At 40.2% G+C, this 144,179-nt stretch overlaps 3 protein-coding genes and 3 long non-coding RNA genes across 16 annotated transcripts; 2 read left to right on the top strand and 4 right to left on the bottom strand.

Annotated features, from left to right (window-relative positions):
* Window positions 1–13,393: 13,393 nt before the first annotated feature.
* PFDN4 (prefoldin subunit 4) lies at window positions 13,394–15,921 on the bottom strand. Its single transcript, XM_005499627.4, has 4 exons — window positions 15,656–15,921; window positions 14,844–14,951; window positions 14,070–14,213; window positions 13,394–13,805 (listed from the first exon to the last, which is right to left on the bottom strand). The coding sequence occupies exons 1-4, from the start codon at window positions 15,677–15,679 to the stop codon at window positions 13,674–13,676; spliced, it is 408 nt and encodes a 135-aa protein (XP_005499684.1). The 5' UTR covers window positions 15,680–15,921; the 3' UTR covers window positions 13,394–13,673.
* A 10,743-nt stretch (window positions 15,922–26,664) lies between these two features.
* On the top strand, window positions 26,665–36,765 carry LOC102098516 (1,25-dihydroxyvitamin D(3) 24-hydroxylase, mitochondrial). 2 transcript variants are annotated; one of them, XM_065032490.1, is made up of 12 exons: window positions 26,665–27,809; window positions 27,905–28,095; window positions 28,471–28,564; window positions 29,240–29,336; window positions 30,550–30,641; window positions 31,425–31,536; window positions 32,901–33,046; window positions 33,352–33,518; window positions 33,706–33,784; window positions 34,210–34,404; window positions 34,502–34,613; window positions 35,449–36,765. In XM_065032490.1, exons 1-11 carry the CDS (start codon window positions 27,552–27,554, stop codon window positions 34,610–34,612), a joined length of 1,542 nt encoding a protein of 513 aa, XP_064888562.1. In that variant the 5' UTR covers window positions 26,665–27,551; the 3' UTR covers window position 34,613; window positions 35,449–36,765. The 2 variants fall into 2 exon arrangements, with proteins under 2 accessions (XP_064888562.1, XP_064888560.1); XM_065032488.1 differs by having other exon boundaries at window positions 26,666–27,809; window positions 35,444–36,765.
* A 10,485-nt stretch (window positions 36,766–47,250) lies between these two features.
* LOC135575589 (uncharacterized) lies at window positions 47,251–55,934 on the bottom strand. Its single transcript, XR_010466639.1, has 4 exons — window positions 55,709–55,934; window positions 53,584–53,660; window positions 50,890–51,486; window positions 47,251–48,973 (listed from the first exon to the last, which is right to left on the bottom strand). It is a non-coding gene; the product is annotated as an uncharacterized LOC135575589 (long non-coding RNA).
* A 7,443-nt stretch (window positions 55,935–63,377) lies between these two features.
* BCAS1 (brain enriched myelin associated protein 1) lies at window positions 63,378–109,875 on the top strand. 10 transcript variants are annotated; one of them, XM_021283749.2, is made up of 14 exons: window positions 63,400–63,526; window positions 64,156–64,185; window positions 68,683–68,756; window positions 68,868–68,949; window positions 75,219–75,802; window positions 81,272–81,406; window positions 82,001–82,045; window positions 85,166–85,306; window positions 87,704–87,739; window positions 88,062–88,262; window positions 95,805–95,972; window positions 100,531–100,596; window positions 103,853–104,119; window positions 108,926–109,875. In XM_021283749.2, the coding sequence occupies exons 3-14, from the start codon at window positions 68,688–68,690 to the stop codon at window positions 108,998–109,000; spliced, it is 1,869 nt and encodes a 622-aa protein (XP_021139424.2). In that variant the 5' UTR covers window positions 63,400–63,526; window positions 64,156–64,185; window positions 68,683–68,687; the 3' UTR covers window positions 109,001–109,875. The 10 variants fall into 10 exon arrangements, with proteins under 10 accessions (XP_064888567.1, XP_064888569.1, XP_064888565.1 ...); XM_065032491.1 differs by having other exon boundaries at window positions 63,423–63,526; window positions 64,128–64,185; XM_065032495.1 differs by lacking the exon at window positions 85,166–85,306 and having other exon boundaries at window positions 63,378–63,526.
* Window positions 96,192–106,629, bottom strand: LOC135575590 (uncharacterized). The gene is made up of 3 exons (XR_010466640.1): window positions 106,495–106,629; window positions 105,111–105,233; window positions 96,192–96,407 (listed from the first exon to the last, which is right to left on the bottom strand). It is a non-coding gene; the product is annotated as an uncharacterized LOC135575590 (long non-coding RNA).
* Window positions 109,876–125,459: 15,584 nt separating the features above from the next.
* Window positions 125,460–131,125, bottom strand: LOC110356831 (uncharacterized). The gene is made up of 4 exons (XR_002410135.2): window positions 130,752–131,125; window positions 130,375–130,632; window positions 126,647–126,711; window positions 125,460–125,645 (listed from the first exon to the last, which is right to left on the bottom strand). It is a non-coding gene; the product is annotated as an uncharacterized LOC110356831 (long non-coding RNA).
* Window positions 131,126–144,179: the final 13,054 nt, after the last annotated feature.

Below are 144,179 nucleotides of genomic sequence, written 5' to 3' on the forward strand. Positions count from 1 at the left end.
AAAGGCAGAATAACAGTTTAAACAGAAACGGGTTTTTTGTGAAAGAAAAGGGGGAAAAAAGGAAAACCTTAAATAAAATGAGACAGATGGGAAGGTGTTTTCTTTAAACCTGTTATGATGGCCCGGGACAGGATCAAGTGCTTTGTAAAACAGATTCTAAATAACTTCAGAAATTATATCAATAAGCCTTCTAAGTTCAGACTGTTTGGACAGGCCGGTTTCTGGGTTAGAAATAACACTTAGTTGTCTGTTCTTGTCCTGTGCAGGCACAATGTCTTTGAGCAATAATCTGCTTTCGTTATTAACTGGACATAAATAATGAGTCAGCAAACGCGTCACGAGGTTCTGTCCTGCATTTTCAAATGATCAATGTATCTAATAATTTAATCACTTATTATGCTTCATGCCCTCCTACGAGTTATTCAACACCACCAGGCCATCTGCAAACACCATAAGTGACCCTGCTTTGATTCATCACACGCCTTTGCCCTGTCCTTGCTAATCTATAAATTAACAGAGCCAACATGAGATCAAAGGCTAGAGAGAAGTGATATATCCAACTCTGATGCTTGCTAAATGAGAGATGAAACACCGGTTTTCAGTTCAAAGTAGGCCTTCCATAGTATAAGGCTTCTCAAAGCTATTTTTAAAAGTGTTAAAAATTTTTGTTCAGTGTCCACAGAATAGATCAGTCATGAGCAGCAGAATTAAACTGCTCCACATAGGTATAAATGCAACAAGTGGAAGTCGATAGTTTATTTTTGCCAGCTCTTTTGAGTTTTCTGAGCATCCTGATGTTTTGCCACCACCTCTTTCAAGCTCAAAAGACGTTGTCAACATGGCTGGAAAAGTTTTAATTAACAGCAGTATGAAGCAGCATGAGGGATGAATGAAGACATGCAGAGCATGGTCAAGTATTTTGACTGCAGTTTTTTACACACCTCATGTCACTGAGTTTAATTTCTCAAAGAAAAGATATTAACATTTTTACAAATCCAAACAAATTCATTAGTGCCATGAGAGAATAATTATCAGATCGTCCACAGGTAGTTATGCAGCTAATGACCTGAAGATGGGAGTGTAATTAAAGCCTTCACTCACAGGTTTAACTCTAATATTCTTGCCTTTCTCTTCAGTTTTGTTCTATTCATTAAAACTGTACAGCTCATTAACTCTTTGATAACCACAGAATGCAAATGTAGTGGAGTGAATTTAATGTCTCCTTGGTTGTGAAGTATGTTCCAATGCTGGGGTGATAATTTCTCACAACTGTTATTGGAGTGCTTCTGTCAATGAAAGAAGCTCCTCACTAAAAATAATAATAATTTTTAAAAAGCTAACAAAATTTAATATATCACTGTCAAATAGTATACTCAGCCATCAGACAAGTAAGGGAATGAACTGCTGTTCTAAAAGATACATTTCAGAATGTTATTCTCTCGACTTTCTTGAAAGAAAGGGCTGTTTCTAGCAGTACCGATCTTGCCCTTGTTTTTTCATTGTAACATAGGAAAAACTACCTGCATCTTTTTACTGAGATTATCCCATTAACAGAACTCTTAACAAACACAAACAGAGATTAGGCAGAAAAACTGGAATTATTTATGCATAATAATTGGTTGCATAACATCATCATGTGTGTGACATTTAATTTTTCTGGGCCTCAAATTCCCACCTTTAGAAGGAAAACACAGGTTTCTCTGTCATTGGCAGGAACGTAGTAAGAGCAGGAGTGCTCGTGGAGGTGTTGCTGTAGTGATAAAATACCAGCTTCAGTGTTTTGTTTTATATGGGGTGACATATCTGGGGTGCACTGTATGTTGCTGTTACTCATAATTAAATCACTCCCGGGACAGCAGTTCACCCGGATCAAACCACTGGCCCTTCTCTAGGCAGTTCAATACACTTTAAAAATGACTATGCTTTTAGAAGTATCATAGTAAAAAAAGTTAATTAACAGGGCGCTTAATCACATTTTTGGGCACCAATACATCAGGTATAGATGTCGTTTTCATTAATATCCTCCAACATTTATATTTCTCAAGACTCTGTAAAAGTACTGTTAATGGACTTGAGAAAAGGAGATAATTTTCTTGCTGAACCAAGTCTTTGTGATTAAGTGCTCAGTCTCTGGTAACAAATGAATGCAACAACCTTTAAATCCTTTCCATACAGACAAATTAATGTATTTCTCATAATAATATTGCTGGAAATCTAGACAGGCCAGTGCATCTTTGTGACTTTCTCTGCATGAGTCAGATTTACAATGCTGCACTGAAAAAAAAAAAAAAAAAAAAGAAAGGGTTATGAAGACAAGTTGATAAACAAGTCAAAATAATATAATTTGCTCTGTGTCATTTGTATGCCATCAGCATACATATTATTCAAAAAATTGCCATGGGTAAATCCATTATAGGTCTGCTAAGTGCTGCTGCTGGGTACATTGAGTCCTGATGGCTCATGGTGTTTTATACCCGTTAGCGATTTGCATGGCAGAGCTCCCCAGCTCTTCACTGAGAGATCAAAGTCCCGCTCCTGTTCCAGTGGTGCTGACATTTAAATTTGATGTCAATGTTACAGTCTCATCCTCATTTCAAAATCCCTTGCGCTAATAGTTCTTAAGCCTTAATTGCACATTTAATCACAGGAATTACAGAATCACTCTGGTAAGTTAGACAGACAGAAATGCAATGGGCATAGATACCAAAGCAAATCAAATAGGGAAGATGAAAAGCAGTCATTTTCTAGTCTACCGAAAATGTTAGACATGTTTTTCAACCAATCAGCACAAATGGGGAAATATGAGATCCCTGTAAATATCACCTTCATGCTGCTAAATGCTATGTGCTTCCTATAACTAAATATCTAAATTGTTTATCTACAATTCTAAATCGACTAAGGGATGTGCAGCCAGCTCAAGTCACGGACATGGAGTTTTGTGTATATGGCTTGTTTTTCTTTTTTGAAAGCCCTGCACACACACAAACCCACATAAAAAGTGTTCTGTATTTGAAGGGAGAGACAGGCTTTTAACACAGTAATTCAAATACTTGGCCTCCAACAGAAAATCAATCCTATCTACAGGCTCTCTGAACATAACACTTCAAGACTATCAATGAACTTGCTAAATAACTACAGTCACCAAGAAAATAAATGTTACAAAGTTTTTGAAATAATGAACTTAAACTAAAAGCTAAGGTAGTCAAGAATGTTCAGTGTTAAGGCTGAAATGTCAGAACTGCAAATTTGAACCAAAGTCCACAGACTAATTAGAGAAAGTCTTACTACATGTGTTACTGTAACACATTTGTTACTGACATTTCTTAATACTGTGAAAGTCTTTTTGTTCGGTCCGTAATGCCTAACAAGTTATACGCTGATTTCATAATTATGCTGCCAGCTACTATCACATTGTTAGAACTGGGCAAAAACAGATCTCACTTTTTCAGAAAAAAAAGTTGCCCTTTTCTCACTGAAAAGTGATTTTTTTCATAAAAACTTCAAATGCTTTTTATAAAGAATCTAAAAGTATTAAACCAATCTGGCGGCTGACCAACGACAGGATGAAAGACACAATCTAACCCTGTTTCTGACAGAAGGAATAAGTTTGCTTTTGTATCCAGTTAAATTCTATGGTCTACGCTCAGAAAATTTATTCGACTGCTTCTAGATTAACTGCCATCAAAACCAAATTGATAGTATAGGGAATAATAAAAATGATAAACCAAGATGTTTTTGACAACAAAAACTACGTTTGTTTATGAACTGGAAGCAGAAGCTACTGATCTTTTGATATTCTGATCATTACAGCTATTAGTATTCAAGATAACAGCACAAAAGCCAAGAGAAGCTCCAAGTGCAGAGCAATGCTGGATTACAGTAAAACAAAAAAGATTAGAAGTTGTTAAGATGCGAGTTTTCCTTTGGGCTTCAGAGGTGCATGGTGACATCTGAAGGGACTGCTCTTCTAGGATAAGCATCATTTTGTATTTTGTTGCATCATGAGATGCTGCGGTAATCAATGGCATTAGACCAAGAAGTACTTTTGAACCACAGGCTATGCACTGTTGTATTGCATCGTGGGACCTCAGATCCTGAAGAGTCCAGCCTATGGATGGCATTCTTTCCTTTCCATGATCAGGTGTAAATAAAATCAGAAGACGTTGGAACCTCTGCCTCATGAACCTGTCAGTTTTCAGTGCCGTTTGCTTTGTTATCAGCTACAAGTTACCGCTAAGATCAAACCATCCCAACATGAACTGCCAACACCAGCACATCCTCTTCATTATCAATAATTCCAAGCTATGTTGGTATCAAAGTCTTGTTGCTTGAGGTTGTGCTTCAGTATTTCCTTGGATATTTTCATCTGACTGCCCTGCTGACAAACTCCATCTTTCACTTCATCAAATAATATCTGACTTGGCAATCTTCTAAAACTGTTGTCCTCCATTCCAGATATAAGACCAACCCAGTCAAGTGTGCAGTAACGATCATGGCTTCATCTCCCTGGAAGACTGTTATGCTCTGAAATTATTTAAAATAAAACTTCTTTCTACCTACAATGCAGTGTGGTAAGCAGATGAAATCTCTCCTGAGCTGTATGCATTATCGGTAGCAAATGTGTGCCTTCTTGTATAGAAAATGAGAAAAAGTATCCACCTTAATTTAATCTAGAGACTGATATCATATTGCTTCTAAGGTTTATTTCTTAAAAAACAACTCACAAAAGATGGACAGGCCGTGCTAATGATATCTGACAGTTCTTTGTCCAAGAGAACACCCTCCAATAATGTATTTCCAAAATAGCAAAAATGTTCATGGCTAACATATGTTGTGAATTATAATGACTAATGACAGGCTGTGATACAAAATGACAAGCATAATGTCCTTTTTCCCCAAGTTTATTGCAAGTCCATACCTCTCAAACCAAGCTTATAACCAGCTTAATGACTTCTTGTGTCCATGCTTGCTTCTGTGAGGCAGTTACCAGCAAATCAATGTCAATCAGTGCTTGTAAAACTTCATAGTCTGTTCAGCTGTGCTCACAAAGCAGTGCTGGCCCATACACGGATCAGCTTACACCATCTGCCAGGCTTTCTGACACCGAACAATCTCATGATACTGTCACAACTACTCATCTTAACTCACTGTGGATGCTATCCAGGCTTGCATCTGATTCTGCCTCTGGTTGCATTCTTGAGAAACAATCCCCACCCTCGTGGGACACGCTAAAACCACAAGGCTCCTGAAGGAATTTTATGCTCCAGGTTTTTTTCTTGGAGAACGTAACTTGCAGGTCACTGTGGAAGTCCAGGTCTTGACAGTGTTAAATGCTTCAGTCAAATTCACTGATAAGAAGTAGAACAGATACGCTCTTCTATGCTTTTCTGACAAATACCTCACATCTCTTCTGCATTTGAAGCTGCATCATGAGTCACGTAGCATGTACTGGACTATATTATTCTCAAGAACACATTCTAATGTATTCTGGTGTAGTCTTGCAGAAAAAGAGGAAAAGCAGCACCACCAATTCTGCTGTCCCAGAAGTCAAAAGCAGGCTGGAGAATGGACAAGACCAGCACTGTTTTGGTCCAAATAATTATTTAATCACTGAAAGAGTTTTAATGAATGCCATAAGAAAAAAAACATTAATTATCACCTTGAACATAGATGTTTTACTTGAATTATGCAGTATGTGCAAATAGGATTAACTAGTGATCTCTGAAAAAACCTTTTGCTTTCTGCCTGTCATTCTGTGTATCAAACAATCAAATAACTCTTAAATCTCATCAAATGAACTCCCAAAGTCATTGAAGAGATAATAAACTAGGTTATAACACCCATCTGGTATACAGTTAAATGTCTTTCATATATCTTTAAGTGGTTATTAATCTCTGAATTAGTTTAGAATACATTAACCTTCAAGGTAAATTAGATCAATCAAGAAAATGACTCACAAGACTAGGTCTATCTTTTTTGCTCAAATTTAGAGTGTGTGCCAAGAATATAACAGCAGTGAGGAGAAAACATTCAAAGGCTGCTTTGCCCTGAAAGTGTGACATGTATCACAGAGAGGGGCTGGACGTTCATATTCTTCATGATCCTTAAGGATAAAGTTGTTCCTTAGGATAGAGGAATCAACGACCAGACAAAAACATTTCCAATTGTGCCACGGAGGAATTATGCTGTAAATGCAGAATAACATGAAGGCCATAAAAATTAGGTGTAATCATATCCTCAGCTCAATTTATTTTCCACTTTGGGTTTAACCTTATTTACTTCAACTATAGAAGTGGTTGAAAAGCTTAACCTGTTCCATTTTGCATACGGCACACAGTTCAGGCATTTGTCACATTCTGCTTCAAAATTACTTCAATTTTGAAATTTCTTACATCAGATCTTACAGAAAAGAAATACTTAAATACTCATGTGGGAATGGACTATCATTACAGTTACTATACATAATGCCATAATGTGCATTGTTCTAAGAACCTGTGAATTCAATGATTAGCCACTATTTTCTAAAGGAATAAGAGAATATTAACACTGAGGAGCATGAAGACTAACCCGAAGTTAAGTGGTTTTTAATGTGAATGACTGATGGCGAAAGCTTTGTGGAGGTTTAAGCTAATGACTTATTTTGCTGTTGCAAAATGCCACGCACAGTTATCCTGGCTCAGCTGACAAGTGATAAGTCACCAAGACAAACTCACTCTCCTGTGGTTTTGAGATGATAGTTAACTGTTTTTACAGGCTACTTCAGATCACACCAGTGATCAGGAACTGATATCCTGAAAACCTTTCCTCTGGCTGCTAAGGGGATTATTGTATTAAAACTTCAAATACTGCAGCTCACCTTGACATCAGAATATCTACAAGCATGAGATTTACAGTGCTGATAGGTGACACATTAAGACTCAACATGCTGCTTTACAAATGGACCAAAAAACCTAAAGCATAAATCAGACCACCTTTTAATAACAGCATAGCATGTTCTAAGGCAAAAGAAAATACAGACAGAACTTGCAAGTGAGATCTGAAAGCCTGATGGGAAGAGAAGTAAAACTGAATATGGGCTTCTGAGCTATTCTGCACCTGCTGAGATAATGCTCCTACTTCATCCTAATTGCAGAAAACTGAGTAAAAGCTTCGTCCTTGTGCATTTAGGAATAAAGACAGCATTTCAGCAATCTCGTTGCAAGTAAATACAAGTCTGAGTGCGCACACTGTAATTAAAAAGATGTCTGTTTCTTTAAAACAAATCAGTTTTAATTGGCATTCTAATTGAGAGCCTATTCAATATAGTGATTAATGCTATCTGAGAGATTATTTAAAATCTTGACACCTACATGATGCTTTGAAAGCTCTGAAAACGTTGACTAATTCGCCATTGCAATAGTTGGGATGCATAAGTAAAAACATCTAGCTAAACTGAGGAGGAGAAGAAGAACTGAACACAAACTACATTAAAAAAAAATTAAAATGTATTAAAAAACTTCAAGGGCATACAGATTTCAGCTAAATGTTAAAAAAAAATTATAAATTATTAAAACAGCACATAATTCTGTATTTACTGTGAGAGAAAGGTAAGTTAAAGTTTTCTGCCATCCTGTGTAGTCTCCATTGAAATGGCCAATCTGAAGATACCAAAATTACATGCCAAGAAGAGTATTTGCAACATTTTGGAATCCTTTGTGGGTAAACTGTCCAGAAAGCTACGCCAGTACATGCCAGGCAAAACTCTTGCTGACGTTTCAGAATAAATCCACCCCCGTTCCTGGTTAAACGGCCAGAATTGATCCTCTGCTGAGGATGTAAGAGACTTCAAGGAGCTCAAGGTCTCGTTTATGTTTCAAGTCTTGGTTTCATTGCACTGGTAATGGAGGAATTATTAGTTCTTCCGTGAGGATTTTCATTTCCATTATTTAATTTTCCAAATTCTGTACAATGGTGAAGTCTCAGTCCCCACTTACACAATCTACAAGCAGACTGTGTTTAATAACAGAAAGGAAGGAAGTCCCTCTGGTATAATTTACCCCCTTCCACTTAAATCCATAGATTTCAATTCTAACTTACCTGATGAAATTACTATAAAATAGATACCTCCAATGGAGTTAGATTATTTTTTTCTTAACTGCAATTCTGGCCTGAAAATTACTTTTTCATGGCTAATTCCTGGCTTGGAGGATGTCAGTACATAGCTTCACAAAATGCCTGGACAGTTGCTGTGATGTCCCTGGGACATAAAGTATAAGTGTTTTGGTTTAGTGAAGCTTCTAGCACTGATTGGATCTTTATGCAAAAGATGGGCTTTTTATGATTATCTGAGGACATTGCACGTGATCTCGGAAGAATTCCAGCAGCATTACAGAGCTTAAAGTTCTCTCAGTTTATAAATTGCATTGTACTCAACAGGACATGCTCTATGCGCCATAAGACTTGTCTGTCTTCAACTTGTGTGACCTAGTTCAGATACAATAACACAATTTGAACCTCCTCTGAAAAGTAAACCAAAAGGATTAATGTATAAATGTCAGCACGTCTTTACCTCACTGTTTCTTTTAATGACTGCTGTACTGAGCAGGCTCTGGCTAAAATAAAAAGGCATCAAATTCTCCAGCTCTTCCAAATACACTTTCATGCTCAAAATCCAGCTTTTCTCAATCCACACAAAAGGTTAGTTGAGACCAGGACAACTACAAGCACTTTATGTCTTCAGCTACAATGGACTGGACATCACGGCTGTCTGGCTCTGTTCCACTCATACAGCAGTTAAAGCATTTTCCGCTCCTCAGGGACTAAGAACAATCATTCTTCTGTGTTTTAACATTTTGCAGGCACTAGGGATAGGTGTGTTTTTAGCTGCAATCACTGTATTGTGCACTGCCTTGGAAAGCTGAGATAAGCATTCCAAATACCTGCTTCACAGAGAGGGGAGATGAAATAAGATTAGCTCTTTTTAAAAGGCAGGAAAAAGGGAGGCAGGGGAGAATAAAGAAATCAGTTCCAAAGAGCTACTAAAAATTCACTTCTTCACCTGAATAATTACTTGTGATATCCTCTGAAATACCAGTGTCACTCCAAGGGGTTTATCATTTCAAGTGGCATTTCCATGGTAGCCAGTACTACAACTATAATCCCCTCCAAGCTGTTAAATGCTCTAATAAAGCTCAGTATCAATAATCAAGGAAGGAACAGTTGTAGGCTCGGCTGTATTTTTTAATCTCATTATTCTTTATAAAATGGCTGTGTCCTTTCTTCTCTCAGTAATGCCGCCTTGCTATTGATTGTACCCCTTTTTAAGCTACAAGGAAGAAAATATGAGTAATGACGTGTTTTTTGAGATTCTCCATTTGTGAAAAATAATAACAGAATCTTGAAAATGACATTGCAGACACATTAAAAATGTCTACACGTGCAAGCCACTTGTTTTTCAATTTCTGCTTTTGCCTGTTCTCTTAAGAGATAAGACCAATTACCACCTTTTGTTCTAAATCAGGATTTGGCTTTGGTACTAATTTTAAGTCAATTTCAATACCACGCCTAGGAAAAAAAAAATGAACTATCTGCTTAATGCAAATCACATCCAACTTTTGCAGACTTTGAGTTGAGGACATCTGCTTCTGCTATGGTAGAGATCTTTGCATGTCTGATCTTACATTCACCACATTACAAATAGTGAAGTTTATGTTTAATTCACTTCCTTCCTCTAGCCTAATGTGTCTGGGGCACTCAGAAATGGTTTAGCAGACAAGGGTCAACTGTTGTTCTTCAACAAAACTGAAACATTAACCGTGGGGAAGAGTGGGCAAATCGCAGAGGATTTTTCTGTTCCCACACTGCTATTTGTGTGAGGGCCAAGAGCATCAGCAAAGCTGCTTCAGGCTGGGGAGGTATTGTCACTTCTCGTTCCCAACTGCAATTATGATATTTCCTATAAACTCTGTCAAATTTCACATCTAGGTAAAAGAAGGATTTAGAGGGCATGCCACAGCTTGCTTTGTGGGGGAGAAAATCCTACTGCTATCAAATTCAATGGCTTTTACTGAAGGTACTGACACCAATATAAAATCCCAAAAGACAAAGGAAATAAAAATGAAACTTTTTTCCTCATTGTGTTTCCACCCCCAATTCCACACACAGTGATTTCGTACAGATGCAACAGCAATGAATTCAGGACATTTGCACAAGTATACATAAAAATGAGGTTTAGGTGTTTCTCCAAAGCACTGCTTGTTTTTCTATGTGTGCTCAGAGAACCACTTTAAAAATCGCAAGAGCGGGACTCATTAATGCACTGTGAACAGAAAACCCTGCTGCATTTCTGGTGTCTCTAAAGTACAGTAGAGTCATTTCAAACATTGCCGGTGCCACTTTTTCACAGCAAGCTACGAGTTGGTTCTTAGATCTTCCTTACTCCGTTGCTTCCAAATGAACCATAACAGCTGTGAAATGGAAATCATTCTCTTTTTTTTTTTCTGAGTTTTTGCAAATTTCCATCTTTGCTTTGTGCCTTAAATAAATTGTTCCTGTATAATTATGCAGACTACTATAGCTCATTAATTCAGTTCTATTTCACAACCAAAAGACTGAGACAGCAGCATTTTCAAAGCTGAACTAGAACATTCTCCTTTCATTACAATGATTAACAGAATAGAATGTGACACCATTTGGTTCACACACTTCAGGGAGGTGTGAGCGGTACACTGATGCGTAACAACCAAATCTGTGGCCCTATGTGAAAAATAGTATAGAATGAACTTAGATGTATACATTAATGCTGAGGTAGTCACTGGAAATAGCTGAGATTTTTCAGAAAAGTTACATTTATAGAGAATCTCTTATTTGCTCCTTTCAGATTTCATCAAGGCTAAGGGAAACTGGTCTCTTTTGGCTCTGAATGAATTTTTATTTTAATTGTACAATTAATTTGTTTTTCCAATTTGTGAATGGAGTTCATTATCTCAGCATCTCTACATCTCTGTTAATTGAAATATAAACATTTCAACACAAAGCTACAGGTAATCATGTAAGCAGAGAAAAGTAAGAGCCCAAATACCTGTTTTTCAGTGTGTTAGGAAGTGTGTGAAATACAGCCAAGCCCAAGTTCGTTAATCAATGCACCAGATCTACTGTGGAATTAAAAGCAAACTCTCTATTCTCCATTGCAGTAGAGAGAACAAATGAAAATAGCAGGTTACAGACAAATTACTCTGAAAAATTTCCTAACTTTTGTATCAACTTCGACATCAAGAACTTCACCTTTGAAATAAGAGGGAATTGAAACCAGCATTTAAAGAGCAGAGGGAAAGAGCCTGTGATCTGTCTCCCACATGCCCTATTTAGTATAAAGCAAGCTTTGCAAGCTATTCATATCTGTCATAAAACTCAGGAAATTCTTGAGATCATTCCTATGCTAACCACAAAGTTACTGCATGTTGGCATAGCAACAGGCATCAGTTGAAACTTCATGATATTAAATATATCTTTGCTTTGATATAAAATGAAATGCAATTTTATTAGATGTTTGTCGTATCAACTATAATGGCAATAAAATTGTGTCAAGAAGCTCCAGCCACTGTCAATAAATAAAAGTCAACCTGATGTGAAATCCATGTGCTGATGTCACCAAACAGTATCATAAACACTCAGCAGCCTGTTTGGACAAGTGTAAGCACACAGAGCCCAAGCTAGATGTAATAAATGCAAAGCACCGAGTGTCCCTTATAGTAACATGTAGCTGAAATGCAAAACACTGGTTGGTGAGCACTGCCTATAATTATTGAATAATTATCAACCACATTTATATTATGGAGTGTAATAGTATCTGAGGACCTTCTATACAAAGCAATGAGCAATAATAAAGGTTCCACTGGAGAAGGTAATGCTAAAGATCATCACATAGAAAACTGTGTGATACTTGGATATTTCCATCAGCTCACAAGACACAGAATCACAAACAAGCCCCTAAAAACATAATAATCGTGTCCTTCTATGTTTTACAGAGGTTTTTATCAGGCTACTTTGAAAAACTGGTAGGTTAAGTCTCCTTGACATGATGCACTGAAATGAACTACATTTCACTGGCTGCAGTTTCACAAGTTTACCTGCTTTAATTGCTCCAACCAAGTGAAAAGTCCAACACCGGTGGCTCTATGACTTGCAAAACAAAAACAGTATGGAAACTGTATTTTGATACAAAGATGGAACTGAACAGCTAATTCAATTACTAAGAGATCAAAAGAGATCCCTGGCCCAATGCTCCAAACAAAGCCCTTAGATTAAAATAACCCTCAGCACTTCTATGGTGCATTTCATCTTTGAAGCGCTTTACAAATGTCGCTCCCCTGACAATACAGAAAACAACAGTAAACTATTTGCATTCTGACAATGATATTAAAAGATGTATATTGTAAAGTGCAGGCAAATTATTCATGACATGTACAGAGGATCAAGTTTTCTGAACTTATGTTATCTGAACAAGATAACTGCAAGGTAAACATTAGAGAGAACAGAAATTTCCAATCTACCAAAAATAAAAAGCACTTAGAAGATGGAGTGCTAAACAGAAAGCATATCAACTGAAAAACAGTTGCATATATTCACAAGGGAGGAGAAAGGTTACTAAAAGGACAAACTACAACTCTGTCAAATACTTTCAAGCAATCGATAGATGATTTACAAACTAACCACTACAATGACAAATTAAAAACAAAGAAGAGTTTCTGCATGTTCTGTTTCACACATATAAAAACATCAAATACCAGCCTGGGACAGCAGCATGTTCTGTAAACTACAAAGATCCAGAGTCTAATCTGAAAATGTTTGTTGGCTAATTACTTGCCTGACCTTGCAAACACAACTGTCCAAACCAGACTAGGAAACCAGGCATTACATGTGAAAAAAAGGCTCTCCACACCTTGCCAGCATTTCCCCCTTTGGGTGCTTTACTGAACTAAGGTTCTCATCAGCTTTACAGCTGCCACTGGAATCACAGTTAAACCCTTCCAGCTGCCGCCTTTCGTGATGAAGCCACATCCATGCTATGGCCTATCTGGAAACCACAATCATTTTAAATACCTGCAGTCTGCACAGCTGTGAATACGCTCAGAACAGCAGAGCTGCCACAACAGTCACTTAGGAGTGAATTTTAAAGCATTACCAACCAACTAATGAGAATGTGATCATCACCAAGTTTCACATTACCAAAGCACTTGCTCTCCCAGCCCGGGCCTGGCGTTACCGTAAAACGGGTTTCCCAGCTCTTCGATGCCATCTACTGGTGCTTTTCATTAAGGGTCAAACAGCCATTACAGCGCAAATAAAAAATGCCCCACTTCGATCGTTTTTATACTTAAGTATTTTCATAAGTGGAAAACAAGACCAAGGAAACTACAATATGTGCCTGACTTTATTATTTTAATAAACAATGCAAATATTCCAATCTTGATGCTTTACCAACAGTATGAAACTAACGCTTTCCTGAACAAATAAATAACTGCAATAACCAAAATACAAAAGCTCTCATTAAATAGATGGAACCCAAGACAGGAAAGAGGGTGGGAAAAAAAAAAAAAGGTGTTTTGTTTTTTGTTTTGGTTTTTAATATAATTGAAACAACGTTATCAAAACAACAAAACAAGGGAAAGTGATATGGTATATTTAGAACACCTTTAACTGTCCTCAGCCTCAAGATTTATGTTATTTCCAAATTTTGCATAGAGCTGCACTTTCAGGTCAGACAACACCCTCTGAATTGATTCCACACGGGATTCTAAGACTTCAATTTCTTCTTGTAAACTTTTCTGAAAAAGAAAAAACATCAACTAGTTATGTAAAGCAAACTGAGTCACGTCATGAGACTTTTTACAGAGCCAAACCAAGGCTGGCATGAATAGTGTACTGACATCCCAGTTATGACTTACAGTATATGCACATCCTCATCCTCAAACCATAAATCAAACACGAACTTTAGAAAGCAAAAGCTTCAAAGGATGACAAGATCATGCCATTCCAACGCTCATCACACTGTAGCAGCCAGTAAAAGGGTTTCTTTTGCCCAGACAAACCTTTGCCTCCTCCAGCATCTCTTGTGTCTCGTCTTGGGAATGACTAATGAAGACATCTCCAATTTGGTAGGGTATCAAAAGTGAATCGCCATCATCCAGCATCATAATGTCATCACAAGCATCTTCCAAATTCTGAAGTTGTTTCTATTTATCAAGGCATAAAACAAAAAAGGTTTTTACTTTGTACTAAGTAAGTTTTTTCAATTAATAGACTGTCATGCTATCAGTTGAATAAAAAACTCAATGAGTTCATATTTTGAGAAAAATCCTACCTGCCAGCATATCAACTTCAATAGAACAGCTCCAGAGCTGTAATTCACCATAAGTATTAAATTCAATGGGGCTGTATCAGGAGAAATTTCTAGTCAATACTCATTATCTGTCATTAATAGGGTAATTAACTGTCTGGACAAGGGAAATATAGAATAATATCTGATATGCACTTACACTGGAATTCTTAAACTTAGCTTAGCATAAATATGAACAATCTCAGGCAGAAAATTTTAAGAACACTACAAACAGCCGCTATATACAGACAATGCTTCATATATGACAACTAAGGAATTCTAAGAACTGCATGCAGAAATGTACTAGTGGCCTTTACTTCTCATGACTTTTTCCACTTTAACACTCTCTGGCTACTTTCAAAGTACCAAAAAATCCATATTAGAATCAAAGCATAACTGACAGTAATCCACAGCCCCTATTTTCTGTGTTACAGTTGAAAATTAATTCAAGGCAATGAAGAATAAGTCACATATGAAGCAAATATACCTTTTTCACTTCTATTTCTTCTTTTAGCTCTGTGATCCTGCTAGTATTTCTCGCAAACTTGTTAATTTTCTGTTGATCTTCAAAAGTAACATTGACATCTTCTGCAGCCTGGAAGGAGAAGAGGCCAAAATGAAAACTTCATTCCTTATACTAACTTGAATCTCACATCAAGATTATTCCTACAAAGCTTCTGAAGTTGCCTTACAGCAACTATATTCTGCTTATACACTTGATTCCTTAAATCACCTCCTGAAGGACAGCAGCAGTGCTCACATTTAGTTAAAACACCAGCTGCCCATGGCATCCTAAAGCCAGAGGTTGTCTCCTTGACAGCGCCAACAGTTGAACCAGACACCTCTGCTCCCAGATTATAGAATCACTTTGGTTGGAGAAGACTTTCAAGATCGACTCCAACCACTAAGCCAATACTGCCACATTCACCTCTAAATCATGTCACTAAAAACCAAATTTACACGTCTTTTAAACCCCTCCAGGGATGGCGACTCCACCACTTCCCTGACCAGCCTGTTCCAGTGCCTGACAACGCTTTCCATGAAGAAATTTTTCCTGATACCCAACCTAAACCTTAATCCACTGACTAGCGAACAGGATATTTTCGGCAGGGCCTGAGCCGGAGCGGCCTAGGGAAAGAGACCCCGCGCCATGGCCGCGCCAGCACCGAGAAACGCCGGACCCCATCGGGCGAGGGGCCAGGGCAGCAGCTGAAGAGCCCACGGTGGAGAAAAAAAGCGAGCAAAAAGCAAAAAAAAAGGGGCGAAAAAAATCCCGCCGTACCCTCCTACCACACTCACCGCTTTCTTCATGGTGGCAGCCATGTCGGTAGGACTGAACTATTCATCCTCCCCGCAGAGGAGGAGCTGTGGACATGGGGAAACCAGAAAAAGCGAGGGAAAGGGCCCAGCGGCAGCGACTCTGCACAGTTCACGGTTTCTCCCGCTCTTCAGCGCCCCCCAGTCCGGCGGGTTGCCCCGAGGCTACACAGGACGCGCACAATAAATCTCAACCCATCCCCGCAGCGCTTGGTACATTCCGTTTAAAGGGGAAGAGAGCCGGCTCCGCCCCTCCGCGGCCAGCAGAGGGCTGCGGCCCGCAGCGCTGCCGCCAGGGGGCGCCGTGAGGTGGGGCCGGTGCTCTGTGGCCGAAGTCGCGGCGGACGCCCGGCGCGGTGCAGCAGCAGCGCGGGGTGAACGGGTCTCCAGGACCACGAGTTCGAGCCCTGAGAGGGGAGAAAGGGGCGGTGAAGCCTGAGGCCGGAACCAGGGACTGCTCCGAGCTGTCCCCAGCCTTCCCCAGCCTCCTTTCTGGAAGCAGAGGTGGAAAACGCCTTCAAGTTCAAATCATTGAGGAGGGACTTTTTAAGGAAAAATAAATATTTATTTTTTTTCTGAAAAGTCTGGTGGGCAGCTTCTAATCAGGCACAGGGATAGCTGACATTTACGCTGTGTAATTCCCTCCACATGCTTAAGTTTATTTAGCTTCTAACAGAAGAAAGAAAAAAAAAAACCAACACACAAAACAAACCAGTTCATCAGAACATTTCCCAACCGCTGGGAAGTGGGCTGGCATTGTGTGCTCCTGATGGTGCTGTGGGTATGGAGCCCCTGATCCAAACGCCTGGAGCCTTGGTCTGTGGGCACATGTGGATTTCACACAACACAAGGACTCAAACGGAGAGGATTTCTGGAGGCACTTGCCCCGGCCCAGGCTGCCGGCGCTGTGATCAGCTCCTGCCTGGGTCTGCCAAGACCTTCCTGAAGAATGATCAGCATCTCCAGTACCCACGAGCTTTCAAAAATTTAAATATACCTCAGCTGCAAAGATTCTGAGCGATACGTTTTTGTGCCAGCATCAGGTGGGGATGGCAACAAGCCTGCAGTGCAAGATTCAGAAAGGTGTTTGAAAATATCTTCAGGTGTTTTGCTGTGATTCACCTTTCTGCTACGCCCTCCTGTGAGCTGCAGTTCAAAGTTGTCAGAGTTAGATCCGAAGAAACTACCTGGGTACAGAGAGTTCAGGGCCCTGGATGGTGTGTTTTTACAGTGTCTGGCTTTGGCAAGGAATTTGGAAAGCTGGGTTAGAGTCTGCAGCTCACTGAGCAGTGTCTAGTGGGAATTTGGATCTCCAGAAAGAAAACCAGTCAGCATTGAGACCAATGAGCTGTTTAGGGTCAGCACACTCAGTCCCAGGCCACCAAAACTGCTGAACCTTTCTCAGAGCTGCTGAGAATCACCTCCACCAGTTTGGAGTCCAAAAATCAAAACCATTTCCTGAAGGCAAAATTTATCACCTTTCTTCCTCAAGCTGTGCTTTAAAAAGTGTAATACCCTGATTGCACACAATGGTCTTGTTCTTCTAGCACTTATTCATGGTACAGGAGGCTGATGTACTCTTCCCTGCTCAGAGATGGCATCCAAATTCACGTCTCCTACCCCCCTCCTAATGCCTGAACTATAAATAACTCTGTATGTTATCCAGCGACTGTTTTAGTGACAAATACATGAACAATCAGTGGAACAGAGTGTCAGTGTTTGCTTGTGTTAGAGCTCCTTGTTCCCGAGGGACAATTCGGTCCTGCAGCTGCAGGAGAATCCTTGCTCCTCCATAGCTCATAGAAGTCCATTCCATGGGGTATCCATGGACAACAACAGAAGAGAATACCCAACAAAAGAATGGATGTGTATTTTAAGTTTCCTATTAATTTCCTGTAACTAACCCTTATTAGGAAGAGCTGAAATACGGCATGCTCCATTCAAATCTTAACACATATACTAACACCTTTCTCTCTCAGCCTTGACTTCTCCCATCATAGCTGGAGACAGTATAGCAGTCCTACTGCCTGCAAGAATGAAAAGTTTGGGTTCATGCTTTTTTACTTACAGCGAAGGAGTTTATGCCAACAGTGTTCAGCTTCACTTCATAGTAGAGCTGGTTTGGGAGCTCTCTTTCAGTACCTGCTTTTTGCTGAATAAATGCAAGAAAGTCACAACTACTTGTGGGAAAGACTGCAGCAGGTTTCTGGCTTAAAAATTACTTGAGAGAAAAACCATTCAGATCTATAAAAACATTCTACAATGGATATTTACTGAATGAAATGTTGTGTTGTTTTCAGTTCAGAATGACTGCTCATTTCAAAAGTCCTGTTATAAAAGAGTAGAAAAAATGGAATAGATAAGAAAATATTTTGAGAGCCCCTCAGGCTGACTGTTGCATTTTATTTTGGTGCATAATTTTAACTTGTTTCTTAATGAGGGAAAAAATTAATCACAAAAGTTCTCCCTGGACAACTATGTTATTATTATGTAAAAACAGAATCCAAATTCTAAATCTCTCTTTCTCTCAGAGATCAAACTCTCATCTCTCTGGCCATTCTTCTGCTCTTTCCTAAGTCAGCTACCTTCTCTCTTCTTGAAGATCCTACTGTGAAAGGATGTAACCTAAACCATAGTTATTTCCGTAGATGGATGAACTGAATAATACATGTTATGTCTGAGCCAATGTAATTTCCTTCAAGAGAAAAGGAGTGGATTTCATAAGAATTTGATGGCTTGAAGGCTTTGAAAATAAATCTTTTTCTCCCACATGCTCAGGCAAGATTTACAGTCTGAGTATGTTGCCAAGAGTAACTTACTGTAGCCCTTTCTTATGTAAATAAAAGTGAAAACAGTGCACGAGTGCAAACATCTAGTGGTGAAGTAAGATAAACTCATTGAACTCAGTGGCCTCATTTCTCTTTCAGTTGCATAAAACGACTTGCTGTTTCTTGTACTGGTCCTCATTGTTCTTGCAAGTGTGGTTCGCTTCACCTTGCGCTTCAGTGGGATCCTGTCCGCGCTGAGTATAACCCCCACACCCTCCAGCTTACGTCTCCTTTGTGGTTCTTTTTCACGTTTTCATTTCATGTTACGTGCTGTAGCCTTTTGCAACACAGCTTGGTGGGAAAGAGTCTTCCTATGCTCTTTGGTGCCTAAGTGAGTTGTTTTGAATTACCAAACAATTCACCCTTTTCCCTGAAGTTACACAGAACTCTCTCAGCCTTTGAGCATCTTGAAACACCCACGCACCAACAATGTTTGTTAATAAAAGATGCATTAGAAATTGAGAAAACTTAATGGAGATGAAGTGGTTGGTTTTTCTGGATTTAACCTTTATGAAGTGGATTGCTATTAGCAAAAACTGCACAAAATTGTACTAAAGGGGAATAGCTTCTATGTCACACTGGCACAAAGCTAGCAGTAGTGTGGCATTTCCAATATTAGACAACATGACATATTGTGGTATACAGTTCTTTATGTCGGAATGCCTATGTCTGCCCTTCTCATACCAGCATTGCAGAGGGGATGGAGGCTAAGGAAAAAAAATCCCCTTCTAAGGGTGTTCTTTTCCAGAAAGACATGCCAGCTCTTAATTATACAAGTCTTAAGTATTTGTATAACAAATCCCTCTTAATTTTTCATTCTTTCACGATCTGAGGAAAGGAAGGCAGATTTTCTCAGGTTTCTGAACTTGTTCTTCCAAAGAAAGAAAATCCCTCATGTTAGTCAAAAGCAACATCACCATTTCATCACTTATGCCCTACACTATGTTCATGCATATCCAGCATTAGTGTTATTAAATTGCATTAGCTCCTTTCTGCAAGTCATCACAATAAGCTTCACCCTCTGTGAAGGAAACTTCTCTTTTTCCTCGCTGTAACCCTTTGCAGATGGTTTTGCAGTGTCAGCTGCACCCGTGAAGCCCAGGGGAGTTTCTGCTCAGTGTTTGTGCCTGAGGTAGAAGTTGGAGATTCCCTTTTGCTGGGAAATCCCTTTATGGAGAAGCACAGCAGATGACCTTACTCCACCTTTGTGGACAAGATATTCTGTAAACAAAGTGCTTTATAATCCCATAATTCTGGCCCAGCAGAACAGTTGTTGCTTCATGCTGGTTTTATTGAAAATAAAAGGTAAGAGCTACCTTTGCAACCCTGCCCGTCCTCACCACTGCTTCGCATCTCAGTATCAAGAGCGAATGGACCAGAGTCTGAAATGCTAGCTACATATTTCTGCTACTTTACAGCCCATCTTGTTCCAGAAATGTTGGAATGGTGGAACATCTCCCAGTTTATCAGGAATTTTTTGTGGTCCACACTGGAAGTCTCTCTACAGAGCCCACAAATGCATCGGTCTTGCTCTTTTTTTTACTTTTGTGGCTCAGCTTCAATAAGAACTGTTCACAAACTACCTGAAAGTAGGTCTTCAGTTACACCTGTACAGGTAGAAATAACTTCCTTTCTAAGAGCAGCACTATCAGTGCCGGTTTCAAAAGCCAGTATGTATTTCTTGAAAAATAGCACATAAGGAGGAATAGAGTCCCGTTCCCTCCTCAACCATCACCCTCCTGGATTCTTTTCTCTTAAAGCATTGCAAATTTATTTGCCACTGAATCTGGAGGCTGGCTGTAAACTCACAGCGGGTCTGTCAGTAACATGTCCTGTCTGTAGTGTTACTCAGCATTTTTAAATTTCTTGTCTTTTAATGTCTTGTCTTTTTTCTTTGTTATTGCGGGGTGGGAGTTCTGGAGAAGACTTTTCCTCAGAGGGGCATCAGATGTGCTCATTTGACGCTTTACCAAAGACAGCAATAAATAGATTAAATGTTTTCCCAAGGGCAATAGTTACGTTCAGTAGTCATACATCTGAGGAAACTAAACTCTTCCCTAGAGAGGTCTGTGGCCAGGCATTTGAATGGAAATAAACAGCAAGATTTCAGGCACAGGCTTTATCTGATGAACTACTGCTGCAGTCTGCTCTAATCCTTCCAAAAACAATGAATAGGAGTAACCAGGATGTGGCCCAGAGGGTATTGAGTTCAACCAAGCGTAGCCCAAGTGCCTTTCAGCTGAGTAATAGCAAAGGGAGATAGAGTTTTCATATTTTCTTATGGCCCTAATGAAGACAATTGAAGCAAAATGCACTCATTTCACAGCAATTCACTAGTTCAAACTCATCTCTTTGTGGTTTTGCAGAAGTACTGCCGGATTAATAAGCATTTTTTATGTATCTACTAGACCTTTCATCAGAAAATACTCTGAAGGCCACAGACAAGGATTGTTTCACACACCCCTTCCCTGGGATGAAACAGCAGTGCTCTTTAATAATAATAATAATAATAATAATAATAATAATAATAATAATAATAATAATAAATTTAAATAATTTTAAATTTTAAAAAAAATAAATAATAAATTTAAATAATAAATTTAAAATCTCCTATTTATTTGCCACTTCTGGGAAATTTTGAGACCAGATATTATTACCAAACTGTAATCGTGGGCAAGATGATGACAATACTAATAATTAGCACTCCTCCACCCTGAGTACTTGCAAATGGTCATAGCTGTGGTGTTGAAAATGTTCAGAAGGCATTCGCTGCAAACAGCATAGGACCCATGAACAGCAGGTTGGGCTTTGGGTTCTGTATTGGCTCAAGGGGGAGACACTGCTTATTTAGTCACTAGCTAAACATCCTAAACCATCTTTCTTGAATATTAGCAAGAATTCAATACCTTAACCTCATGAGAGCATCACCTGTTACCTTGGTATTTCAGGGGAATTCAGAGACCAGGTATTAATATCTGGGAAACTCTAGTTCTAGAAATATAATACAGTAATATTTAAAAAATAACATGAAAGACTGTATTCACACAATTATATTTCATGAGACTTTATAACATGTCAGTGCAGGAACAGTAAGATAAATATTATTATAAGTGTAAGAAAAATGTCCAAGAACAATATTGTTATTGTCTTTTATTTGACAAATTGCCTAGTAGTGCCTCACAGAAATAGAGCCTTCAAAACTTTAGCAAGTAATAAGCATCCGTTTGCTTTCAAAAGACTTGGTATGAGGTCAGGTTTACACATCCATCAGACCAAAAGTAAAATAATTTGTGCAAATGTTACAGGCTTAATCAACAAATCCAGTAAATTGCATGAGTTTGAGTCTGATTCAAGTATTTTTATAACCAGCTTTAACAAATTATCTCAAGAAATCATGTAACAGCTATTTTTTCCAGGCAATTAAGACTGTCACACAACAACTAAAAGCTTTGAATTTATAAAGGTAGATCCTTATGCTAGATTTCAAGCATTTTTTGAATTAAAGAGATATTTGACATTTCCCGCTTCTGAAAGTTTTCCTTGCTTTTGGCAAACAGTCTTTGGTCACATACTTGCATTGTAGAGTTATTAATACCACTAGAACTGAAAATATTTTTGTACTTTTTCAGTAGCATAACGCAAGCACTACTTTGCACTGTAACTGCATGTTAAAAAGGCAAAAGCACATATACAATGTCTTAGCAGAAGGTTAAGTGTGTAATTGCATTAAAAAAAATAAGAAAAAATATACACGACTGCTCTTAAGCACACTGTTTCTGGAAGCAGAGCTAAAATCAAGATTAATTTCCCAATGGGGAAAAATGACCAGGAATTACTGTCTCTGAACGCAGATAGCTGCATCCATTCATCTTGGTGGAGACACAAGCTGCAGAGGTTTCTACAGCTGGAAAGATAAGTACATAAATACCTACAGAATTCAGGTGCCTTCTGTATTTGGGATGCCTGAGGATCTACATTTGGAACTGTAAAGAGATCTAACACAACACATCTCCAGGTGACACGGCAAACCGTAACTGGCTCCTTTGGCCTCAATCTGGGGCAAAATGTGACCACCCAAATGCTTCTTTAGACTTTACATGGAATCTTTCACTGTTCCTCCTAATACTTCCCAGGACCCTCCTGCTCTCTGTACCTTCAGGGTCAGTTAATAAAGATGGATATCTAGATATTGCACAGTTACACAAGACTGCAGGTCTAACCTGAAGTGGCTGCAAGCTAGCCAGATTCTTAGATACATCATCTAAAGTCACTAACATTCACCACACAAAAACAAAGAATAGTAATTTATTGCATCTATACAATTAGAAAATTTTGCTGATACTGCTAAACTAAAATGTTTCAATATAGACAGGTTCTAAAGACACAATGCTTACATGTCATGGATCGTTAGGCAGCGTAAAGAGGATATATCACCCTGTTCGAGTGGTGAGGAAAATACTATTTACATTATACCTTTCCATATCCTCTAAGATTTTCTTTGCATAACATCATGTTATGCTGATAACATCAGCAATTGACACATATTTTTACACTGTCATAAATGCACATATTTTTTTGCGGTAAATACACAAATTGCATCCCTACTCATTGAGACAAATGTAAAGGACAGTTAGATTGTGCATTAAGCCTGTCAGTAATTGCAGAACAGCGAAGAATGGGACGGGTGTCAACAGGAAAAAGATGGATTATGGACATCTGGGAGAAACAAGGCTGAGAGAAGCAACAAAACTTTTCCTATACTAGCTCAGTAGGAAGGCATCCACCCACAATTATTGATCAGACAAAAAATCATTATTCCAGTAAGTACTTCTGAGCCATCCTGAGGGATTCAGTTCACTCTGGATTCCCTCAGTTTCACCCTGGAATTGTTGAAGAGGAGTAAAGAGCAACCAGGACTTCCAGTGTCACCTTCCATGGCACAATATCCCCTAGTGAAATCCCGACCTCCTGAACATGAACCATATGCTTTGAAAAACTGAAATGTTCGGTCAGATTCCTCATTGTTACTGCTTTTCAAACTGAATGTGCCTTTCTACAGTGCTGTGTGGAAGGTGAAGAAAGCTTCTAGACTTCTGTCAATCCTGCCCAAAGAGACAACCTGAGGCAGTAACTCATTCTCACACCTTCCTAATGCACAAATGCTTTGCTATAAGAATTCTCTTCCCCGATCAAGAAGGACAAGAGCACTGAAAGAGCCAAGAAACTGAAAAAGCCCAGATATTGGTTCTGGTAAGCCAAAGAAAAGAAAAGAGCCAGTCAAGTCCTGGGTATTTCCAAGCTGACCGTCAGAACATCTTGCCATGGACCTCAGTTTCTTGGTCTCTGGTCATCACTTCAGTTTCTCCCTGACTTATCCTCCTGTAAGCTTATCTTCTCTAGAGAATAAAGGATGCTTTTTTCATGTAAATCAGATCATAAACAGTCACAAAAAAATGGTTCAACTTTTTCTTTTTTTAAGTAAACATTAACTATGCTTAATTTAAGTCAAGAAACCTCTTCATTTTCTTGAGCCACATACTTAATTAGACTCCTTCAATAGCTGAATGTCGCAATGTTTATTGCTGAGGTAGATATCTCAAACAGGTCGTGGCCAGCTGGGAGATTCCTTGGCTGGTGGAGTTTGAGCTGTTCATCCACCTTTCTGTTTTTCTGCATCCCTCTGAGGATTACCTCATTCTCCGTTTGCTCAGCAGACCTTTTTTCCCACACTGCTACTGTTGTCTTGTATGATCATCTGGTGTGGAGTGAGATCGGAAGGGTTTAATCTTGAAAACCTAGTGTTTGAGTAAAAAATACAATGAAGATTTATTTTGCTTTCAGTTTACAATGAGTGTCTATATAACAACTTTGAGATCTAAATTCTCTTCTGTAGAATGGGAATAACTGTACTTTCCCATTTCCTAAGCTGAATTCATCAATATTTACAAAACCATAAGATCCTCAGCTGCAGAGAGACATAGAATTAAAAGTGTATAAACAAAAATGAGCAAAAATCTGGAATAACAACTTTGTGTTTTCACACTAGTGTTTACAAGTTGCATCCAGCTTGTCTTCCCCAGCATTGTGAAATACCTTCCTACAACAGAGATACTCCCTGTGCAGTCTGCCTGTTCTCCTATAGAACCTTTACATTGTAGCATTTTAGAAAACACGGGAGACTTCAAAAGCGTTTTTAGGGCTGAAATAGTGAAAAGCTTTTTCCAACAAGGAGGAAGAGTAGAGGTCAGGAGATGGGAATTATGTCATATGTCACAAAAGAAACCTCCTGCAATTACAGGTACTGAGGAAAATCAGCCACCAATCTAAAGCTCTTTCCCACCAAGGAGTTATTTTGGTAATATTTAGTGTATTTGAAATTCACTATATGAAAAGCAGTTGGTTCGCTTTGCATAAGGTCAGTGTTTTACAATATATGGGAAGTTCAGCTGTTGTGTTTCAATGAGATTTCCAGGCACACCTCAGTCTCTTACATCCTATTGAGGAGTTCTTAGCTTGATGGGATTTCCAAGCTTTATTTAAAGAATGTGTTATGATTGTTCCCCAGGAGGTAGGACTAGCAATTGTAATCAGGAAGGAGCTCTAAAACTTGGACTTCAGGTACTGATTAAATTTTTTAGTGATGAAAAAGCTACACTGTGATACAGCCTTTCTGTTCCTCTGCAGCAGTGCCTGTCAGATCTTCTACAGAAGCATCACACAGACAGACCATTTTTTGAGGAACATTATCTCCTGACATCTGAGACTACAGCAATCACCTTTTTTTTTGTCTGTAGCAAAAGTGAAGCATAAAAAAATATGTGTCATAAGCTATTTAGCTTTGTTCTTCAGATATTTCCTGGTCTAAAACTACTCTTGCTGTAGATGTGAAGAGGGTTTTTCTCTCACAGTTGTCATTAGCTGTTACAATTATTAGAAAATATTGCAGCATCTGGTGGATAGACATCTGTGAGACAATGGTGACATCTTCATTGGTACAGGTGCCTCAGTGGAGTGATACTCCTGTGAGGATATGCCCACAAAATTCAATTCAGGAACCCTGTGATTGGTGTCACTTTACTCTTACGACAACCCTTGATATGTTCTAAAGGTCATAAGAAAAGATCTTGCTGAAAATTAAAGACTTGTTTTTGAGATCTCTTAAAAGGGAGGGGAGGAAGAAGTAAAGGCTGAAAATGCCCTTAGAACTGCACTTTACCAGAACCTGAGGCAATCATTAGCTCTCTCAGCCTAGGCCTAACTTCCCTGCCAGAGAGTTACATCACGACCACAGAAGTTAAATAAAACCTTTTCCATTCTGGAGTTTAAAAACAACTTAATAGAGAAGATTTCGTATTAACAGGGTGGTTTCTTCCCCATAGCAGCGATGAACATGGAAAAATTGACCTGTGCCCAGTTTAGTCTTGACTTGCCTACTCCAGAATCTTTAAAGAGATTGTTTCACAAACACTAAGCTATGACCCTTCAAATGAGTTCATTTTGGTTCCTTAAATAGACAGGTGTCCACAGAGCACACTAATTGTCTCTTCTTTCTGTTTCTCAGAAGAACTTATCATTGAACAAAGCCTGAACTGCACTCAGTCCACAAGGGCAGCAAGATGCATTTTCAGTAGAGCTGGTTCCAAGAAAACAAATCACAAGAATATCAACTTGCTGTGGTGTTTCCCTAAAGAAAAAAAAAAAATGTGCAAACCTTTGAACCAGCTTTAATTTTAAAACCCACCTAGGAAGTGCTGTGATCTTCTGGCCCATAAAGTATGATCCCATAGAAGAAAGCCACTGAAATAAGATTGGGAAGGATGTACCAAAACCACATGAAAAATCTCCAAGTGAGATGTTATGCTTTTGTACATTTCTATCTGTATTATACACTACCACCTTGGTCTTTTTATTGTTATTAATTTTAATATGAGACGTACCTTCACGGGTCTTAGGTTCCATGTCAAACTCATCTGATTATTCCTCTGTTTGTCACTTGTCTAACACACCCATCTATCCGCACACTCTGCATCTTACTGTCGGAAACTTAAATAAAGGGGATTAAGAGCTGAGTCACAAAACACAACTTGGAAAAGATGAAAAAAGGTAGTGTGGGGTGTCAGAAAATCAGGTCTTCATTGTAGCATACCTGTCTTTCCTGGAAATCCTCTGGTTTACAGGTAGCTATTGTCCACAGCCTCTCTGACTTCTCTTGCAAGGAGAGGACAGAGCAGTAAGCACCAGATGACCTGAGCTGTTTTATCTGTGCCAGCACATCTTCTGCCTTCACTTAGTGTGAAAGCCTTTGGCTCTCACTGAGGGTCACTGTGCAGTTTCCCATTAAAAGACTCACGGCATTTACTGATTTTTGTCAGAATTCAACGGCTGCCAGCACTAACAGTGAAGGGAATTTTGCCTTCTCAGATGATGCACTCACATGTCCTTTGCATAAATAGGTGGTTAGTCAGCCAGATAGAGTAAGAGCAGTCCACCCACCAAAACTTGTTATTCCTCAACTCCTTGCCTTTTTTATTCCACCGTTTCAAAGTGCAAATGCTGAAGGAAGACTGAACTATTCAGCCACCTGTGCATTGTGGTAGGAACAGCACAACTCCCCCCGCCCTGGTGCATGCCGTGCAAAAGGTCCAAATTTAAAAAAAATAAAATAGAGAGAAAATGCTTGATGAGACTGTTGGCACGAACGTCAGGCAGCTTCCCCAGGGAGCGGGAGCCGCTATCTGCCGCGCTGGCCGCCGCCTGCCCCCCGCTGGCCCCGGAGCCGTGACAACCCCCGTGACCTCCCGTGTGCGGCGGGGTCGGGGCCGCCGGGAGCCCCCGGGCAGCTCCGCGGGCGGAGGCGCGGCCGGTGCTGGCTCGGTGCCCTCCTGCCTCGCCTGAACCTTTCATGAACCGCTTGCCCCGCAGCCTCCCCGGGCCGGGCCGGCCCCACCTCACCCCACCCAGAGCTCCCATTGGCCCCCGATGAAAGTCCAGCGAGCCTCCCGGCTGCTATATATATACATATATGAGGATGGGTGTCTGTCACCGCAGCGATGGCAGCCTGCAGCATCTTCCTCCGGCACCCCGCCCTCACCTGCTGCCGCGCCGCCGTGAGCCCCGTCGGGCGCCGAGCCCCCGCGCAGAGGTTACGAGCCTCGTCCCTCAGCGCCCTGCGGCCGGCGGCGCCCCCCGCTCCTCGGGGCCGCGGACACCCCCTGGCCGCGCTGCCCGGCCCCCCCAGCTGGCCGCTCATGGGCAGCTTGCCCGACGTCCTCTGGAAGGGGGGGCTCAAGAGGCAGCATGAGACGCTGGTGAGGCGGGCGGAGGGCTGGGGGGATGCTGCGGCGGGGGGAGCCAGGGGAGCACCCCGCACTCAGCAGGGGGATGGTTTCTTCTGCATCCCCAGGCTGAGTACCACAGGAGGTTCGGGAAGATCTTCCGCATGAAGCTGGGGGCTTTCGACTCGGTGCACATCGGAGCCCCCTGCCTCCTAGAAGCCCTGTACCGCCGGGAGAGCGCCTGCCCCCAGCGCTTGGAGATCAAGCCCTGGAAAGCCTATCGGGACTATCGCGACGAGGGCTACGGGCTGCTGATCCTGTAAGTGCATCCTGTTAGCGTCCCTGGGGAGCTGCGGGAAGGGCCGGTTGCTCCCTGCGGTGCCGGGGGAAGGTGCCCGGCGGATGCTGCGGGAGGGCGGTGACCGCCAACCTGCCGCGCCCGGCTCCGCGGCAACCGGGGCGCGCAACCCGGGCTGCGCTCCCGCGGGGCGGCGGTGCCGGCGGAGCCGCCGCACGGAGCAGGTTCCATCCCCTGTCCCCTGAGAAGCGGCTGCGGCGTCAGGTTGGCGCCCGCCGGTGCGATGGATGCGCTCGGCGAAGTCTTGTTGCACGTGTTGCGGATTCGAGGTTTTTCTGCTTTCTTTGTTCTTTAAGCCTTTCTCTTTCCAATGCCGCTGTTTTTAATTCAATCTAGGGAAGGAAAGGACTGGCAGAGGGTAAGAAGCGCCTTTCAAAAGAAATTAATGAAACCCAGGGAAGTTGCGAAACTGGACAGCACGATCAATGAGGTACTGCGCTTGCAGAAATTCTTTCTTTCTCTCCACTTCCCTTGGAAACCTGGGGAATAAAAGCAGATCAAGTGATCCGTTTTACCTGGATAGCTGTTGTCTGCTTAATAGTGGTAAAATCACGAGTTAATACTCTGAAATCAGGGAATAAGAAGTACAAACAGATTATTAGGGTCTGACCAAAAGTGAGACCAGGTGGAAACCTGTAGTTGAGATTGTCTGTCTCCACAGAACGATGATTCCACAATGATACAGGCTCCTGCAAACAGATTTTTTACTTAGTCTTCTTGCATTCAGTGTTTTTTTGCCTTGTACATTCTTATGTTCCTCCATTGAGGGAACACCTCTTTAACCTCGGTGTTCCTCATTGAGTTTGAGGAACATCTGTGATAAGCAGCTTAATCATTTTTTTTATGAAAATCCAGTATCCCTGAGGAGGAAAGCTCAGTTTGTCGAATTACGAACAGTAATAGCATGACAGTCATGTAAAATCCAAACCTTTGTTAACACAGGGGGAAATATAATCTTCTTCAAAGAAGAGGAAACATAAGATCTCTCCCTTATGTGAGATTATTATCTAGTTAAAAGACAGCTGAAATGCTAAATTACACAGGAATTTTATTAGTTGATGTCATTTTATTCCTTTCTTTCGTCTCTCTTCTCTCCACCACTTAGGTCCTAGAGGACTTCATGCACAGAATAGATGACATTTGTAACCACAGTGGACAAATAGAAGATGTCTATTCAGAATTCAACAAATGGTCCTTTGAAAGTGAGTTGCTTTTTGCCTGAGAATGATACACATTTTGTACCTGCCATGGCATTTTAGTTAAAGTACAATCAATGATGATGGTGAAGGCTGATAGTTTCCAAACTACCAGCTACAGTATCATGGAAAGTGGATTGCATGAAAGGCAGGGGACCATCAGTGTATGTGCAGAATTCATCAGCATCTATACAAACTCTTCAGTTCTGTCAAGTTATCTATGTGGCTTGTAAAAAAATAATAAATAAATCAAACGTTAACCATGACTTAACAAAAACCTGGGGGAATCACAGTGCATTTATCTAGAATGGGATCAGATAGCCCATGACCATTTTTGTCCATCTGATGTTTGTTAATTAGCAACAACACAAGATCCAATAAATGATCCAGTAATGGTGAATAAGTGTTCATTGTAGACAAGGGTTGGAAAATCCTATTTTAAATGTTTATATTGGGATTGAGAAGCACTGGAATAAGTTACCAAGACAGGAGCCTCCAGCTTTAGCAACCTGTCAGAGTGCAGTAAGGAGCTAGGAATGACTTTGGGCAGAAGAAACTGCATCAGTGGTTCCCATCACAGAGGGAAGGTCGGGTATAGTGTGTAACTGAACAAGCTCCGCCAGACCTGTCTGCTCTGGGCTGGCTCATCTCAGCAACCTGTGCACTGAGTTCTTGAAAATCTTTCAGTGGTGACGGCTGCTTTTGGAAAGGAAGAAATAGGAAGTGACAACTTTAGGGGGAAAAAAAAGCAAACAATCAAACAAAAAGAGCTCAAATGGAAAGAGGTGGAAACTGGTGGAGTGTGGGATGCTGCCGGTGTTGGCAAATGGTTTCTGTGGAAAGGGCTGGGAGATGCTGGACTAGGTGGCCTCCTCAGATCCTGTTTTCCTACTACTCTGTTCTCTTCTGTTTGCCAAACAGCTTACTTGCTAAATATGCCAGCCCTGCTAGGCAGAATGATCTGTTGCTTATGTAAGGGGATCAGTGGTAATTAGAATCTGTGAAGAAAGTGCTACTGTAAGAGCACCTTAGCTAGATATGCTGCTACTTGGGTCTGAGACAAACATGCAGACGGTGAAGTACTGTTCTCATAGACGTGTATCGCAGAACAGGGAGCATTTTTCAGAAGGATAACCCAAACCATTCCTTGGTAACAAATGGGTGACACCATGCACGCTCTTTGTTGATATCATTTAATGATAATATTGCTTAATAACAGGTATCTGCCTGGTGCTGTATGGAAGAAGGTTTGGTCTCCTACAGCAGGATGTAGAGGAAGAAAGTTTGAACTTCATCAAGGCTGTAAAAACGGTATGGAAAAGTCTTTACTGTCATTATTTTCTACCCCTACTATGACTGAGAGGATACTAGTTTAAATGGGTCACCCCAAAAAGAAGTTCAGGCTTCTGTGCTACATCCATATTGGCAACTTTGCACATCCAAGGCAACACTTGTATGCACAATGCTAGTACTGCTCATTTATGAAATGCCTAAATCTGTAGGGGAAAAAATGCTGTGTGGGCACCGGACTAATCCTGAAAATAGAGTCATCAGGTTGGCTGGTTAACTTTCCTCTCCCTCTGAGACACCTGTTGTGCAACACTGCTGATAGTTGGGTGGGACTCTTGGAGTTGTGTGGGATTATGCAAATACACTGGATGCAGAGGTTTAGTCATTCCTGCGAGCACACCTGCCATGCATCTTGCTGCAACTTGGACTCTAGTGACATGTATCTGCCTAATTTTAGCCATCTAAAAGATAAGCATCTAGCCTTGCCTAGTATTTTAGCTCCATCCATTGTCAAGGGAGAGAGTGTCACTGCCAAACGGTGGCTTGTCCAATTCTAAACCAGTTGCCTAAAATAGATAGGATGAATCACCCACCAGAGAGGCCACCCATCCTCCACTGACTGTCCCTAATTTTTAGCTGGGTAAAGTCTAAGTAGGTTGAGACCCTCCCTTTCTGTCTAGAATGGAAAATCTGTCAGAATCTTGACTTCCTGAAAATTGCCCCTTACTTCACAGTCTAATTTTGTTCATATATTGCAAGCAGCTAGATTAAAGAAATATTTCAAAAACTCTTTCTCCTCTACAGATGATGGCTACTTTTGGAATGATGATGGTGACCCCTGTGGAACTCCACAAGAGTCTGAACACAAAAGTCTGGCAAGCTCATACTAAAGCATGGGATGATATATTTAAAACAGGTTATTCATTTTTTTAAACATGATTTCTGTCCTTTCCCTTCTGCTCTTTTTCCTACTGGGTGGAATTAATTTTCTTCATACTTGCTACTGCCCTACACTGCTGTTAATTGCTGCCAAGATTGAGCCACTTTTGTGAACGACAAACCTATTCCAAGCATAGGAGCACTGTTTTCTTGTGACTAACACTTAGCTCAGGATGTGAAGCAATACCTAATTCCCAGGGAAACCCCAGAAATTTGGGAGCCAGCAATATCATGAATCCACTTTCATCTGTCAAAGAAGTAAATAGCTAGAGAGTGCATAATCTCTTTAAGGCAAGGTAGACGAGTGAGAAAAGGGACATCCCTCAAAGGGACCTCAAAGGGAGTTGTTTTCTTGAGAAACAAGAATTTTACATGCAACAAAAGACAAACAGTCTAAAAAAAAAAAAGAAGAAATTATAGGTTTTCCGAACAACCTGCAATATAGTTGAAAGTTCTAAAAACAGAAGCAATATAAATCATAAGGTACGGTTTGGCTTTTTGACAACATTTTCTATTTAAGATTAATTGGCCTTCAAGGTTATGAAAATTACTCTAACTCCACATATCAATTTAAGTTTATATTTTTCAATATTTTGCTAGGAAGAGACACTTATAGCTAAAGATTAAGAGGTTTTGGCACTTGTAAGACTAAGGGATATATTTCTCTCACGTATTTGAATACTTGATACTTGAGGAGTTTTGGTCATGCCAGCCACACATGCACTTATTTTATTGCTTCTTAGTTTATGGGTTTTAGGAATGACACTTTAAACCAGTTTTGTTCAGAAAAACCAGTTTGACACCTTCACTTGACATGAATAGTTCCTTATTAGGAACTGGTTTTAACAACCGGTATATTCATGAGAAAGGGTGGGCAAAATCTAGCTCTCTATACTAAAAAAAAAAAAACAGCATGTAAATTTGACATCTATTTTTATCTTCCCTTAGTAAATCAAAGGCTCAAGTTTCCCCTTGGGGAGACTGAGTGCTAAATCTCTGATTTTTTTAACAGCTTGATCCCCTTTGAAAATTCAACCTAATAAATCTTACGTGCTGTATTTCTGTTTGCTGAATATTCCACTGAACACATCATGGATTTCCTTTCCTAATTTAAGAAAGCAGAATTCCTAATAACTTGCAGGAGCTCTTTCTGTTGATTTTGTGACCAAGTTCTTTGTTTAAAAAGTGAAAATATCATTATTTGTTCCGCATCATTCTAATTTCTAGAAATAAAAAAAGAGCACAGCTTGGTGTCCTCTTTCAAAATCCTGCATGTAAGATGTATTTTTGCAGTATTTTTAGTGACTTTCCATTAATTACCTTGTGCTCCTCCCTCCTCAGCCAAGCACTCAATTGACTGTCGGTTGGAAAAACACTCTGCAAACCCTCGGGAGGATTTCCTGTGCGACATCTACTCTGGGGGACAACTGTCCAAGAAGGAGCTGTATGCGGCCATCGCGGAGCTCCAGATCGCCGGCGTTGAAACGGTAAACCTGACTTTCCAAGGGCTGCTTAAAAGGACCATACTGCCAACCCCCCTTACTTCCATAACATTCAAGAGTGAGCTACTTCTGTAGTTCTGTGGCCTAAATACAAGTTAATTTTTACCTGAAATCTCTAATTCTTTCTTCTGTTTGTTGCCCCAAGAGAACAACTGGGATGGCTCACAGTTTTGGGCTTACAAATCACCACAAGGCAGTGACCAGCCGTAAATGTTGCTTTGAACTTTTGGCAACTTCTTGTTTCTGTCACCACAAACGGAGACCTTACATTTCTTTTTGGTTGCTTTCAGACGGCCAATAGTTTACTGTGGGCTTTGTATAACATTTCGCGCAATCCACATGTTCAGCAGAAGCTTTTCCAGGAAATACAGAGTGTTTTGGCTGCTAATGAGAGTCCAAGTGCTGAGAACCTGAAGAATATGCCTTACCTAAAAGCATGTCTGAAAGAATCCATGAGGTAAAGTTCTCAAATAATTTGCAAAAAACAAAATGATCACAAAGTTTTTTACCGGCTAGTGTGTACTAGGAAGAAAGACATTTCTAGAATATGATTTTGTTCACTTTGTTGTTTAGGGTAAACTACGACAGATACAGGAAGAAAAAAAACGCTGGAAATTTAATTCTTTCTGTTTCTTTCCATGCAGATTGACACCCTCGGTGCCATTTACCACTCGCACCATCGACACAGAAGTGGTTCTGGGAGATTATGTACTGCCCAAAGGGGTAAGTCAATTAATTTAGGCTATTATAATATTTTGTCGTTGATTAACTGTCCTGTAAACCACTGGAGCCAGTCATATTTCAGTCTCAAAATGACTTTGCCCAAGGACTAGTCCCTGGATAAAGGATGAGGAATTCACGCGAAGAATTCCCGTAAACTGAAAACCGTACATGCCTGCACTGCCATTGCATTTAGGCAAAAATATTTTGGTGTGTTATTTCAAAAACATTTTTCAAACTTTCCTATGATTTTCTGAGGAAACTATGGCCTTTTCTGTGTTTGAACTAATCTCCAGAGAATTACACTGCCTCTTCTGAGGAAACTGTCTCGCCTTTGCTTTTGCATTTTTTTTTCCATTAACAAGCTTATTCACTTGGTAGCTCTAAGCCAGTTTGTAATGAGCCTCTCTCTATTGCTTTGTTTATAGACCGTGCTGATGATAAATAGCCATGCCCTGGGTTGCAACGAAGAGTACTTCAGCGGCTGGACTCAGTTTAAACCAGAGCGCTGGTTTCAGAAGAATTTAATAAACCCTTTCTCCCATGTTCCATTTGGCATTGGGAAGAGGATGTGCATCGGGCGCCGCGTAGCAGAGCTGCAGCTTCACTTGGCCCTTTGCTGGGTAAATTCTCTTCTGTACACAATGCCTGGCTGTTGTTCTCCGTCTAATCGGAAGATCTAGAAGCTGAAGCGTGCTAACTGAAATGTTTGTGTTTCAGCTCATCCGCAAATACCAAATTGTAGCAACTGACAACAAACCAGTAGAAACGCTCCACTCAGGAATCCTGATTCCCAGCCGGGAGCTTCCCATTGCCTTTCACAGGAGATAAGGTACGTGCATGAGGGTCTCCTGAGTACATGAGACTGCTTTTTGAGCCTCATTCAGAATTTTTATAGAACTGTGAGTGTAAGAGAACAGACATTTTTCTAAGCTTTATTCTCACAATGTGAGATTTATTAAATGCCATCACATTTTGTTACTTTTACTGAAAAATATTCAATGTGCTAAGAAGACAAATTTTGTATGGCTCAAGGTTCTGAAGTTAGCTGTCTAGCTTTAAACTCCAAGAGAACATGTCTTCTGTGCATGATGCAGATCAGAAATGGGGAATCAAAATGTATGTGCTGTTGGGGAAAATAATAGCCATTATTTTGTTATATTGTAACTTATCCACTACATTTCTAAAAGATATTTCTTGAAAAATAGCATTTGATTTTGAGCATCAATATACAGATTAAAAAGAAAATGCCCTAGTGAAGGAACAGTGCACCAGGACACTACAGAGTTTAGATTAGAAAACTTGGTTTTAAGCAGAAGGACAAATAAATATCTATTTGTAAATAGCTGTACAATGTTGCAACTTATTGTACATTGTAACATGTTCTCTGCTCACAAACTTATACAAATAAGCTAAAAGAAAAGCTTACTTGTATAAAAGTCTGAATTGGAAAACTGAGTCTTTGATCTGGAATTAACTCCTCAGATTAGTGACATTTAAATACCATGGGAGATATGTTTTTGCTGGCCAACACCACAGGAAAAAAATCACCCAAGATCATTTGAGTAAGGCTATTCCTTCCTTTAACTCCTTTAACTGAAGCTTGTTCAGTGCTTTTGCTTTCAAATGATCAATCACTATATAGATTATTTTTCTCTTTAGCACAGCTCGCAGAAAACAGATGACAATCCTACTGCTGCCTTCTCTGGAAATACATGCATTGACTGGGAAAGCCAAAGCCTACGGTAACCAGTGGAGAAACTGCAACACACGTCCCTGGAACAATTGCTAAGCCAGAAATAGTATCAACAAAAGCTCCCATACTGTTTTATTGGAAAATGTGGTTAGTTACTTCAGTTGTAGTTAGCAATGTTAAGAGAAAAGAAAAATACCATGCACCTTCATACACCTATGCAAAATACTGATTTAGTGCAGCTGAGGGACTGTGTGGGATAGAGCTGGATAACGAGCTGTGGAGTGTTATGTGTGGTTCTTCTTAGCACACGGTGAAGTTATTATAAGCTCAGGCTGTTCAACAGGCTGGCTTGGAAAGAGCTGGTTTCCAGTTTGTGGGTATCATATAGGACACCTGGGGGAACAACGGTCACACTGAACTGGTCCTGTTAGCTCAGAGCTGAAGAGTTTTGAGGAGTCAGCTCAACAAGAAATTTGCTTAGTCCTTATGAAATCACCAATGTCATGAATTAAACTGAGAAGTTAAAACACTAACAACAGGGCTTAAAAATCAGGATGTTATCTTAATAGAAGGGAAATAAGGACAAAGCTATGTAACAGGACTTATTCTTCATGCCTGCACAGTACATTGACTTGGACAGTTCCAACACTGTCCCTGCCACATACCCTGCTCTTTTCAATAGAGGATTTCAAGGCTCCAGCTCCCACACAAGCCATTTTTATCACACCTTCTTTATAAAACTTTAGTGGCCTTTCATTGCATGAGAGGCCTTATCCGTAAATAGAATCACTGGAATCCTATGGGTTCTGCCGCTGTTAAATGATGATTATCCTAACAGGATAGTTACTTAATCAGATAAATAATATTAAATGTATGTTTCAAAAAACACAGGAAATAAGGACCCTAAATGTTTCAAAGAGGTCTGTTTCTTATGGAGATTTCAATACCTGTATCTAAAGGTTAAAGTTGTCACTGCCCAGCATGAAACACCGTGTTAGCTATTACAGTCACTAGTGTATTTTTCCCATGATGCAGTTTCAAGTACAGGTTTATATATATAACCACTAATGGTTATTTTTATTTGTTTACACTCTGAAATGATACAAGTTGTTAGCATTTGTTGATCTGTCTCCTACAGTTCTTTTTGTTTTCCTCTGCTGTTATACTCAGACATGTAAATGTAGCCATATTACAATGTGTCAAGCAATTTGTGCACCATTTGAATCTTTCCAGTCAATTTGGTAATGGTCAATTTTCTAATAAAGTAAAGATATTTTTTTTCTATAAATAGTCTTCCAGAGTTTGTTATAAAGTCTTTGTAGCCTTACAGAAATCCTGTCTTTCATGGTAACTCCTTGCCAAAAAAAGTGCTGTGGAACTGCCGCCCCTCTGCTTAATATCCTCAATGGGCTTGAACTTGGAGTTCTGCAAAATCGAGTTACTTTAATTCAACGCTGAAAAAATTCTGCTTTATGATACCCCCAAGCTGCAAGACTGTGTTCTATAAACAGGCCTTAGCTGGGAAGGTGCTTGACCAGGGAGCTGCATCCCAGGTTAGCAAGTGTGAGGGAGTTCAGCCCTGCAGCACAGAACTTGGGTGCCACACTCCCCTTGTGCCATTAGTCCTCTTGCCATTCCTTCAACCCAGGTTAGTACCAGTGTTCAGGAATGTGTTACATCCATGCCTACAGTTGCTTTCCCTCTATACAATGTTGTCAGAGCTCAGTGAATGCAAGCTTTCTGCATCCATAGCACAGTACAAACATGTTCCTCTGCAGCAGGCACAATACTCAGGTCTCCAGGGGTGGGATTGTTACATTTCTCTGCTATTACAAGATAAAATCTATAATGTAAAGTTTTGAGGAAAGATAAAGTAGTTTGAACCTTCACAGGATCAGAATAAATGATGTATATATAAAAAAGCCATCCACCCAGCACTGTGACTGGCAGCCTGATGGTTACACAAAGAGTAAATTGGACAGGTATCAAACCCATGCTGTCTTTGCCAAGTGCAGGCTGCCTCCGATTGAGTGAATGATGGTGTAAGAAAAACTGTACATCACTGGGTGAGAATGTCATTCTTCTGCAAATTGTATTGCCGTGTGTACTTCACAGTGACTGTAGCTTGTGCTGCTGGAATTAATTTGGCAGCTGTGAGCATGGGGTCCCTGAGCCCAGGGCAGGTGGGCTGGGAGACCACGGGAGCTCACCCCATCCCAAGGAGCTGGGCTTGCTTGTGCTAAGGCGCAAGGCTGCATGCATGGGGAGATCTACCCAAGCTGCTACAACAATAATATACATTTAGTCTTTTTTATAGCATTATAAACTAATATTACTCGATTAGAAACAATGGAGTTGTGGCAACTTGAAACAAGTGTTAACAGAAAGTCAGGACTATTGTTCAATTCCAAGCACATCACGTTGCTCACAAACGTTCTGATGATTTAAGTTTTAAAGACAGCCAAAGAAAAGAGGTGTTATCTAGTTGAACTGACCTTGACAGCCTACTTATCAGCTATTTCAAAATCCTTTATTATGTCTGTATAGTAAATCACAGGTTCGTGCTTGCTGGACTGCTCATGATTTTCACTATTTAAATTTAGTGGACTCAAAGATCTATGTGAGTGTTGCTCTGAGTAAGGTTTTGCCCAGCTCTATACATGCAGAGGTACAAATGTGTGCTGTCTTCTGAATTTCTAAAAGTACAATAACCACTGACCTGGAAAATTTTGTTCCGGAATCTTTGTAGATTTTCAAGTTCCTGAAGTTTTCAAAGAACTTCATTAATCTGCTACCTCAAAGTAAATGTCCAAAGCAATTTCCCTAGGAAATAGGTAATTATCCAACTACACAGATAATGAATGACCGAGCCAGACTGGCACATTAAAAAACCCATAAGGCTTTTTTTTTTTTTTTCTTGTATTTCAGAAACATGAAAAATAGCATAATGCTTCTGAGATTAATAAATGTCTATGAAACCTTTTACCTACGTTCAGCTGGATAAATTCAGTTCAGTTCTTTGCTTCCTTGAAATTATTTGTTCGTTCAGAATTACGTATTAAAAATACAATGACAACACTACTACTCTGTCCCCATTTCCTACCGTTACTCCTAAGAGGAAGGCAGCTGGATTGTAAAATGAATGGAACTAATTGGCCTCCACATTAACTTTCTCAACAAGGAAATGAATGAGGTTTACATATCCAAAAGGAAGTTAATTCTGTTCAGGCTTTAGGCATGTTAGTAGGAATGATACAGACAAAGTTGGAGCCAACTAATCGGTGCCTTTTTCTTTTTTTTCTAATGAATAAAGATTGACAGTTTTCAGGAATTGCATTTTTTTTTACGTATATTTTGTTCATTATAAACTGGTTATTGTATAGTATGATCTGAGTCAGTCTCTGCTTACATCTTTCAGCGCTGTGATGAGATGACAGATAATGTGTTCCAGTCTGTCTTCTTCCAAACTGAGAAAGTTATTTGTTCTCAACAACTAGAGGTAGAATTAATGCCTGTTGGTGCTGACTTTAACTAATGGGCCCAAGCTCTGAAAAATGAATTCTGCAAAATATTAATAGCTAAAGTTCATTTCAGAACATATTTTAAGATAACAACTCATCACGTGCCTAATTTTAAATACGTGAAACAGCATCTTGACCTCAGTGGGACTGCATGTGTATGTGTGGGGTTTTTAATGCATTATTACTTTTTATAAAAGGAGAAATTTTAACAATGTTCAGCATATCATTTGTGGAACACATATCCAGAATTCATGTAAGAGTTGTAGCTTTAGAAGAAAAAGCTGCCTTTCTTTGTCAGATAATTGCAACAAAGGACCTATTGAGTTGAGACTACAAGTCATGTCATTATTCTCTTATCCTGGATGTTCGTGTTGTTCTTATAACTTGTGGATTGATGTACTGTAGTGTGGGTGGCTGCATTCACATTTTTTTGATCTGTCCTTCCAGGCATGGCTTGGGAAAAAAGTATTAATATTATATTACAAAACTGAGCATTATGCTTGTCCATTTACATTAATCCTTGGGTATTTCTGAGTATCAGATTTCTGAGTATCTGTCAAGTATCTGTATCATATTTCAAGAAAGTAAAAAACAGAGAGATGCTGAGGTTTTTTTGCCACAGAAACAGCACATGCCCTGACCTTCCTGCCAATGCTGCCAACTCTCTACTCTCGTGTTCAGTAGCTCGGGGCCACAGTCCCACTGCCTTAAATCCCTTTCACACAATGAAATATAAACTGGCAATACATTTGTTGACATTGCAGTCATGAAACTGGTATCAGCCAATATAGAACCAACACAATTCTTTGTGCAGGGCAGTGTAACAGGTATGGATGGAGACCGCACTTAGGATCTGGTTCAACCTTACACTGCATTTTTTCAAAGACAGCCCAACTCTCTGTGTGGATGTTACTGTTCACTTCTTTTTTGTCTTTTATTCCAGAAGTTCATTAACACCTCATACTATACTTATCTGGACCCTATCTTCTATATTCTTATATTCTTCTTTGCTAGTGGAGGAAGTGCTAAACTGCCTTTCAAGTCTGTCCATACTTTTTGTCTCAGCTGTATGATCAGCAGCTTGTGGCTTTGGAACAACATAAAAAGCTAAACTCAAGCTATAGTATTTGGATTCAGAAGGAGCTTTAGAAATCTTTACATTGCGAGGTCTGGACAGAGCAATCCTCCTCCTGACAAGAATAGCAACAATGAGACTTCTTTATGAGGGAAAATATTTTTCTCCAAGGAACAATGTCAAAACAAGTGTGGAATGGAATGTATTTTATAATCAGGGTAAATTATACTTTGCTTTCTTGGGCATGTTTGTCTCGACAAGTTCGAACTCTTTGCCTCTAATTGTTAAGAGTGTTGAATAAACTCCAGGCACCGTGTGTCAGAGAAGCAGAGGCAGCTGCTGGCAGGGAGCACAAGGCGATAAAGGGGAACTCTGAACACAAGAGTTACCCCTTGGTCTTCCCAAACTGCTGTGCACATTTGTGATACTTTACCCTCCGCTATCAACTTTGGTGCCCAGAAACTTGATAGTAAATCAAACAAATCACATCTGATTCATCCTGCTATTGAACTGTGTTCCACTTTAAAAAAAAAAAAAAGAGGAGATAGGAGAGAAGCAGGGGAATGGTGCAGGTCTTGTCTACCTTGAACGAAAGGGTATCCTTGCTGTCAGGTGGACTTCCAGCAGCACTGAGTTGGCTCAAGGTGATGAAAGGAAAAATGTTCTGTATATTTAATGGAAATAATAGAAGGAAGTCTTTGAAAAACTCAAAGCTTGGGCAATGTGAGTTACACGTATCTAGACTTTCAAGATCCTACAGACGAAAGCCTTTTATTCTTGTCTCAGTTATAACAATGGGAATCACAAATAGCTTTTCTGTGAGATCAATGCCTGAATCAAGATCAGTCCCAACTTGGTTGAGGGCAAAGGTACCCAGGTATCTGATCGGGGTCAGCCAAAAGCCAGCTCAATCCATGTGAGGGTAAAGGTCAGTCCTGGGACTAAAACAAAGGTCAGTCCCAGGCCTAAAACTGGGAGCAGCTCGGTGGCTTTGCAGGAACCTTCAACCACAGGCTGCAGATACCCAACTGCACACTGCCAACACACTCTTTATGTTGAGGGTGTAAGTTGATAGGAATGAACTGGCTGTCCTACCATAAAGCACAGAAGAAAGCTTCAGGTAGGACCCAAAATTCAGTATTTTTTTAATGGGAGCTACAGAACATAAGTAAAATAAGGAATACTTTGGGACCTGTTTTCCAGGGCAGGAAGACATGAAGATAGTTTGGTTCACACATATGTTTTACTTGCTTCAGGAGTTGCCAAATTTTGGTATTCCAGAATGATCTTGTCTTCCCTCTGGCTATGTTTGAAAGTCAGAGCAATAGGAAAGAAAAACTTTAACTAGACAATGCTCCTTGTGATGCACACATTCAGTGTCTCATTTCAAGGCAACTGAAAAGCTTCAAAGCACACTCTACTAAAAAAAAAAAAAAAAAGAAAAAAACAGGAGGTATCTTGTATGCAGTCACTGAACACTCTGATATAAATTTCTCAAGTAATAGGACACCCTGGAAATATTATTAAATTCTTATTGGAACCTTCCACTGTAGCTTCTTCATATTTTAATAAGTGTACAAGAGGCTGGAATGACACAGAAAGGTGGTTTTAATCATTAAAGACTCTACCTGTCTATTAAATACCTATTTCTATGCAGATTGAATAGGACTTCTAGGGAGACAAAGTGTAGCAGAGTTACAAGAAGAATGCAGGTCCACAATTGTAAGGGTTTGGTTTTGTTTTAGTTTGGGTTTTTTCAAGGCATCTTTATAAATGATGCTTTCATCATCAATTTAGACATCTGGGCCTTCAGTGATGTTGACTAGCTGTCAATGAGAGTTAAACTCTGCAGCCTCACTGAAGATGGAAAGGACCAGTCCACAGAAGCCATTCGCACCAATTCAAAAGGAGAGATAGGGTATCTGCATGAACTTTTTTAGGTGTGGTAGTTAACCTGCAATAAAAGCCCTCTGGAGGTTGCACCCCAAGATAACTTTGTGAGTTCGCAGACTGATTATGGACTGTACCATAGCTGTAGTTGCACAGATCAACATAGAGAGTGATTCCCAAGATCACTCTTAAGAGTAATACAGGTGCTGAATCTTTTAGTTTGAGATGCAGACCCTCAGGTTCTTAAAAGTTTAAGTGAAAGTAAGACACCTGAATCAGGAGGATTTTTTTTTTTCTAAATGCCAAAGTTTCACTTTGGATATGTGAGAACCTCTCAGGAACTTTTCTTCCATTTTGAACAAATCAGAAAAGAAAAACTGATTGCAAAATATGTCCTTGTTGCTGAACCATGGCAAAAAAGACTTCCAGCAAAGGGACACAGGCAGAGAGAAGTCTGGCAGCTAATGCATGGGAAGATGTGCTTGAGAACATTTTCCAGGAAGCAGGGTAGCTTCAAATATAGTTGATTCATAACTCCTACAAAATGTTTCTTGCCCAAAGGCAGAATTGAAAGAGAAACTAGATCAGCTCATTGCTTGAGAAATCAAATAATTAGCTGCAAGCCAATGGTGTGCTGATATTCACCGTTCACTGCAATGGGGGAAGTTTTTTTGTGCGTAGGTAGAAATGAATGGAATAAATATTTAAAAATAGCATATTACACTACCTGCAAGTGAAGATGTTTGGGAAGGGATATGACTGATGCCAAATATTTGATCTGTGTTTTCATCCAACAACAGAGTTCTGGCAAGTGCCTTAGGAAAACAGAGCACACATTTTTCTGCATATTTAATAGCTCCTTGGGAAGCCACTGTTTCCTCCGAGACCCTCTTGGGCTGTGATTGTCACCCAATGTGCTTCACTGGAAAAGGCCACAGGTTTTTGAGGACATGAATGGTATTGTGCTATATACAGAAGTCAATGAGATCCAGAGAAAAAACAATAAAAGGAGCAACTGGCAGTTCTGGGGAAAATCAGAGCTCCTAGACAAACGAACAAAGGTGTGAATTCTGCGTAATGGAAATAACGTGCTCATAAGGGAAGCTGAAGTAGAGGGTGTTCAGACAGATCACACAGCAATCACTAACATGTCTGTCGAGATCAGGTACAAGAGCAATGGGGGTTATGAAGGGAAATGGATGTTGTTTGGCTGCCCGAGCGCTCGTGTCAGGGCAGAGCTGGTGAGTGGGGCAGCCTGGGCTGAAACTGCCAAGAAATGTGCTCGTATGGTTCTAACAAAATGTGCTATTCAAAGCACAACCCCCCGCTGTCTTCCCTAGTGGTCTCACCTGATGCTCAAACTTTTACGACAAAGTGGCCGTGCAGCCCTGCAAAGCCACATCCCTCGTGCTGGCCACGTTCAAACTCCTTCGCTTGTTATTCTTCTTTCTGGAGGGATGTTGTGCTCCTGTGCAATGTGCATCAAAGCTGATAGATCCTTGTCTTTACACTCTGCACAAGGCTCCTGCCTTTTATTGCAGCTGAAGGAGAAATGGGAACTAGGTTTGCTATTTTTTTTTTTTTTTTGGACAATCTCGAAATTTAAAGTTTTGTGTTTGGAAATAGGAATTAAATGAAAACAAAGATTTTTTTTTTTTTAGCAAAATCAAGTTTGGGAAAGAGAAAAGATATCAGGGTGAATTCAAATATTGTGGAAAGGAATATTTTAGAAAACTTGGACTTGTTTTCAAGAAATAACAGGATTGTTACAAGAAAGTATGTCAAGACAAAGGTTTTTCTTTCAGTCAAGCTCCTAACTGGTAGGTCTCAACATTATTATGTCAACAATTCTTCATTTTCATTTTGAAAGGGCATTTCGTGAAAACTGCCTTAATCTCATGGCATGTTTTGATTTTAAGAAAGTAGGTGTGTCCAAACTTCTTCAGGAACAGCATCATCAGGCACAATTCAGCCACATTAAATTGTATAAAAACCTTGGACAAAGTTGTTCTGAACAAAAAGGAGCTGTTCTTGTATGCTTAGCTCCTTCAGAGCCAAACTTCTGATTGACTGGATAGACAACCTGCCCTGTGAAACCTCTCGCTGTTCATATGGTTGAGAAGACCTTAGTGAAATAGTCTGTGATCAGATGTAGAAAAGTTTAACCACGCTTGTCAGTCATATGCAAGGTTTCACACAAACGCTACTCGAGTTAGCAGGAAAAAACATTCACTCATCCGAAAACTTTACGCTGGAATTCTGTCAAAGGTTGCACCTTTTCTTAGTGTGTGGATAACACTTAAGTCTGCAGAAATATGTAACCATTGCTCCCTTTCCTACATGCTCTTGTCTTAGCATGTGCACCCAGAATCAACTAGTTTGTCTTCAGTTGCTAATTCAGAGCTTGAGTTTTACTTATGTGGCATCTGGCACAGAGAACCAAACTTTAATCAGGCAGTGTCATTCATGGAGGAAACCTGTCCTCTGAACCATTTCTGACACTTTGCATACAAGTTTGTAATATTCTTAGCTTGCATAGAAATCATAAATATTATATTATTAGTGACTTGAAGCAGGCAGGTATTTTAAAAGCCTGGGTAACAGCATTTGGCTCAAAGTTAATTCTGTATTTGTTCAAAAGCAGGCAGAGTCTGTCTCCTTTGATTCCTCTCAGGGAACCATCCTCTCATTTCTTGCTGCACCTTTCCAGCTTTGTCTCTTGCAACTGGACAGAAATCGAGTATCCATCCATGACTGTACCATTAAATTATGTCCAGAAGGTTTGTATTAGCACAGTTATTGCCCCAGCAAGCCTGTGTAGAGTGTGAAAGAATATGAACCTGTTGCCATTGATGAATGACATCCAGTAGTGGATTTTTATCTTTTTTAAGGAGAGGAAAAGTTTACAAAATATGTCTAGACAAAGCGATGATTCATAATCTCTGCAAGGTCTTGCAACTGCTGGGGGGAGACAGGGAATAGCCAGTATGACTCCTTTCTTCTGGGCCCTTCCTGCTTTTTGGTTTTGTCACTGTTTCTTCTCATAGAAGGGCATGGAGAAAAATTGATCAGGAGTGTGTTTGGAGGGACCTGGAGCAGCTCTTACAGCAAAGATTTGTGCTATTCAGCACATCCCAGAATGAGGGCGTTTAACTACTCCATTGTTAATCCCTGAAAGTTCAGATAATAATGAATCAGTTGTGGGAGGACTATTACTGATGATCCAATAGTTGACTGAATTTTAAGAGCAAAGAGGCTTGACTCCATGTGTAAATATTGCCGTTGAGGTGAAATCCTTTCAGATGGCCTACAATGGGATAAACACAGAGGGTGCCGTAGTGGGTGAATTACTGGGTGAAAGTCTGTCACAGATTCTTATGGAGATACAGGCTTCTGACTGGAAATCCCGCCAATGACCTGTGCATCTCAGATGCATGGAAAAGCCATGAGACTTGAAACTGTATTTTCATTGTATTTTTAATTTTGATCTTATCATGATGTTGTTAGTGATACAGGTGGCAGATCCTTTACAATGTCCATGTGATAAGGCTGGGTTGAACGAGCTTGGCACATTTCCTCTCCAGCAAAAATGCCCACATTTAGTAGGACTTCTTCACTAAACTGGCTTGACTTGTGCTAAATGTTTTCCTAAAATGACCTGTGACACTGCTTATTGTCACCTGCTGAATTCTTTTGTCCTCAGAAGCTCATTTCAAAACTCTTCTACCAAATGAGCCAACCTCAGAGTCAACGGTGAAGGAAGACCTGAAGGAAGATATGTCTGCCAATGTCATCTCCAAAACATTTTCTGCAGCTGCTTTGAGCTCCAGCTGGAGGAAGAATTTCCCTTATGTGAACAATTTGCTACTTAATTGTGCTTTTCTAATTGGCTTGAGAGTTTTGTGGCAATTTCTATTTCCTTCATTTGCTGTTGTTTCCACCATGCTTATGGTGAACTGTTCTTCAGACATAGAGGGTAATTTTTTTGTTAGTGTTTATACACTGCAGTGTTCAATACTGTCTTTCTTGAATGCTGAAAATATTTGTCAACTTTATTGTATGTTGGGAAGTGTGCAAGAAATGTAGGCTTAAGTCCTAAGCAGAATATCGTCTGGAACAGGTAGGTTCTCAGCTACATCAGCGCATGCCAAACTAGCGATCACTGCAGTCAAAGGATTCATATCACCAGCTTCATGACATTGAAACTGAAATCTAATACTTTATTTAGTTCAGAATTGACATAATGGTTGCTTTGTCTTCATTTTGACTATAGTTAATAAAATCCATTTAAACACCCTTGAACTTCATTTCACAAGCTGAGAAGTAGAAAAAAAAATAATTTGATATCTATTAACTTAGAAATACCATGGTAAGAGAGATTACAAATAAAGGAAATGATGCTCACCTGTTTTTTTTTAACACAATATTTGTTCCATAGCTTCTGAAGAACAAGTGAATGAGTATCAGGGATCAGTGCCTCGAGGGCTCACGGAGTTAGTATAGTATGTGTTTTTTATTAAAAAAAGATTAAAGTTTTATCAGGATTGGACTTTCTGTGTCTATTTTTGGCATCATTCAGTTGAAAAACGCACTGGCTGAACTTGCATTCTTAACCTTTTGGTGGTTTTTTACTATTAATAGGAAAAGGGTTTAATAAGTAAGCAGTCTCACAGTGTGTGATAATACATTCCTACTCCTTTGCATTCTGCTTCTGTGAACTTTATGACTCGGTACCCACTTAAAAAGCCATTGAGGGCAGTGCCAGGGTGGCTGGGCAGGAAGGAGCAGTCGCCGCACAGCACAACCCGGGGTTGGCTGCTCTGGGTGACAAACTGTCCCCTGGCTGGTGACCAAGAGGCCACAGCCTGGACATGTAGCTGGGGCCAAATTGACACAGGTTTTCAGCTTCAACCCATCTCTTGATGCATGAGCAGCATGGAGCTGTCAGAGGATGTGTCCCAGGGACCAGAGATGAGGGGACAAGTGGCAGATGCAGGCTCACAGGTCTCAGCTGCACTTCTCTCTCAGACCCCTTAATATCAGCATGTTAAGGGCTGGTTTGAGTCTGAAAAGCAAGCAAGAGTCATGATTCCAGGGGCAATAAAAGATTGGATGATTTCAAGGTGCCTTATTGCACAAAGGTAATGTGGGTCATGTGTATAAACCAAAAATGCCACCATGGGTTATGATGCAGCAAGTGGGAATTAGTGCCAGCGTGTGGGTACCCAGCACATTGTAGCCATCTGAACACAGAAGAAAGGAGCAAAACAAGTAGGAAAACCAGGCCAGGAGAGCTGCATTTATTTCAGAGCAATATATGACACTTGAATGTCTAATGATATTTACAAGGTTTTATTTATAAGGTTAAGTGAGAAACAGCAATGGAGTGTTTGCTACTCTGTTCCAAGAATAATATTTGAACTAATCCAGCAACTTTGATCATCCAACTACACATTATGTTTATTTGTAAAAAATGTTAACATTTTTCTAGGCCCATGTGGATTTCCCCTCCTTTTGATCTCTCTACACCTCCTATTTTTCTGTAAGGTTAGAGGTATTAATCCATATTTATGTTCACATAAGAAAAGTATCCACATAAAACAAAGTATCCTTTGTTTTTATACTTTCCAAACTGGACAGGATTAAGACACAAATAATAAAAACACAAGGAATAACTGGTTGCTCTTCCCTGCTCTTAGAAGTTAAACATTCCTTCTCACGGGCACTCTCAGAGCAAGATTTCCACCAGCTCTTATCAGTTCAGAGCACACAGATACCATTCCTTGGGTAAAGGTGAAAAAGCTCTTACAATCAGAATAGTGGGAGCACAAGGTTTTGGGTTGCTGTGTCCTGGGGCTAGGCTGGAGGCAGAATGAGTTGCCTGAAAGTATAATAAATATATAGAGATTATGACTTTCCTTTGCTAGCTCATGTGAACTCCTCTGGCTCTGATCAGTTAGGCAGCAGATGATTTAACCCTCACTCCAAGGACTGATGAGCAGCCCCTGCCTGTTCTGAGCCAGGCCAGAGGACCCTGACTCACTGCGAAAGTCAGTGCAGGTTATTTGTTAGGGATATGCAAAAACAGGAATACAACTATGTGATATTCTTTGAAAAGTGATTTTTAGCCATTTTCTCTGTTTACCACTTATGACTTAGTTGGTGGTTTATTATTAAAGAAAACCAACCAAGTACAAGGAAATGGATATGGTCATTGTCACTAGCCCCAGCAGGAGGAGGTTCAAGTTACTATGTTTCTCCACAAGATTCTTTACATTTACTTTAAAGCTTATGTCTCCATTAATTGTATACCTCCATCTTATGACAACATACAGTATCCCAGACTCACAACATTACTTTCCTGGTTTTGCTAGTAAAAAGGATATGGCTGGCTGTGCTGGAAATGACCATTTCAGTTTTCTAGATAGACATCATTAAAGCTCCATTAGCCTTTACCTGAATGGTCTTGTTCTAGGTGAGACACTGACGTGAGTTTTGCGTGTTAATTGCTTGGGTTTTTTAGTTAGAACTGCCAATGAGAACAATTGTGGATATCTGGTCCATTGAGATGCATCAAGATGACTTTCTTATTGCACAGAAGATACTAAAAATATTCAGAGTCTAACTGGCAACAAAGACATTAAAATCTTCATTACCACTGTTTTTCCTTTGCCATGTCAATCTTCTGAGAACTGTTATAAAAATTATCTCCAGCAATGATTTCTTCCTGAATTCCTTACATTTTACTGAAAACTTTCTGCTAGGACTGGTTCTGTGTCAAACTTCTTTGTCTTTGACTCTCTCTCTCACCCAAAGCAGAAGTATCCTAAATTCCATACCCTAAACCCTGAGTGTGGTTTTGTGTTTTCAGTTATTCTCCACACCACCCGTTCTATCTATATGTTGCACAAAGTCTTCCAAGTCCAGATTTGTAGCAGCCAACAAAAGCTTTGGGTAGTCAGTGGTGTGGAAAAGTCTAGTCAGGGTTTTCTTTTGTTTTCTTGGATAACCTGTTAGAAAACAGATAATAGAAAAAGAAAATGAGCTTATAGGAACTCACTGCAAAAGTTTGTCCCTCCTTCTTACCAGCAATGAACTGTATGATCTGAGAATGGATGACTGAGTTTGCTGGGATTACCACGCTTGCTTATGAGTAAGAGCACTGCCCTTGCTTTCAGCAATCATTGATCTAAAGGAAAACAGTTTGCTTCTCATCCTTTATCTTTTATTAAACACTATTAAGGGTGGAAAAAAGACCATTGGAATTTGAAACTTCAGAACCCACCCCATCCTAGTTCCTTGGAAGTGTTACAACCCATTTTACCAGCTGGGTAGCCCATAAGAACTGTAAAATTAACTACCTGCTGCAGAAAGTACACAAAGAATTTTTATTTTTTATTTAATCAAGATGTGGCTTTTCTAAGCAAACAATGTTTTCAGCAGACTTCTCATTTATAACCAGTCTCTATCCTTTGGTATGCAACTCAGCCTGCAACTTGCAGGCAGTATCTAAACCATCAAGACAATTAAAAGAGTACTCAGCCCGGTCTTGGAAACACCTTTTCTTGCGGGCAGTTTGGGAATGCACAGGGAGCAGGTTGCAAACAGGCTGGATTGTAGGGTCAGCAGCCACAGCCCAGTCCTGGCTGCTGCCACCTCAAGACTTTTCCCAGTGCGTCCTAAAGAATTTGCTGAGTGAATTAACTGCACAACCATGGTGAATCCAGTGCTTCCAGGAAAGCATCAAGTTTTTGGGAAAACACAAAATATAGTCATGTCATGTATGCACAGCAAACCTGCCCCATGCTGGGTCTACTATGTGCGTGCAGAACAAATATATGGCAGGAATCCCTTATGCGATAAGGGAAAGGCCAAAGAGTGCAGCCCATCCCAGCTCTGATGGGAGTACGTGACCCACTCTGCCCTGATGGAAAATATGGGCGCTACTGCTTGAGGTGAAAAACACCCCTGTATTTTTCCTGTGAGCTTTAACACGAGTCGTCAGCTAAGTGAAAACTCTTACATTTTTAAATTATTTTCCTTTCAGTTAGAAATTTAGAGGAGAATATATATAATAGAGGGGGTTTATTTTCCCTGAAAGTGGCCCCAAACTGTGTAAACTTTCAGGTTAAGTGCTCAATTAAAAGGTCAAATTATCCAAATAGAAAACTGAAGTGTCAGGCAATAATTGTCTACTGCACTCCGTTACCTGAAGAGTTCATTGCACACTGACCTCGTTTAAATATTATACAAACTAATGGTATGTGTGGTACTTCCTACCAGTTATGTATAACTGTTAAAAATCCAGATTTAGGTAAATATCAAGATCACTCTTCTGAAGTGTGTTAATATGAAATTGCAGGATCCAAAAATACAATAAAGATGATCTTGGAATTGCCAACGAAAATTTTTCTAAAAAATAAGAGGTGTCTATCTCTCACCAGCATGACAAAGGCTTACATAGTATGATATTTAAGCTATTACTGATATGTGCTGAAGATGTCCCATTTTATGAGCAACCCAGCGCTCTGTCCATACCTTTCCAATGTGGTGTCAATTATGATTCGATGTTTCAAGCTCATTCATTACTTGTGTCAAAAAACCCAGCCTCTATTTATACTGCCTCTGACAAATCAACAGGGACAGTGACATGGGTCCATTATATCTACCATAATCCCTGCTCAGTGCCATTTTGAAAATTAATTCAGTTCAATGCTTCATAACCAAGTTCTTGTTTGCAATTGTTAAAAAAAAAAAAGACTGCTAAGAAAGCTTTCAGTGTCAAGTTGCAGCATTCAATAGCCTTTGGTTATGCACAGAAAATGCACAGAAATGAAGAAAAGAATATACTTTAAGGTATCCTATTGAATAAATGCTTCTCCAGTGGAACTAGTCATTTTTGTTGGCAGGTGGTGACTACATTTACCTGGAATATCCTTTGGCTCCTTTTTGTACCATAGCTTGTCGACGCCGAAGTCACGGACTAGTCACACGATCAATATGATCAGACAGTAGTCACTTTATTAGCAGAATCATCAGACTTATATACACTATTTACTCCCTTATTATGCGATAGCTAAAATCTGATTGGTTGCATGCACTATTAATGAGCTGTTCGTGCGTCCTTAAACCGTTTCCGCTAGCTCAGTCCTCTTTGTCTGCGAGCACTAGATTCCCCCATGGCATCCTGCTTTTTCAGACTGGCTTCAGCCACGTACACTTGCCTTTCTTCCTCATTTTTCTGCTGCATAAGCTTGTATCAGCATTTCTTCAACCATGATTAACCTTGCTGCATCTTTGAGGCCTGCACTTTACAGACTAATCAAGTTCATATCTAAAGTGTCTGGATTGCTCACTACATGTCCTTGGTCTTCTAAAAACCCCAGGAAAATCAGGAGCAGGGTGAAAAGAGTTGTCAAAAGGTCTCATCCCAGCATGTACCCGGGATGCACACATACATCTAAGCTGGGGGCCATTCTTCTTTGAGCACAAATCTGAGTGCCAAGGTTGTTCACACCATCACCTGCAAAATGAAATAGTATTTCAATAATGTTCATATTTATCTTAATGCACATTAAAGATGGTTTCCAAAGGTTACTAAAATTGGTGGGTTCCTTTCTGTTGGGTTTGAACATGTTTAGATGAGTCTTGAAACAATTCTGTCTTTTGCACTCAGTAGCCCTGACGGTGCCACATGATACACAGATCCCCTTTCTCTTCTTACTTGTCTGTACCCTCTGGCTGAAGTCACATGCTAACTGCAAAACCATTAACCACTATGTCCTCTCTAAACCCAACCTATTATCAGCAGCAGGGAGGCTATAACCTGGTGTTTTCTGGGAGATGTGGTCTACTTCTGATAAGGGCTATCTAATCTAATCACTTCACAAAGTTGAGAAGAGATAGTAGGGACAAAAAACCTGACAAATATATATTACTTCTCTTTCTTTTAAAACTCTTGGGCACTGTAAGCACACATCATCTAAATACAACGATAAAAAGGCTTCCTGAGTCATTGATTTGGTTTGTTATGAGACCTGAATGAGTTAGCACTGACATATGAGTCACATTAAATCATTAACCCCACCTGAAAATGTCAGCATGGACTCTATGACCCCAGGAAACAAATTTAACAACAGAAAACCTTGATCCAAAAAGAAGCTAACTTTAGAATGCGACGAGTTGAGACCACACAGCCAGTCGTGGCTAGAGAGACAACCTGAGTCATGTCACGACTTACACACAGTGGGGCCATGGCTGGACAAGACAGGAAGGTAGATGCATCTTCAGAGAGTTTCTCATGCCTAAATTGGACATTTTGTTCAAAAGAAGAACAAAGGAATAAAGCTAGAATAAGAAATACTATGGCTGCCCAACAAGTTGATCGTAACAGCTGGCACATTTGTGTCCTGTCTAGTTATGCTAAAGAGAGAAATTTGATAGCCAGTTAAAGAAATGTTCAAGTTACTCTTAATTAGCCAAGTCTCCAGGAAAGGTCTTAGCTTCTCCTGGGTTTTGGTTTTATTTCATTATTTAAAAGACCATTAAAATTATAACATGCTGTGGAGTCTACCTAATTTTCTTTAAGGATATATGTGTATGTCCTTGACCTGATAATGTCTACATATTATTTTCACAGCTATGACTTATGGTTCTAATACAGATGCTAAAAAACAATCCTGACCATGAGTATGTCATAAGAACAGCTCTTTTGCAGCCAAATTCTCTGTTCAGTCACCACAGTCACCACAGTTTGTCTATTTTAATAACACAAGGGAAACAGTGTGCATTTTAGAGGCACAAAGAAAAACCAGAGTGCTTAAAAAGATGAGTCTTTTTCAGGGTAGGCAGTTAAATAGTAGAAATGTCATTTCCAATTTGAGCTGTACAAACATACTCATATGTGTACAGTTAACGGGCCAAGTTTGTCCTTGGTTGAAAGGAAAAGAGAACGGATCGAAAATTCCCTTGCAGGAGGGAGGAGGTGGCTGGAAGTACATGTGGAGAGCTACAAGGCGTGAGACTGCATGAGAGTACCCCATTTAGAGTAACAGAAATGTTCATAAACTTAAAAATGAGACTGATTCCCTCATGACACCTGCTGTCAGTGAGGAGAGGGCAAGGCAAGGAATGGCTTGTTTTCTGGCAATAGGAGTTGTAGGACACAGATGTCAGAAATATTATAGTTGTGTAAATTATGTTCTGAACGTCAGTCCCTTGCTGACACTCAGGTTTGAGGACAGATTAAGCAAACTAATTTTCAGACTACTCCATATCCATTGCCAAATGAGTAAAAACCCCATGGTAAGGTAAACTGCCAAACTCCCAGACAGTCCAAATCTCTGTTTCAAATAATCCCAGGTTTGACATTTCAGTTGGCCTTTAGCTTGGTGTCAAGGAGGGCGTATGGCTGAAAGCTGGTTTCTGCTGGGGAAATTATGCAAGTTGTACTGGCTTGGGAAAAATTTGGTGGTTTTAACAGGACTTCTCTTGAGGCGCTGGGTTCTTTCTAGTCCAGAATTCATAAACTGACTGCAAAACAATTGTGCAAAGATAAACACAGCGGACAACTACGAACCAGACCAAACAGGTTTGGAAAGGCAAACTGCTGAAGTCATACCTGCAGGATGAACTGAGAAGACCAGAAGTCCACATGCTCGGATTGTAGTCACTGTAATGTCCTTTGGGAACTTGAACCTGGATTGAAAGAAAATACCAAATAATGGACACAACTGAAGCTTGCTGAAACAACGGAACTTTTTGGTGGATACAATACTCTCATTTGGTGGAAATAATATAAAAGAAAAAGGCTTGTTGCTAGGAATGTTCTTCTTTCTTATAATTACCTAGGTGCTATCTAAATTATTGAACAATCAGACTATTGAATCATTGGAATTACTATTTCATGTGAGACTTTTGGTCAATCAATGATCCTGCTGCCTCCAGGAGTGCTCCAAGACCTTCAAACCAAGGCATGAGAAAGATGGATTTAGCTAGGTGCCAAACACATTGTTCCTTATTAGGGTTCTCTTAATCTCTAGTAAGAGATTGTTCTAAACCCTAAAACATTTAATTTAAGACTACGTCAAAAGCACACCAGCATTAGCCATTGTTACCCTGGATAATTATTTTTCATGTGTCAGCGAATCTCCTTTGGAGGTTTCTGAAATCTCAGCTTCACACGTGCTGTGGTTCAACCTTTGCCATTTGTAATAGTCACTGTGTTCACCAACATATCAGCATTTGAAAAAAAGGAGATGCCAAACCTAAAAGTGCAAGGTGTGAAGTCATGAAGGAGAAAGGAGTGGCAGGAGGCACAGCATTTACCAAACTGATAAACTCTGCAGTTTATCAGGGATATAAAGGAGACAAATGACAACACACCTATGTATATCTGATGTATTGCTTTAATGATTAAATCCAAAAAAACCCAAGTCCATAAGAAACGCTAGCTATGGTGCTGTGCAGCTGACCTTACTAGTGAGACTGATGGGGAAAGTGAAATGCAAACCAGACACAGCGTTCCAGGCACTCCCCGATGAGTCACTGTTGCAGCAGACAACATCAATGAGAAATGCTGATTGCCAATTTTCCATTCTTTCCCCAGATATTGCTTCCTTAACTTCGCCTTTCACAAATCTCTCTTTCTTATGCTGTTCAACGTACTCCTCTGATCAGATCCTCCCTGTCAGTCATCTGCCTGCATCTTGCACCAGCTTTCAGAGCAAAAGAGAAATGCCAACGTGCAGCTCAAGTGAGAGTTTTGGCCCCGAGAATCCTCATTTGTAATTCAGTGAGACCGCACTCCTTCCAGCTGCCTACATCGTTCACTTGTAACTGGCCAGGCATGTGTTTTCTCAAATCCATTTCCAAAATTAACAGTAACAGCCGCATTGCCAGACAACAGGCTCCCATTGACCGGGGGGCATTCTTTCTGTAAGTACCAACAAGTGCGAGAGTTACACATCTGTCATCTCAATGGAGATATAATAGAGAATGACCTTTTGTCTGGCTCAAACGCTCAGGTCTTGTGCTGCAGTGTGTGGGCTCAGCCAATTTGTAAATAGATGAATACAAAGTGATTCAGGTAAGGTTACACAGGCAAAAGGGTACTAAGTGTGAGCGTCTAGCCAAAATCATCCTGTGTTTAGTAAGGATTAAGACAAACTATTTTCAGCAAGTAATTCTTCCATTGGAAAATAAGGTGAGAGGGAAATTGTTCTTAGATATGGATGAAACTACCTAAATCATGTGAACAATTTTGGCAAGAAAAAAGAGTAGGTAAAAATATTCCAATAAATTCAGAAGTTTTGTTTTCACTTTGTAAATCCTTAACATCTGTTTTTAAACAAATTAGAGTGGGTTATGTAACACATACTTTCTGATCAAATAAAGTTTTCCCAATGATCTAGCTCATTTGAGGATTTCTTTTTCACTTTCTGGAGAAATATTTTCATTTTCAGTCATCTCTGAGTAATTTTTTCACTCACTGAACTGCAGTGCTCATTGTTAAGTGTTAGATGTTGACAAGTCACCTGTGAACGCATGACAGAACTATGCAGAGAGAGAAAGGGATTCCCATCTTTTAGTCTAATACCCCAAATGGAAGACGTTGCTCTCTGAAGGCATTTTATCTTAGCGGGAGCATCTCTGACCATTCACAATAGCACTGAGCAGGTGGAACCACTCAGATGCAGAAATGAGCATCTGTAACCCAAAGCATCAGCACCCAGGGGTGGTTTTACCTCTTTAGGAAGGGCAGGGGGGTCACGCAGCTCCAGGGTTCAGCTCCAAAGTGGGTGTCAGACGCCAAACCCTCTCCAGTGGATGCTGCCTTTTGAATCCCAGGGACTGTTTCCTTGCTGCCTCTTGGTCTAAAATAGTGCACATCCTGCACGATTTAAGGCTGCCATCTGCCGTCAGGCTGCCTGACACAGGCAGCAAAGTCCCTGAGCTCTGGGACACACCTCTCCCCAGTTTTGCTGTCATAATTGGGAAAATGTTTCCAGCAGGATTAATTCATCCCCATTTTTATGTTTCAGAATTGTATGGGAGTTGTGGGGTTTTATATATATTTTTTGCTGTCTCATGCATTATAGTTGCCATCATCTCTCTAACTCATAACTGAAACAAACAAACAAACAAACAAAATACAAGAAACCTACACCACTACAAAAGTAGTGTAGTTAGTTCAATGATTTGATTATAGTTTCAAAATAAAATTTATAGGGTGAATTAGCCTCTATATATGAATGAATTTTGTCGGTAGCAGCAACAGCCTGATCTGTGCTCTTATTCTTTGTTTGTATGTATATATATATATATAAAAGTCTAGTCTTTCAAACATGCTGCTTAGAGAAGTTACAATTTTTAGTGCTGTAGTTCCTCCAAACCACAGTTCTGGGTTTCCATTTCCCTGCACTTTCTGCCTTATAAACACCAGCCCACATTGTTTCCTACCCTGTTCAATCTTAATGTGTGACTAAAGGAGATAGAATAATTGAGCAGAGAGGTATAAATGGTGCAAAGCAGGTAACAGCCCTCTTATAGATGTGAAAAGAGATGCCAAAGGTTATCAACTTCCCTAAGTAGATATGCTTACTAACATCTGGAGAAGCTTACTAACAGGAAGATGCTTAAGTCTCTGTAGTGGAAGAGATATTAGTTAGTGAAGAATTAATTTTTTCTTGCCTATTTCTCAGCAGAAATCCTAGGTGAAAGCTTAGCTCTCTTTTAGAGAGCCATCCTAGCTTGTAAATACCCAGAATTCAAAAATTAGAGAACCTCTGTGCACAAGGAACAATAGAGCTATAGAAAACCTAGCTTTAGAGCTGGTTTTGTTTAATTCGCACGATTTCTCACTAGCCCTGACTCACCTGACGATGGCTCACGTTGTTCAAGAGAAACTTTTGTTTTATTGAATTAGCAAGAAAACAAGTATGTGGAGAGCAAGCACCATTTCTTGCACTGCTGTAAAGAGCATATGAAGAAGCGGTTTAGAGGATAAAGTTCACAATATTAAAAAAAAAATAAAAGAAACAACAACAACAACAAAACAGACCTAACAAGAACAAAAAAAAAACCCAACAAGACAAAATAAAAAACATGATTTGATGTGAAGACCTATGGGGAAGAACAAAAGTAGCATACAATCAATGCCAATAGGCACAAGCAGCAAATAGCAAATTCATCATTTGACTTCTAATGTAAGTATGGAGAAGGCTTTTAAATATATATCAAGCTGCATTTGCAAAAACAAGCTAACTTTGTGATCTCTTTGGAATTAAGGTGACATTTATGCATTTAGTCTATTTCATAATTTCCAAATTGTCAAAGCAGAGAAAGGTCCAGGAAGAACTTTTTAAATGAACTAGAGTTTGAGAGAAAAAGAAATATTAAAAGAACTCATGCTGAAGTATTGGAGGAAAAGTTGGGTGATTCATGGTTATCAGAGGAGGACTGGATTTAAATGAATCATGGAGTGAGAAGACATATACTTGAGTCTTTATTAGAAGCAGTAAGAGACAGTTGTCAACAAAATCTCTTACACATGTCTTGCCCTTAAGCTATTCCTACAAAAGGCAGGTTGGGGAAAAAGAAATTGGTAGATGAGTCACATGTTTCCACTCTGTATTTCATGCTTTTGAGATATGTAAGGAAATCCTCCTAACTGGATAATTTCAAGCTGGACTGCCTACTTCATATTGTAAAATGGGGAAATACCAGGAATCTTCTGGAAGGGTTTTGGGTCTCCTGAGGGAGCGTGCTGTGCAGGATGGCTGCCAGGGCCACGTCCCGGCACATGTATTCCCTCTGTATGGAGGGAACACACACATCAAGGCTCCTTGGGAGCCACGAAGGGACCTCTGGTCTGTGTGGGACACAGCACGGGGCCACCCAGTTTGGTCACCAGCAGCGGCAGGGCTGGATGCCGGCTCACACTAGCTCCCAGCTCTGCAAACAGCCCCATCTGGGACCAGCCTCAGTGAAAGCTGAGTGACTGTGCGGGCAAGAAATGAGAGAGGAATCGACTCGTGTAAATTCAGGGTCACTGTCTATTGACCACACCATCTCACGTCTACCTTTGTATAGTTCTTATTAAGCTGAAATTCTCTGGCAACAACCCACTCTGTGCTGCTGTGGGGGTTTTTAAGTACACTTGCTTCCATGCAGTTATATCTTTCCTTAGCCCTAATTATCAATACGAGCCCCTTGGTGCAGCCAGGTACACATTGGGATTCATGGGAAGGTGGGAGAATGTCTTATCTTGAGCTCACATGGACTGATTCATTGTACATGGTGTTGTTGCTCAAGACATTTCCACCATTTCCAGGTATCAGTTCATGTTTATTGCCACAGGAGGTGTGGCTAACTCACATTTCTCACAATCAGCTGTGCCCAGATCCTTGCTGCTCACATTGCACCTCCCCGCTGGAGGATTAAACTAGCGGAGGAGTTCACTACGTAGTCTCAACCCGAGGCAGCACCAAAGCTAGGCAGGAGACATGCTTTTCCACCCGGAAGGCATTCCCTTTGGCACCGTGCCCAAAGGCAAAGTGCAATCACCCTGCACTAACAAGACTGATAGGTGCTGTCACCCAACCCACAATTGCTTCTAGGCTTTGTTTATCTGATCTATAATTTGCTTACTTTTGTGAGCATTACTCATTCAGCTATCACCTGGATTGTTTTATGGTGTTTCCTCAATGTTGATTTGTAGACATGCAAGATTTTGTGACACAATAGGAATTTGGATAATATTGGCTAGAGATATATAATGAGAGAAAATAGGGTGTTAATAATCCGGAATCCACAGGAATCTCATTTTGGTCATGCGTCTGTATAATGAGCTAGTTCCAATAAGCCCAGCTGCTGAGCTAATCTGCTGGTGCAATATCACTGATGTCTGTGGAGCTGTGCTGAAGGACAGGCTCGCTCTGTTGAAATCTGGGAGCTATCCTGAAATCAAGCTTGAGCCTGTAACAATCAAGAACTTGCTGAGTAATTTGGCAGGGTCAGGGAGTTCAACTGAAGTGCTGCGATTATATTTTCAGAAAGGGAAAGGGGCAGAGGTCATATCTGATATTTCAATGGAAGCTCATCTCCAGTGGTAGCAATAAAATTATATAATATTCTTATACTTCACAGCAATTCACTGAAATTAGCTTTTCCTTAACAATTTAAAGCTTTTATACCTTCAGTGTCCTAAAGTTGAGGGCTATCCATGCTTACGTTTTCACTTGACACAAGTTTAGCAAATCATATTTTTCCAGGAAGAAAAATTGGCTCCAGCTGTTCTAATCCCGCAGTGACCCAAGGGATATCTCCTGTGCTGAAGAGGAGCGTTGACTCTGCACACCATGCCAGCTCTAGGAATTCACAACCAGAGTTGTCCATAGAGTTTTCCAAGATCATACCCTGTGAGCATGAAGCATCAAAACAAGGTATCTAAGAGGCCAAACAATATTGTTTTACTGGGAGAAGTCCAAAGACAGGAAAAGAAAATAAGAACTGGCCATTTTCCTCAACCCAAAGCCATGAGGGCAGCTGGTGGGGAAGCACAGGTTTGAAATCAACACCAGGACAGAGGGTGGGACGGCTGACACCACCTCACCTGCGTGGCCATCAGCACCAGGCATCTGCTGACCCAAAACCTGACTGTGGGGATGTGCCCTCTGCCTAAAGCCAGCACTTATCCCCAGCTCAGCCAGGGACAAGCTTAACCTCTCGCCTGTCTCCTGCTCAGGACAGAAAAGCATCATAGACATGATGCAAAGATAATTACTCCTCTTACTGCTAATGCTGCTGCAGGTTCATGCTGATTGTGACCGGGTTAGTTTCTCACTGAAATTAAGAATGAAATACATAGTCTACTATAAGCTGTTTTTCCCCCTACTTTTTCTTTTAGTAAGCCAAGCCCCTCACATTTTATATTTCAGGCTTGGGAAGGGTGATGGACTGATGGGGGGAAAGTACAGCCAGCAGGCATCGAAGCTGTGACAGCTGGTAAAAGTCATGACCCAGCCTTTGCAGAAGCTGTATTAATGAAGTGAAATATTTAACATAGTATTGTTATCATCAGTGCATATTTGATGGAAACATAAAATGCTCATAAAGGAGAATAATTGTGGTTCAAATGCCCGTCCCACTCGCTAAGGCCCTATGTGTACAATAACTCTCTGTTTCAATCCTGACACAGTAACCTTTTATCTGCTCTAGAAGCTCCCACATGAAGAAATAGCTGGTATATATTTTGTGATTCTCTTTCTCTCTTTAAAAAAATAGTGATGAGGGAAGGGAGACAATAACATATTACCAGTTCCCTTCCTACATCAACAGTGTGAACCGCAGTCAGCATCTGGAGAAACTAGAGGTTGCAATATAGAGTTTGAAAAAAAAAATCATGTTTGGGCTCTTTCTGGTAAGCAGCACAAGCAAATGTTTCTCATTCAGCATGGTGTTTCAGCTGAAGTGCGTGAGCCAAATTCTGCCTTCGCATTAGCATGAATCTGGACGGATTCCATGAGGATAGGGGGAGTTATTTCAGAGTGAGACCACAGAAAGCCAGGCTACAGCTCGTGGTCTCTGCTGAGAAGTATGTGGAACATGGTAATAATTACTGGTGATTCCTCTTCCCTGGAGCTGCCTGTGCTGAAGCAATTATTCTCTCCTTTTCATTACCCATTCAAACCGCGTTGGCTAAATACAAGACAGATTCCACAATTAATGTGGACTCCGTAAGAGACAGTGGGGAAAACCTACTTGCTGAAAACATAACTCTTCGGTAATCACTAGGAATCACTAACTGTAAGAAAGCCAGATCCAATAAAGCTTAAAAGTTAAGCAGAAACAGTTTTCCCTGTAACTCTGAGTCAGGCGTTTCAGCTTTGGAGGCACATGAGTTCAGATGTGCTTTTCTTTGTCTGCTTCCAAACAGCACCTGCTCTCCAAAAGATGGGGATGTTTGTGTTGCTGGTGTGATGTGTCTGATTGGCATTTTCATTGGGGAAAATTCCCACTGGGATGTTCAGATGATATTAAAAGTGGTTTGGATGTTCAGATTAAGCTGAAACCACAGAATGGTGGAAAGGGAGATGGCCATATAGCTCCTGAGAGATTTTTTGAGCTTCTATGAGAAACGACTTAACATCACCAACTCCCTTTACTTTGGTGTCTGCTTCCTTCCAGGGCTGGCTAGAACCAAATCACCTATTTCAGATTTGCAGCCCTTCTGGATTCCTTGTACACCAGCCTGCTTCTCTGACCAAAGAAGGCAGAAATGTATCAAATTTACCCTTTCCACAATCTTCTTGGATAGGAAAGAAACTGAACTCAATGAACTTGGAATTTTTCACCATAAGTGAGCATCTTTTATTTCACAATTCATCCTTGTTTGCAGCTGTTACTCAGTTCAGGACAAACCCTGCAGACCCTGGAGGCTGGTGTGTCACCCCTTGGGCAGTCAGTCCAAACCTGCCTGGGTACCGCCACCAGGTGGGTCCTACCAGGGGTTGGCTCTGGGATTCAAGTGGCTCCTACAGCTCTCCCCCCTTGACACCTGTGGTAAATTAAGCAATGCAAATTTTGGGCTGTTCCTCCCTCATCAAAGAGCAGAAGAAAGTCCATGACTCACTTCATCCATCCTCTTGGGACTGAAATGGGAAAGGCTGAGTCAAAGCTTTGTTTGTATTTCGCCTGAAACTGTCAGAATTTGACTGGGTTTGTGCCTATTTTTTTTTCCTCGGCTGTTCTCCTGCAGGTTCCTTCTCTCAGCTCTCTCTAGTGTTGCTAATGGTGTATTGCTGCTCATCCCTCCTGCTCTGCTAAATAAACCTTGACAGCCAGATGGAAGTCCTCACCTTAAATTAATGTCAGTGCCTTTCAAGACTTCAAATAGCAAAAGGAGATGCAAATATAGACCAATATTAATCTAGTCTTCAATTGTCAATATTTGAATGGTGTTTGCTCTCATTCTGGACAGTACTAAAAGAAGCTGGCTAATCATATATAATTGTTGGGAGCTCTGTGCCGTTAATTAACAGGAAGTTTTATGCAGCTGTCAGATGCACAAGCTGAGCATTTCCTGCAGGGGAGAAAGATTTTTTTTTGTGACAGTTTCAGTATAGATTTTGGATAGAAAAAAAATGCATTTTGGTCACTGAATCATGAAAGAAGCACACAGTTTCCTCTGCGTTGGGGAGGATCCTCCTCTGTGCCCCATGTCCTCCCTCCATTACCACTCAGATAAATAATTCCCAAGCATGAGGCAAACAAAACTCACTGTGTGCACCTCTGGTTTGTCCTTGATGAATACAGGGGATGTCTTTGAAATAGCAGTAAAAGAATAATAAAACCAGAGCTGAAATATGCCTCAAAGAATGGATGAATAATTGGCCATTAGGATCACATAACTGGGAAAAATTAAATTGTTATAAACCCCGCTCTGATCTCTCTAATTTAATAAGGTTACACCAGGGTAATCAAAAGAGCATCTCAATGACTGCACATCGAATTAGCTCTCAGGATAATTGCACTGATGTTGGAGGAGTCACAGCAGAAAGATATTTCCTCTGATATTTGCTGTAGTTCTTTCTGTTGTTCAAGTGCTGCCAAACCAGGTCAGAGAAGGATGAACTACGAGGACGAGGGGAGGGAGAAACGGCTTTGATCTCAACATGAATGGTCTTGATCCTGTGGAAAGACACACGGGCATACTGAGAGTATTCACATTGCCTGGCTGCAGGTATCCAACTCAGTTGCCAAAATTCAGGGATCGGACTTGAGAGAAAGGCACTTCAGAGCATGTCACAACAACCTCTGTTTGTCCAGGTTAACACAGGTTCACAGCACAGTCTCTGCAGCATCCAAAGGAGATTTGTGTTGCCCCGTGTGAACCTTTCACAACTCTTCGCTATCGCGTTCTCAAACTATAAAATAAGGAATTTTTTGTTGGTATTATGACAACCTGTGGGAACTCCAATACCTGAAACCAAGTTTTATTGGCAGAGGTATTGTGAAAACTCAGAACAAAAAGCCTTTTCCTGCTCCAGACACCCCAAGTCTGAGCGTGGGCTTAGTGACTCACATAAGGGAGCAGTAAATTGTGACAATAGGTGTAAAATATAAACAGTTTGCACATTGTGGAAAGATATTAAGAGCCACTTAGAGTACAGCAAACAGACACGTGGTTAAATGCATTTTTTGCTGCCATTGTGGAGAAAAATCTGTATTTGGAAGGATTTTTAGGTGTTCAGCAAAATGTTGCAATTTCCAACAACAGAACGTCGGTATCGGGCTGCCCCAAAGCCACAAAGTTAAGTGTGTATTTGAGCAGGTTTGGGTGGCCAGACAGAAAATATTTCAAGAAGGGACGGGAGGTGGACTACTCCACCCCTCTGTGTTTGCACCCAGTGTTTGCGAGCACTCCCTGGGCTGATGACGGGAGGCAGTGGCAGGGACAGGGGCAGGGACGTGGCAGAGCCACCAGGGCTGGGTGAGCAGCACCTCACCCTGACCAGCTCCGGCTTCCAGGGGTGCTGGGTGGCCCGATCAACCTCCCCCAGGTAACTCCTACTGCTGCCCTCGGTTTGGCTTTTCTTGGGTTTTGCTCTCACTCTTCCTCTGCTGTCCCACGCTCGAGTAGAGTCTTCATGTACTCTCCTGCTAAATTATCTTGGAGCTCCTACAAGTGCTTGGCTGATTTTGTTCAGGCTTTAAAGTACCTGGTGTAAATTTTCCCTTTCAATGCACTGGCTTTTTCTGCAAAAGACAGAAGAATAAAAAGATCAACTTTCTGGCAGAGAATTTCTACCAGCGCGGTTGGAATTGTTCCCCTTTGTGGCATTGTTGAACTGTTCCCTCCCTGAAAGCCCAGGGTGTGAATGTTCGGATCATTTTGTGTTTCACATTTTCCTACAATGCAAAGTGGCTGAAAGAATTGTCTTAAAAACTGTTCTTAGTGCCTTAAGGACTGTAATTCCGCGTGTCCTGGGTGCACGGCCAGCTGCCAGGTTGCTATTCAAATTATTCTTGGGTGTCTCTTGTTTGCTAGGGGTGAGTCATCTTGACCCTTCCTTCTCACCACTGTCTATCATGTGTCCATTTCTCCCCTCTGGCCACTAACAATGCTCTGATGCATTTCTCTCTTGGTTTTATCATACCCAGCACGTATCTGAGTTATCTCTTTCTGCAGGAGAGCAATTCAGAGCTGCACTTAAAGAAGGTAAGGATACTTTCTAAAATCTTATCCTTTTATGAGTCTTTCCTTGGCTACACATGAATCAGAGCGGGAGCTTCCACCTTTCTAACTGGACACCGACGGACATGCCCCCATGTTCACATCTTCTCCAAGAGGCAGGATAAGGGACAAGGACATACTACCCTGTCTCCCCAAAAATTAGACAGGGTCTTATATGAATTTTTTCTCTGAAACTTACTACTTTTTTTATGTAGCTGCCTGGACACTATTTAAATTGACTTTTTTATGAACTGTAACTAGGGCTTATTTTTGGAGTAGGGCTTATATTTCGAGCATCCTCAAAACTTGTGAAAAATCATGCTAGGGCTTATTTTCAGGGTAGGTCTTAGTTTCGGGGAAACAGAGTAAAGAGAATCGAGCTCTTGCCCTGTGGCCACAAGGCTGGCTGCCTTTTGCATGAATCAGTGCATGCTAGGTCTTTCCTCTGCCTCTGAAATATAAGCGACTTTACTTAAGTCTTTCCCCGCCACTTGCAGAGTGAACATATCTATAAGGAAATGAGATGTAAAGGGAACTAAGTAAAGCTGATTACTTTTTCTGATATTTAAGTACAACATATGGCAAGTTTTAGTGAGGAATTAATTGTGTACTTTTTATATTAACAGACACTGTGACAAGTGCAATTGTAATATTCTGGGTTGGTCAATACATTGGAAAGGTCAGACTTGTCTTTCTTTAGCCAAAGTACACAACAGATCACAGATTTTGTTCTAATTTTCTCTTGTAGTTTTCAAAGCTTTTACCACTCTGACAGGACCAAAACAATGATTTTTTAGAGTGAGAGAAAAAGGAGTTTACCAAGACTTGAGCTCATGCTCAGGGCACACTACAGTTCATAAAAAAAAAAACCTAAAAAATACAACTTCTCTCTTGGATTATTTTCTGCATCACAATAGAAGCAGTGAAGTATAATTTGGGAAAAGAGCTGTTTCAGAGCTGTGTCTGATCTGGAGGCTGGTAGTTTATGTTCCTTTTTAAACCAGTCAGGCTGCATTCCAGCTGGTCTGAATGAGCCCCCCACAAGGATAATATCCTTGAAACCTAATTGAAATAGCTGTATCTAGAAATAAGCCTAAGGATGAAAATTAGCTTACTACAGTTCCTCTCAACTTCTAAGGGTTTTCTTCTAATTTCTTGCATGAGGATCATCTCTTTTCCCCATCTCTTTTCCCCTCTCGGTCCTCAGAAATTCTGTTGTCTCTGTAAATGTTGTCAAACCTCTCATAAAATAGACATTTTTATCAGCAACTCCTCCCGCGTCAGGTGAAGGTTTGCTTCATACTCACACCTTACTACAGAGACCAGCTTTGTGCTTTCAGATGTAGAACAAAGGGTACAAATAGGTCCCGCCTGGTGGTTGTACCACTAATTAATAGCCACGGTTAATAACTGGGACATACCAAAAAGACCCAATGAAGAGACCAAGTCAGCATCCAAAGAGATGCTGTGGGGTTCCCAGCTGGACAGAGATCCTCAGTGCCTGACAATGTCTGATTCTGCCCACCAGCCCATGGCCAGATCCTGAGAGCTTCCCAGGATTTGTGGTTCTCAGGCAAGTCACTGGACACTGAAAGTCCTCAGCAGCTTTTGAAAATCCGTTTGCTTGACTCAGAACTTTAGCTGGGGGCCGAAATAGGGCTTGATGATTAGCTTTTGGCAGCCCATGATCAAAAAGGTGGTCTCTATAAATTTATTGATGAAAGACGACTCCAAATGAGAGACTTGTGGGACCTCCTTATTTTTCCAAAAACCTCCTTGTCTCTATATTTAATAATTTTACCTTCCAGAGAACATGTCTCAAATGAGAGAAAAATTGATTTGTTCATATAAACTAGAGTCCTGAGCACTTTGGGAAAAACAAAACCATGTCATGTTAATGACCGAGCTGGAGTTGCTCGTTTATACAAACCTAGAGACACATATGGATGCAATCAGACACAACAGCCTCTGCAGCAACGATTTCTACTTGTGATGGCAGAAGTGAATAGCTGTGAAATTACTCGCTCAGCAACTTGAGACTCTGCCTATTTGATGCTATTTTGTATGTGTATCATACATGCAATAATCACTTCTGCTGATTCTCAGTTTTGTCTATAGGTGGCAGCGACCTTTCATTTTTTCTGTAAAATAGGGCAGGAGAACATACATATAGAGAGATCCTCCCGATTTTACTACAGGATCTGGGCCAGGACTGTGAGGCTGTACTACTGACTGAGCTTTGTCACCTTCCCTCAGTAGCCACTTAGCCCCAGAGCACACCAAAAGTGCAGCTATCATACTCTTCATGCAATGTTAAAATCAGTGCAACACAATAATCACTTATTGTTGCAAGGAGAGAAAAAGTCTCAAGACATGTATGTGCATGCTGGCAAACTGTGCTCGGTGTTTCGGGATCACATGCTGAGGGGGTTATGCTGAAAGTTTGTCCCATTTTTTAGCAAAAATAGCCTCCAAGTCTTATCCAGCTTTCTATGAGAGAGAGGGGTCTGGTGAGTGAAAATCTCTAAAATTTCTACGTGACTACTGTGTGTGTCTTATTTCAGTGAGAATTATCATCTTGATTGCAGAAAATGGATATTCTCTCCTAGAGTAAAATATGCCAGAGATCAGAGCCTGTGATCTCTGCTCTGTATCAGTTAAAGATAACTTACTTGACATGAGTAGAGCTGCATCAACAGGAATAATTGAGAATCAAGATGAAAATCATGGTCAAAATAAAATAAAATTTTTTAAAAAACGAATTTGCTTCTCTCACTCCCCTAAGATATATACTGATTTTACAGGACATATGAAAAAAGAAGCACGTAACCTGCAAATATTCTGTCCTTTGCTTAAGTTGTCTCCTGGCATAAACCAGGCAGCTTTGTGAATGGAAAATAAAAGTAAATCCTCTAGATTCAACCAGATACTAAATTTACCATCAAGACTAAGCAGCAGGATTTGAATCTTGTTTTCTTCTCTTCCAATAGGATAATACTTAGAGTTGCTAGGAAACAGAATTACATAGCAAGGACAAGAGGCCATTGTACATCCATGGGGAAACATTGGCTGTTTTCCACTGTAAATCAGAAGTTCTGATTTATAGTGGAAATATCAGCTGAGAAGATAAAATCCCTGTAAAATAACTCTGCACTCTGAAATCAAGGCTGAGTCCTACAGCCACTCTCTATACAGTGATTCTCAGCAGCGCACAACTACAGTTTGTGTTTCAGCATCAGTGGGGGCCGTTGGGTGTCCAGCACAGCATCAGGCACTTAGAGAACAATAACCAGAGGCTCAGCTTGGATTTCACATCATCTAGGATGCAGCATAAAATAGGAACCAGATCTGGACCATCCCTGTACAGCGAGGGTTTGTAGGTTTGGGTTAGCAAAAAACCACAAGCAGCTCGAGCTCTGTAAACAGCAAATGGAAGCAGATCCACAGGGCTGGGGGCTGAAAGGAGAGCTGCCCCCAGTTCTCCCGTTGAAATTCTAATGGACATGAGTTAGGAAAAGGAAGGGGAAAAGGGAAAGAAAATGGAAAAGGAAAAAAGAAAATTATTATGTGTACTTGTACATAGGAAAGAGGATAAAATTGAATCAAATACATTGCTCCTAAAACAAAGTTTAAAGAAATCAAAACAGTTTCACTAAGTGTTGAATTATCTAACGGGCTAATAGTAATTAACTAGCTAAGATTATGCCTGGATTGTAGTCAGAGCTGTGACTCCAGTAGGTATGAACACAGGAAAAGCGTTTTAAGCTGAGTAGCTTGGGTGTGAACCTGTGACAACACAAGATGCTCAAAAACCACATCCAGGAGCACGGGTGAACACTGGGGTGGCTGGTTCATGTTGCCTCTGACTTGTTGCAGCTACAGTCTTGGCAGTGCTTGAACTAGCCAAGGAAAGGTAGCTCTGGTACATCTGTGAGCCATAGCTGACCAGTGAAGGTGTCTAGAGGAGGCCAAATACTTCCACAGGTGAGAATTTTCCCCAGAGGATTTGCTATACATAACTGCAGGACATATGGAGCCTGATTTTCAGAGTTTACATGTATTATTTCTTTACATGCTGCCTCTTTTCTATCACATTTTTTCAAAAATGAAAAACAAACCAAAATATAAAACCCTACAAAGTTCATATATTTTGGTCTTTTTCACTTTATTCTGCCCCTAACTCCATGTTACTACCTATTGAGTCCTAATGAACGACACAGGTATGATTGCATCCAGTTTTCCTCAACAAACAAGAAAAGGCTGTTATGTCGTACCGTTTTTAGCAAGCAGCTGTGAGCCCCTACACATAATTGGGTTTGAGTAAGACTGGTTGGTGTGGCCTGGGGAGCAGGTGGGGCTTTTTAGGAATTTGAACAGCCTGCCAAAGTCTGTCACCACTGGATGTCTCTTAATTTGAATTTGGCAGTAAATTCATATTAATGAGAAAGGGTGAGTTAGTTTCTTTTTCACTCCATCTTACAGGAACTATGGGGAATACAATGAGTGCCCCAGAGGAAGCTGAAGAAGACAATACATGCACAGTAAAGAGCTATCAGGTAAGCGAGAGCTGTCTGTCTCATCTTCCTTAGCTATTACTTGTTGCTATCACTACTTTTTAAAACTCATAATGTATCCTATCCTAAGAACTCTATTATTTGCTATTTCAGGCTCTATCAGAATCTCCAGATAATATCAAAAATGGATCTGTGGCATTTGTTCAGCCTCATTCTCCTGTGATGAATGGTGAAGGTATGTATGGGGAAAGGGGAGCATGTTTATGCCTCTTTTGCCACCAGACAGGCAGAGAGAAGTTTATGTTGGAGCAACAATAAATATTGGTGTGTGGTCTCAAATTAAAAGATAAAGCCACGTTTCAGCTCTTACTTGCAAATCAATGCATGTGGTTTCTCAGAAGCTGGAAAGTTTAAAGATAACAAAGAATAAAATAAGAAAATATTCCCAATGTCCTCTGGAAGCTATTTGATTAATTGTTCTAGGAATTTTGATCTGCATCTCGTCCACAAAAAGTGGTTTATTAGACTGAAGCTTTTGGTTAGTGTGAAGTTATAGGGCAGGAGTGGTTTGGCACTGGTCCCTTTCAGGTTGCTACCCAAGTATCAGAGTGTCCTGAGATAAACCACCTCTGTTTAGGCTCTGGTACAAATAGTACCTGTGACAAGCTTTGGAGGAATCATTGCTGCAAGGAGCACAAATCTGGGCTTTTGAAAGGGGTATAATGCAGCAATGGAACCAACACAAGGATCAGTGAAGTTCTGTGTTTGTGGTGAACATAAGGAAATGTGGGTTTGCAGAACAGAATAACACAGCAGTTTGTGTGTTGGGAGAGCAGGTTGTCTTTAAATAATGTGATGGCATCCCTGCTGCCAGCATCAGCAGGTGGTGTTTGAGGACAGTAACCAAGTTTGTGATAGCAGTGGCAGGCTGGACCCCGGGCTCCCCAGGTGCTGGCAGCAGCTGAGCCCCACTGCAGAGCTGCATCTTGAAACTCTGGTGTGAACTAAATAGCCTGAGCACTAAAAATTTTCCTCCAAGAAGTTTTGAAAAGTTATCGCCACATATTCATGGGCAATTAGGCTCATCCAGATGTGTATCTCTCTCCTCACCTTTTGGCACCTCATTAATTTCTCCTTCCACCTCTTGTTGGCTTTGGAGCCTTCCTGGGCAGTGCTCCTCATTTAGAGCAGTGTTGCTTCAGTTTTTCTTCTCTATGTGTTCAGCCATGTTAATTTTACCAGTGTTTTCCTTACACTGGATTTCTTTCTGTTTTCAGAATACAAGTTTTTAAAAAATATGTATCTCCAGTCTCTGTAAGGAAATAAAATATTACTTTATTATTCATTGTTAAGTGAATCCTTTCAGCCTTTGGTATCTAGTTGAAAAATCTAAGCTTAGACGAAAATAATCAGACTGGTATGGAAATATGCAGATGGTATTGATTACAGTTCAGAATTTCTGTTCCATGGCTAATTTCCTAATACCATATAGCTATAATAAGTCGGTTTAAATGGTTGCCTACTAGAAAATAAAAGCCTGTAGCTGTGTGTTTCTGCTGGTGTAAACTAGAAGAGTTCTGGGAAGTAAATATAAGCCAGATGATTTACACTGTCTGAAGACCTAGAAAATATGTGTACATTTTGCTCTTAACATATAAAATGGAACATATGGTATTGTTTTACTTAAATGGATAACCTAATTAATGTAATTACTAAGTCAGTTTAAGTAGCAAGTTGAAAAATTGGACTGCCCTATGTTGATATTACTCATATCTTAACTGCTTTTTAAACATTAATAATGTGAAAATCATTAACTATTTAAATACCACTGAAATCTCACTGTTTTCTGTAATGTAATCAAGGTCTTTGTGAAATAAAAGTGCAAGTGTTGTCTGGCAATAGATACTGTTCCTATATAAAAATGTAGCTGATACTATTTCTAAAATGAAATAATGCAAGAAATAGTACTGTAAGCTATTCTACAGTCAGAAAGTGGCACTTCTGCAGAAGACAAAAGAGCTGCAAAAAGGCAAGTGGAGCAAGAGGATTTTATTTATAGTGTTAGATGTATGTTTGTGGTCTTTGTCTTGTTAGTTTGCATTTCTGTGATTGCCAGTGATCTGACCATGTGCTGTGCATTAAATGGTATAGTTGATAAATGAGTCTATGAAATCTAGATCTGCTAATATAATGAAAAAAAGAATCCAGAGAGTTAACTTAATATGGCCAGAGGAAGTAACGTTATTTGGAAGAGCCCTGTCACCATCTGCTTCACATCTGGCTCAGCAGATTGGTGGCTGGTTCCCTACATTTGCTGCTTCTGCTCACACAGGCTGACAGATGTGTGGGCTTGGGGATTCTTTCCATGACTTGCCTTTCCTGCCCCTGACCGGCAATGCAGACATTGCACAGTGCTGGCACCCACCTTCCTCTCCTGTAATGCCATTTAAATAGTAGTGGTGCCCTTATTGCTATTTCATGGCATGTTGCTTTGCAAGTAAAACAATGGCGGGTTTGATCCTGTCTTTTCCAAGTCGCGTTTTAGAACTTCAAGCAACACAAGTACTTGGTGGACAACAGGCAAAGGGAAAAGGGCTGTAACTAACAGCTATATATCCAAGACTTGCTCTACACGGAATAGAAATGTACCAGGACAAAATGGAAAAAAGTTATGATTGTATTTGGTAGTTATATGCAAATCCTTAAACCAGTGACCAGCTTAATAATGCTCACAAACAGAAAGATTGCACGAGAAAGAAAGGTTCCATTAAGACGCAACTCCTTTGTTCCAGGGGATAGATCTGATTCAGGAGATTCTGCTACTTGCCAGCATCTGACAGAATTGGGTGTATTGCAATAACTGTGTGTCTGTAAGGTGTGAAACACAATGCATTTCAGTTATTTTTTTCTAAAGAAACATCATTACTATTCTTGCTGCTAACTTTTCTTCCCCTATTTCCTTGAGTTTCAGTAAATATGTTAGGTAAATAACAATGGTAGTTTCCTTATGAAACAAAACCATTCTTAGAGTAAAAGTGTACCATCAGCTTTAGTTATGTGCCATAGTTGAGAAAGATAGCAAAAGAGTGTTAGTATGTTTTTGTTTTTTTAAGGAAGGGGGAAAATGCCTCATTTTTTAATTCTATAATACTTCTGAAATCCTGTCATTTAGTCTTGTCACAGTTTTTGGGCATCTCCCACACGAACACAAAATACACTTGGAGATCTGAAACTCGTACATCTGCCTCAGCATTATGATACCAACCCTGCTGTAAATATTGGAAGGAAAAATTAACCTACACAATATTTATAAAACTAGGTCAGAAACGTGAACTTGAAAATTTACTCTTTTGTTGCTAGCTATTTAGATTTTTAAGTCTAGTATTTGCTGTGGAAATTCATTCAGGGCTCTTATGATCCATTGTGTTGGCCTACACTGATGCATTTCTTGGTGCCAAATGTTGTCTTGTAGCCCTTAATGGTTCCTTCATGGTGATTAAAATCTATTGTCTCCCTGATGATCTGAACTCTAGGGAACAAGATAATGCTGTGGTACTATAATTACATTGCTGAGCAAAATATCTGTTTGTAACAGGCTAGTATTCAAAATAGTCCAAGATACTAAAACCACATTTGTAGCTAATGGCTTACTCGGTTCGGTTTCAACAGAAAACCTGAATTTTCTCCTATTGTCAAAAGCAACAATATCAGAAAACATTTTCTCATAGCATTTATTTTTATGGCATGTTCACACACTAGTGACCTCCAGGAGGAGATGTCTATGCTGAAGACCTTGCTAATTCAAGTCGTTCCTTACTCAACAGCTAAAAATGACTTGCATTATGAAAGAGTGACTAGTATAGATGACAGGAGGTGAGAAGCTGCCAGTGTAAGACATCACAGGAGCTTATTTCGTGTTACCTATGTGTAAGTATTAGCCATGAGGATAGTGCAAACCTCAATGGGCTACATTGATTCAGAATGCTCCAAAATAAATGTGATTGAGAGAGGAGCAAGCAGTTGGGAGCTGCTGAGTTTTCTGTCTCATGGAGTTCCAGTTTAAGTGCCAGTGAACTCACCGAGGGCTGAATTAAACCTTAATCAGATAATTCAGAGAAGTCAGTTGGAAGGAGATATCTGTGAAGATGCTCTTAAAGCTTGTGGACGTCACTGTGCATTTACAAGCAATAGTAGGGATTCTGGATGAAAAACTAAACCCTATGTGGAAACGAAGACTGAAATGGAACATCTTGAGAGGTTGAACAGTGTTGTCAAAACTGTGACATTTTCCTCCAAATACTGCAATTTCAAAACCTTTCCCCTTCACAGTTTGCTGTGAATATGGCATGAATCAAACTTCTGTTCAGCCCACCGCAGCAGTGTCTCCTCTCTGGTGGTGGGATCTGCTTTGCCTGGTGTCTGAGCAGACTTTCCCTAAAACAGTTTGAACTGTTTTGACACTAGAGACATGATGCAGAGCTCATGCTGGTGATATTTTCCAGGTCTTTCATTCCTTCTATGATAATTAGAGATAAAAGGAGCTTGGTAGGTTCATGAGCTAGCTTTTATTTCATTGGTTTTCTTAATGATGAGCTTGTATTCCTCTTTTTATACTAAAGACAGTTTTCTTTTGCTTTGGTTATTATCTGTTACATAAAGCAGAAGTTCAGCATCTATTACTATTATTTTCCAATGGATATTTTTTCTTCTTGCTTTAGTTGGGGAAAGGTTTGCTTTTTACTTCCTTCCCAAGTTTCCAACTATAATTAGAAGTTAGTACTTCGGTTCTTTTTTTTTTCATATTGTACTACAGGAGGCTTAGGAAACTATAACTGATATTTAGTGGCCCCAGCTGAATAGTTGGTTGAATAGTTAGTTACTTGTACCTTTTCTTTGCATGTCGATATGTTAAAAATGGTGTCACAGCTGGATGCTGGGGCTCTGTCACCTCCTGCATCTGCACAGGGCCATGGCCAGGGTCCCTGGCAGGGCTGCAGGACAGTGTCAAATGGACACAGACACACATTACACAGCACCTGCTGATGCTCTGTGCTCTTGTGCAAAGTCCTGGGCAGGAGAGGGGTGGAAAGGTGGGCTAATTTTGCTGTGAAGAGCTACTGGGTAGTTTTGAAAGCTGTGTTCTAAAAATGTTCTGCTTCTCTTATCTTGCAAATGAATTTTTAAAATGAAATTGAAGACAGGCGCTTTAGGTTCTGTTGGTATCTGGGGTTTTATTTCTGTTACGGTAAAATGTGAAGGGCATAATATTGACGACACTATTACAATTATAATTTGAAATACGTTCAATTTTACAGTGAAACTGACAATTTTAAAATTCTAATTTAGCAAGTCAGTTTGAGACTGACAGTTTTCACAGTTATAATTAAGTACATCTAAATTCATGCTTGAAATCTCTGGTGGTGATTGACAGGGAAATCAGATACATATTCCAGTCAAAGCAGGGAAGGGAAGTTGGGGCTGAGGGGACTGGGAAGGATTACCTCTTGACAAGCCGCCTCCTCTTAACTGGGGTTTCACACCACGTAATGGGCGATTCAATCTCCCATCTGCAAAACAGACAGAAGAAATATATTTTTGTCTTCTGTAACGCAGGAGCCTTTTCTTCCTGTCTGCACATACAGTATTAGGGATTTTCACCTCAGCTGTATTATAAAAGTGCCATTGTAATATAAGTCATAAAATATACTTTTAAGAAGAAAGATTTGTTTGCATCTGAAATGTGGCCATGTGTGTACGCAAGGGGAGATTATTTGTGAGAATTTTGAGGAGGGGAATGTGATTAAGAGCCATATTGCTTGTGAGCAAAAAGAGTCAGCAACGTGAGGATGAAAAGCCTGGCTCAGATGTGATTTATAACTATTGAAATCAGGCTTAAACTAACCTGCAGACATAGAGGAGAAGTGCAAGTAGAAGCCGCACTATGGAGAGTAGGCAGCAAGGCAAGGAACAGCATTAGAAAAATGAATTAAATAGGATATGACTGTAAAGCCCTTGGGGAATTTGGCAAGCCAGGAAGTGAAATCAGCCCTCACAGTTTCCATTCTTTTTTCCCATTTAGAGGAAAGCATAATATATTAATATATAACTTTGTCTCAAGGTTTTTTTTGCGTATGTGTATCACTACTTTAATTGGGAAGTAAAATATCCCTAGCATGTCCACTGGGCTAAGTAGTCAAAAACCTGAGCCTCTATCTGACTTTTGGCAGCTGAGAGAGCTACAGAGAATATAAAATTTGCAAGGACTTCAATGAGGAATGACAGGAAAGAAATTCAGATGGACAGATCTGATAGATGAGCAGCAGCTTGTATTTAGCATGGGAAGACAACAGGGTCTCTACACAAACTCCACTCTGTGTGGTCCTCCCCGAGGCTCCACGTTTCAGAATTAGTTTATTAAAGAGTGAGACCACCATGATTAATTGTACAACCAGTATAACTCCTTTGCTGTACTGGATAATTACTGTTTTATGCTTCTGTTTGTAGTGGATGCAAAGGCAAGTGTTGCACGGGATAATGTGGCTGTTTCTTCCCTGAAGACAAAGGAGCAGAGCCCGGTTCCCGAGGCGGGCGGGCAGAGCCTCGGGAGCGCTGCCAGCAGAGCTCTGCCATCTGCTAAATCCCGCTCTGTCTTCGCGTTTGCATGGTCTGTACCAGGGCGTACTGAAGATCCAGCTACAGATTCATCAGTTGGATCGGCAAAACTTGATGTCAGCTCGGAGGCGCCTGGAGCGAACAAAGCAGCAAGTGACAGCACGGAGGTTCCCGTGGCAGCTGGGCGGGAGGAGGGCACACATAAAAACCTGACCCGGGCCCCATCAGCAGCATCGCTTCGTGACATCGACCTCACGGCATCCGTGACACCTGAGGGAGAGGATGTGGCCATCTCAAAGCCAAAACAAGTAACCTTCTTTGACAGGATCTTCAAACTGGAGAAGGGAAAGGAAAGGAGTAGAACGCAAATTGGTACCCAGGAGGAAAGACAGACTTCAGACCTTCCTGACGGGCACATCACAGCGGAAGAGGCTGCGGGATTACAGAACACATCAAACAGCGTCCCGCAGGGGAAGGCAAGTGCTTGAATAAGAATATCCATTTCCCTCTAAATGAACCCTCTTAGGAATATTAATAGCGCAGGACAACTGGGTTTGATGAGGGCTGTGTGAATTAACCAGTGTTGCTCTAAAAGTTATTGCAGGTGACCCCCAAAAGGGGTGGCTGAACAGAGCTATGGGAGACCCTGTGGTGGAGTGGTAGTAGCTCTGATGTCTGCTACATGACTAAATGCTGGTGTCTGACCTTGACTTTGAGATCATTTGTATTCCTCTGAAAGGTTTGGGCAGGATAGCTATGTTCATGTTCCATTTGCCAAGACGATGAACAGCAGTCAGCTACAAATGAAAGCAAAAATATCTGAAAGTAAAATTGTTTCTCCTACTTTAGGAGCTTGGAGTTTGACACTGGATGGGTCAAAGAAGTTCTTTAGTGTGTTTTGTGCCTTCATTATAAAACAATTACTCATTTCGAGTAATAGCTGCTAATTGCATACCCTAAGTACCAGAATAAGGAATATTTTGCAGTAGTAATTTTTGCACTCTTAGCTATTGTGGCTTTTTAATCAAGGAAATGTGGACCTTAGAATTGGTTTTACAGGATGAAAATGTGACATAAGAAATTAAGTAACTTATCTGACAGAGCACACTGATCAAAAAAAGCAGCTGAAAACAGACATGTGTTTAGATTTTACACTTCCCACAAAGATTAATATTGGCAAATATACTATAGGACTACTATTCAGGTAATTAACTATTGAGAAAATCCACCCTTGGATGGGGATAAGTGGCATAACTCCTACTAGTTCCACTGGGAAGGTCTCAGTATACACTGCCTGGTGATCTGGCTCCAATCCTGTCCAATATCAGGAACAGGAGGAAGAAACTTCCTGCATGGCTCTCTCATCAGAATCTGTGTAAATGCCATTTTAATAGCGACTGCTTTTATCGGCCTGGTTCAGGCCTTCAAATTAGACAGCTATATGGTCACCAATGCTTTGAACAGGGTTAGACATACTTCACAAGATGCTCACTGCTTGCACTGACAACACTGCAGGTTGTCCCAAATGGTCTTTTCAATTTCTGTTCTTCTACCTTGTCTTCTCTGTCATATGTCTCCTCAAATTTGAAGATCACATTTCTTGTATAAACTTTTAAATTGTAATATTCTCCTGAAGATTCATTTGTAAGACTAAACAGTTGTATTTTTGACCGTTGCCCTTCAAAAGAGGGACCCACTACTGGTATTTCGGACAGCTACACATGCATATTTAAAGACTCTGTAGGCTTAACCTAGCAGAATATCAACTTATTCACTACATAAACAGAACGGGGTAAGTAATTCAGAATGAATAATCTATTCAGTGCCTAATGGCACTTCTGTTTGTAGCTTATAACTGTAGCTTTTCAACAGTGTAAATTCCTGCAAATATTTTTGACTAATACATGCAAAGAATGAGCTTTGCCTGTGGTTCACAAGAATTGTTACTTTTACAATCAACTGAAAAATTAATAATTTCCTATTCCACTGTGATTGCAGACTACAGAGTGTGAAAGGTGACAGGTTGTGCTGCGGAAGTAGTACAGCATGAAATTCTCTATAATGAAACAACAATCCGGAGTGACTTTAACCAGAAGCCTGAGTTAAATATTTTCTGGTAGCAAATATGCTGGGAAAGCTCAAGTAAGTGCTTGTAATGAGCAACCATCAGGGGACAGAACAAGATAATCTAAATCTTGCTCTGCCAATTTAAACAGCTACTAGAAGCACTGCTCATTCAGATCAAGCTTTTTTTATATCAATACGGCCTTATTCATTCTGAATTCTTATGCATTTTTAACTCTGTTCTCATCTTCATCGTATACCCATTCACATCCTGAACCTCGCTAATGGGAATAATCTGGAAATCCCAGGCACTCCTCAGCTGGAGGTTATGTTTGGTATGTGTGTATTTGCAGGATTCTCGCCCACACAACAGCTTTTTGGTGCCTGGGGACCTGCTTGAGGACAGGTCTCCTATTTAACAGAGGTGCCTGTACATTTTTTATATGTGTGCCTAAAGCTGTACCACTGAAAATCTGTGAGGACTCACAAAACTGGGGTTCAAGTTGTTCAGTGCAAATGACAGTGGCAGAACTGTAGCACAGGGGAGAGTGGAATTTTAACCTTATCCTTGAATTTCCAGACTATAATTTTTGCCTTTCATTCCTCAAATATGAAAAGCAACATATGCTGGGGGCAGAGAGGCATTAAGGACCTTTTCTGGGAAAAACATATCCACCAAACACTTCTGATGCGTTGCCAAACTTAAAGTAAGTCCATTTCTAAAACAAAGGCTGTTGCTCTGCTCTGCAGCACAGTTGCCCTCTGTTAGCTCTAAATTTACTAGTTCTCACGTAGGGTGGGAGAATGACCCAGTCTAATTTAATTGCTGTTACTGTAGTAACTACAAATGTTACCAAATAATTGTACTAAAAATCCAGATATTGCTGCCAACAGTGTCTCTTTTATTTTTATTTTTTTTTGGTGGATTATGACTTGTAGTATCTGTAAAAGCTAAAAGCAAATCAAAGTTTCCCTGAATTGAGTGCCAACACAAAACAAACAGCATTGCTGGTAAGTAAGAGAGAGGCTCCACAGTTGTAGCTTAAGAGCTGCACAAACATTCTGTGTTTGGTGAACCACTCTTTATTTTTGTGGTCTACAAAACTACATTCAGAACACAGCATAATTAAAACAAGGACAGAATTCATGAATTCATGAAGCATTTACTATGTAAGCCAAAGAAAAGATAAATTATATGCCTGAAATGTTTCACTGAGCCATGATTCATACAAACAAAAGTGCTGGCAGGAATACATTCTTTTGATATGTTTTTCTAATGACTGAACTGAAACTACAGTATAAGTATTTAAGGTTTTTATTACTCCCAAATTTGACTCCCCAAAGAAATGAATTGAACATTTACACAGTATCTGTTAACTTCTAATACTGACTTTCTTCTGTTCTTTCTAGAGTTTTCTTTCATTATTATTTGCCTCCAGGGCTCTGCGCAGCATATTATGCAGTGAGCTGCTACAGAGTTTTTGTGGTTAGTTGACTGTGGCTCTGAAAATGTGACATTGTAGGACTCCATATTATCTCTCCCTGATTTATATGCTGGTAGCCTGAGTCTGTGCTCCTTCCTACAGCAGCATTCCCAGGAAAGCTCGAGATAGATCACAGCATCTATCAAAGCCCAGATTTGAGTTGTCTTGGTAGCTAATGGCAGCCTTGGCTTTGGAATCCTGACGTAGGGTTCCCCATGCAGTAGAGAGTCATTATGGGGTCATTTGAGCTCTACACATCAGAGTTCAGGGATGTTTTTGGATGGTATTGTGCCTCAAACTCTACACAGTCTTTTGCATCTGCTGGGCAAAGTGTGGCTTCAGCAGGGACATGCCCTGGGACAGCTGGTGCTGCCTGTGGTGGTACCTGTCACCTCTGCACTTGTCCCAGCTGCTCACAGCTGTGTTCACCCAGTGCCAGGCAAAAAGATCCCTTCCTCCTAAACAGAGCACAGCCTAACACCAGAGCTTGAGCTTCTGTGTGTAAAAATAAAGTTTGCTTGGTTTTGTTTGATAACATCAAGTAGTGAAGAGTTTGATAGAATCAGCTACTTCACTAATGAAGCTTGCTTTGTTTAACAACATATCTTCTGCCTCTTGCTTCTTTGGTCTGTTGCCTCAAGCCTTTGTTGCCCCTTTAATATCTGAAATGGAGCCAGCATTTTTCATATGACCGGAGCTCTGTCGATGGCATTCCTGGAAGCAGGGCTGCCAAAGCTGGGCTGGCCACGCATGTTCTGCATGGGACATATTGTTCTTGGAGCCACTCTGACCCGTAACTGGCAGCTGGACAAAGTGGTGTGTTAGACCCTTGTCAGAAACTTCTTAATAGCCTGTTGAAGCACTCTGCACTACTGTGCTGTGTTTCTTCCCGGGTAAACTTGGAAAACAGTGGGTGGAGAATTAGATAGAAGTCTGTTCTTGCAAGTAGAACCTTGTGTATTTTAACTTTTTAAATGCTGCATGGAAACTGGCCATCCCATGCTCATCTTTCCTGACACCCAATTAACCTCTCCCCCAAAGTTTTAAAACAATTACATATCTTTAGTCTATTCATTCCTTTAGTGACCTATAGAAATGTATGTCCTCTGCAAATCTTATACAAATCTTATACAAATATCTTATACAAATATTAATCACTCAGTAAAGGGAAGGGTTCTCAAGAGTACAATTTTATTTTTAACTTTTCCTAGTAAAAATGGCACTGAACAACTACATCTAACTGGCAGATTAGGAAAAAAGCCTTGATGTCACTTAGACATCCAGACAGTCTTTGAGGCCAGTAATGCAAAGGTGCTGTTTACTGGAGGCACCTGGACATGTTAAGTTTCATTTTCCTGCTGTCTAAATAGTTGGGGATGATAAGTTCTGCTGAAGAATTATGGCTCTGCTGTGATTGTTCAATAATGTCTCAAATCCCCTACCAAAGTCGAGGCCACCATCGTGCTAGGCACAATGAACTTTAAGAATAACTGGCAGATCCCGCCCTGCACTTACAAAGTAGACAGATAGACAAAAGGGAGCAGGATTACTAGTAACAGACTCAGACATTACTAGTCAGATGTAGTACTCAAATATTAAAAAGAAAATGCTGAATGGGACATGAGAACCTGTCTCAGGCTGTTCTCTCCTGAACAATGCTTGTGTTGAATTTACCTGTGCAGGCTCATGGCAAAAGTGGCCACAATAGCAGACAAATTCAGCATCAAAGGGTGCCAGGCTCTCCAAAACTGGTCTAAGGAGAGTTTGTTTAAAAACAGACCCTTGTTTAGGTGTCTAAACCGAAACTGAGTAACTTAATATTACATAGTTCTGAGTGTGTGAGCAGTGGAAAACTATTTTTGGGCTCTGACAACTGCAGTTCCAGGAAGAGAGGAGGCAGTTCCATCTGGCTCAGAAGAATTACTTCTGGTTGTTGCTTTTTTCCTTCTTTTATTTTGTACCATGTTTGTGTTTGCTGGGTTAAATTTATATCTGGAATTGCAGAACACAAAGTATCGGAAGCAATCTTTGTATGGTACAATCAGACACTGAGCCATCAAAGGCCAAAATCTCAGTGTTTGTTCCTATTCACAAGTTCAGCCTTCAAAAGAGAAAAGTGGTGTTGTTTGGGATGCTGCGTGCAACTTTACTTGTATTTGTTATACTTGGTAGCTGAGAACAATGTTCCTTCAACCAACAGCAAATGCTGAATATATTAGAAAAGAGGGGAAAGAGATGTATAAATGCTCGATTGTTCTGAATAAGTAGGCTGGAGAACTATGGTTGGAATTAGGGTTGTGACTCTCAGAGCAACATAATGCAAGTCACAAATGTTACTTTTGCATTCCACTGGAAATTATGCTAGGACTGAGGATACTCTGCCCCCTCTTTTTTTAGGAGATAGATGACTGCAACCAAAAAGACCTACAGCAGGACTCGGCAGGTGTCAACGGTCTCGCAGAGGTAAAACCAGACAACCCCCAGCCAGCTGCTGCAGTAGATAACTCCGTCATGAGTTTCCTTAAAACACTGGTAAGCTTCTGCCTTCCCTTTTCATCTCTAGGCTATGCTTTAAATTGCTTATAAAAATCCCACACGGATGTGTTGAGCTAAATGTAGCATGTTCAGTGTCAGGGGCACCGAGAAGTAATGAAGCCAAAAGGATGCCTTAGAAAACGACTTGAGAGTGATAGAGCTGTGTAGGTACCGTGCAGTGATGATCAAATCATGGTGACCTACTCTGGCAAATTTCTCCTGCATAGATACTTATAGATCTTGGGGTATTTAGCTGTCTTAAGGATTTTCTGTGTAATGAAACTTTATTTTGTAATAGCTCTAAAGGTTCATTTTTTATGAATTAATCAGACATATAAGCTTGAATAGTGTGTATATATATATTTCATTTTAGCCATTGATTTTAAATTGTTCTTGAGAAACATTTATAATACTTCTCACATGAGGGGAAAGCAATATTTGTACTTCTTTTGCGTTCATGCTAGAAAAAACTGCTAGTTTCAGATATATATCTTTCAGACTTTTTGAAAAATGGAATTGGTTGTGACTGGGTTTTTTTGTTGTTGTTGTTTTTGTTTGGTTTGTATTTTTTTTTTTTCAAATACGTTTAAGGTCTCCCCAGGCAAAGCTGAAGCCAAAAGTGACTCTGAAGACAAGGTAGGCAGATGTTTCATTCTGTCACTGCTCACTAGATGTTTTTGACACAGGTATTTCCTCTTCATTGTGTTGCTTTTTCCCCAGTTGATGTTACCATTTGAAGTAATTGAAATATTTTTTCCCCCTGAAAAGATGTACAGAAAAGGTAGCTGTCAAAACGCACTGTTTCAGTGAGACTTGTAGCTCTTTCAACAGCTCCCAAAAAATCCAGTTGTCCGGTCCCGTTTGCACACCTGACTTCATCAAATGCACCCATGTGCTTCTGCAACAGGTGCCTGTTGGTGCAGGTGTACTGTAATTTGGAAACAAATATGCTCTTTGGGTTTGGTTTGCTGTCACACCCGTGAGGGTAAACACATCCAGATGACTAGTAGGATATGCAAACTCATTATGGGGAGGTAAAATGGGAGTTGTTTTTTATGAAGAATTCCTTTATCTTCACTAGTGTTTTCCTGATACAAATAATGACTTTTTCGCTATATTAAAGGAAAAATACATTAAGAAGGTTCACTTGAAAAAAGTTGTGGATTTTACAGCTGACGTATATAATGAAATAATGGCCATTTTCCCCCGATAAATAACTTCTGTTTTAGTGGTAAAGGTGGATTGTGAAGCGAGGCTTTCCCCTCGGTGCAGTCTGAGCTCCCCTGTGTGCCATGGGGCTTCCACGTGGTTCGACCAGCACAGGGACCGTGGTGACTTGGACTCCTGGTCACACTCTCATTCTGGCTGCTAATGAGCCTCCTTTGCAGGGAGGAGCTGGGGTTTATCACAGCAGGTCTGGTACATTCCCAGTGTCTCAGCAGTTCTCTCCCATAGCTAAGAGAACAGACAAGCTTCCTCCTAATTCTGGGAAACAGTTCCAGCCCACTGCAATGCAAAGCAGGGCGGTGTGCTCCCTCCTGCTGAAACACAGAGGCGTGTGGCATCAGTGGAGCTGAACTTGGTGATTCTGCAGCAATATGCTGTCAACAGTGATGCCTCTGGCTTTAATCAGCTGGCTAAAGACAGGTATGCTTTCAGCAGCCGGGGCACACCCTTAGCGATTGTCATTTCATCCGTGTAAACACAAGAGTAGAACATGAGTTGAGTCATACAGCCTTGGGTTAATTGATCCCTTGCAAGTTCATACTAACTGTGGCGTTCAGATCAGATCTGCCCCGGACTATATATTTGACCCTTCTCCAGCAGAACCTGACTTGTTCTTGCACTGTTGTACATTGGGGAATACCGGCAATGGTACCAAGTACAGTGTGGAAAAATGGCCAGTTTTTATAAAACCAACCGCAGCCTCTTCCTAGCACAAAACACTTTGTAGAAAGCTTGTCATTGCACTGAATGAAACAGTTTTGAGACCAAGATCTCAACGTGTTCTTAACTGCTACTTTTGGTACTCTGGACCTTTCCTCCTACCACAGTGCTTGATACTTTGCATTGTAGATACCGTACACTGATCGTTTCTTCAGACTTTGGATCTCTCCGTGTTTCTGTAGTTCCTAGATTTTTTGTGAACTCACTTTAAAGCTTTTTACTAAGTTGGAAGCTTCTATTTTTGCCTTGTTCAAGTGCAGGAGAAAACAGAATGAAGCTTGCAAAGGAACAAGCTAATTACCTGGAGGATGAACACTTGAATCATCATTCATTGAAATACAAATTTTAAAAATTGTATTTCTTCACTATATGTTGACCTGATTCTTAAGTAAATTAGGAACAAAAATGTCTAAGGGAAATCAGAATGAAGTCCAGGATACTAGCAAGTAATAAGTAAAAGAAATGGTATGTCCTCTTTTATACCAGGTAATTAAAAAGTCATCTTACTGCTTTAAAACCGGACATAGTGAAACTCTGAACAATGCTACACCATATTATTTGTGATTAGTCATATATCACGGGTTCATATACAGTACAGTTACCATAGAACAGACTCCTGTGTTAATTTGTTTATGTTGAAGCTTAGTTAAGCAACCTTGGATACTTCTGGTTTTGTGTCTCCCCTCCTTTTTTATTACTGAAAACATAAGAATGGTGTAGAAGGAGGGGAAAAAAAGCCTCTTGTTTGTAACATGAAGACTGGAGCTTTTTTTCCTGCATGGATAAATCCAGAGGGTTGTGTTGAAGACTGATAATGATGATGGTTGGACAACAACTGTAACTTCAGTGAGTTTTGAGGAGGTACTTGAATTATTATTTAAAAAAAAACATGTTTTCCAAAGCTGTGAAAAGTTAAATGGAACATTTTAGTAAATGCTGGTCAAGTTTTTACATGACTTGTAGAAAAGTCATGTATTTGAACAAGCTCACCTCTACCCTATGCAGGGTAACTTGGTCTGCCTTGAGCGGCAGATAGTCTGCTACCACTTCACAAAAATGGCCAAAATATTGTTTCTTTCCCATATAGACTTTAATATTTCTTTACCTTATAGTCCTTTGTAGCATTTTTTTGAAAGTGCTGCCTAGTTTTTTAGAGATCTAGTATCTAATATCAGTGGGTGATGATTCCCAAAACAAGTGCTTCCTGCACATATTTAGAATGGAATGAGAAGGAAGCAGTGTTCACTCAACACTTTTAGTATCAGTGTATCATTACTATTTTTCTGATATTCTCATTCCTAACTAATTTCATGAACATTAGTGAAAATTTGAAATATTTTATGTAGTGTATATCATGAATACTCATACTGTCCTTTTCCTAAATGTGTTATCCAAAACAATTTTAAGTCCCTACAATATCACAATAAAAAGAATGAAAATATTTTCAAATATCTTTATTCATATATCTGTCTATTTTAAAATTATGAATCTTGAATGTAGTTTGTTGCTCATTAATTTTAAGTTCAGGAGTCTGTCTTTGTGGGACCTGTGTCTCAATTTAATTAAGATTTTAGGGGCAAATTGTGGTTTGAGTCAGCTGGATTGCCTTAGTTTTTCTACTTATTTCACTACTCAAACAGAAGAAAGGCTTAGGAGAACTGAGTAATTCAGAAAAAGATGACTTTTTTGTCCAAGGCAATAAGGAAATGTTTGGGTTTAGTACAACATGTATGACTGCTTGAATGTTTTTCATGAACGGAGTAAGAACTTTGCAATAAGTACTCAACTTCAAATGGTGTTTTACAAAAGGGATCAAAAGCGGAAAAAGGCCATGGTGGGCAACCTGCTCCGAAGACAGCGGCAGAATCCCAGGCTAAAGCAGCCAAGAAAAAGAAGGCAGAGTCTCCCAAGCTAGGACACAGTACATTTAGCAAACTCTTTAGGCATAAGGTCTGTATGAAGCTCCAGCAAGAGCAGAACCCTGAGCAGTAACAGATGGCTCCTGTCACACAGGAAAGTGATTTAATTGGTAACTGAAATCAGCATCTGGCCAGCTGTGCTGTGCACTGAAAACCGCTGGCACGAGTATTTCTCTGCTGCGCATTATAAAAACCATCTTCACGTGCAACATTTCTCTTGTTATACCATCTGTGAATTCAGGATTCTGAAACAATTCTTCTAACCTTCCTTACTGTGTGCTTCCCAGTTACTAACGCTGACTAAAATTCCCTGAACACTCAAAATATGAGGTACTGATAAAGAATTATGCAGATATGAACAGTGCCTGCAATTGTAGGGCAGGTTTAAGTGCTCAGTCCAACTACAATTAAGGCTTTATAATCCACATGGCCTTAGCACGCACTGTGATGTGGTTAAAGCTGGGGAACTGGGGTATCTGATGTGGCACAGACAAGCTTGGAACATGGAATTTCCTTCAGAAATAGTTACTCCTTACTGAAAACAAGAAAAATAATTGTTGATTGAATTCCAAGTTTAGTTTGGAAGGGAAAAGCTTCATTTTCAAGGATGTTTTAAAGTGGCAGGGCCACAGACTTGAGAGAATTGTAGCTTTTTAGCCCAAAGAATGCAGAAGCAGAGACCCTTCCCCTGGAGGAGGAAAGTAATTAATATTTAATGTTCACTCAAGACACCCACATGGAATTTCTGGTGAGTAGGGGGCTTTATAATCCAGGACATGAGGCAGAGTTCTTTAAGATATTTTCAAAACAAAAATGTTCTTTCTACTGTCTCATTTTTGAGACAAAAATGTCATCTGTGTGTTACTGAAGGAATAATAATCTTCCCAATGGTTTTAATCTACAATTCTTATCAACAGCCTGAAGTTAGGATCTCATCTTGTATATACTACATTGATAGCCAATAATTTTGATATTTAATACAATTAAGATATTAGTTACTTGTTTATAATTAATTAGGACTTCCTGGTAGAAAATATACCTGGCTGGCACTTTTTAAGGTGCAATGTCTCTTCTCCAATAGTTGAAAATCTCACAATGAGTTGCTAGGATTTACTATTAGTTTCATAAACATTGGTTTTCAATGTCCTGTGTTTACAAAATACTAACTTCAGTGTGAATGTTATTTTCAAACAGCAAGGTACATCCTAATATAAACCATGAGCTGATGGAATGGGATTTAGCCATTTGACCTCAAAGACTGAGTTTGGATGGCATTTGGCAGCTGGGTCCCTCTCAGCTCTTTTATTCCCATCCATGTATATTTACCTTGCATTGCATGTCGTTTTTGCAGTATAACTGAACTTATTTATGGAGTTTTCACTTGGAAGGGTTAATCACTTATTTTCAGCATTGCTACTGAAGCCAGCTGATGGCATTACACTCCTTTTTACCACTTGTGCACTAGAGCTAACCACAGAAAGAAGTTCTTGGCTCCTGCAAAATAACTCGCACCTATTCTTTCAAGAAATCCGCAAAGCATGGGGCAGGCTGCCTAAACGCAGGGGTGCTGGGCTTGTATTTGAGTTTGTGGCTTGCTGCTCCTCTTTTTGTACAGCCCAGATATTCTCCTTCAGTGTAGGCTGTGCTGGATGTTAGGGTCAGTAGATCCTGATATGCATCACTGGCCAGAAAGGAATTCAACTGGATCCCTCCTGGCTTCCTGTATTTTGATGAAACCAGGAGATCCATGATTGTGAATAATTTTATTTTTTTTTCTTTTTACAGAAGAGTAAATCCCACCCAACACACAAAAGTGAGTGGGTGGACTAAACCAACTTTCAGCATTTGCAGAGCTTCTCTTTGTAGAACTATAAAGTTATAAAGCCAATGCTGTTCTGTCCCTTTGATACCCAGGCAGTCACCTGCCTATGTTTTGTATGCCAGAAAGCAAAGCCTCCTGCTTTGAAGGTGACGTTAGCAAGTCCCTAACTGGTATACAATTCCCCAAGTGGAAAACACCCAGCTCTGGCTTGTACGTGTGCACTGAAAGTTGCATGTGCAGACCCAGCTCAGAAAAAAATATCTTAAAACCCTGTGTAATGTTTTACCTGAAGAAACTGGGAATGCATATGTAAATACACATGTTTTTAAAGAATGAGTTGAGGACTGCAAGCACGGTAGCATGAGCACAAAGCAATTTGAACACGAGGCAGTGATGCTGCTGCAGGTAGAGGGATGGGAGCTGGCGGTCCCTGCAGGCAGCGCCGCCTCTGCCACAGACCAGTTTCCATGGTTGCGGGAGCCAGAACTTTCACAAACATTCACTAAAAATAAAATAATATGTGACACAGACAATTCCTGAACTGTGTAACTGCGAGCACTGACATTGCCAGAGACAGACTTGCCTTTGTGTTTTGTTTCCCTTCAGGCTGCAAAAGAGACTCAACAGACAACTAATACCAAAGTGAGTAGGATGATTCAAGTTATCTGTATGAATAACGCAGTCAGGGGTAATTATTGTCATTTTCAGTCTGAAAGACACTGTTTTAATTTCTTAATCAATTAATTATCTGTTAAGAAGGGTGGGTTGCTGTGTATTTTGTTTCTTCTAAGACATTATTTAATTTAAAAGGACAGAACAGTGCAACTCATGAGCTGCCCCGTGTTGTGTGGTGTGTCCTGTGCTATGATGTCTGCTGCATGTTCACCTCCTGTGTCTCAAGGTGCTGCAAGTTATTTTGTCCTTCGTAGGTTTCCAACAGCCTGATATCTTTGTTTCTTTTCAGAGCACTGACCAGCAGCCTGTTACCTCTGTAAAACCAGACAAAAATGTCCCTTCCTCCCAAGAGCCGCAGACTAAGCAGAGCACAAAAGCCCCCGAGGCTGCAGCCCAGCAGGCAGCAGTGGCCAGCGAGGCGCCCAAAGAGGGGACGAAGGAGAAAGCGTCATCCACTCCTATGCCACTGAGCAAGCTCTTTTGGAAAAAGGTACATCAGGGTTCAGGAGCTGGTCCATCCCGCAGGTCCACCTTCATACAGCGTCGGGAGTTACAGTAAAGCAGTCAAATCTGCAGAGCTGAGCGTATCCCACATGCTAAATACATGAGGGGCATAAATGATATATGCAGTTAGAAATGTATATGTGAGCTTTGGGCAATCACATATACACATGGCTAACAGCAGATAGACTACTGCAGAAGAATCTTATAAAACTGAAGTCTTTTAAGCCTCTCCATGCTATTTCCATGCTATTTTTTAATGGTATTACAGAAGAAGGAATATTACTCTGTCAATTCAACAGGCTTTTTAAAAATCCCACAGAAATTATAGTATTCTTTACCAAATTACATTATTAATAGAGATATAGGTATAAAACCACATTGTATTTCTGAGAACTTTTGTATTTAGTTCCTGAAGTCCGAAAAGCTGTAATCTGTTGAGTCTATTCTTATTCAATAGAGTGAGTTTCATAGCAGAATGGATCGGCCTTTAAGTTCGGGACTGAGGTCAATTGCTTGGCAAGACACATTTTTTTTCTGAGGTTAAATAATGATTTCAACTAAAATTAGGGCTGATTTTTGAAAACGTGGTTCCTGTTTCCATGATCTTTAGTGGTTTATAACCTGAAGGCTTATTCTTTTCTTGTTTCATTTGAGAGAGGAGCTGTACTGAACTTTACTGAATCACTCTGTTGAATAACTGCTTTCCTGGGCTCCTGTTCAAGTTCAAATCCCAGAAATGAACTGCTTCCAAATAATATAGCTATTATCGCTACGGAAACCACCTCTGAGTAGTCTGGCTTATTTGAAAACAGCGATGGGAAGCAGGATGTATGCTGAACATCAGGATGAAATAAGAAAAAAGAGGCCCTCTGGCAGATGGTTGTCTACAGTTTCAATGTAAAACTGAGAGTAATAAATCTGGTCTGAACTTCAGTATTTTCATAATGAAGTAACAAGACCTTTTGTGTATTTGAGAAAGGAAGAAAAAGCATAGAAGAAGGGAAAGTTTGCTTGCAGAAAAAATAGTGAAAACTTGCTCCTTGAAAGGGAAATTCTGGGATCTCAAACATCTCAAGGGTTTAACTCTTGCACCCAAATTTTGCTTTTCACTTCTGCTTGTTCATGATGATGGGTCCTACATCACCATTAAACTAAAGGTAATTACATCAGTGAATGGGAAGTGTCAAGACTTCCCTATAACTCTGAGGAGATGTTGGCTGTTACTAAAAGTATTAAGGGTCAGTTAAATAATTTACCTAAATGCATTAAACTACAAGAGTGTGTGAAATCTGACTTTTAACTTTGTATAAACGAGGCCATTTCTGCTTAGTCAGGATGATTCCAAACCCAATAAATTCTGAAACTTTTTGCAGGTTTTCTGGAGTAAATTTCCATAGTAGAGAACTTAATTTGTTGCTATGGATTTTTAAAAAACCCACAACAACAACAACAAAATCTGCCTACCTAAGCATTGAATCCTCACCTATAAAAGGCTGATGTTGCTTTACTGGATTTTCTTGATAGAGAATAATACTATTTCCTTTGATGGAAGACTTTGGTGACCCAGTCAGCTTGAAGCTAAAATATTTTAAAAAAGGACCATAGATGTTAAATACAAAACATCCTGTCATTAGACTACAGGTTAACATCAAACTCAGCTTGGTTTGAGGATTTTAGGGTTTTTTGTGGTTTTTATGTTTGTTTGGTTTTATTTTGTTGTTGTTGTTATGGTTTTGCTGTTTTTTTTTCTGCAGTGATTTTATCTTTCTTTCTGGCACCCTTAATATACTGTCCTTTGCTAGGTTAGAGAAACAAACCAGGCAACTCCAAGTAGGTGTATAATTCAGTGATGTATCGTCTTTCCTTTTGAACTAACAAACAGCAACCACAACACTCGATAAATCCCGGATTCAGATCCAACTCCTCTCTTTCCAGGCAGTCTCTCAAATATATATTCTGATGAGATTTCACTTCAAAGTAAAGCTAATGAAGTACCTGTCAACACGTTGCGGTTAATGCTGTTGCTCTGACTACAGATGAATGAATATGCAGAAGAAAAATAAATACTCTGATTCTATTTGCCCCATTTCCTGATCAGGCTGTACAAAAGTTTTCATAACTGTTACTCAAATGTTTGTCATACTAACATTTTTTTAAATACTAAGAAAGATAAATAGAAAATTACAGTTAGTTATTTCATGTATTTGTGTTGGAAACCTGGGTTTCAAGACCTTGTAGATATCTGATCAGGGCAGAGAAACATGACACTTCATTTATATCTGATCAAAGCATGCCAGTAACTGATGAAGGAAAGTGATTGAGGGAGCATTATTTAGTAGACTACTCTGTGAATTATCTTTAAAGTGGATATATTAAAAAAAAAAAAAAACAAAAAAAAAAAACAAAACTAGAATTTTAAGCTGTTGCAATTCTGTTGCCATACAAGTGCAGAAAAACTGTGCTCCTCTTACTGAGGGGTATTTACGCACTGATAATACAAACAGCAAACTGGTTAGCTATTAAGTGAAGGAGAATAACACCTTTTATTGCTGAGCCTGCAACCATATTCTGACAGAGGAAAGCAAAGATTAATATTTGGCTGGAGTGTGTGAGATGTTAAAATTACTCAGGACTTAAGTTGCTGTATATTCTAGGATGGGAGCAGTATCAGGCAGGTGGGAAGATTTTTGGTCTTTTTTTTCTGGGTAAATGGATGAAAACACTTGAAAGATTATTCCCCCTGGTCGAGGGGGTGAGGAGGACAACAAGCAATGGGCTTTTGGGAGCCAATTCACAACCTGAGTGCTGGCACAGCTGCCATCCTCAACATCCTCAACCCAGTGAGTAAATCCAGCAGAACTCAAGTCCAAACCAGGCTGCTGGGCTGCTTGCAGATAGTGTGGGTTTAACCATAAGCTGACAGTTGTTAATATTAATTAATTAATGGTCTGAGCTGTCAGGGCTCCAGATCTGCTGGGTGGCACCTTCAGGCAGCAGCTGCAGGTCCCAGGTGCTGCAGGGTGGAGGTCCAAGGGCAGGTTGGTGGTAAAGCTGAGCTGCCTCCATCATCTTTGTGTTGGCAAAGGAGAGCAGGATGGGGCTTAAAGTCTCTCTCTGGCCCTCCCTGTGTCCTGCCTGTGAGCAGCAGGAACAGATCTCAAGCATGACTGCTTTTTTAAGTGGAAATTTCTTGAGTGAAAGGTCACCTCTTGTCTGTGGTGTTAAGATTAAAGCAAAGCTGCTTCCTACAGAAGGTATGACCCAGGAAAAACAGAAGAACGGTTCCCCGAGACTAATGAAATGCGGTGGAGAGTGCCAGCTAGCACAAGATCAAAGCAGGATACAGTGTTTACCTCAATTCTGAGCAAAGATGCAGCACGCAAAAGGAAAACTCCTATCAAAGTTATCCAGGTCACAAAATAAGTTACACTCTCATAAGGCAAAAATTTATATGGTCAGGAACCTAGATAAAGAAAGTGGTGTAGTAATAGTTCACAAAAACAATAGGAGAGTTTGTAAGAACCAGAAAGAGGACTCGAAGGGTAGAAATAAACTTTCTACCACAACTTTTTTTAAGTAGGCTTATTACCAGAAGAAAATTAGAGACACTATCATTTAATAAATAAAAGAATGCTTCCCAAACACAGGAAAACAGCCTAGTAAATGACTCTTATCTTTGCTAGTAGTGTTTTATAAATTAAAACATTAGTTTGAAAAAGAAAACACAGGTAGCTCTGTAATACAAAGAACAAAAGGTGGTGCTCTTCTAAGTACTTCAAACAAATGTATCCTGAAATGTTTTCTGAGCTTGGCGGAGTGCCTTTAAAAAAAGAAAATGAAAATAACTCAATAGCACCTCTGTCTCCATGGGACACAACAGCAGTAGCTGCTGACTTAGGTTGAATTCATTACCATTTGTGTCTAAGGAAACTGGAAGCAGAATTTGGACCCATTAATTGGGTAACCTCAGTTGATGCAATTTATAGGTATAAGGTGATAATTTACACTTATGAGAACACTTATGCAATTAAGATTCATAAAGCTGATAGAGCTAGGCTGTTTGCAAATTATTATTATACACAAACTGCAGTTTCATCCTAAAGCTGGTCACAAAACTTGACATAATCTTCTTTTTTTCTCCCAGGTGAAACAGAGAAACTGAGCTCCTTGCTCTAGAGAACAGTTTATGTTAATGTAACATGGTTCAAAGTTTATTGACTTTATCTTTGTCAGGTTCTTCCTATTATGCTTTCAATTCCTGCCAGAAACACCTTGGTGATTCTCTTGAACACACAAATGGAAAATTTTCTTCTAGCTTCCTCTGGGAAACAGGAACAAAATTTAAAAACTCTGTTCTTAAAAGTATGTCACACAATACACCGTGGTTATGTGTCATCAGTCTCTAAGAAGCTGCCACCGTGGTCAGTCTTATTTGAGATGATTTGGTGACGTCTCTAGAGTTTCCTTTTGTTGCAGCATATTGTAATACTCCGATGTGATTGCATGGAAGTTGTGGAATCTCCAGCCTTGGAGATACTGAGAACTCAATAAGTACCTCAGCAACCTGATGCAACTCCTGCTTTGAGTAGGAGGTTGGACTGGGCCTCCAGAGATATCTTTGGGATGACAAAATCATAAAAGAAAAATCTTCAGCGTTAATTCAGTCTTACAGAGGGAGATGTCTATACAGGAATGATTCCTGGAGATAATTACAATAAAGTTATCACAATTTTTTAAATAGCAAGCCTAAGATCTCAAACAAGATAACCTGTAACTTCTACAACAACTTCGATATGGCTAATAGAGTACCGAATTTAACAGTGTAGGTATGTTGGATAGCTATGGTTTAAAAAAATATATATATATATATATTAAAACAAGATTTAAGCTTTACTAAAGTCTCCTATGGAATCCACGTGCAAAAAGTCACTGTTTACTTTAAACCAATCAGTCTCACAACTGTTGACTACCACTCAGCTCTTTTCTTTATTAAAATAGAGGGTGCTTTTCAGCATTGAGCATTTTGCCCCAGGATGCATTTGTTACCAGCAGTGACACTAACACCATTGCATGGACAGAGCTTGAGAGCCAAACCCCTTTTGGGCTGCAGCTGTCGCAGCAGTGCTGTGATCCCGAACCCTGAGCTCTGAACGATGAGCTCCCAGGAGCTACGGTGCTGCTTTATCGAGTCACTGCTTCAACTCGTGCAATCAATCATTTCCTTCAAGCAAATAGAGGGTGAATTGATTACATGTATGTGTGAATAGGCAGAAATATAGATTAAACTTATTATAGATTGATTATCTCAAAAATGTTCATAAATATAAATTAAATCTCCAATTTCATGGGGAAGCAGGCTGTGTTGCAGTCATCTCAGGCAGCAGGGGACAAGGAGTATTAATTCCCTCATTGTTCTTCTCCCCTTCCACCCACAAAATGTTCATTTCTTCCACAAAAGGGTGAGGAACAAAGCAAAATCTCTCATGCTGCTGTAGCCATCATGGTGAGTCCCCATCTTCCACCTTGCATGTGGGGTGCCCCAACTCAAAGAGAATATGGTAGAACTAAAAGGTATAACACAGAGAGAAAAATGCATAAATACATTGAATGGCTTCTGTATGAAGAACTACACAGATTAGGTTTTGCTTGTTTATTTCGAGGGGCTTTTTTTGCTCAGAAAGAGGTTGGCAGAAAGGAATGTGACAGCAGTGTACAGAATGACTACTGTAACAGAAAAGGTGAACAGGAAAGATCAGTCACGGCTCAAAATGAAAGTGGTGGAGTATCAAACAGAATTATTTTGTGACAAACAAAAATATAGTACTTAAAAGAAAAAGGACATTTTAGCTGTAGAATTCTTTCCTACAGGATGTTCCTGGATGTCAGGAATTTATATCAACCCAAAAAAATGTTTAGCTAAATTTCTGTAGGAAAAAAAAAATCCATCAAGGACTATTAAAGACATTACATGGGAATTGTTGAGCTGAAGACAATTGGAAAGCACATGAGGGCAGCAGTAGTGTGAGCTCCTGCTGGAAGGGGTAACAATTTTTTAGTGCTCTGAGACAGGCTATGGGGTGGGGTGAATCCGTGGTGTTATCTTTTAGGTTGTTCTTATGTTCATGTGGCTAAAATTAATTTGTACAGAATAATTATGAGTATGCTTTACATGTAAGTTTTGCAAGAATTTGTAAAAATAGCAAAATACAAATCATTGAGATTTATTTACAGCAGTTCTTTTGCATAATAACCATAGTATATATTTCAGCTCTAACCATGCAGTACTTTTAAGCAGCAGCATGTGTACAAATGCCAATACCTTGGGTAACTTCTTCAGTATTAGAGGCTGAGGTTGCAACTTGTCCTGCTTTAATAACATTCTGTACCTTTCTTCAATAGGCTGAGGAAGGGCTTACTTCAGGTCAGATTACCTAGCTATTAGCATAATAGCTTATTTTTATGGCAGAAAGATACTTCTTTACACAGTCACAGTGGGATAGGAATTGTCTGGTGGTTCTTGAGGGCACAGACAAATGTTATTTCCCAGGGCAGGTGGGTCATGTTTTCTGCTCTGCAGTTTTTAATGTTCACTTAAACACACTGAGCATTGCCCAGGTAGCCTCGAGAAGGCTGTGGAATGAGACATGCAGGAGATTAATAAATAAATCTTACGGGGATCCATATTTCGGAGGAATTTACAAAACGCACACCTCTATTCAAAGCACTATTAGAACAGAAGAAACTTTCCAGTAATAGACAAAAGCTCAGAGGGACCCAAAGCCCTTCTACAATGAGTACAACTGCCGAGTACCCGACAGCTTTTTCCCTGAACACGAATGAGGGTCAACACTATCAAAGAGGGTGACTGTGACCCATGGGATTAGGTGAAATAATAGATGAGCTACTTAACTACCTCACACCTCAGGAAGTCATTTATGTCTTTGCAACTGGGAACAGGAGCTGGTGTTGAGAATGTGACTGGCCTGAGAACACTGTGCGTGGACAATTCTATACTCAGTGAGAAAGGTGCTAAACAGCGTTTAAACAATTAATAATGTCCATAGTGTGTCTTAATTAATCCTATTCCTGCTCTTATGTGCAGACTTCTGGGTATGATATTTCTCATTTTACTGGTTTTACCTGAGCATTGTCTATGTAGGGCACACACCACTCTATGTAATTTCATTTAAACTTTCTTTTTAGAATTCTAATCAAAGATAAATTATTGTGTATGGGAAGTGGTACTGCAATTCAAGAAAGGCTATTTCTCCAACCTAAACAAATGCTTTAAATCCCGCCAGCTGACATACTAAATCAAAATCCTGAAGAAAGGTGTACAGATACAGCGAAGCTGTGAACACTTTCATGCCACGTTTGTTTCTGATGTACTAACTTACTGTGCTGTTGAAGCACTTTGGTTGAAAAAGAAAAAAAAAAGGAAAAAAAACCCAAACAAACTAGGCGATTAAGTCTGAATGTTTTAATGTTTTTTTCCCACTTTCTTAACATTTACCAAAACTAACCCTAGAACGCATCAGAAGAAGCGGAGATTGTAAGCAATGAGAAAGCAGATGCATCTTTAGAAGCCGTGGCTCCTGACAAAGATGAGAGTAAGAGCCCAGAAGCTGCGGAAGTGAAACCTAGAAGAGAAGAAAGTAAAACCCCCAAAGCAAACCTGCGGAAGTTTTTTAAGTTGGTAAGTAAGCAAAACACGGAATTCGAGAGTTTAGACTGACGCGTTCGTTGCAAGCGGGTGGCAGATCTTTTGAAAATGAACGTTTGTAAGAGTGCGGGACTGCAGCTCTGCCCGTTTCCAGCCCTTGTCACACACCCCAGCACCGGTGTCCCCCCCCACACCCCCCGTGTCCCCCCCCAGCGCGTTCCGCGTCCTGCACCGCCCCCTGGTGGCCCGACCGGGAACAGCCGCGGTGGCCGCGTCCCCCCACCCCGAGGTGGCCCAGGGCAGGTCAAGGGGCTCGATGCGGAATTCGCGATTGTCGCCGAGGAGCCTCCAGCTTCTCAAGCTGCTTCTGCTGGGTGATGTGAAAGCTGGGCAGATCATACTGGAGGAAAACAGCTACTCTTAGCTGCGGCAGCATCGAGCACCCCTGCACCGCACTGTTGTCAAGTCCTGTAATTGCATCAGAGAGTCAGATTTTTAATAGTGAAACCTTTTTTTTGGCAGCTTATGTAAGTTAGCTAAACTGGCATGTAAAAGGATACAATTGCTGCTTCGAGGATGTCATACATTAGATGGAAAAAAAAAGGCACAAAGTAGAATCTAATCCTTCCCGAAAGAAGGTGAGGTGATGGTGTGGCTGGTATAATCTTGTGGTTATGGGTTATAATCCTGATGGATCAGTGCATGAGCAGCAGCCAGGCAGTATTGCTCAAAAGAGTCTAGAAAAGTGGCCAGGAAAATAATCCAAGTCTAGAACTAACACTTCTCTGATTAAAACTGTAGTGGACCTTGAGGATTTATATAGCAATTGATCTGTTTTGGCAAGGTTCACAAATGTGTATGAAAGATTTCTATTTTTTTAATCAATGCTGTTTTCAGGCAGCTACATGGTGTGGGAGTCAGAGTAGTTTATACATTAAAATGTGAAAAATGTTGTTTCTTGTAACACAATAGCAGAGGTTGTCTGAACTGTCTGCTCTCAGGTACATGCTGGTACATAGAGCTGTGAACAGTAACATTGTGAATGGTTAAAACTCCTGAGTCAGACCCTAGAATCCCAGAACGTCAGGGGTTGGAAGGGACCTGGAAAGCTCATCCAGTGCAATCCCCCCATGGAGCAGGAACACCCAGACGAGGTTACACAGGAAGGTGTCCAGGCGGGCTGGAATGTCTGCACAGAAGGAGACATAGAGGAACTCCATCCTTAGCACATCTCACCTGAAGCACTGGGGATGAAATGATGTCTTCACGTGGTTGCATCTGTTCAACCTCTTTCACTTGCAAATCTGGACAAACCTCAGCCAACGCCAAAAATATACCTCGTGGAGGAATCCTTCCTCCTTGCTGCAGATGAAGGAGCCATGAATAAGATAAGATCTTGATCAGGGTGGGTATTTCTGTCTCTGAAACAAACTCTGCTTGCCAGTGGGAAGGAATGTGGCAGGACTTCCCCAACAAAACCCAGGCTCTTGTTTACTGATATACTTAATGTTTAGTCTTCACTCTGGCAAAAGATGGATTATTGTTCTGGCGTCTGAAAGAGATTGACTTTTAATTTTAGTTTAATGTGATTGTCTACTGGGTTTCTCTTCTGCCTGCAGAAGATGATCCCAAGGTATTCTGATAACATCTGCAATTGTGTTACATAGGTTAACCACCCAGCTGCCTAAGAGAAGGTAGCTCAACTTAGAAGAACTTCCAGAACTGGGACTCAGTTTAATTCTACTTCAGTCTACCGTAAGCCTCAGACAGGCAAGTCAGTTATTTGTCCATGTGTCCCAGCTTTGACATAATTTGCTCAGAAAGCACAAGCACAGACTGATAGCAAGTAAAACATTTAGATCCATCACACTACAGCTAACACTGTTGACACAAAGATAGCCACTGCAAAATCTAGGAGTAATTTACTCTGGGAAAGGCAATGTGTATCTCTGAGACTGCCTGCTGACCTGCTCAGTGCAGATGTCCCTTATTTGTGATGAATTGTTTGCAATTGCAAAGGTCAAGAAAGTGACTGCTGCGGTTAAAATGGGAGAGGGTTAACCAGTGCTATAAAAGTTATTGGGAAATTATTGAAATACATAAAGTATTAGTTTAAAGGCCTGTGGTTCAATGAGATGAAGAAATACCACTGTTCTTTTATCTAACTAGGCTACACCCACATGAACGTGAAATGGTGCTGCCTGTTGAAAGGCACTCATGTCTCATTATTCACAATCAAATAACTACCTTATTTACTGGGTGGGGTAGATCAGCCCCCCTAAAGACCTCGAGTGGAGGTGAGCAGGTCTGAGAGCCCCTTAATGTCTAGGACACATCAGATTATGTGCACCCTGAAAGTTCCTGCTTTTCTCCATAGAATACACATGCAAAGCTAAGTAAGATAAATCTAGTTTGAGATATATCGTGGAGATAAGAAGGGTGTAAAGAAGGGTGTAAAATTTTTTAATCAGAAAGAGCAGAATTACCAACTGTGAACTGAGGCTGTAGCCTTTGTCCTCAGCCAGGGAGGTAATAGGCAGCAGGGCTGGTCTGAGATAGCGCTGAGTATGGCCGAATAAAGCGTCCTATTTCTGCATCAATGAAGATGCTCCCAAGGACAATATTTCTTTCTGGAATAACATAAAGTTTATTTCCAGATTGTGTCCAGTGTCTGTGTTGGCCACACTTCCCCATGTAAATAAACTTTTAAGTAATAAATAGTATCTGGAATGAAGAATAACTATTTTATGTTGTCCCTCCTTAATTTTCCTTCATCATTCATGAAAATGTAGCAAGTGTATTACCTGTCCTGTATTACCTGTCCCCACCCTCCTCCATTTAAAGATATGCTGATCCATCCCTGCGGCTGCAGAAAGCAGAAAAGCCCTTTAGGGAGCTTTCAGCAGCAGCAATCCAAAAGTGACCAAAGGCAGGGACAGGAGGTCAGCAGCACTCAGAGAAATCCCTGTGACCACCGCAGTGCTTGACTGAGGGCAAGAGGAAACTTTGTCTAAGATTTTACTCTGTCACTATGTTCTTGTAAACAAGATAATGAATTGCTAAAGTTTGGCTAAAGCAGGGGTTTTTTTAATTTTTTGCCTTTTTGTTTTTGAGGAAAAAAGTAACAAAGTGATTACTGTTAGAGCACAAACTTTTTTTTTTTCCAGAAGGCATTTTAAAGACTTACTGGAATAGAAACGCACAGACTAGATCTTGTCACAACACATCTTCATGCACTCTGGACTGAGTTTCTGTCTCGTAACGTTAAGACAGACCACAGTCTGCTTCCTCCCCTCCATTTCTGCATCCTCTTACACACAGATAAAGAGTCACGAGCATAAAGATGCAAGAGACTGCGCAGCAGCATGTTCCAGAAAGAGATTTTTTTTCCCAGAATTTGTGACAAATCATGAATTGTCATGGAGTAGGTTAGTTTTCTAACATGCTGCTGCTACATATTGGTTTTATGTGGTTTTATAAGAAAATCAGAGAATTATATAGGTCCTTGCAATAACACCTTACATAGGAACAAATTGATGCTGTTGTGCTTCAAGTAACAAATCTTCAAGCTGCAGAAAACCACAAACCCGCCTGATCTATCTTTAGAACAAAAGTCACATCCTTTCATTGTTTTCATTGAACTTATACAATGAAAAATGGCATTTAAATTTGGGGACTTTGAATTTCTGGAGTTTGTTTTACTGCTAAGCTCTGTGGTTTATATGGTGCTCAGGAGGATACCACGTTGCACCCCCTAACATGCTTTTTAATTAAATGTGTTCATACTATTTCTTCTGTTTATCTGGTGTTACTAATTGTAACTAAACCTTAATCTAATTGTCACAAATATTCTATTTTTTTTCTCATTGAGCTAGTTTTGCCAAACAGGTTTTTCTCACTTTTAAGAATAGATAGAAACAGGGGATCACACCTTAAAAACCAACACATTTCAGAGTGAGGGTTTGTTCTGAATGAGCCACCAGTGCCACAGGCTCAGGGTCTGCTCAGGCTGGGCAGGGGCACCAAGAAGGGCCATTCATTAGGTGTCTATAGAGAGAAGGAACAGACTGGAAAGTAGAAATTGTGAGAAATGGATGCCGATGCTAAAATATAAAAATATATCCATAAAGCTGAGTGGGTTTTAATTATTCACGGGATATGCACTTAGTATGATCGTTAAATAGAAAAGAAGTCCCACTAGATCTTGTAAGACAGATTTGCCTCTGAAAAGCAAGCAAAAGCTCTTTCCTAGAAAACTCCAGTGGCAGGGCTGATAGTGCTGCCTTGTTTATTGGCTGATATGATCTCTGGTCCGCTGAGACCTCATTCATATTTCTCAAGCCTTAATGGGAAAATTGCCTTGCAAGAGACAATCACTTCACATAGAAAAGAACCAGCAGAAATCTGCCTTGGAGATGTGGCTGTTTCAAAAATGGTGGCAGAGTTTCTGAAATGTCTGGTTTGGTTTTAGTGTTGTGAAGAGTATCCTTAAATCAAACCTTATATTTTTTGCTTCATGTGTGTTTTTATATTGAGCTAATACCTCGAACAGCAACCCAGTTAGAAGTGCTATAATCCTTTGTTATTTTAGTCAGTCAAGGGTGCTGAAGGCACAACCGGTTCAGAAGAGGTAAATGGTCCAAGCCCCAATCACCAAGTAAGTGCCTGGATCTTTTCATTTTTTTGGTGATGGGTTCTTTTCACCTACTTCAACTCAACTGTAGCTTTTGAAATGTAAAACTCACTGAAAGAAGGGTACTCTGTGCTCACTGAGCCTCATAGATTTACATATTTCTTTATCTATTTATTTTATCTATTCATACAATTAAACAAGATTTTAAAGGGTTCCTACCAGATTTTTCCAGGTGTGTTCCTTTTCTTAACATTAATGGGTTTATTTTCAATTTTATTCTTGTTTCTCTTGCTATTCTTTTACTTGCAGCATGTACCTTGGCTTCAGCAGTGAAACTAAATACACACAGCTAGAATAATTTTGACTTTGTTGATTTACTTGTCTGCTGAGGAAAGGACCATTTAGGTGGAAACTCTATAGAACAGCAAGTAAAGCGAGAATGAAAACTGTTCACTGATGTTTAACAAAAGCTACGTAAATAGTTTTTCTTATTCTGGTTTTGTTTCTTCTATGTTCACAAAAGCTAAACCAAAACTTTGCATGTTACATTCCTGGGTCTACCTTTTATAATTTTAATTAGCATCCAGTTGCCTTCCATTTTTTTAAATCAACTTATTGTCTTCCTTCTTCTCTCACTTGCAGTGGTGTAAATTAGCACAGTTTTATTGCACAGAAGATCTCAAGGAAGGTTTTATCTGCTATTGGCTTTTTTCCTTTTTTAGAATTTCTATGAAATTATCTTAAATGATGCTATTGCATCTCTGGAATGCAGTAATTCTTCTTTGGTTTTCATCACCATCATTCTGTATGCTACAGAAATACACTACAACACCCATCCAAAATCTGCAGAAATTTAGGGGGTTGCCATTTGCACTTAAAAAGCAGCCTTGGATTAAGGTCTTCTGTAACACAATGGGGAAAAATAGTATCCTGCTGATCTTTTTCAAGTGGCACTGTCAATGTTGAGAGAGTAGAAGCAATCTGTCAGGTGCAGATCACCCTTTAAAATAAAAAACATTAACATGTTTCATTATTCATAGGCTTCACTTTGTATTTCCTGAGCTGCTCCCATCAATATAAAATATGCCAATTTCCTGCCTTTCAAGGTTAATATGAAACACCTCAAAGAGATTATCTGATTGGATTTTTTTTTTTTTTTTTCTGTTATTTTGCCTGGAAAATCTATTATGAATATTTTTTTAAGCGTTTAGTTTGACTAACATCAAAGGCTCAAACCTGCTCACAAAAACAGCCCCAGTACATCCAGTTCAGATTTGGCTGCGATATTGTAACCAAGGCACCTACACAGACACGTGTGTGGTGAGGAAGGCTCGACTCCAATTCTACAGCCGCAGAATAAACCCACAGATTTCACAGCATGTTAATAAGGGTTAGAAGTTGTTCTGGCACCTTTGAACTCAGACCCATCCATTCTCAAAACTGTATTTTTGGTGCTGTGGTTATTTTTGAATTGAATGTGCACATTTGCAGTTGTACCGAAGAGAAACATTTCTCAAGCGAGCTGAGGCAAATGAGAGTAAGAAGGATCTCGTCAAACTAACCAGTGGGTTCAGCAACTGAGAGCTTCCCATCTGATAGATAAAATGAGGGAGAAAGAAAGAGAATTGAATTTGGGTTGATGAAGTTCTCCTCGTCCTCGTTCTGGGAGAGCTCCTGTATCACTTGGATGCTCAGAAGTGCATCCAGGCAGGTCTTTCTGTGCAAAGAAGGTGAACATGATGCAGGTGGTGTGTGGTGTCTTTGTATCCCCAGATGACAGTTCTCCTGTACTCTGGGGTTACCGAATTTGCTTTAATAAACTATCAACACTCAGTGCCTATACATGGTATATGTGGCTACTGACCACCTGCATCTCTGGGTTTCGTGTGCTGTCTTCATGTATCTCCTGCAGAACTAGAGCAAAGACCAGCTTCATTACTGTATTTTTTTAAGTCTAAAAGCAGATAAATCTAGATGGAAGCAAATATACACCCATGTCTGTCCTTTGGAAGAGGAAATAGTTAAATAAAAGCACACATTTTGTCAAGGATTTAAGCCTACTGGTCAAGACAGTATTAAATGGTTGTAGCTTTTGTAATTTAAATGTGGTAAGAAAGGCAAATCAAGTGAAAAGGGCCAGTGGTAGTATTTTTACCCCCTCTCATTCTTGTTTCTCCAAAATTAGAGTGGCTTGAGGTGTTTTTTAATTTTTTAAATAGATATGAGAGATGTGTTTGCATTCTGTTTCTCTAGAGTGTCTGCTTTTAGGTTTTTCTCTGAAATCATGCTATCAAAAAGTGGTTTTGTTTTTAACAAATCTAAGTTTATCATGTGAGCATACAACCCTAGGCCTTTAGAAGAACACCAGGTGTTTCAAGACTCATGGCAAAATCCCCAAAACTGGAAAGTTACACAACATTAAGCTCTGGGCCATGCCCAGTGAACCGATAAAAGATCTCCAGCTTTTCAACATGGTCAATTTGTGTGCTATTTTAATTATTATGTTAATAAATAAGGCAACATGATTTTATGCATAAGAAAAAAAAATAAAACCTCATTTGCAAACAGATTTCCTAGCAAAAACATATCTAGCCATTTGCTACTCTGCAAACAGTGACAGTTTTGTTGTCTTATCCTTTGTTTGCCAGATATTATTTTTCTCCTGTGAACTTCAAACATATCCCGTACTTCTGAGCTTCAGAATCTCTTCCTTTACTATAAATAGGTGCTCTGTCTTTGTGTTTGTCTTTGGAATATTTGCTGTCTCTTCTTGTGTGCTTTTACATGAAATTTTCTCCAACGCTGCGGCCAAACTCTATGTTAATCATTTGGTGGAGTGTTGCAGTTTTATAGCTGACTTGCTTTCATCCTTTAATTTATCTTTCTCTTGCACTTTTTGGGTGCTTTCAGAGCCTGGGATGCAAAAGCTGGGGCAGTCTGTTGGCAGTGCATGCTTGTGACTCTGTGTCTTCCTATGCATGTTCTCTGCCTCCTAAAACAGCCTCAGCATAGACATATATGTAAATAAAGCAAGTCTATGCAGGGATGGTTTGATCTTGCAGTCTTTGCTCATGTAATTCTACCAGCTCCCTGGGAGTCCTTCCCCAAGTCACGGCTGCAGGAGTTCATCCCAAACTCTGTAAATGAAAACTTGTTGGACAGCAGGATTTCTCCCTGCCAGGTGGCCTTTCATTTTTTTTTTTTTTAACATATTTATGGATCGCTTTCTAAAATGTTTACGTTACGCACTAAAAATAACCCTTGTTTGAAACTGCTTTAGACATTGAACTCCACAGAGAGGCCAGTTGCCCCAGCTGAAAGTGAACCTGTGGGCCAAAAGAGCAAAGAGAGTTCAAAAGACAAGAAGTCCCCGGCGGAGCTGAGCAAGCAGAAAGGCAGCAAACAGGAGCCCAGGGAGCAGCCGGACTCGCGGGAGCAGCCGGCAGCCGAGACCGACTCCATCCAGAACGGAGGAGACACTTCCAAGGAACCCTCCTTCAAGAAGACAGAGAAGAGGCAGTCACTCGGAGGGTTTTTTAAGGGCCTTGTACGTTAACTTGATCTTATCCTTTTTAGTAGTTTTTCAGCTGATTTAAGCACCCAGCCTGCAAGCTGTTAACTATGTGAGGTTTGTGCTCCGCCGGAGTGCAACTGCACAAGCAGCTTGCAGGGCTAAGACCAGATGAGAGCAAAGGAGAGAAAACTTGGGCCTCAGGGTACTGATTCACAGGCAGGCATGGTTTAATATGGCAGGGTTACAGTCGTTCCCACACCCCTGTTTTAGAGGTACATGCCTTGTCTACAGGGATGAGTCAACTCTTCCTGTAGCTGGTACTGAACCACCTACAAATTAGTGTGTTTATTGAGGAAAAGTGGAGGTGGTGCTGGTTTAAGGGAGTAACGTGCCTGACATGGTGGAGGTTCAGCTGCTGCTTCAGAGCAGCCAGGACATCCCTGCAAGGTGAGAAATCCCTGCAAGGACAAAATCAACGTAGACCACTGGGTGGGTGGGAACCAGCATAGTGGTGACAAGTTAAGCACCTTGTGTTAGCAATCAGTTACAGGCTAGTTAAAGCACACTAAAGAAAATTATACATAATGTTTTTTCTCCCTGCTTTGTTTTGTTAAATCTTACCCTAAATTTGCCATGCCACTTTCACTAAAACCTGAAATGTAGAAATTACAGTATTTAGCATTCTAAAAATCTGGGTTTCTATAAAGCTTGGATTTACCGATGTAGCTAGTGGTTCCTCATACAATTAAATAGATGGAAACTTTGTTTCCCCCCTTGTCCATATTCAAAGGCCGATGTAGAAACCAAAGCACAACTTAGACCCCTGACTGCCTCTCAAGTGTCTGCAAGAGCTTTCCATTGCTTTTTATAGATCAGTTGGAAGGATGCAGTTTCTTCTTCTGTCCTCACACTGTCCCAAGAGCAATAGGGTCATTTTCAGCATCTTTTGGGAACCTTGTGTGTAAACTGAGTGTCATCTCGAATGTCAAGTGATGTAAAGAACCTAAACAGATTTGTCTGTTACCTGCAGTGATTCCTAGTGAATCTGGCCCCCTGAGGGACATGACATGCCACTTTTCTTCCTTCTTCCCTACCCTGCTTCTAGGGCTGTCAGGAAAGGACACGACAGCGAGGCAATCCTCCAGGCCTGAAAGAAGAAAGGTCAAGAAATATATAGTGAAATGGCAATGCAGATTTGAAAATTAGCCTTGTTAGGACACTGGGCTATGAAGTTAGGCTGCCATGCAGACCAGTATGACTCATGCAGACACAGATGTTTTTCCACATCATAAGAAGTGTTTAATTTGCACGCATTTCACAGAATTACTATGTATCCTACAGAGGGCAATTTGCATTACCAAAATAATTATACATTAGAAGGGGAATTAAGAACGAAAGAAAAATGACTTTCTGCAATATTCATTAGCAACAGTTCAGCCACTTCCGCTTGCTGTTTCATCCCATTTGTCCTGAGCTAAAATCCTCGCCCACCACAAAATCAGTGGGATTTTCCTGTAGTTTCAATGGAGCAAGGAAATCCTGGAGTTACCTGGAGTAACTACAACTTGCATTGGCTTCCACCCATCTTGACTCCCAGTGAAGTCAAAAGGAGAAATCTTTTTGCCCAGCGCAATCTTTCATGTATTTTAACAATAGATACAAATTTAGAATTATTCCAGAAAGAGAGATATGAAGAAGTGCAAGTGAGGGAGTAAACACGCTTTCAAGTGCAAGTTCATGAAAGGCACAGAGAGGAGCAGGAAAGGTGTCTCTGATTTAAAAGACAAGAAAAAGCTTTTTGATCAAGAGAGGAGATGATGGAGAGGTAAAAAGACTATTTGAGGGAAAAATGCAGAATAAATGTAGAGGAAGTAGAGATGTTCTGTGAGATATTTGTGCTTGCTCAAGTAGTGTGCCAGATAGTTTGGCTGCATAGTTCCTTATCTTCTGTTGCAATTATAGAGGCCAACAGTATTCCTACGGCTTCCCTCTCCCATTAACAGAGGATGGCACTTAACAAAAAAAGAAAAGTTTTTGGTGATAACAGTTTAGCTGATTTGATCAGTTTATTGCGCTTTTGAATTGGAAGGCAGAGGCAGGGGGAACACAATGAGGTCTGTGTATAGAAAATCTGTCTCAGAAAATGACTACCTTTTTTTGAATATCCCAAGAAGATTACCCACACCTAAGAAGCCTACTTCTGCAATGATAATCTACACATCTCCTAGGCAATCATACTAAGTCCCAGGAAGGTGTCTAAAAGTATTAGATCACACAAAAAACAATGCCAGAATTTTCATTTGAAGACAACAGCTCCAATATCTGGTAACAACTCATCAGAAATATTAAGCTTTATGCTGATAAAACGGAAGCAGGAGATATTTAAGAGGGGATCCAGCAGACCTTACATGCTCACACAGCCTGTGCCCACCGAGATCTTCCTAATTTCTGGTGAGCTATTTCCACAGCAGCTGTTTTAACACCACTCTGTCGATTCCTCTGGGAAAAGGCACCGGGTACGAGGATGTCAGAGTGCAGGAATGCAGCCCATGAGAACACATCAGTTCAAGCATCGGCTGAAACTTTCGATTCAAATGGAGCCACTTATGCATGCAAACAGTGTCACAGCCCAGCTGCGTGGTTTTAGAGCAGACGATAAGGTCCAGTGGCTGTTCCTATGGTAAAAGAGATTAATTTATAAGGTATATAAAATGCAAAGGTATTTAGTGAGCCTTAGAAAGATTAGATTAGAGAAGAAGAAAAAAGATTAATGGCATTGTTTTCTGAGCTGGAATAACTCATACTTAAGTTGTCAGAAGCTGGGAGTGCTTAGCATGTGGAAACTATTCTGACCTGTTCTGATCAGAGTAGCTGGTATATTGACACAAACTTCTCCTGAGCACAAGCTGGAAAAAAAAATATACCCCAATACTATGACATTCCTGTGTGTGCACTTTAAAGTGTTCTGCCCAAAATAATACATTCCAGCTTAGCTGTTCCAAATACAGACAACTTCCACGGCACTGAAAGGGGTTCTGCAGAGTAACTGAGAGCTGGTGGTACCTGTGCCTCTGAACCAGACACAAAGCTGGAATTTGTCCATTAAAAGGGCAGGAACAAAGTTCTTTATTTCACACTGAGCTTGGAAATTCCAGTTTAACAAGAATCATCAGACAGCCTCCCTCAAAGCTTCCTGTTTTAATCAGCAACCACCTTGAAAATGGGTGCAGCAGGGAGACTGTAGTATAAGCAAATAACAAATGATACTTCTGCAAATGTCCTAAATGAGCCAAAATGGGGATTTTCTAAAATACACTTCCCTTTCTCTACTTGTCCCTCCACCCATTTATAGAAAGAATGGCAAATAGTATCATCGTGTTTCCTAGATCAGTCTAGAAGGCACTTAAAATCTTCATGCATCAGACAGAAATAGCTATAGTTGACAGACTCCATTATTCTTGTAATATGTGAAATCTTCTAACTGATGTGTAGGGTTTTAGGGTTGCTGGATAAATTTGGGATGACTAGCTTGTTTGGTATTGTCTGATGGATACTAGAAACTATTACATTTTTTAACATGTCCTCCATTTGTTGTTACATATAAGTGGCCAAAACACTCAATTCTGTTCTAGAGCATCTTCCAAACTCAACACCAATGTAAGCAGAAGCAAACCCACTGCAGCGAGCTGAGCTGCATGAGATTACAGTTAGTTTAAGGCAAGGGATTCTTTTAGTCCATTGTGATTTTTGGCTGCTCTTTTTTATACGTAGATTTTCAAAGGTGAAAAGTTAAAAGAATATCAGTGAGGTGGAGTCTAATTGGTATAAAAACCCCACTGTCTCTGCTTCCCTGAAGGAGATTAGCAAGTTCAGCTCCTTCACTGCCTGGATCTGACACAGAACAGCCCTATGGTGACCTGAAGTGATGAGTCAGGTTTCCAGTGTGAAACTCACTGTGTGAAAGGACAACTTGTGTGTGATTCTGCACAGTTTCTATTCTAGGGAGAGCACGCAGCAGTCACCTTTAGCTTTGTCATGCTGTTTTTTCTGTTTAGCACGTAATGACTTAAGCATCTGGCTACAAACAGGATTGGCATCCTATGCAATGTTGTCAGTGACCTCTGAAACAGTGTTTGTGGATCGATTTTGCTGTTGTGTTCTGAAGTTTTGATGGCTTCAAGGCCAGTGAAATTAGTTCAAGCATCTTAAGACAAGTTTTTATCAATTATTAGTCAAAAATTTAGTTGGTATAGCTAGATCTCTGCATTTCCTTCATCTAAGCCAGATTAGTGTCTTGAACTGGTTCCAAAATCAGAATTATCTTTGTAGTGTAAAAAAAGGTTTTCACTCTTGCATTATCAAATACCTGTCATGCATAAAGTATTTAATGTTCCTTTAACTCAGAGCAGACCAAGGCTGGCTATAATACACTATTAATCATGCTCGAAGGACTCTTAGCGTGTTTTCAGCAAACCGTTTAAGCCAAGGAAATTTTAGAGAAAGTTATGTCAAAACTACAATACTACAAGTACACAGCAACATGTCTCTGGTATGTTAATCCAGTTTCTAAATACAATTGCTTTCCATGCTGACTGGTATAATTATATTAAAATAACCAACACATTTAGGCAAAGCTTCAATCAGTAGCTTTCTGGGATTATCATTATACAGATGGTGCTTATATACTTATGCATATCAAATACCGGGCAAACTAAGAAAAGCAGAGAGGTGAAATAAGTGGAAAATATCTGGTAGCACAACTCTTAACACATTAATCCCAGATTTAACTGTTCTGAAACATTTGAAAATTTGTATAAATGTCTGTATCTTATTCCGCAGGGTTCCAAAAGGATGTCTGATGCAGAAGTGCAAACAGATCCAGTGTCCATCCTACCTGCTGGGAAATCCAAGTAATGAATCCACTTGGCTGCTGAAGGATCAGCAGCTCTCTCTAAGCTCCCTTGCAGTAGAGATGACTCATTATTTTCCTTTACATGGCTGTCATCAAATGCCTGAGGCTAAAGCAAACACTGGTGTATCATTTAAGGTATATCATTTACAGGGTTTGTTCATCAGATGTTAGAAAGCAACTCTAAAGATCATCAAGCAATGTGTGGTATATTTAAAGAAAGACCATGTGGATGATTTCAAGTCTATAGAGGGTAGAGTATGTAAGGTGAGAAAGCGGCAGTGAATTAAATAAATGGCAGAAAAAAAATGCATGTGACAAAGGAATGCAGTTTGTGCAGCAAGGCATGAGCAGCAAATCCTCAGCTTTAGAGAACTTTAAAGCAGCCAGGAAAAAAACTAAAAAAAAAAAAAATCTCCTTTGATAAATGTTATACTTAAATGTAAAAACAACCAAGCCACCTTTTGTGGTTTTCAATAGAGCTGAAATTAGCAAAAAGTCTGCAGTACAATTGAATCAGTGGTTATAAAGCTTCATCTTGGTTATTAATGTAAATTAAAACGCTAAAATGCAAAGGCTTTCCATGATTGAGACAACTTCTCTTTTATCTTGGTGAGGTGGGATAACAAATTAAAAACTCTTTAAGGTTCTAATAGAACACAAGGGGGCACCCGCGGCCCCCCCGTAGCCCTAACGCCAAGGCTGTACCTACAATCCCGGTATTAATGTTTTTCAGATGATAGGAAACTTAGTTATTTCATCAAATATTTGTTTATATCCGTACTTGTAATTAATCCTAATAAAAACCAAAATCCAGGCACCTCCCTGCTTCACAAGACTCCTGTAATAACTGTAGTTAATAAATTTTACAGAAAATGAAGATTACTGTGGTTTATTCAACCCTGGGCTAACCTGGGCAGGGAACTGTGGGCCTGACATTTTAATCCACACTAGCATCTGAATGATAGAGTACTGTATATTTTGACCATATTATGATTAAATAAATGAATACTTACCCTTTTAAAAAATCATTTGCTGCTTTAATCTTCAAACAAAGTTTGTGATTTACATCACTGTTTGCTGATGATTGATGTGACATTAATGCATAAATCAACACATAAAAACCCTGCCTGTTAAGTTAATATATGTCATTCTTCATTTGAGTAAAGATGGAAATCAACTGGAAATCAAGCGAGAATTCTGTAAAATCTGCAGAATTAGATTTCTAAGTAGTCATAGAAGACAGAGGTAAAAGAGCCTTGTTTCTCCCTAGGAGCCATTGTAGGGAGGTGGTATTTTTGCACTGGCCTCTGCAAACCCGTGGACTTGTGGTGGACATCAAACCTTGCCAGTGGTTCTATGCACAGAGAGCACAGACAAAAGATCCTTCAGTTGTAATAGTACTTTCTGTTCTCCTTCCTAGCACAATGGGCCTTTGATGCCGTATAAAGTGATATCAATCAAGAGTGACTGCTTACAGATTTCAAACCTGGTTTGTAACGACCTACTTCTAATCTCTGCAGGACAAGTGACTTCTGTGCCTCCCCATTTATGGTGGCATGAGAGAAAATTTAGGCTTGTTATACCCAGTTTTGCTCCACAAAAGAATTCTCAGGCTCTGTCTACACTACAAAAGTAAACAGCTTTAATTAAAGTCAATGCATATAAAGCTACATACATTGAGGCAACCACCCTGGTTACATACTGGTGTTAAAGTGCCAGATGTCAGCATAGCAAATGTTAGCAGAAAAGACGAATAAGCTATCATGCCATTTGTTGACTTCACACTGCTGTAATTGCCTCTGTATTAGAATAGCAACTAAGTGATTTTCAAACAAAAATATTCTCTGGCTAATTAACGATATTTTAGACTGTATATATATTATTATTATTATTATTATTATTATTATTATTATTATTATCATTATCATTATCATTATTATTATTATTATTATTGATCAGGCCTTCAGTGGGAGAAAAAAGCCTTTTCCTTAGTCCGCGGTTTAGGAGCAGGTCTGCACTGATTGAATTCTGTATTCCTGAGGCAATTGGGACTGCTGACCATGTGATTTGACCGTATCACTTGGCAATGGGGCTAATTTCAGGAATCAGGAAATCCTCTTGGCAGAAAATCAAGAAAAACAGTAAGTTTGACTGTGGATGTCCCTTATGCCACCGAGCTATTATTGCAGATGAAACAACGGTTAGTGCTGGCACTGCCTCCCACGTAGAAACTCCCCGTTTTGCTTGATTCTTCTCTGATAACAGGAACAACACAAGCTTTGAAGTGAGTCGGCCTTGTCATAAAGCAGCAACACATGGAGCCCCAAGAGGAAGAAAGGTCTTAGGAGATGCATCCACAGTTAAGTTGAGCTTCCTCATTCCACGTGCCATATAAGAAACATGAAAGTACAGTTTTTAGGTTCAAGCCTGGTAAAGTTTAATGAGTTGTTTGGAAATCAAAGCTTTGGAAGAGGCTGCAATCCAAGACAAAGAAGAAGAGCGGCCAAAGCAATAGCTTGTATTTAGACTCTGTTGTCAACAAATAAGCTCTACTTTTATGCATAGGCTCTTTTGAGGGATACTGAAGCAGGTCAGACTATTTCAAGGATTTTAAGGTGTGCTTCATGCAGGCATTTCGGAAGAATTTTAAGAAGCTAATGCACTTCATAAATATAAAAATCCCAGGGAATGGATTAAAATTGCTACTTCTCTTGTAAGAAATGTGTCTCTCTAACAGACAGATGTTTAGCTCTCCCCTACATAAAAGAGCACGTTCCCAGCTGAGGGTCAGAGCTCTGTCACACGTGTCCTGCTGTCGCTGGGATGACCCCTCAGTGAGCCAGTCCCACCATTGAAGCACGGAGCAGTGAGCAGCTTCACAGCAGGTTGAGTGCTTCAGGTTTTCATAACCTGAAAGTGAATTATCTCCCATGAAAGTCCATCTGAGTTCAATTGTTCTTCTCTGGAAGCTGTCTAGATGTTTAACCTCATTGCACTTCAGGAAGGTTTTTATAGATAACTCCCGGTAAAACTGCCCTGTGCCAACTGTTATGATGCACAGCCCGAGCAGAACAGTGTGATTTGTGATATTAAACAGTTGGCCTGTTAATTGTGCGTGTAACCAACAGCTAATTACCAGCACACACAATACAGGTAATTGCACTTTAGCAGCTAATATTTACTTGTTGTAAGCATCATCTACAGACCCTTGCCCAAAAAAACGTCCAGCCTGTCCCAAGGTCACCTGTCCCTGTCCCCAAGCTGGGGAGGAGAACTGGCAGAGTTGTCACACTTCCCCCCACATTTTAGGGTACAGAGGGAAAATGAGGCAGGGCTGAGGGCAGGGCCTGGCCCGTGTCTGTGCTCAGGGACGGTAGGTTTGTGGCTGTTGTCACCCAGCATGGCTTTTCCCTAGCAGGACCACTGGGACAGGGCCTGTTTTTGCTGCAAAATGGCCACAAAGTGTAAGGAATGGCTCAGTGGGTCACAGAAAGGAAGAGACCCCGTTGCCTGTGACCTGCGGGGGCTGAAGTGCTGCTGTGCCAGCTGGTGCCAGTGCGGTGCTGGCTGTGTGTGGGGGTACCACCACCCCTCGGTGTCCCACCACCTCATCCTCATCCTTCCAGTCCTGCTTTGCTTCCTCCACCTGCTGCTCCTCCCTGACCAAAGTGTGGGGACTGCCGAGGAATTCCTACAGATCCCAGGTCCTGCAGAATATATGCCTGAAAGTATCATAATATAATTATACTCTTGTTCCTGCATAATAGGATCTTTGGAGGTTCCCGTTGGGCCACCTGTCTGCTGAACCACTTATTCTGTTGAATTGTGTGCATCCATCCATCTATCAATCACGCTGTGTTTGCATTCCCAGAGAGGTTTGCAAAGCAATAACCACCTCTGAGAGTGTCTAGAAAGTACAGACTTTCTCCCTGTTGACCGTATCAGACCTGTGTCTACCCTCAGCCTGGTGTTAAGCTGAAGCAGCCTTCCCATTGGGAATCTGATTAGGATCTTGCCCCTTGTAAGTACAAGATCCTTCTCCTTAAGAAATGAGGGTTTGGTCTGCTCACACTGATACCAGGATCTGATATCTAAGGGAGTAACATGGTGCATGTGTTTCACATTGCAAGTTCTGCACTCAGGATTTAAAACATGTTTTAAGACTGCCTTAACACCTTTTTACATCATGTATGGCTTTGAGGTGACTTATGCAACAAGATCCACGGTTTCATACACAAAAAAGATAGCACAACAGAAGATTAACACAAAGGGTTAGTGCACAGATGAGTTGTGGCTGTGGGTACCGACTCCATTTGTGGGGTTGGAGATGGAATAGCTCTAACTTCAGTATACTCGTTTGAGAACACCAGTGGAGAATCTGGATTTGCTATAGACTCCACCTCTTCTGGATAACACACCCAGGTCTTTACTGGCAACTTCAGCAGTTTAGCAGCTCTGAGAACACAAAAACAGGAAATTCTGCAGCAGCTTTGACGGAGGCTGAAGATGAGTTTAAATTCCTTCAAGATTGTATTATTTTCTGAAAATAAATTATCAAAAACCTTGAAGAAAAACAAAAACCTTATCAACAGTCTTCTCTTTTACTTAATCATTTCCTATTAAATTTGTCCCCTACTAAACTGCATAGGAAAACAACCTCCTGCACAGGAAGCATTAGCAATTTGACTTCAAACCGGAAAGGTACAAAGTCCAAATTCCTTCTCTAGCACATCCCACTGTAAGGAGATGATGTAGCATTTGATGCTACCCCTTCACCTACCTTTACACAGCACAGGACTAAGGTTCTATATGATTATTGCAATGCATGGAGAATGACAAAGACAGATGCTGGACACAATCTTCAAGACCATTAAATCATTATTACAAGTTTGTGGATACATATTTGTCGCAGTATTTCACAGATTTTAAGGATGTCTGTGATTTCTTCATTAGAGTTGTTTGGAAAATGTAAGGGAAGTGAGGATTAAGTCGCAGAGTTCTCAGTATTTATTTTTTTTTCCGTCAGCGGTTTCTAGTCAATTGGAGAAATAGATCCTTAGTTGGTATAAAATGAAATTGCACCGCTTGGGTAAATGAGATTGAAGTAACCCAGCGTGTTGAGGCACTGCCATCACAGGAAGCTTTCTCTCTGCAGCTTTTGAGCTCTGGCAGTGACTGTCGTAAGCAGAGGAAAATAATTGCTTGTGAAGAATTAGCTTGTACAATTGAGCTTGCCTCTGAAGCAATCGTTTTTCTTTTTTCTTCTTTAACCACTGATCCTCAGTTTTGGAAAAGCATGTAATTATCAAATGCCCTGTTCCTACACAAATAGATTATATAACCCCTGATAAGCAGAAGACTGACAGAAATAAGAACATATGTCTGTCTGGTAGAAGTGTCAATCTTCCTATCACTCATTCACTTTAGAAGGCTCAAATCAAAACACTGCTGTCACGATTCCTCTGCAGGCAGGTTGTCATAGAGCATTGCATTCGGGGAGCATCTCCCTTCAATGGCACAAACAGAGGGTTTGGGAGAAAGTGTGGGATTTGGGGATTTTGCCAGCAGCTGCCTGCAGCCTCTGCGGGCTGGGGGGATCGTGGGTTTACAGGGCAGCCCTGGAATCGCTGCTGCAATGCCAGGCTGGTGGGAACAGTGGGAGTTCAGCTTGCAGGTGTCCTGCTGCCTGCTTCTCATCTCTTATCTGTTCCTTCTCAAAGCCTTCTTTATTCAGCTCTGTACAGAAGACCATAAATTCCACTCTCTACATAGTTTACACTATTTCTAGTAAATCTGTGAACATAAGTGCTTGCTGCCACCACTCTGATGGTGATACCACGTTATATCTGAATGCACATCATGCTTGGCTGCTGAGGAGATCAGGTTCATATAAGCATCTAGCTAAACAGATACCTTGTGAATTTCTAAAGCCTTGTGATTCTCACTGGAAACACTACAGGAGACTTGCAGAAGTAAAGCTGTGCTACCTCTTCAGCTCAAGAGTTTCACAGCTTTGGGTATTTATCTCTGCAAACTGAAATCCCTGGGTGTGACCTGAGAGGACTAAAAGGTGTCCTCTCACTCAGCTGCTAGAATAGTAGAGCAAGTAGGTGGAGACAGCAACCTCTGAAATGTCTGCAGCACCAATTAGCAGACATCCTTCAGCAAATTCCATAATCAAGACTAGATCACAGTATCACAGTAACACAGTATGTTTGGGATTGGAAGGGACTTCAAAAGATCATCTAGTCCAATCCCCCTGCTGGAGCAGGAACGCCCAGGTGAGGTCGCACAAGAACATGTCCAGGCGGGTTTTGAATGTCTCCAGAGAAGGAGACTCCACAACCTCCCTGGGCAGCCTGTTCCAGTGTCTGTCACCCTTACTGAGAAGAAGTTTTTTCTCAAATTTAAGTGGAACCTCTTGTGTTCCAGCTTGATCCCATTACCCCTTGTCCTATCATTGTTTGCCACCAAGAAGAGCCTGGCTCCATCCTCGTGGCACTCACCCTTTATATATTTATAAACATTAATAAGGTCCCCCCTTAGTCTCCTCTTCTCCAAACAAAAGAGACCCAGCTCCCTCAGCCTTTCTTCATAAGGGAGATGCTCCACTCCCTTAATCATCTTCATTGCCCTACGCTGGACCCTCTCCAGCAGTTCCCTGTCCTTCTGGAACTGAGATAACTATATTAACACCTATTTATTGACACACAATGGCTGTAGCTATATTCAAATCCCCAATCATGGAACAGAAGCTGGTCTTAGATGTTGTAGAAACAATTCTCTGTAGCCAGAGAACCCGCTGATTGTGCACACTAGAAGCATTTTAGTGATTATAGCTAAGTGCTTGCAACTATGCTAGCAGAGCACCCCTGCCAGAGCCATGAGCTGCACAATTTAATTCCAGTGTGACTAAATCCATGCTAAGGCTTTTATTGATGTTGTGGCTATACTTGAAAATAATTCTTGGCTCTCTTCTCCCACCCTCTTGCCTCCACACAATCCTGCCAGTAAAATTGCCAAGTGAAAACTAGGGTTTTGTCTCCATCAATCTGCCATTGTGGTGGGGTCTGCAAGTCCCACAGAGACCTAGCAAGGGTTAATTACTGCTGGGGGTTGAGTCAGCCCAGTTGGTTCTCATATATGAGTTGCTGAGAAGGTTTAAGCTCCTTTGAAAGTAATTGGGAAGGAAGATTGAGCTTGCTGTCAGAAGAAAGGCTGGATTTGGAGAGGACCTGGTAGGAGCTGTGTGTTACCAAACCATTCCTCACGGTAGACAAACTGGTGTAGATTGTCTTTTTAATTCTGAGTATGTGTTCAGGCTTTCATGTGGTGTCCATTTATGGCTGCTCAAGGAGATACTCGTCCTTGATAAACTTTTCTGCTTTTAGCTTCTTCTGGATTTAGCGGTGAGATTTCTCTGGAAGTGCTGTGGCAATGCCTTAATTCAAGCCCTTGTTAAAAAACAACCTTTTGGAAGCGTTGCACACCTGTAACCCAATGAAGCAATGTGTTCTCCCGCCTTTTTTTGGAAGCCTAAATATGGACTTAGCCACCTAACTTCAACCTTGAAAACATAACCAGCTTCGATCTCAATCAATATTTATTTAATTGTGAATGGTAAATTTACTGAAGCTCAGAAGTACATAGGAACATTCATCACAGAAATAACAAGCTTACTTTTTTAAAGTTGCCTTCCCCTGTAAAATGCGCTGGTATTTAATGAGTAGATGTGTCACTTCAAAGCCTCCCTGAGAGACCCGGGCAGGGCTTGTATTGAGTGTCTTGATGTGGGAGAAGGAGGTTGGGATTTGGCATGTCCGCATCTGAAAGCCTGCCTGTGCCAGACAGAATGAAATAGTGTTTCTTGGTGCGTGCTTTATGGTAAATACTTTTTTGGTCTGTTTTTTATTCCGTTAATCTTGCGGGGGAGGGAGGGGACTGCTGTTTGGGTTTTTTTTGTTGCTTGTTTTTCTCAACAAGCAAAAATCTCTATGTATCTTAAGTTTGTAGTTTATCTTGATTGCTGCAAAGAGGTTTAGAAACAGTGCAAAAGGAATCCAAAACCTGTGGTGTGTTCAGAGCATACACGAGATGTGGCGTGGCGAGGGTTAAGGCAAATCTGCCTTCTTTCATTGTGCCATGTCACTGTGTCAGTCACGATAGTTGACCTGCAGTGATGTAATATAATATGGACACTAAGGCTTTTAACAAATGTCACTTTGAAACAAAGCATGTGCTTTCAGAGAAAGTTGTTTGTTTTAACTGAACCCAAAATTAAGCATTTGTCATCTTGTCTCCTGTAAAGCATATTGTCCTAGCTTGGAGAAAACTGAAACTAAACCATATGCTGAAAGCAGAAGAATTTAGAAAAACTTGCTCTCCTTCTATCAAGTCTGTGCCTCATTTTTCTAGCTTCAAGAAAAAAAAAGAAAAAAAGAAGAAGAAAACACACTACTGTAGACAGGGTAAAGATGGTAGTTACTATTTCTAGCCCATTACACAAGAGTAGGTGCTTTCAAGTACTTGGAAACAAACATTGTACTAAAATTACTACTGGTTACTGGCAGAATTACTTATAAATGTCTGTATTCTAGGATGGAAACAGTATTTAGGGTTTTGCAGAAAGTGTTCCTTACGCTTTTTGTTCACAGATGTATCTTTATTCTTACGTACGCATGTTTGCCAAGAATTTCCTAAGCAACTGATGATTATGCATGCTTCAATTTGGGGGTATTTGGCTTGTAACTTCTCAAAGAGCTTAACCTTTTATGAATGCTGATTCTTTGGCAGAGAGATATTGTAAAGGTCACCCCAAACTGACATTATTAGTGTGCTTTCGACCTTCTCATTTATTTTTAATTTACTCCCTCAAGTTGACTCTACATGACACTGTGGTGTTAGGTCCTATAAAGGCTGAAAAATGTGATGTTAGTTTGGAACTGGATTTGTAAGTTTGTGGACAATTTACTACATGTTTCTGAGGAATATTTTTTTATGTTTTCATGATCAAAACTTTATTGTCAGATTCCATGTATTGATACCTTATCCAAGTACTTTTTTGTATCTGTCTTCCTCATAACACATCTAGTTGATTTCTGCCCTACCAACAGGAGAATATGAAGTACAGAAGTACTTCTGAAAGATCTCAGTTTGCAATCTGAGATGAGAACTTAAACTGATGTAATCCAGTTGTTATCATCAATGAACATCTCAGATAGTCAAGTGAGATCTTTATTCCAGTCATTAGTCTGAATTTGGATCTAGCTGTTAACTGTCTAGAGAGGAAAAAAATATATTTTCTGGCTGGAAAGATCAGTTTTTGCAAGTTAATCATATGTCTGCCTTCAAAATAGACACCTCCAGTAAGATAATGCATTATTGTTCCTACGCTTATTTTTACTTTGGAAATGTAATTGGGCTTCTTTACACTAGAACCAGCAGTACAGAGAGCACTGAAATGCTGCCCAACAGCAGATAAAGACATACATGTGGATGTGTTAAATTTAATTTTTCACAGTGTATATTACACTTGAGAAGTTTCTCCACAAGACAGGTTTGGCAAACTTCTCCAAGGGACAATGTTTCCAGCCCTGATTCACATGTGCTTGTTGTTCAAGCCAGATATGTCTACGCTTAGGCAAGAGTGTCCTTTTCTTTCTTTCTTATTTTTCTTTTTATTTATTCCCCATTGCATTTGGTGGGATATTTAACTTTCATTATCATAACCACTACTGAGCTGCTTATGTTTTAATATCCAGCCCATGAGGTTTAGGCTTGGGCCAGATGGTGAACACTATATAAAAGCTAATGTTGCCGCACCATATAAAGAATCAGCTCAGGTGGGAAAGGGAAGATGTGAGAAGGGAGGTGTTCACAGTGAAATGGACTGCAAACAAGCTGCTGCAGAACCATACGCACAACCTGTTCTCAGCACTGAAATATTAAAGATGAAGCAGATAAAACAATGCTTGGTATTGAAAATAAGATTACTACTTTCATGCATGTGTATTAGCACTGCAGCCCTTTCCACAGATGGACACTATTAAAGGGAGTAATCAAATATCAACATGTGTTTCATACAGAAAGAGACCTTAAGCTCACTGGCTAGCAGGAGAATTTTGCTATTTTTTTATTTTTATGTGGGAAAGGTGGCCAAGATTTCAAGCTTTTTTGGGCTGATACTGTGCAGCTGATCTGGTGGTGGTTGCTGGGAATTCTATAGGATCCTCACTTCAACTTCCAGACTAACAAATGCATAATACGTGATTTTTAAGAAAAAGTATAACGCATAAATCTGATTTCACAAAAAGTCTTGTCACCATTTCTGGTAGGTTTCAACATACACTAGGATAATTTAAATGTCAGAATTTTACTTGATTTTACTTAGATGGAATGAGTCTACATCAGGATTACCTAAACTGAATGTAGCAGAATCACAGAGTGCAAAACAGATGCAAGGCTGTAAATCTCGAGTGGTTCTTGTCCTCTCCCAGTATGATAAACATTGCAGCTACTTACTGAATTACTTAGTGTTTTTGAAACTGATTCTGGACATAGCAGGGAAAAAAAAGGACACTGGACGCAGATTTGCAGTAGTGACATCAGTCTTGCAGTGATTAATCACAATCCCATCCAGTTCTATTCAGACTGTACAGAGCAGCCTCCTCCCCTGCCTTCCTGGCAGAAAAACAGACAAAACAGTTACTTCCCCAAGTTTCCTCCTCATGAGGCAGCTGAATCCCATCTCTGTCCTGCTCTCCTGTTCTGGGCTTCACTTCCCCAGCGTCTTCATTATCTTGTGAATGCTGTGTGACTTTCCAGTCTTTACACAATCTCTTTGGTAAATCTGAAAAAAAGTCACTGCTGTCATGACAGGAACTGAAAAGTACTTTCCCAGAAATACAAATACTTTTATCCACCAGTTTATCAAAGTTTGCTGCTTGAATTTTTGTTAAATTTCTTTTCTTACCTAGCCCTGCTGTTCTACTGCAGTTAATCTGTTTATCTATAATATTGCTAGGTTCGTTGTAACTTTTATTGACGCAGTTGATGTGATCCTGTGGACTACTGAACTCAGTAAAAGCTGAATGCTCTGCAGTTGTATGCTACACAGCACTTCTTGACCTTGCAAATTCACTAAAAGTCAGCGCAGTAGTACCAATAAAACTGTACACCCTGCATTTCTAACAGGGCAAGAATGAGTTGTTCTGTCCAAAAATGACTGTCTGAAACAGATTTTTCCATGAGCTGTTTTGTTAGCGTTGTGTGCGTGCATGTACACACACACAATCCCAGCATTCCTGGGATCTCATGGATTAAGTTCCCATGAGCACATATGATATAATTTCTTCCAAGACCAGATTCATGTGGTAATGTCATTGTTGCACAACTGCTTTTCTCAGCTTTAAAATAAAGACATTAAGTACTGAGTAATCAGAAGTCTTCTTCCTTTTGTCCCTTACTATTTTTTTCCAATGTGAAATTTAAAAGCCACAAATAAAATAAATTTATTAAAAAAGGGAAAATAAGTGATCTTCTGTATTAGAAGTAGAGACATTACTTTACATTAAAAAGAGTTCCATTATGTCCCATTTCCCCACCCCCAGAACAGAAGCTGTTTCGACATCTTGGCTGTCACTGCTTTCACAAAGCAAGATGCTAGCTGGCGTGTTCTCTGTTACACTAACAACCCAGCCTGCCAGCAGCTTAATAGCTCTGCTATGTGATTATAGTTTTCAGGCCATACCCACTTTATTGACACAGTTTCCTTTCACTATTGCTTAATATCACTTCCCTTCTCTTTCTGCCCCCCTTCCCTCCCCTCCCACGTTGCCACATCTCTCTGCAGTGCCAGCAGAGGGCACTTGGACTCAGGCTCTTGGGCGTTTCAGTCACTAAAACTGTTGAAGCAGTTGCACTTGCAGGGTTTTTTAAATATATTTCCTGTTGTCCCATTCATAGGAAGAAAAAAAAAAATCCCAGACCTACATAATAAAAATTTATCTAGAGATCAGGTAGGGTGAGTGGTGCCTGTAGGTGCAGATGTGCCAGGGATGGGGGTGTCACTGCAAGGGAAGATGCTGGAGACACCATTTTGGGAAACTCCAAGTCATTTGTTTTCTTTGGAAGGATCTTTCTGATCATGGAGGGAGACTAATGAAAGAGTCCTCCAAAACGTTTTCAGAGCAATTTCTTTGCAGCGGTGTTCTGGGTAAATAACGCTTCTGCAGCCTCAGCGAAATGGTGGCTTATCCGAACTGTGGGTTAGGGCAGCAGCGCATGCCCCCAAACCTCCCTGCATCTCCCTCTGCTTACTCTTTGATATATTTTTTCAGGATTTACAGCTCAAACTGGATGTTGTGTCCGGTAATCCCTGTTCAGGTTTCCTGTTAATCCCACCCTTCACAAAAATATGAAGCAATGCCACTGTGTGGTTTAATTCTTAATGTTTGGCTCAGGAGAGCTCCTGTTCAGCGCTGTTCAGGGTATTGCTGGAGACGGGGTTTCATTTGGTAGCTTTTTGGGATCCTGCTGATTAAAAGGTGATATGGAGCGTGTGAGTCTGGGCATTCAAAAGTGCAGGAGTGTCACCGAAGGGGAGAGGGGGTGATGATAAAGGGGAAATGAGAACGCTCTGGTTTCTTCATCTGCTGCCTTGCAAAAACTCGTGTGCTTAGGACAGAAAAAAATAATAACGTGCCTAAAAATGTATCTATGCACAGTGTGACATGAATGTTAAGCAAAAGCCACAGCACTGCTTTTAAATTAAAAAGAGAGGATAAATGAGAGTAAGTGCCTTATGTATATGAAAAGACATATTCACCACTCCATTCTCTCTTTGTCTTTCAAATGCAGAAGAAACAAAAAGGTCAAGAGAGATTTGGTCAACACCATAACTCGGAAGTCACTTTTTTGTTCTATTGTGGATGTGTTATTGTTCCTCTCTTACTGACTTGTTCATATTAAGAATGAAATAAAAACAATGCTAATGACAAGAGAGGGACAAAGACTGTGCTGTGCCAGATGGCTGCTGGAGAGGAAACATGCTTACCTGTGTACTTTACCACATTGCTTAGAAGAAAAACTACGCTGTTTTCTCTCACCATATCTTTCTCAGAAAGCAACTTTCAATTTTCTCCTTGAGACCTGTGAAATCTTGTACTGTAAACCTTTCCCTCCTAACACTGCCATCCAATTGGGAAAGCTGTTAACTAAGAGAAGTAATTGAAGCATGTCCGGTACAAAATAAAAATAGGATTGATGGCTGACAATTGCACACAGTTAAGCAAAGACAACTGATTCATGTTTTACATCTGTCCTAACTGTATACACAGTTGTACAGTCAGTTCCGTGCTTTTAGTTCATGTGTAAGTCAGATAACTGTATAACTGCTTTGTGAGATACATAATTGCCTGGTTACATACATAATTAATTAAATACTTTATGCAATCCTAACTGCATGACTAAAAAAGGAGTGCAGTCATACCTGTCACAATCAGCTGAGCTTGGACAGACAGCTGAGTTATTAATGGGAAAGCCTTGTGTATACTGGGACAACTGGGATCCTTACCTTGCCATCTATGTAACCTCAGCAGAATATCCGCTGCAGAATCAGTCGCTTTTAAGAGGAAGCATTCTTATCCTACAGGTCCAAAGTGTTCTCAATCCCTGTACTACTGGGAAATTATTTGCCAGCATTTCCGGAATTATTTCTAGTGCAAATTCATCTGGGTTTAAAAAGCACACTCAGCAGGACCTGTGCAGGGTATGTATTATCAGTTACATCCTTTCAGCATACAGGAAAATTTTTAATTTCCTCCTTTCACTATAAATCGGAGAAGGCATTGTCTTTGTAAATAAAGTATCTTGCTCTTTTTGTTGAATAGTTCACACAATGGGGTTCTAGTTTGCGGTCGCAGCTCTTAGGAACTATGCTATTTCCTGAGGCTGAAAATGGAGAAACGCTTCTAAAACTGACTAATACTTATTTCAGTTTAATAACGGAAAAAGTGTATTCTGAACTCTCTTTAAAGATGAAGGATGGTTCCTACTCCACACGGTGTCTCAAGTTCCTGGTATTCGGTGTCAGCATTCTGGTTCAGGCAGATATGAGTCATGGATCCAGATCAAATTTTTGTGTAAATGAGGCAAATGTTCAAGTTCTTCAGTTGGTTCTGATGGGCACATCACTGCACTGAGATTTCTTTGGTGATAAGAATAAGAATTTAAACCTGTTGGCTGAAGCAATTAGCAGTTTACCCTTTAATCACAGTTCACAGATTAAAACAGAAGTTATTGGAAAGAGGTAGATAATTACGATAACAGGAAAAAAACCCTAAATTTAGTTGGAGGTCCTTGTGCTTACAACTGCTGTGTTTTTATCCCTGGAAAGTTTGGTATATATTTCTGACTCTCCATGCACTTAAATCATATGATGGACAAAGGCCTAGTTACCAGAGCCAGAAAGATTTTTATTTATAGTTTTTAATGTAGTCTGGAAGAAGGAAAATTCATTTGTTAGTTAGCCAAGTAAAGGGTATGACATTTCCCTATAGCTTTGGCTGGCATAAGGAAGGGTGGGATAATGTGCTTTAGTTTTCCTGCTGCATTTCTGTCAAGCAAATATTATCAGTAGTGCCATTCCTGGAAGCCAGTCATCCTCCTGGAAGGGATGAGGTGGCACAGGCTGGAGCTCTGAGCTTTTTGGGGTGCTTGGGGAGTGTGGAGCAATGCCCAGGATGGACATGAGCTTCTGCTTCCACTGCGGGATGATGCGAGCCCTGTGCAAGGACAGGGATGCGGGTGGTCACCCAGCTGATGCTGAGGAGATGCTGCCCCTGCCCCACCTGGGGACCAAGTTGCTATGGGGCTGCTCTTAAGGCGACAGTGGGCAAAGAGCCAGGTTGGCAGAAACCACCTCACTTTTGTGCTAGAGCTCATCAATTTCAGGCCAAATGAGCCAGACGTAGCCATAAAAAAAGCAGCTTGCCAGCAAATTCGGAGATGGCAGCAATGAGCGGCTGAGTGGGGACAGAGACCTGTCTGTGGTTTAAGATTGAGTGATAAGCTACTTCCAGCTTTTCTTCCACAGGGAGGTATTGATTTATTATATAAAACGGGGAGTGTCACCACGGTCAGTCTGAGCAACCAGCATAAATCTAGTTTATATGCTTCCCTCTCAGTGTTCATGTACCTGCATAGCACAAGCAGATGCTATAAAAGTTGTGGTTAATAAGACACTAAGAAGCATAGTGAGGAAGGGCATATTTTCAGATAGTTATTTTCTGACCACAACCCCACCATAATGAATAAAAGCTTGAAATAGAAAGTACCAAAAAGATGCATGTTGTACACTGGTCAAATGTATGTTTGCAGAGCTGTCAGAACCTGCTAAGCATTAAAAAACAAACAAGGAAATAAAATTAATAACAAAACAAACAAAAACAAAAAAACACTTCACATCTGCCACTGCCTGACAAACTACGTAGCTAGTGTTTCCTTGCTTCTAATAAAGATCGCAGTGTAGCTAATACAATATCAAAGCTTAAAGAGGAAACAAATGCAACGCTCGCCTCCGAGGGCCTGTGCCCTGGTTTTGCTGGCATGCACAACAGAGCAGTGTCGTGAGAGGCTTGCGAAATGCAGCTTCCCACGTGCAGCAATGCTGCTCGAGCATCTTGGTGCAGATTTTTTAAGAGATATCTGTGTTCTTAGAAAGAGCGTGTCTGTGCTCTGAGAAATCACTTATTTCAGGCTTGTTAGTAGAACTCTGGAGAAGGTACTGAAAGAACGACCTGCCAAGTACAGCTGAGAATAGAGTTTGCAAGGTACAGAGTGGTTTATTGTAACTGAGCGATCAATGTTTTGCAGGATTATTTATTCTGTGAAGCAGGAACAGCAGTTCCTCCTTCAAAGCCTACCAAGCGGCAATAGAATTGAGCCAGAAACCTTAATTCTGGAACCTAATAGCTCCAGGAAGATTTGGGGCTCTGTACCCAGCCTGTGTGCTGTGACCGATAGCCTATCTGAAAGCTCCTGCCTGTTTGTGCCAGAAGCCGTTGGTGGTATCTGTGTCAGAGATACTTAGAGAAAGAGAAACTGCTGATTTTGTTTCCACACAGGAGATGTTTGAGTATTAATGTGCTTAAAAAGGAAAAAAAAAAAAAAGGCTCGCAACACCTGGTGGAGGACAAGTGACATTTATAATGTCAGTGAGAGTCAAGTTTGGGTTTGGGATGAGCAGAGTAACCCGAACAAAATAAGCGACCCAAATCTGAACTGCAAGAGGCTCAAAACTTTCTTCTTCATCAAAAGTATTGCTCAGCGTGGCTCACTTTATAATGAAATACATGCCTTAAACTTAAGCATTCGATAATTTCTTTAGATAAAATGTAATATTTCGTGGAATGAGATAAAATAAGCCACTTACAGATTTGATCACAGTCATCAGGAATAATCTAATTTAACCCATTTTTATTTTAAATCGCCTGATTCAAGTCTATTTGTTCACAACGATTCATCAAACAGCTTGTACAAACAAAGTGTGTCCTGTGATTTCTCCACAGACGGTCCAGGAGGAGGTTCGTGTTGTTTAGTTTTTCATCACATGATTGGCCACAAGTCACATTCTGTTATTTCTGTTTCCTGTTTGATGACAGAAATAAGAGATGCCAGGTTATGCAAATTATCTGATCTATTATGCAAATAAAACCTCAGCTTTTGAGAATTGTCCCAAGAACACACTTCCTTGACTGTTCAATCCAAAATGTGTTTTGCATCAGTACTCATGATGGAACTGCTCTTCCTCAGTATTCTGGCGAAAAAAAGACGCACAAATATTTCTTCTTGTATATACCTAGCTTTATTTCTTTGGTAAGGCTTTATGCATCTCTGGTTTAAAAGCTACATCAAAACTTGGAAGCTGGACAATTTTCATTTGATGTATTGGCATGGGCTACTTTCTTCATCTACCTGTAGGAAGGCAGGTCAAAGATTTCACAGCAAGGCTGTGCAGCTCCATGCACAAGTGGCTGTCTGTTGCCATGCTGGCACTAACTGCACCAATATAATGTAAATTAGTCATGAAACTGTTTGTGCAAAGGCCACAGAAACATTTCAGGCCTGTCAGACCATACAAAAATAGTACCTTCCAGTTGCAGTGGGCATGGTCTTATGGCCCTGGTATTATTGTCTATTAGAATAATTGAACCAAAAAGGAAACAAGTAGTCTAAATTAATGATTTAAAACAATCCCATATCTGTTTCCTGTAGCCTAAATAATGCTGCTTTTAGTAATTTCAGCCACACATTTAACGTTGGTTTAAAAGAAAATGAAAGACCACAAGATCTGTCTCTCACACATACACACACACACAAAAGGTCGCTAAACTAATTCTGTGTCTGCTAATAAGACATTTTTTATAAAGGTATGTTTAGTAAGAAGATACTTCAGAAAAAAAAGAGCACATTCAAGCAGTGTCTGTCAGCGACAAAATTGTACTTGTGGTTCACTTTCAGTCACCTGTCATATAGAATAGATATCAGGTTATAAGAATAACATACAGTAAATTCCCATTCTAAAAGCCTATAAATTATCAAACAGTAAACAAGGCCAGGCAGCGCAGCACGTACTCTTTGTCACTTACTGAGCAGCAAGGGGTGTTCCTGGAGACGGCAGAGTCTGGTTTAATCTGCAAATTGGATAACTCACCTATAGGAAATCAAGAGCTGATTATATGCAGGACTTTCAGAGTTAAAGTGCTTCATAAAATCACATCAATGTAACCAGAATTCTGTTCAGGTCAAAACCAGAAAGGTTTGACAAGGTTACATTTAAACTAATTTTAGGAGGAAAATATGGCATTTGGTTTTGTCTATTTTATAGTTTAGACTACAGTGCTATCTATTCTAAAATGAAAAATACAGAGTTTTCAAGTCTAAAAATGTGAGACACTTAACATTTGGAATAAATCCAGTAATTCAGTTTCCCTCAACCCCAAGTCAAGTCAAACTTTCTGCAGAACTATAATTTCATTTTCTGGTTTTAGATGTATCTGGGAAGAGGGAAAGAGCTAAATGAATTTTGCTATAATTAGGTTAGGAGGACAGAATACTACCACTAAAGACTATGGTGTGTTAAATATTTCTAGTTTTTAGGTGAATTTACTAGTACATGAGAACAATTGTTTGCAGAAATTCATGCCTGTCAAATGGCCACGTTCCTCACTGTTTTAGCAGGGTGGGCGTTCCTGGAAATGCACCAGGAGTAGCTCTGGCTCAGGAAAACAATAAGAACGACCTCGGTCTGTTTCCAAATTCCCATTGGCTTTCAGATGAAAATTAATTTCATAATTATGAAATTGGTCATGGGAAATTTCCAGCTGCAGTTCTTTGGGATAAAGGAAGGGGATTTCTGTCGTTGCAGCTTTTAGTTTCGTGGAATAGTTGCTTTCATTTTGGTCATTTAAACCAAGAGTTACCTGAAGTATATAGAGGTCACAATTCGCCACAGCAAACTTTACTGATGATGCGAGGCTTTGATGTGTGGGTTAGGTTTATACAACATAAATATAATAAAACAATGCTAGCAAACTCTGATTTTGTAACACATATGTGGACCCTGAGTGTAAATCAGTATATGCCTTAGTTTCCCTTTGTTCAATACACTGATTTTAAACAGCAGCTTCCACTGGGCAGACCATAAATGTAATTATTTTTTAATTGTTAATTTAAAATAAAAAAAAAAATGAAAGAAGTCTGGGCAAACGCTCCACTTCCATGTCATTTGAGGATTCAACTGTGCTCTGGACTTCAGGCTATTTACATGTGAAAATCAACTACTAGAAAATATGTATTTAATAATTTTGCAGGAATAATTGTTCTTTTGGCTTAAGGATTTTTATTCCCAGGTCCATATGCAGGCACTGCTGTGCAGAAGGAGAGTCTGTGGTGGACTTCATAGTGTTGGTCATTTGTCCATTTCAGGATCAAAGTTCTTTTGGGATAAGATCTTTGTTTATAGACAAGTTGGGTTGGCGATGTGTTTGGATTTTTTATCTTTTCTTCGTTTTATTCGGTTGGTTGGACTTTCCAAGTGGAAGGGACTACTAATGTTGTGCCTGTCTCCTAGCGGAGACAATTCCCAAGGGTGACAGGTTTGCAGCATGTCCTGAAGATGCTCGGACTCTGGATTTGCCTGATGTCTCAGTCGAAGGGGCTGTGTGGCCAGGTCCCCTGGACAGACAGGGCTTTGTCCCTGCTCTGCTGTGCTGCATCCTGAGCTCTGTGATCTGCATTTTCCCAGCGGGGCACAGCTGTCACGGTGACTCATAGACTGAAAATCACCCTTTGATGTAGCTGTGTCTCTATCCATGTAGTATGTTCTCCAGTTCCTTCCCCAGTCTAGTTTTAAGTGATTCAAACATCACTCCTATTAGCAAAATATTCCACAGTCTAGGAGACTGTGTTGCTGTTCAGTCTCATTCCATTTCAGCCCACACTGTTCCATACCAGTCTTTAACGTTTACACGTCAAGTATTTTAGGCTGTTATCATGTCCTGCCTTAGTCATAATTTTACCAAATTACATGCATTCAACGTTTTTATTGTAGTCTTCTTTTTCTTTTTAATAATTTATCCAGAAGCCTCGGTGGGTTTGCTTGTTTGTTTGTTGGTTTTTTGTTTGGTTGTTTTTGTTTGTTTAGGGTTTTGTTTTGTTTTTGGTATTTTGTTTGGTTTTTTTAAATTCCCTGAGTTAGCAACAGAACATTATAAGCAAGTGGACATCAGGGGGAAGGGGGAATTTTTTGAAATCAAAGTGATTTTATACAGAAATATTAAAATAAACTCAGCAATACAACAAACTTTTTTAATTGAAAAGATTAAGGTTTTTGTAGATAGAAGGCTCTCTGTAAATATTACAACTGTTGTGCCTATTAAATGTGGTGTTTTGTGTTCCCTCCCTGATTGTGTTTCAGTCCCCTCCCTGTCGGTTCAGTGTTCCTTTCAGTGGTTAGACTTGTACGATTCTAAAATTAGTTGGTGACTTATGTTTTTTTTTCCAGGATCTTCAGTGGTGATTTTATATACCACGCTTATGATTTATGTGAAATTATTCATTATGCAGTGGGCCTTATGTGAGACAATAAATTGCCCCTTTCATACAATTGGCTGGCTTCTGGAGTGCAGTTGAGGCTAAAAGAGGAGTAAGCAGATAATGCTGAAGAGACTGCTTGGAATTGTAAAATGATATTAGGATGGTGTTTGGGCAGGCAGGGAGGCTGCTGCAGGCTTCCCTGTGCTTCCTCTGAAGTGTTCAGTGCAATAATGGTGCTTCCTGCCAGGGGGAATTGCTCAACAGCTGATCGCTGTATAAAGTGGAAGGGCAGGGGAAGGAACTGGAGTAGCTGGGAATAGGAAACTTCTGCCAAATAGAGAAGGAAAATCCAAAAAGACTTAAAGAGCGAGTAAGTGGGGGCGATGGAGCTGCGGGAGCAGGAGGGGAGTGGCTTCTCTCACTTTTCAATTAGTTCGGTTTGCTCGACTCTCACTGCTGGGAGCGATACGATCGCAAACGTAGACACCGTCATGCAGAGTCCCACTCTGCAGAGTTACACATCACGTGTCCAACAACAAAAAAAAGCGACGCGTTCTTTCTGCCCCACCAAGCCTGCCTTTTTTTTCTTTTTATTATTATTATTCTCTCTTTCAAACATCTAATTGTCAATGAAAAATTGCAGTATTTTTTAAATTGTCAGGGAAATGCTATTTTCCAGTGGGATATGAGAAGAAAACTTTACAAGCTGGGGGAGGGGAGTAACAACAAAGCACTTATTCTTCCCTTTCCCCTCCCCCAGGAGAGGGAGGAAGCAGAGGAGTGGTAGTAGAAGTAGGAAGAAGAAAGGAATTAAAAAGTAAAGAAAACTTGAAAGTGAAGTAAGGAAAGGCATTTAAAGGGGAAATGTATACTTTTTAGCAAACCTTTGGAAAGAGGGCTATATTATGTGAGATAATGTAAATCTGGATTTTGCAAGGCGTTTGCTTTGATTTTGAGCTAATACGTCGTCCTGGTGATATCAATTTAGTCACTCTGATTTATTCCAACTGAAGGTGTGGCGTTCAGTTGTGGTTTAGGATAAAGCACAGATGAGAATATTTGTGTAACATCCTTACCGTTCATATATTAAGGGAGAGGTAAGTAACTTGGATAGTTTCACTCAAGAGGTTTCATAACCTTTAAGCTGGGTGTGTGCTGATTCAGTGTGGTAAAAGCAGTATTCAAAATGAGTTAGGCTTTGTGTGCTGCATGCTATTTTCCAAGGATTAGTCCAACCACCTGTTACTAAAGCATGAAACTCAGAAAAACAATTACATACCTTTCCAGATGCATACAGAAAGGCACACCTTGGGTGAAATAAATGCAGAGCCAAGAACATTTTCATAGGGAACACATCAGCTTTTGTCTTTCAACGTGCAACGTTTCCAACAGCCCTCGCTGTATGCCAGCTTTGCATTTCTGTGATTTTTGTACTCTGAGTTCATGCACACACATGTGCGAGCACACACGTGCACGCACACAGACAAAATCTGCTGCTCGCTGAATCTTCTGTTTGATCACAGTTGCACTGTTCAGGCTGTAGATAAGCAAAGATAAGCAAAGTATATGTTACACGCCTGAAAGCATGCGCTTTTCCATTTGTAGATGTAAGCATAACATAGGCAAAGGATACATAATATTGACCAGTGTGCTGACCTGGAGAAGATTCTTTCCTGACCGATTTTCCTGTTAAATCTTGGTTTCAAATACAGAGATCTTGTTTTGTTTTAATCACTCTTGAGAACAGCTGGCTTGAAAAGCAGGGTTTCCAGTTTGCAAGGATTTTTTTTCCCCTTTTTTTTCTTGTTTGTTTGCTCATTTTCAACTTGGCCTGGGGACTTGGGCGATGAATTTTTTTCTAAATTCACAGCAACCTGCCCCCCCAGGCTCGGCAGCTCCCCGAATTGACAAGAACAGCGGTGGGACGGCCAGGCTGGCCCAGCAGCTGCCCCAGCCGAGCTGGACCCTGCCCCAGCCCCTCTGCCTGTTCATCAAACCCCGGGATGTTTTAAATAACATGTTTCAGCCTTAGCAAATTGTGATTATCCAACAAAACCTTGCTTTGTCAGAAAGTTTCTGACCGGGCTTTATTTTAGAGTAACTTGCTACATCTGACCCAAGAGAGTAAAAGCCTCAGCTTGCTTGGGGCAGGGAGTAGATAAATAACTGATAATGCATGCCCAAAGTTCTCCCACTGCGGTTAATAATAGTACATAAATATTTATAACAAAAGTGAGTTGTCCTTGAATTAGATCTGGAGACAGCGTTTCAGTTTTGAATGGAATCGAGCCTGCTTATACCAGATCTGTATTTGGGCCTGAATTTCTGCTCTGGGAACTATTAAAGCAGAGGCAGTTTGGCCTCTTATGAATGCAGCTCAGTAACAACCCTTCTGAAAAATAAAACTGGAAAAGTTCCTCATTCCTTGTTCCTCATTACAGGGCAGAACACTCAGTTTTTTGACAATGACCTATGCAAGCGTAACCGCCTGCTTACTAGCGGTGTCTGAAAACAGCTTCAGAGGCTGTAGCAGCAGGAAGGTGTGTGAGAGCAGCAGCTCCGCTCCCTCCTGCCCTCGCTGTGCAGCATCAGCTGTGCAGAACACGATGGTTTGCAGCACCAAGTTGCTACTGGCTGTGTGGTGTCAGTTCTGCTCTTTTCTATTTCCTTAACAGAGATGGTTTGGGTTAAAAGAGGAAACAAAAATGCGCAGCCATTCCTATCTGAAAACCAGACCTTAGCTCCTGGTGGTTCTTTTCTTTTCCTTTCAAAACACGAGCAAGATTAAAAATAAAGAAGTGTCAGTGTGCTAATGTTTCAGTTTCTAATCAGTTCACAAATGGCAGGAAATTAACTGGCTTTTCATGAACATCTGTTCCACTTCTGGCTTGAAAGGTTGGAGGCAAATGCTATCTGTCAAATTTAATAGTGAGCATCAGTAATAAATATAGTGTTCATTTTTCACACGTGCACCCTCCCCCATTTCTCTACTAGCCATTCAAAATAGTACATTGTAGCCAAATGCATCATTTTCTTCTGCTCTTGTATTTGGGGTTGGCGGGATGTAATATATACTGTAAATTAAAAGGATGATGAACTGCCTCAGAATAAGAATCAGGGAAAAACGTTGTGATTACAGTACTGCAATGCTTTACACCTGCTGGATGTGTAACGAGTGAGTTTAACAACACTTATCCCCAGTTCTTCTTGGGTGAGATTTTCTTTTTTGAAAACTTCAAAATGGCTTGGGAAGCAAAGTCTGTTTTTACTAGTATTATTTATTTTTAGGTGACTTGAGGAACTAAAGGTCTTGTTGCTGTAGCGACAGTCCCTATGGGGATGTCACATCAAAGTAACTTTATTGAATTCACTTTTTTTGTGCCAAGTGATCCCATACAGCCAGGTTCTTTGGGCTAAAGTAATAGTACTCCACAGGACAGGTGTAGCTCATTTTGCATTGAGCTTATTTTGTTAAGGTTGATAGGAATTAATGATTTTCTAACCACTCGGGTAGTTAGTTTGTCCCCTTTGCTCCCACTGCATTGCCTCACGCTGGGACTGGAATGCCTGCACATCATGCTCTTTTCCTTGCTCTTGGTACCGTGGACTAGATGTTGTCTCTTCATTTAAAAAATCTGACAAGCATCCAGAATATCTTGCTCACTACTGCAAGGTGATGGGCAATTCACAAGCCCAGGATCATAAGAGGTTTGTAACAGTTGTGCTTTTCTTGGTTCCCTGCAGATACAGGACTTGAAATTCTTGACTGAAGAGGCATTAAGGTATCTACATAATACTCTCATAACAGTGTTTACCCCTAAAGTTGGTTTCAGTACCAATTCAGAGTTGCTCTGGAGAACAGGGAAGTAAAACCTCAAGCAATGCACAGCTTAGACCGCTGGGTTTTGAGCCATCCACAGCTGAAATAGAGAATGACAGCCCAGATAATGCAACAAATGGCCTAAAAAGCACCAAAAGCTTCCCAGATTCCCTCATGGGGTCCAAAGAGGAGGACATTAATCAGGACAGACAGAGGAATCTGTAACCAAACAGGTTTGGCCATTACACAAGAATACCATGCAAACATGAAACTAGAGGAGAAGATCTTTATCAGCACCTAGCATGCAAAAACACACAGAAGGGAAACTCAAACAGTGTTATGTGCTGCGGTACTATGATACAACTGCAGATGGATGTGTTAGCTTGTTTTCCCTCATTACTGGCAGTAATTACTGGCACCACATTGAACATTCAGTAAAAGTACTTGCCTCAGTCTGCTTGCTCAGCATCAGAACTGTTTTTCCCACCACTCTGATTGCTTAACTTGACTTGAAATGAGACCAGGGCTTTATGGGGCAAACAGGCCAAATGGAATCAAAGGACTTCAGGATTAACACATTTATTTTAAGAAGAATTTTCAAGTTTCAGAAAAATTAGTACATGCTGTCTTTAGTTGTACACTGGAGTTAATGCTAAGCTGCAGTGCCATAAAGAGAGCTCAGACGAAGGGAGAAGGCTGTTTTAATATTTCAAGGTGAAGTGGGTCCCTTAAATTACCTATACAGTAGAAGTTTCTTTCTGTTCCTGCCCCGGTGAGAGGCACACTGTGCTGATATGATCCATGAGAGCACTTTCTTGATTTGCCTGTTGCCTTTCCAAACAGTGCTGTCCTTGGCCCTTGCTTCTCATCACCTGGTGTGAGCGTGGCTGGCAGCACAGGTGTGCCAAGGGAGAAACGTTTGACTATTCCTTCCATCCACCTAAATACAACACAGGAGTCTAATCGCTGTGTTTATAACAGGGGCTTATCCAGCTGATGAAGACTTCAGAAGGAAAACCCTGTGGTGGAAAGGAATGTCACTCCAAAATGATGGTCACTGCTGTAGCTTTTCTCCTCCCAGTACCAAAAAGCCAATGGGACTAGAGACCCACCAGGCTCCTTCCCTCATTCTGGCCATATTATCACGCCTTATCACTGCTCTTCATCCTCAATACCGCCTGACAGAAGTTTAAAAAGAGGGCAAGTCATTTGCTATCGTTCATCTCTAAATTCCCAAAGCTGGGGGAAAATTGTCCTTGTCTGACATGTGGGAAACTGAAGCGGAGCAGATGTGCTGAGAGACAGAGACTTGCTCACGCTCCTGTGAACAGCAAGTGGTAACTAGGAGTCAGATTTCTTCAACTCATTGAATAGTAAGTGCCAGGTTCACATTGTTCCTTCCTTAACAGTTAAAAAAACCCCAACATTAAACTCTGTACTGCATGGTTGGTGACTTGTATGTCCTTATTGAAACAGATGCACAAATCTGGTTTAGTGAATTGAAACGCAATATTGTCTGTTAATGTACTCTGAATAATTATATTATGCTCTAAGCATTGTACAACAATTCTCACTAGGGGGGAAAATCATTGGGCAAGAAAAATAATTGTCTCCCTCGCAACTACCATTAGGGCATTAAAGAAACTGATGTACTTATCATTAAATAGTCTCTCTGGAAGCTTTTTTTTGCCTAATAAAGTGCTCATCTCATGAAGTATCATCAAGAGTATGGTAATTTGATTCTGATTATGAGCCTCTACCTGCTTACTAGAGAATTGCTTGTAAATATTAATAACAGATTTCCACTATGGGAAAAGAAGGTACAACTGACATTCCCACAATATAAGAAAATAAATCATTAACGCCGTAACTGCACTCCTCATCCTGTTAGCTGTGTCTTCATGGTATCGGAAGCACATGGGATGCTGGTGACAAATGAAGCTCTACCACTTTTGTTCAGCCCCCAGTGGCACCAGTGTTGGACTAGCCCAGCAGCTGCGGGTGGTGATCAGCTTGGGGATTCACTTGCAGGAGCTCTTCACAGGTTGATTTGCACTCTTAAGGATGGCAAATTAAATGCTTTAAAGAGAAGATAGTTAGGAGAAGGAAGTAGGTAGACAGGACAGAATTATCTATTCTGGGGCTGGTGTTTGGAGAGTGTTACAATGTGCTGGGTTTTTTTTTTCTGACATTGTACAGTTTACCCCTCTGAAATGCTGCTTTTTTGTTTGCTTTTTCTTACAGAGATATACTGTCTTCCTCTGCAGTCCAGTGTTTACATTGGTGATTCTTCTCACCCACTCATTACCTTTAGATTTTTTACTTGCAGGTAGGGAATCTTCCATTATGCTATATAATATCACTATAATCTCCCCAGTGAATTGGGTGTATGTGGAAAACCCCCACCAATAAATAGCTTGAGTTTTAGTTTTGCCATGACCGAAAATAGAATACAAAGCTACAGTTTCCACCATTATACTACCATTTTAGAAATCCAAAGTGCTTCAAGACAGAGAACAAAGACATTTATGCATATGAAAATGCCAGTAGGTTTCTACAGCCATTCTCCAAAATGGCAAGGTACTTACTCCACTTCCTAAATGTATCACACTCTCCTACAAGTTTCTGAAGAAATTCAGAGCTCTATAAACTTGCTCTTGAGTTTCTGGTGTGCCCCAGAACAACCTGTTGGTTCTTGAAAAACTGCCGCAAAAATAGCAATAATCTTGTGGTTTCGCTTTTAAATTCAGACAAAAATGAATCTGCAGAATGAGGTGTGAATATCCTAAGAGGAAGCCTCATATGGAGAATTAAATATAGTTTTTTGGGATAGTAAGTCTTCTTAACATACCAGAAGTTTTGTCTGTAATGCAGGTGACATATTCCCTGCTTCTGCACATATCTGCTACCCTTTGCCTATCCAGGTCTTGTGGTTGTCACTTTCTTTAGACTAACACTTAAGCGTTGATATGATTACCCTGCCATAAATCATTTTGGTAAGTTACTTTATTGCAGTTTGTGGCAATAAATGTAGAATAAGATGCTACGTTTGTCCCTAAGTGATCTGAATTTATGATTTGGTATTTTAGGGTCAGAGTCTACTGGTCTGTCTTGTACTGTACCAAGTACGGCCTTGTGAAGCTCTGAATGCCTATATTGTGTTTTATTTGAAAACCCTTACCTGAGAACTCATGGAACAGCAATCAAAGAGACACACTCTGATGGTGGTTATTACACTGTCAGTCATTTAAAAAGCTCTTAACAGGAAAAAAAGCTTATTGAAAAATAGGCAAAACACATGAATATTTGTCTGGTTTTGCACGGGTTAGAATTTCTAACGAGGGTTCCAGATTTTTTTTTTTTTTATGTCTTTTCTGTAGATTTTATTTCCCCATCTCTTGCATGTGTTTTTTTTGCATAATATTAATGCTAACCTTTGAGTCACCCACATCCTGGTATGCATCACCACATTTTCTGTATGAAACGGAATAGAATCTTACATATTATCAGACACACACAGAATATTTCTTTTTTCTTTCCTTGTGAAAAGGGGGGTGAGAGACCTGTACTGGAAAAGTCCTACACACACACACACACAGAGATCTGAAAAGGTATTGTCTGTGGAACAGATACAGGCATGCTCTTTATGTGCTGTTCAGATACAATTGTTCTTTAAAAAAACCTGTTGTATTTCTCCAAATTCTTCATTCTCTCAACTACTGTAACTGCTATAGAAGCCAAAACAACCTCTGTCGTGCTTTAGTCCTCCCCACCCTGTGCCCCACATCAGTGTTGCAAGCGGTTGCTCTTTCAAGCTGTCATGGTTTTCATGACTTGTGTGCCATTTCATGAAGATCTTTGTATTTAATTTAAAGCAAGCCTGCTGGGGCCGAGACATCTTTTTTTTGTTTCCTGGTTTGTTTGGGGGTTTTTGTGTGTCTGTGTGTTGTTTATGTATGTTTCTAGTATTGCAGAGCTAAAAGAGCTACATGAAAACACGATGCCAGGATATACAATATGCTCAGAGCACGATACATTTTTCCCACACTGTGGAACTTGGTCAGCTCTGGGTTTTTTCAAGCAGCTCAGCAAGTTAGATATCTGCTCCCCTTCTTCTCAGTTGGAAGATCAGTTTGCCTAGGAATACTTCATTTCATTTATTTAGACTTCATTTTCCTAAATCTTGACCCATAAGCCTTCTCCAGTTTGGATTACTTTAGGCTAAGACAGTCTTTTAAGCATTGGAGCAGCAGAAACTAAGCCTACATTTACCCCGGAATGAAAGAAGAATAGTATTATAGTATTTATGGCCTGTTGCTAGTTTTAATTCAGGTAACACAGGTAGACGGTAGCACTCTGAAGAATCAGCAGGAATAAAAAGCACTCTCATTGTATTCAGGATACTCTTAGGCGTTGCTCCTTCTCCTTTACACACTGAAATATCTTCTTACATCCGTGTCCATCAAGCTGTTTCCAGCTGGAACCCCCAGACCCAAGGAAACAGGTAAGGTTTGGATGGTATTAAATGCCCAACCATGGGATCTGCCTGGATGGGCTCAGTGGAGGTTGACTGAGCACTCACAGCCTGGGACACAGATGAAAAGACTCATGTCTAGGTGGCTTTTGAGGACCTGTGTTGAAATTTTCCATCTGTACAACGGAGATGGTAGCACTTACCGAACATTAACACACACAAAAGACGTGTAAAAGTTCTTTAGGGAAGTTTGCAGTTGTCTAATTAGAGCTGTTCTAGCTGTCTCTTTAAATAGCTTTGAAAAAGTTTTAAAGGCTTAAAAAAATGAAGCTACTGAACATAAGGATTCTACAAAAATGTTACAACCCGCCGTGGAATTTCAGAAATTTTATTTTATCCAGAAAACAAACTAGGGAGTGGAATATAAAAGACAGGTTTTATCTCCACAGCCCTCATTTATGTGAAGGGGGAGGTTTACAGCAAAAACAAAACTTAGTCCCTTTTAACTCACAAATTGCTTATGTAGAAACCTTAAACTGTCATTTGTAAGCCTTTTAAGGTTTTGGCAAAGTGTGTTCCAGTAGTGTTTTCACACTAAAATCTGTGCCTGCCCACGAAATAGATATGCACTCAGTCCAAGCCGGTGAAAGGCAATCACAGAAAAAGCACCCAAGATAGTTAAATGAAGTCATTCCGTCTGGAGCTGGGAGAAATCCCTTGAGTGTTACAGCTCTTCTAAGAACCCCAAAGCTTTTTCTTTTGTCAGTAATTCAGCACATACCTGACCTGAAAAAAGTTGTCTGACTGGTTTTGTTGTTTCAGCTGTGCTGAAGCAGGGGAAGCAAACAAAGCTTTAGCATTTCGATTAAGTTTCAACTTATTTTCAAGTAAATATTTATCAGTGTTGATGCCCTCAGAGTAGCTCAGTTACAGCATTTTATATTTAACAAATTGTTTGTTGCTATCAGAAAAAACTACATGAGTATTTTTCCCAAGGAGGAAAAATGTAATCCCAGGGTTTCCTCCCTTAATACTTAACACATTCCAGTGTTGTTTTGTTGTCTCCTAAACTGGAATTTGTAATTGAAAAGGGGAACTCTCACATCTATCTTGTAGCACTTGACCAGATCAATGACTTGAGATATCAGAGCGTCACGATCTCAATACAATTTGCAGTAAATGTAGGTTATTTTGTTTGTGCCTTCAGGAAGTGGGCTGCCAAGCGCTGAGATTCTTTCTGCTCCAATGACATAAACAAGCACCGAAGGAAGTCAGGTCAAACTCTCGTCTCTTCCTCTCCGCTCCACGCTGACATTAAGAATAAAGTTTTGGTCCGTTTGGTCTGTTTTGCTGCAGGTTTCAAGCTGAATTTAGCAGAAAAATACCAATGCATCTGAGTGTTTTCTTTTCAATATTGTCAAAAGCTCTTCCAATCAAGCGGCAATAATCCCAAATGCAGCTTTTGCAAGAAGCTGTGGGTTTTATTGTGACTTGGCAACTTCAAAGTAACAGCAGCCGTGAGATTATCCAATTGCAAGTCTTGGCAGCAGCTGTTAAATCGCTGAAATATAATCTCTGATGCGGTGTGATAGACCCCAGCAAAATTGCATGTAAACGTACATGGACAAATTTAAAGCTTGCATCCTTTCGTACTTCAGTAAAATTAAAAGTAGTGAATGAAATGGAGAAAAGGCCTTAGGAAAGTAGTGATCACCAGACAGCATGGAGACAGTTTATCTCTTTGATCAAAAGATACAGGTTTTAAATCACAGGTAAACAGGCTTTTGAAGTATACCAGACTATTTAACCTGTAACCGCCAACATAAATTATTTTTTACCCATTTAATCAAAATAAAAGCGAACGTTTCAGGTTAGAAAGTGTCTTTAGCAAATTGACCAGGTTATCCTGTGCGTTTATGATGCATTTGCCATACCTACTCTTGCAAGGCACTAAAAACACTGTTAAATAGAGAAGTACAGACTGTATAGAAGGTCTTTTATAGGCTTGCCTGCAAAATCTAGGAGTGGCTTTGATAGGTATTTATTCAGCCCAATTATTCAGCTGCTGTGATTAACATGTGCTGGTGTGTTTGTATTTCCTTACACTAGTATAAAATCTACTATTTCTGCAGAAGCAGCTGATCTTTTGGTGAGAGGCTGGCCTTGCAGAATTGGGAGTCAATGTCTAATGTTTCCTGTCTCTTCGAGTAAATTTGCCTCTTGATATCTCTCCCTGTACATTTTTTGGAAACATGATTGTTAAAAGTAACGAGCAATTGCTGGAAGAAAGAAAGGCTAAATGTTTTTGAAGTTTGAACTGGCTTTCTACTTGCATATACATAGCACTATTTTTCTCAGAGATTATTTTTGTTTCCTCCTCTAAATTTATGTATCTAGAAGTCTGATTTCTTCTAACAGCCTGGGGTGGGGGGGAATTTGATTTATTGGGGGATTAGGGAGGCTTGTTATAAATTCATGTCTCCTTGTTCAGTGACTGAAGCTTGAGGTCAGATTGGATGGGGTGCAATCACAATTTGTCCGTGGTGATGAACTTTCATTATCTTAATATCCCAAACAAGGTACCTGCTTGCAGCAAAACCACTTCCTTTGTTCACTGGGTAAAAAAACACTTGAGTCTGTGTATTACTATCTGCCAAACTTTAAAAATCTGCACTTCCTGGAGAAAAAGTAGCAGAACAGCTGAAACTATAAGCTCGGTGCTCAGCTGGCTAAGGGAGTGTATATTTCACAGGTTAATCTCTCATTTAACTTTTGGGAGATTTATCAAATATAATAACTCAAATTTTTTTTTTTTTTAATCTGGGTTCAGTGGGCTAGACTTCAGGAAAAAATGGGGAGAAAGAGAACAAAAGTGAATACAACAAATTATCAGGCAAGCAGAGTGCAGCAAGGCTGGTCTGATGTGAAGTACTTTGGGGAAAGACATTTAGGTCTGCAATGTGTGTCATCATTGCAAACCCTTTTTTCTTGCAGTGCACTGGATCAAATTGATCCTTCTCAAGTCAAGAGAAGCCAAAAGTTATTGTTACCTCAGAACATGTTTACATCCCCGAAAATGATATTTGACTAGCTTAAGGCCATTCTACTACTCAGATGGTGAGGTAAGAGGAGGAGGAACCATTCTTTTGACTCCCTGTTAAGATCCTTGTGGTTCTGTTTTGAATACAGCAGTTAAATATAGGTGTGTTCATAATGAAAACTCTATTAAGGATAAGAAATGGAAAGAAAGTGAGAGATTTTTGAAGGTTAACTATGAAAGTTCTGTCTTAAGGCACCCCACAGCAAAATTCTTCCACCCAGGCTGAGTGGAATATCTGATTCCCCTTTCAGTTCCCACTGCCTTCTGCAAAGACTGAGCAGCAGAAGGCAAATTTGGAAGGAAAAACCATGATCTGAGAACTTTTCCTTGTAGATTCAGGTGTATCTTGGAAGAAAAATAGACACTGAGCTGTAATTACAGGGGGTTTTCTCTGCCCACTGTCAAGTAATCGGTAAAGCAATTAAAAGCTTTTTGTTCCAGCTTAAGTTTAGTGTAGTTTCTCCACGTACTTTTAATGTCAAAATAGATCCATTAGATCCCTGATTTGGACAGACACTAACTTCCAGAGGCATCTTGACAATTATTAGATATCAAACCGGTTATTGTTTGTGACTGATCCTCACCTGAGGAGCGCAACACATTTTCATGAGACAGATCTCATATGAGTTATATTTTAATGGATAAAAATACCTCCCCACTCTTCTTCAACATGTCTGTGGTGATGAGATGTAATGTACACATCTCCAAGTATTTGAATTAAAATCTTAAGCATAACCACATAAAAGCTACATTGTTCCTTTTTCTGAGCTATACAAATACAGAAGTAAAATATACATCTTGGTACATATAGGCATGCACTTCTGCAAATGTTGTATTTCATTTTGTGTGGATGAGCATATGTGTATTTACATGCACTTTCTTTTACTAAGTGTTGATTGCAGAAGGGCTCTGGCTGGCCCTGCAGCACCAATTCAAACTCTGCTTTCCCTCCTGCTCCCAATTTGGTTCCAGCACAGAATAAACCTTTCTTCCTCTTTTTCTGCCAGACTCTGCCTGTCTCTGGGATGGTGTTGGTGCAGAGAAAAGTCCTGTGTCCCAGGAACCTGGGCACTGCAAAATTTACAGCCACTTTTAAGGAAAAAAGCAGATTGTTCTAGCATCTTTACTCCTCAGGCCCGTTGAGTTGGGGAGCTTTCACTGTATTCTTCTAGGAGATGCTCAGTATTTCTTCCTTAAGAATACTTAAGCATTTCAAGCGTAAGGAAAAGTAGGAATTTTCTAAATTTCCCATCAGATTCCTGTCTTCATTTTAGGACTACAAGTTATAAAGATTCAGTTCAGCTTTCTACAGGGTTGCTGTGTTGAACACGCTTTAATCCAGAGGCCAGAGCCATAGGTCTCTCTTGCAGACAGTGACAGTCCAGATGTGTGTTGTTCTTTTTATTTTATTTTTATTACAGTATGCCAATAATAAACTACCTTGGTTAATAACAAGAGGAATTCATGAACAGTTTTCCCTGAAGCCATTCAGAACAGGATTCTTCTTTGAGTCATTTCAAATCAAATACTTGTTTTGTTTTTTTCTCATGAAACAGGGCTCTCACTTGAGTCTGTCTATAGCTGTACCAGACATGGGGGAAGGAAGGCCAAAATTTTCTCATTCTTGCTAATAAAAGTACGGTTTCAAATTTTTAGGAAGAGTGGAAAGATGTATAAAGCAATTAGAAGAGCTGAGATGTGCCATGAAGGAGGAATTGCCTCTAGGCTACTGAAGTGATGGTAGTTCTTTGGCACTTGGGCTTGCTTAAAACCAAAAAAAACTAAAAAGTAAGCTTGCGTTGTTAGCAGTCTTGCATTTGCAGAAACTGGTATTGATAAAACTTGTGTTGGCATAGGTATGTATGTATGTGTACCTGCACGCATACAATCCAGGGAGCACCGTCCGTCAGTCACTGCGCACAGGGAGTTATGGGCAAAGAATCCAGGTGTTCCCACCGCTGTGGTCAAAGCTCCAACAGAGAGATGCTGTTCACGCCTTGGTTTTGTGCAGGGTCAGATGCTTTACTGTGCCACAGGTTTTAACCTGTAAAATGGATCTGGTGATTCTGCACACAGGAGGAAAAAAAAAAATCTGTCTACTTATTAACCACTAATTGCAAATAGTATTTATTAATTATGAGTAACAAATATGTTTTGAGTAATTCAGATTATACATATAAACATTCATTTTAAAAAGTTATATACCTATATAAAACATTTTATATACATATATATATATAATAATATAAAAATAAATAATCTGCCTAGAATTTTTTACCTCTCATAGCTGCCATTGTATAACATAAAATAGACGTTTTATCCTGTGTAATTAAGACACAGAGTAATTTTTTTAAAGCAATCAATCAACTGTACTTCAGCTGGGGAGGGGGGGAAGACAAAAAAAAGACAAAACAAACAAACCAAACCCAACCCAAACCAAAAAAGAAAACAACAACAAAAGCAACAACAAACCAAGACACCCAAACCTGTTGGGAGGGTTTTATTGAAGTTCTAGTTGATTGCTGTTGTTGATGATGGAATATAATCCATCTCACTGAAGAAAATTAAATTCTTTTTAATGAAGTGTAGCAGAGAGAACCCCAAAAGAAACAATTCTAGCTCTGATCTATAATATTTTTTTTGCTGCTTTTTCTTCTATGTGTAAAATTAGAATTTAAAAATAAATAAAATCCAGATTAAATAAGTTCTGCAGTTTATCTCAGTGTTTGCTACAGGTTGTGCCATCTTTTTATAGTTCCATGCAGCAAACTGCTGGCTGAGGTCACTGAAGTCAGCTGGGCTCAGCGTGAGTCCTGCCCATCTGATTCTCTTTGCAGGATCAGAGACAGTTCTTATCGGTGCTGGTGTCTCTGAGTTCCGAAGCACAAGCTACAACGATAATTTTACGACTCTGACACTTTCAGACTTGCTCAAGCAAAGAACACAATCTTTAAATCCAGCTGAATTCAACACTTGTGTTTATTAACAAAGTGGCACCCAGCCAGAATTCTGAACACGTAACCTGTTTGGTCATAATGCTGCCTTTGTGAGGATATCTGAATTTCTGGAATTCAGACCCACCAATTTGCTCAATGAACCAGAAAGCATTTCTATTTCTTGGCAGAAGGAATTAGAAAAAATTACCAGGCTTGTGTTTTTGGGGGGTCTGTGATAAAATTATTTTTGAACTTTATACTTTTGAGTATTGGGTTACCCCTGTACATTCCACTCATCTATGGATGACCACATTAGAAGAGAAAAAAAAAGGGTAGTGAAACAACAGCAAGTCTTGTTATTTCCTAGTTTCCTTTTTCCTAGAAACAACCTTAGAAAAGCTTCCTAAATAAAGATGGTGTGTTATGCAGGAGATTTGTTCAGGGGATTCATACATTTAAACTGAAAAGACTCTGAAAAGGTCAGCAAAGGACTTTTTTTCTATGTCTTTTAAAATTATTCTTTCTAATTATAAAGGCCTAAAAAGTGGAAGTTGGCACAAAACGGGGTTGTTGAGCTTTTTGTTTCAGTTTTTATTTATTTGGAAAACCTAGGCACTTATAAAAATTAATTTGTTTTTAATGTCTTCTGTTTCGTAGGGTGGTTTTGTTTGTTCTTATTTTCCTTGTTGTTGTTGCTGTTAACAACAGCAAAAAAGCTTCTGTCCTTACTCCACAAGTGCGAAAATGTTTACTG

The sequence above is a fragment of the Columba livia genome, chromosome 16 (assembly GCF_036013475.1).
Source record: "Columba livia isolate bColLiv1 breed racing homer chromosome 16, bColLiv1.pat.W.v2, whole genome shotgun sequence".
NCBI classification, from domain to species: domain Eukaryota; kingdom Metazoa; phylum Chordata; class Aves; order Columbiformes; family Columbidae; genus Columba; species Columba livia.

What these genes read in the sequence shown, in the direction of transcription:
- PFDN4 (XM_005499627.4), bottom strand. Translation starts at nt 15,679, where the DNA reads ATGGCTGCCACCATGAAGAAAGCG. An exon ending in AAGAAATAGAAGTGAAAAAG is followed by an intron (nt 14,214 to 14,843) that starts GTATATTTGCTT and finishes CTTGATAAATAG; the next exon opens with AAACAACTTCAGAATTTGGA. An exon ending in AGATGCTGGAGGAGGCAAAG is followed by an intron (nt 13,806 to 14,069) that starts GTTTGTCTGGGC and finishes TTTCTTTTTCAG; the next exon opens with AAAAGTTTACAAGAAGAAAT.
- LOC102098516 (XM_065032490.1), top strand. Translation starts at nt 27,552, where the DNA reads ATGGCAGCCTGCAGCATCTTCCTCCGGCACCCCGCCCTCACCTGCTGC. An exon ending in AGAGGCAGCATGAGACGCTG is followed by an intron (nt 27,810 to 27,904) that starts GTGAGGCGGGCG and finishes CTGCATCCCCAG; the next exon opens with GCTGAGTACCACAGGAGGTT. An exon ending in GGCTACGGGCTGCTGATCCT is followed by an intron (nt 28,096 to 28,470) that starts GTAAGTGCATCC and finishes AATTCAATCTAG; the next exon opens with GGAAGGAAAGGACTGGCAGA.
- BCAS1 (XM_021283749.2), top strand. Translation starts at nt 68,688, where the DNA reads ATGGGGAATACAATGAGTGCCCCAGAGGAAGCTGAAGAAGACAATACA. An exon ending in TCCTGTGATGAATGGTGAAG is followed by an intron (nt 68,950 to 75,218) that starts GTATGTATGGGG and finishes TTCTGTTTGTAG; the next exon opens with TGGATGCAAAGGCAAGTGTT. An exon ending in AACAGACAACTAATACCAAA is followed by an intron (nt 87,740 to 88,061) that starts GTGAGTAGGATG and finishes GTTTCTTTTCAG; the next exon opens with AGCACTGACCAGCAGCCTGT.